The sequence below is a fragment of the Strix aluco genome, chromosome 18 (genome assembly GCF_031877795.1).
Source record: "Strix aluco isolate bStrAlu1 chromosome 18, bStrAlu1.hap1, whole genome shotgun sequence".
Classification (NCBI taxonomy): domain Eukaryota; kingdom Metazoa; phylum Chordata; class Aves; order Strigiformes; family Strigidae; genus Strix; species Strix aluco.
This window is the reverse complement of record NC_133948.1, coordinates 11,196,071-11,317,126: the sequence shown is the minus strand read 5'-3', so window position 1 is coordinate 11,317,126 and position 121,056 is coordinate 11,196,071. Positions and strand designations below refer to the sequence as shown.

Genomic DNA, 121,056 nt, shown 5'->3' with positions numbered 1-121,056 from the left:
TATACAACAATCAAATTACAAAAACAAAGGCAACATGCTGGGAATTCATTGCTCAAATCTTCTAAGAGACTAAGGCTGTGAGTTCCACAGATATTGGTGCTTATGATCCATTTGTCTCAGTACAATTTTTCAGAAACTGAGAAACACTAACCTTCTCTATTGAGGGCTATGGGTTTGCTCCCACAAAAATCAAGTTTGTATAGTTTTCAGACATATGGAAAAACAGATACTCAGAAACCGGAAATTCTGATATTGAAGAACTTCACATTCATGTCTCTTTCCTCTGTTATTTCTCAGAATTCATGATGAAAGTTAAGCCTGTGAAATACTCTGACTCACAAAAACCAAACTCTGTCTTTTGTTTCTGATTTTGTTACCCAAATCAGAAAAGGGAAGCATGCTCTAGAATTACTCATGGCTTTTCAGTTTTTCTGTTAATTTCAAAGCATGCCAGAGAACAACTCTCCTGGTTCTAGCTGATAAACTTGGTGGTACTTCATCTCAAGTCTTGAAAACACACTTCTGGCTGCAGCTGTAATGGGTAAACAGATTCCTCCTACAAGCCCTGACAGGGTTTGAGGGTGATCACAAGCAGTCCATGTGTTAGGAGTGCAGCAGGGCTGAGATGGGTGACTGAGTGGGGGCAAACCCACATGCTGAAGGGGACATGTATCAGCAGTCCAACACTACTCTGGCACTATTTTCATCAGCCACCCAAGCTTTCAGTTTCCCACTTTGAGGGATCTCTCTTTGTGGGCTGCAAGCATGAGCTAAGGGAAAGTACTTCAACAGGACAGTCACAGGACATGCACCATTTCTCACATCACTTTAAAAAAAAAAAACAAAAACGATCCAGCAGAATCTCAGGGACTCCCATACATTTGCTGAATTTTCCTAGGTTAAAGGCAGAGCTGCTGCCTCCTTCTTCCTTTCCAGCTGGTTACAAAGAAATGCCTGAAAGAAATGCTCTGCTAAACCCAAACCTAAACATCCTCTATTCTATAGTTCAATCAACATATTGAAAGTCAATTATTTGCATGGCTGTACTTGTTGGGACACATGGCACAGACCACTGCCCAAGGGAAACTGTTCTCCATTAACTTTATATGATGGGTATATCCAGGATGTGCAGTTTACTGCACAGCATCAGCATTTTATTCTTTCTATAAAAGTGCAGCTGTGCTTGAGACTAGATTTAACAGTGGAAACTTCCGACTCAGTCTTTAACTCTTGAGTGCTCTTCTGGAGCAAATCCAGCAGTTTTCTTAAAGACTAAACCTCATTAGTACAATTACTATAGCAGCTGAAAGTATGGACACTAGAAAACAAAAGGGAGCCTTGTGTGCATCCAAAGACACCAACAGTAAACTCTGTCTGAACCCTGTATTGACTAAATTAGGCCAAAGTATTATGGTAGCAACCCCAAAGGATATCTGTGGAGGGTTTTAACTCAATGAAAGTACTAAACTCACTGAAAGCATTAAATATAACATACTTATAGCTAAATGCACATGTACCTGTATGTAACAACCTATACACCTGCCATCATATGCTTTATAAGATCTCTCAGTGAGTCACATTCAGTGGAACAATGGTTCACTGTGATGCTCAGTTCAAGAGCTGCCCTGAGTGGGGTTTGCTCACTGGGTCCTGTGCAGCCTGGAGGTCCCTTGGTCTGCACAGAGCACAGCACAAGTGGCACGAGCCACTCAATGTACAAGGGAAGCAGAACAGCTGGGGAAGGCAATGTGTCATTTTGCCAGGGATCTTTACAGAGTGAAGAAGGCAACATGCCCAAATCCTAAACCCTTTAATCCAAAAGCCCTAGAAAGATGTTCAGAAAAAGGTGTGCTGGTTGAAATACAGTTGGCAAGTCAAAAAGGAAAACAATGAGGACAAAAATGCACTCTCAGCACATCTCTGGCTAAAACTAAACTAAAGTGAGTGGCTGACAGGACGAGCAGCAGAGCATCATCCACAGGGACCTTGATGAACGTGAACAGAAACCTCATGAAGTTTGGTAAAGAGCAGGGCAAAGGTCTGCATCTGGGCAGAAAAACACCATGCTCAGCACAGCCTCTCTTGTGCAGGGCCTGGGTTTGCAGCAGGAGCCAGGCTGACCATGCACCACAACATGCTCACTCTGCAAACCTGGCTGGCAGATGCTGGACTCCTTCAGGAGTGTGGTCAGCAAATCAAGGGAAGTTATTCTCCTCTTTTTCAGGCAACATCTGAACTACTGCTATCTGCCGTAAAAGCTGAGCCCTGGAATCTCGTGAAGAATTGAACAAAAGGAGCCTGTTAAAGGTCAAATTCCTGGTGAGAAGAGGTGCAACAAGCCCAGAGGGGAAATACAGAGGGACCTCCCTGTACCGGCAGTGGTGAATCCTTAGGTCAGATTGAGCTGTCCGCTTTAACCTCACACAGAGGCTTTGGAAACTCCTCTGGTTTCAGTACACCCATGCCAGGGGAGGTTGAAAGACCCGGGCTTGGAGCTGGGCTGGGCTGTTCTTCCTGGCGGAGACGGACACATGTAACTGACTATTTAAATGCTGGCAAAGGCCTCAGGCTTGACTGTGTGTCCTCTCCCAAGTCCTCTACCTGCTCCTCCAGCCTCTATCACCTGGCTCCTAACTCCACCTCTACAAAGCAGGGACTCTCCCCTTCTTGCCATGCCCACACACTGCAGGTCCCTGGTGCATGCTCCTGCCTCACCCAGTCAGATGATACATGCTAACACCATGCAACAGATAGAGGGCAAACACTCCGTAGGCTGCACGTACTGAGCCCCAAGCAACTGTGATGCTATGTCCGCATTAAGCTGTTTGTGCAGCTGGTATAACTTTTTCTTTTTTCTTTTTTAAAGTTCTTGATGTTAGTTAAGGGTATACAGAAACAACAGGGACTTTTGTCTTAAGAGACCATCTGAAAACAACCTCATCTCTCAGAAAGAGGAGCAAGGAGGGGAAATATTCTTTAAAAATCCCCTAAATGGTAACTGAAAAGAAAATGAGACCAGGCTTTTCTGGGATTCCCAGGTAAATGACAGAGCTGTACTGCTTGTGCACAGCGAGCCTTTCCAAACTGCTTAATCACATTGAAATCTTTGAATCAGTACTCAAGACCAGGACTAGCATCTGGATTTCATCTGCTCTCTAAAATGAGCAGGAATGCTCAGAGAACAAATGGAGCCAACAGATCCCACTTTCCTCTGCAGACAGCAGGCCCCTTCTCTGCCTATCCCTCCAGCTCTTTCTGGGAAACAAGAGCAGACACACAGCATCCCCACTGCAGTTTTGCAGTTTCCTACCATCTCACTGGAATCCAGTGAAATCCACCAGCATCAGTGCTGGAGCGGAAAGGGGGAGGGAGAGAGAACATGTGCAGCTGGTGCAGAAAGCGTAGGAATAGGCCAGGATGTGCCTCTGGGAAGCCACAAGCTGCTGGACTCACTCACACTTGCCTTAGACTCCCCTCTCATAAGTCCCAGCTCAAACACAGCCTAAGCACTCAGCACCATCACCCTCTCCCTGGTGCACTTCCAGCTCTTTGGGAAGGGTAAATCCTGGAAATACAAGCCAGGTGTGCGAGTGCTGCAAGTCAGTAAGGATCTGACAAGAACCAGAACATAAGCAAACACAGTGTAAGCTGAGCTTCTCTGCAAGGCAAGGCTGACAGAAGGAGAAAAAGTAGCTCCACAAACAGCCCTTGCCATGTCCTGGTGCAAAATAAAGAGGGTTATTGCTGATTGTGCAACTACAGATGAAGGCTCCTAACTCTGTTTTTGCCCCAGGGATAACAGCATTGCTTCATAATAACTTCCCTGCCTTCCGAATGGCCCTGGGAGCTCGTGTGAAACAGCCTTTCTACAAGAAAGTGCCTGCTTTCTTCACCAGGAAGTGGAGGTGCAGCATGCAGGAAGGGAAAAATTCAGTCTTCTGGAGTTTGTTTTCTGTCCTTTTCTTTTTTCCTGCTCATCTTTCACTGCCGTTTTACTTTGGAAATTCCCCCGCGTTCAAATCCTTTCAAGAAATGGTGTTTCCAGGCTCTTGCACAATTCCCTCTGGAGCTGTTGTATTATTTATCCTTAACTACTTTCCCACACAGTGATCGCTGTAAATGTCTCCTTTCTTCCTTCAAAATTTTACACTCTTTCCTCTAGGGACACACTGATATTATAGTCCCAAAATTTACTCAGCTGGAACATGGGGTAGAAATTGCAAAAATTCAACTGTTGCTCATTCATGAGAATGAGCAATGGGAATGGAAAAAACCCTGCTTCCCCACATTCAGAATTAGAATATTAATCTCTGTTGATATTAGATATGTAGTGTAAGACTATCTGAGCAGAGCCGGATGAGTGCTAGATATTTTCATTTCAATAGAGAATAAGCTGTTTTCAGAATTTTATATATATACTTCCCTTCTTTTCTACATTGTATATTTAATTTTAAGATCTTTCTTTGCACAACAGCTGGTTAGGTTTCTTGTCATATTGGATAAGAGATTTTCAGCTTATCAAATTGGAAAATGCAAGTAAGTTATTGACAGCACTAAATTCTAGACAGTTACAATTTTCATAAGCAAGTCTTTTTTTTTCCTTCCTTTTTTTATATCCAAAATCTAGACAGGCTACTCAGACCAGCACTTAGGCTGGTGAATGCTGTATGGGATGCTATGCATAGTACTACAGGATTGCCAAGGCAATGTTGGAACATGCCCAAAAATACCTGAGCTGACAAATATGTATTGAGTATTCTTTCAGAGACAGCAAGAACCTATACACCTGTTAACAACAGGTAGTACAAAGGCAAAAAGCAGAAACATGGAAAATAGAAATATTTAGAGCAGTAAAATAATATAACTTGGTGCCTGCCATCTCCTGCAAATCCTGTGAGAGAGCTCTTGGGGAGTGGGACAGTGCAACAGCAAACATTAAGCAAGGCTCCTGCTGGGTAAAGAAATTTAAAGTTCCCAGCAATGACATAGTCCCTTTCTGAATCGTGTGGCAGTAGCACAGTACATTTAATCTCTTTGCTTTAATTTACTTCTGCTTTATTCACCACAAGCCTTCTCTGGATTCAAACCCTAATGCACAGACTTCCACAGAAGTCATCAAAAGAAAGGTAGTGGCATGAGGAAAAAAGTTGACTCAAGAAAACCTTGAGATGTTCTCTTTTTTTTTGCATAAAAAGCAGAGCTACTGGCCTCCATATCAAAGGGCAGATGGAAACAGCAGCATTTAATAAAGAGAAACAGACTAGTTTCTACATGGTGCACCAGGGTCAGTGTAGAAAGGACATAAGTAAATAATGCACTCAGAAACATCTGGTTTTTGTCTGCTACAGATTAAAGGACTTCCAGCAGTGACTGGTCAGTGTGTCCAATTTTAATGAAAATTAAATTAATTTGAAAGCTTTTGAAACACAGAAAGATGATCTCAGTGTGCATCTCCAGAGCTTCATGCTAGCAGCCAGAATGGTGCTGAAACAAAAAGGAAATGGACTTGATCCTTCAGCCTCACACATCATCCTCTCTGGAAACCAAAACCCAACTCCAGGTGCCACAGCCATGGGACTGATTGCATCTTGGCTTCTTTTCTGGCCCTCTTCCTCTTCCCTGTCTGCACCAGCATCTTTCACAATACTTCCACTTTCAGTGTTTAGTTTAGGCAGAGTGTTTTGGATGCTGTACATCAGTAGTGACCAACCTTTCTGTCAGTTCAGGCTCCAGGATGAATTACAGAGGGTTGAGATCCACAGCTCTCTCATCAGGTGACTGCAGGTGTTCCCATCACATAGACAGTATCTGTCCTCCTCTGTGCTGCTTTCTTTCCTGAGATCCACATCATGTATACACATCCTTCCCAGCTGGCAATCCCTGGTGCAGCCTCTTGAGTGCTGCATAACCATAAAGCATTTGGTCCCCAAACCATGTGGAATCCATAATTGGTTACAGAAATCCTCTGCATTGCCCAAAAGCATGGGCAGTGCCTTATTATTAAAGTGTCATCTCTCTTCTTTCTTGGTCAGTTGGTGCCTGGGGCCACTCTCTCCCTGGTAACTCTCTCCTGACATGGCAGAGCCTAGCCATGCCTCTGCCACAGGGACAATTTTCTTAGCAGCTCTGCCCAGAATCTACAACCTCCTGGAATGAGGAAACTTAGTCCTTCAGTGCCAGGTAGCCATCACCAAGGGGTACCCCAAGTCCAAAAGAAACACCACTTCTGGACTCAGCCCTCAGCAGGCCCTATGCTCTTGCCAAAAGGCAATCTGCACTTTCCTTTCCTTCCTTCGCCTGTTCCCACCCCCCACAACCTGGGGTGACTAAGACGGGACAAATGATACTCAGTTCCTGCATGTCAGTCTCTATTTTCAAGTGCTAAAAAGGTGCCACTTATCAGTCTTGGAGCCAGGTCGGACTTCCCCTGTTCTGCTTCCTCCTCAGAGTCTGACACTTGCTGCAGAGTCAAGGGCAGATCTGTGCGGGCCTCCAGAAGCCTGCCAAGCCCAGACTCCCTGCAGACTGTACACATTTTGTATGTCCTTGCCTGACACTGAAATTCAGTCAGACTGAACAGGGTTGGACACACGTAAACACATACACCACACACATATCAGTGGCCAAGATTGCCCAACACAGTGTTGTGGAGACTTGTTTATTCAAGGCCAAACAAACAGCCATTTTGAAAATATAAACTCAGTGAAAGCAAAAGTGTTTATAGTTGGAAAACTCCTCTGTCTCCAGACATTGCTTAGAAAGAGAAAAAATATTTTTTTTAAAAAACTGAAATAGTTCAATGTTCAAATGTAAAGACATTTAGGGTGGCCCTGTCCTGCTTTGATGGTCATATACACTGTTTTATCTGAAACAATTATAGTTCATTTGTCTCATTTGCTTCCATTCAGTTTCCACCCTTTCTATACAATAGTCTTAGATGTTGACTATCTTTATACAAAAACACAAAACTAGACAGGTGAGTCAAACTATGAGCCCATAGCTCAGTATCCTGCCTCTGACAGCAGCTGGCATTGGATGCTCAGGGAAGACTGTAGCAGGAAGATTATAGCAATAAATGTGTAGTGATTTTTCCCGTAAATGCAAAACACTGAATACATACGAATTTATTATTTGAAAATTAAGGAAACGGCCTGATTTTTATCTGCTTTTTAATGCTGTTACAATTCCAAAAGCCATAGCATCACAATAAAGCAAGTTAAGTATTACGCAACAATGAACTATCCCTAACAATTAACTGTTGCCTTAGTATCTGCAAAATTGTATTTGAAATGCCTCCTTTTGCAAGCCTCAAAGGCAATCTTGTGGTTCCTCTAGGTCTTATTAGACCAGCTTCTGGATCTGGCGATGAGAAAAGAGTGGGAGTGACCCACTTAAAAGACCCAAAGACTATCACGCCATCAGCATCACACCCTGCTTGAACATGAGCCGAGACTTGGTTCGTTTTGGCCTCTATGACAACATCTATACTAGAACATTAACTGGGCACATGGAGGTCAGCTGGTCGAGAGCAGCCATGTCCAGGCTAGTAAATTGGTTAGTCCTAAAACTGGATGGCTGCAGCAGTCTGCCTTTTGAGACTAGTTCCTTGATTCCCTAGCTGCCAACCCACACCCAGGAGTTGTTGGAGGAAACTGCTGGTTGGAACAGGTCAAACTCATTATTAGGAATGTGCTGGTGAGTTTGCCAGCACCAATGGTCGTGTTCCAGTGACCTGGGTATGCCTGAACTCACAGAGAAGCAGTCCGTATCTTCACTGTGCTGCATCCCTTCAGGCTCTTTACCTTAGGACCCCTAGACTGTTGTTATTCCAGCAGTGGAATAACAGTAGTGAGTCTCCACTTTAGAAAAACGGGACTTGTCAAAGTAGCTGTATTTGACCTGGAAGAAACATTGCCTCTTCACCATTTGAGAGGACTCTGTGCTGTCAGGCCTGTCACCTACTGCTGCACCTCCTGTGAGTCCAGGGCAATAAGGTTACTGGGAAAGAGGCATTCTCAAAGCAGGCAGAACTAATACTTCTACTGAAAACCACTGCTAATCATCTCCTCTTTAACACCCTCCTGTCTGCAGCATCTTGATACCTGAAGTCCCAGGGAGGGGCCCATGCAAGGACCTGGAATAAAGGCTTTGGGACTGTTACTCTAAATGAACAATCAGAGAGAAAGAAACCTGCTGAGACTGAAAAAGCTCCCTGTCCTGTGAAGGACCCTTTAGGCAACTCAGGGGCTTTTCTGAAAAACAAGCTGAAGTACAGTCACAGCCCAGCAGGATTCCTGGAATATGAACTAAAAAGGGATTTATAACAAGAAAAAAAAAAAGGGAGACCTGAGTAACCACTTACTCTTACCCCAAAACACAGGCTTTATCCGTTCAGCCATAACCCTGCACCTACAGCAAGTGTTTAGCTCATGCCTCATGGATGTGTTGGCCAGTTAAAGGCGATCTCCTGATAAATGCAAATATGCCATGATAGAAGAGTTCAACATAAACACAGAACCATCTCAAGTCACAGCTTACAAATTATAAACTTCATTTCCCATGACCCACTAGAAACTCAAAAGCAAATTCCTATCCCAGTTATATTTATGTTGACACTTGAAGTCAACTGAGATTACAGGTGTTAACTGCTGAACTGACAATCACAACAGAAGCAGTGACAACATATCTGTCTCACTAAAAACACATGATGGACTGGAAATCATTTCCAACAGAGAACATAACAGAGAATAATACTTAGTTCAGACTACAGTTAAGAGCTACTATCCCTAATAACCAGCTTACACATGAAATGAAAGACGAAACTTGCTTCTGAGTCTAAGCAGTTACATTGCTGGTTCTTCAGTGACTCAGCAAAGTGAGGATTAATGGTGACTGCTTGCTGCAGAGGGTGGGTGTCTACATTAATGAGCCCAAAAGTTGGAACTAGCCCTCAGTCTCCTCCTTCCTCCAAGCTGATGCCTGTTCATTTGCGACAGTACAGCATGAATTCTCATCCTGCAAATATTGTTCTTGTAAGAGAACAGACGTTTTGTTTTTCTTGGGGTTGTAATTTGGCATCTCTGATCAGCCATAAAGTGTCAGTAACAGTAAAATTATTTAAAAGAAATAGAAGTATTTAAAAGATAACTAGTGAACTTGTGATTCTCTTCAAGGCTGACTTAATTCTGCTCTAGCCAGAACGTAAACAAAGCAAAGAGATTCGTGTCAAGGGGCTGGCTTTTCAAAACACTGCCAGGAACTCCCTAACAAGGAGGAATGCATATAACCACAGCTTTACATATGCTGAAGACCTAGCACTCCAGCAGCTCTGCACTCTCTATCAATATACAGCAACATTCATGCAATCTGCTGTCAAACAAAGTCATCTCCTTGTGTTCCTTGGTGTTTAGTCACTTCCTTTTACTAGAAGTAGTAGGAATGTCAAATCCAAAAACTGCGAACAGCAGAGAACGATATGAAATGGCTAGCAACAGGCAAGGAATCACAAAGCTACAGCTCAAGGATGGTGGTGAACCAGTGTGAATGTCTAGAGGTTAAACTATCAAGGACAGGAAGTAAAGAAGCGTGGAGCTGGAATCTCTCAGCATGCTAGATATATGAGATATGAATACTAAAGGTTGAAAAGCAGAACACATTTCTGGGAAGTAAAAGACGAGTTTAAAAAAAAAAAAAAAAGATACAGGCTTGAAAACAAAGTTCATTAGTGAAACTGGGAACCCTGCCCTCTCCCTGGACCTCTGTGCAATTCTAAACACAATTTGATAGCAGGGTCCTTTACAAGGATGCACTGAACTTAATCTCTGTTTACATAGAAGAGTATCTCTGTCCCAAGAAAAATGAGTGGGTGTTGAGGTTGTATTGTGTTAACCCTGGTTGTGCTAGGGAAAATAGTCATGGCATGTTCTTTGCCTCTCTAGCAGTGACAACCCTAATCCTTCCAGTTTGGGTGGACCCCCTGCCAGGACATTGAGGGCTGCTGTGCAGGCACCATATACCTCTGGTTCCAGTTACACTTGCAGTGTACCATGGTGCCCAGCTGGGTGCTGGCATGCACACCATCCACACTTAGCACAGGAAATACAGCTCAGAAGGAGCCAGAGGGGTACAGAGCCCTGGTTGAGAAAGCAGCGCTAGGTTAATGGTTGGACTCAATGATCTCAAAGGTCTCTTCCAACCTAAACAATTCTACGATTCTGTAACCCCACTGTCCCAGCCTAAGAGCCACTCGTGTCTATCCCTCACCTTCCCCTAGGCTGGCACTTATCCATGGGGTACTCCAGTCCCCCAGGCAAAGGACCACTCAGGGGAGAGCCCTTGTAGAAGCTCTCACTTTACTCTCGCATCCATCCCCTTTGAATTCCACTCTTGCTATATGGCTTGAATTTCTCGTTCTCAGCCATAATCTTGACTCTAAACCTAGACTGAGCTCTAAACCAGGGTATCAACCACATCCCCAGGTCACACAGTGTTGAGGAAACCCTACCAACAGCCTTCCAAATATTCTGGCAACTCCTTTTGAGTGCCCCTCTCTCACTGTACATCTAGGATTTCTCTTTCTTGGATTCCTAACCCTAAATCTGTGCCTGCACTGAGTCTTATGCAACGGGATACACCACGAAACTTGGTGCAGTTTAGATGGGGATGGACCCAGCAGTCCCCAATGGCAGAGCTACTGCTGTTCTCTAGTAATGCCTTGGTAAGTACTCTGTCCTGTCAAGTGGGGTGTATTATGAGAAACATCTATGCATGATCCATCAGTGCCTCAGTGCATTTAGAAACTAATATTCAATTTAGTTAATAAATTGGGAGATGGGGACACCTACAGGAGGTGGGCTAAGGGATCTTCCCCAGGCTATTCCTTAAGCATTGCTTCAGTAGCATTGTTGACATCCCATCATTCTGACCCTGTGCTGCACAGAACAACTGGTAGGTCTGGAGAAGACCGACTGATACTGCTCTAGGTCCAGACATAGCTCTTCTGGCATTGATGGTGATGATTTTTTAACCTCTGCAGCTGACCAACACTCAGAAACCTGTGGGTTGGTCTAGTTACGCCTTTTTGTGTACAAAGTGATGCCTGCTAGCTGATGCCTGCAAGCAGTTGGTGCTAACTGCTGTAAGGGGCCTCAGACAAGAACACACCCAAGGACATAATTTTTGCAACTGTGATGAGTGATGCAGTTAATTCTGCAGAGTGTCCATGAGCCTACTGGCCCCAGTGAAGGCTACCTACAGCTGGAAGAACTGGTCAAGCAGGTGGTATCACCATACTTGGGCTTGTGTGAGGATCACAGCTTCTCTAGTAGCACCTGCTTGCTTGGTAAGACACGTGCATCATACAGAAGCTCTCGTTGGGGTGCGCGGGTTGGTTCATGTGAGGCAGTGCACATCTGTACTAGAACAGGAGACAGCGCATGACTCCATGAGAGTCAGACAACAAAGGCCAAAACACTTCCGAGAAGGTCCTGATTAATATCCCAGGGCAGTGGTGGAGTCCCCATCCCTGGAGGGGTTTAAGAGTCAGGTTGAAATAGCACTGAGGGATCTGGTGGAGTTGGGAACAGCCAGTGTGAGGTTAATGGTTGGACTAGATGATCTTGGTCTTTTCCAACCTGGATGATTCTGTGATTCTGTGAGTACATCCCAGACAGGGCAGATAAACCGGCAGACACCTGCAGAAGCCCCTCAGGGACTCTTCCCCAAATTTTAGTATGCTTGCGCAATGTCTTAACATATGCATTAGATTCTCTGGAAATAGGTGTGTACTTCTTGGAAATCACATAAATATTGTATACAATAAAAGAAATGAATAAGTGTGCCCTTGTCTTTCGGCATGCATGTTAGGTGGAATGATCCCCCGTGCATCCGGCGCTGCAATAAAGAATGCCTGCCTTCTAAAACTTCAAACTAAGTCTTAGAGGGTTCTTTTGAGACCAGATTTACGGTAAAAAAAGAATGGCACAAAGCAAGTTATCCTGGACACTGCATCCATCAAACATGAGCTAACAGTTTCCTTGATCTCAGTCCTAACGCTCTTCTAGCCCTAAAACCTATATAAGTACCAGGACTGAATCACGCCATCAAGCTTTCTCACCTGTGTGTCCCTACTTGCCTCTTAAATCAGCCTGTTTCTCTTACCTCTGTCTCATGAACAACAGCACTAAGCAAAGTCTCTCCTACCCAAGCACAATAAATGCTGTCCTCTATTCTTCAAATATATACGAAGCTACACCAGTGTCTGGTGCTCAGGTGACTCTCTCAGGTGAGGGGAGTAGAATGCAACAACCCAGTAGCAGAATCCCCGTTTGCCTCAGTGTACACAGGACAGTCATGTAAACCTTGCTATCCTTAGCAAAGCAGAGGCTGAGAGAGATAGAAATGACTTACCCACAGAAAGATATGAGTGATTAACTTATGGCTATAGAGCAAGTCAGTGGCAGAATTCAGAATAAAACCACGGAGGAAACCTTCTTCCTCACTCGATCTGTAAGACAACACACAGCTCTCTTTCCACAGTCAAAAAGCTAACAACTAAGAGTTCAAAGATTAAAATGCAGTGTACATATCAAAAAGGCACCGCGTTCCTCCCTGTAGAGGTCTTAGAAACACATACCACAGTTTCACAGACAGGGAACAAAATTCAAATCCACTTTTAAAGCCAGACAATCAAAAAAACCTTTGTCTTTACCTACACAGAAGTCTTGTTTTCTATATCGGTGAACTTTTTACTCTTCCCTTCATGATTATTTACAAAACTAAAACAAAGCAAAGGTTTCACGCATCAAGCATGTCCTTTTATCTAAGAAAATGAGCAAATTCATATGTAGCACTGATTTTGGGATCATTTATTGACTGACCTTACTTTTGATTCCTCAAAGCATACTGTATGGCCTGCTGTTTCATCACTTGCGGAAGAATTTATGTAAATAAGATTTAGAGGCTGATGGAAATTGCCTATTTAGAAGTCTAGAAGAGCTCTTTTGAAGGTGTTTACGATATACAGTCACCTGAGTGAAAGAGCAATCTTCCAGTGTTTAATATTTCTCCTCACTACACTCTTGTGAAGTAGGAAAGCCTTCATTACAGAAAGGGGAAACTCAGGCTCTGAAAAGCTACATGACTAGTGGCAATCCAGCAAAGCATTTAAACACATGCTTATTGCCTTCTGTGAGATTCTTACATACTTGATTTAGGCACATGCTTAAACACTCTGTGAATCCCTTGTTCACAGAAAGCTGACATACCCTTGGAGATGTTCAGATAAGATGCAAAGTGTAAGGCAGTCAGAGGAAGCAGATTTGGTTCAGCGGCTTTTCCATGCAAACTAGAGAGCATAAATATTGGCAGGATGAAATTGAGCTGACCGTTTGTTTTGTCTACAAGTCCTCTCATAGCTTTGGGGAACAGCACTTCAATAACTTCAAGCTAACATCACCTTAGATACCTAAGGTTGCCAACATCTTTTTCTCCATTATGGCTTGTTCAACAATTCCTAAACTTCTGAATATGAAGGATACGTATTCTTGAATGATAGCCCAGTCCAGACACAATTCCTACTCTCACTCTGTCTCTGAGCTTCCTAGAACAGGAGTTGTTGATAGCTAACAGCCATATATCTATACTGCACAACAGAAATAACACTGCACATGACATTCATCTGAATCCCTTCATCTTTATGCAATAAAGTATATTTTAGTTTAACCAACAGTAATCCTACAAATCACATTCGGTTCCCACCAAAGTGGGAATAAAAATTTATGTTTCCCCTCAGGCAAACATTTTACTTATTCTCCAAGCTTGAAGGCACCTTTTGTGACATCCACTATTCAATATTTTATATTCAGATGCAAGATTATAAAGTTTTAGTGTTTTGGAGAACAGAACAATGTGATGTCCCATTTTTATAATATTCCTGTAAGCCCTCAGATACCATCCTGCATATGATATGATCCCACTGACCTCCCTGCATTTAGTACAGGTTGACACTCAATGAAGAACTGCAGGGTTTATTTTAAATCAGTCTCATGGTACAAAATAAACTTCAGCCTGGGAAATCTGACAATTGAGAACTTCACGTGGATAAGATGAATTGTTGGTTGGTAATTTATCTGCTCCAGCTAGCTCTGTGTCTTGCTTTCAGACATGTCAGGCATGAACCTGCCCCTGGCAGGCAGTTTGCTTTAGGCTGGCTCTACCACCACCAGGAGCAAAGCAACAGAAGAAGAGGTCACGTCCTACTGGGTCCCAAATTTTTCTTCTGGGTCCCATTTCACAGTTATGTTCACTACTTCTGGAAATACACCAAGAAATCTGGTTCAGGATGAGAACACCCTGTTCCAAGACAGTTTTTTTCATCTCAACATTCCAAATGCTCTTGAATGCTTGGCTCTGCATTCCAAAGCAGAAACTCTTAATTCCGTTCTAACGTTATGCAAGTACCACTCTCATATGACTGTGAAATTTTATTGTGACAATATTTCTTACAGACTTGGGCATTTGAAACAAGAAAAAATAAAAATAAAAAATTAAAGCAGCAAATAATGAATAATGGGAAATCTGATGCATTCAAAATGCACCACTAGAAAAGCAGCTTCAAAACGTAATTTCTCTTGTACTGCAAAGAAACACATCCATCTTCCATTTTCAGGGAACAAGAAAGTGTCAGCTTCTGAAAAGAAATTAAAGATCATATCAGTCCAAACTATCTTTAAAAGTGTATTTAACTCAACACAAATGTCCAGGCCATTTTCTGTAAACATCTACACGCAAATCTGTGGTCTCCCACACAGCTAGGTCAAATAAAGAAAAGAGAGTGGGGAGTAAACCTGTGTAAAGCTTTGAAAGGTGAATCAACACCAGAAGAAGTTCTGAAATGCACTGCTGAATTTTCTGGAGGAGCACCTGACAGGAGACCAAGTCAAATCAACAGCAGCCACCTCACAAACTCAAAGGGATTCAGTGTCCAAGCTCAAAGGCAATATTCAAACTTACATGAAGCAATTATCTATGACAGATTTTAATTTCTCGGTCAAATACAAATATACTCCGAATATTTCACTGGAAGTCTCTAGTAACTGAATCTATATTCTTCTAGTAGAAATATGTCTCAGGATGAAGAGAATCTGCTCATAGTCCTTTCCATCCGTCCTTTCAGCTGACCAGCAGTAATGCCAACTTCTGTAATTTTATTCCAAGGTGTGCAATATATAATGTTTCTCTCTGGGATGCTGCACAAGAATTTTTAAAAAATCTAGAATCAACACCTTCTTGAAAAGCCCTCATGAATGCTCACCTGACTTGGAGCACTTGGATCTGGTAGAGTCAAAATAAAGTGTCTCTCCTTCATGTATCAGGGAGCCTAGTCCCAAACCACAGTGGTGTTGATCTACACCACTGTGTAAGCAAATGAATTCCAGGAGCCATTTCAAGGCTCTCCTTCCTTAAGCTGCTCAATAGCAGATGCTTTCACTTAAAGAAACTTCTGTCAGAGAATACATAGCTTCCTTAGTCCTTATCTTAAAATGTCCACAGGCAAATAGCTTTGAAGACAATGATCTCCCAGTATTGAGGTCAACCCAGGTTCTTCTGCTGGTTTCTGCAGACCCAGAGTCCTGTTCAGTATTCACAGAAGCTTCTTACATGAGTCTCAAGAAATAATTCCTTTCTACCTCAGAGGATCTTCTTTATTTGCTCTTTTTAATACTATTTTCTGAGGTTCTGTAGCCGATCCTCCTTCATGAGCTCTGTGCAGTTTTCCATTCACTCATACTTCATCTTGCTCTCAGACTGAAGCACCCAATATCCAAGGTTATTGACTGTCACCTTCTGGTCACTCACCCCAGCAATTTACACTGATTTCTCTCATCTTGACTGCCAAGAGCTAAAAACTGCATGATCTAAGAGCAAATGCTTCACATGGGTAAATGACTGCAGAATCAGAAAGGACAAAGATGAAAGCCAGTTGGCAGACAGCCATTAGTGGGAGAGACATTCTGTTTCCCAAATACTGCTTTCAAAAGGAAAGAGGAGATTATTAAAGGTATCATTAAATAGATTCACTGCTCTTTAAGAACAGCAGTATCTGGTTTTAACTGGAAGGATAAAAATAACATGAAATACTGTATCAGTCACAAAACCAACCAGTTACAGCTTAGTGCATCCATATTACGGCTCTGAACTGCCTCCCTTCCTAAGGCTATTATTTATTCTTTATTATATTTCCTTTTATTAAGCAGCTTAGAGGTGCATTTACTTGTTTAGGGTTTTTTGGAGTACTGGGGTTATAAAAGGACATGGATACTAAACTAATCCAAGGACATCTTGCCATGGTGATGGCTATATAGGATCCTTGGGAAAACTCACCTACAACAAATCCTGTAGACGGAGAAGCTGCCTTTCAGGCACACAGAAAGAGCAATCACATTTGTTTGTAGCCAGCACAGACTAGCAAGGAATATCACTGTCTCTGCTGTGGAGGGACAGATGCTTCTCCACCACACTGTTAAATATCATGTAGTTAGGAAGACACTAGGAAATGTGTGGGAACACAGCAAGGCATTTGTTCTGAGAACAATGATTACCTGACATACGTCAGATTCTCTCTGTAAGGCCCAGACTCTACAGCTGGAAATGCACAGAATGTAGAGGTGGATCTGGGGCTCTGTAACAAAGTCCACAGTTAGAGGAGCATTTCATAGGGAGCCCACTCCTCCCTTTAGGGCTATATGGTGCAGTATGCACAATATCCATATAAAGGCAATCCCCCTTCTTCACAGTGCCCACGTCTAGCCCTGAGTATAGAACTGCAACTCAAATAAGAAAAGGTGACACTGTGGTCAATGGCATTTTGCAGAAACCTGGTGAACTGAGAAAAAGGAACATCAATTTGGCAAAGTATAAATAGCAAACAGAGCTCTAATTGCACACTTCAAGTATTAGTAAATGCTGAGCTAATTCATGCTTATCTTACTGCATCAAGATCTCACTTTAGAAATATGGGGAAATATCTAGAAACAGAATGAAACCATAGTTATCAGCTTGAAGCACCCTTTCCTTCAAAATCAACAGGAAAAAGCTTCGCACAAATAGAACGAAGTGGTTTTCCCCCCAGGCTAAGCTTGCTAAACTGAAAATCAGAATATGGATCACCAGCAACTAGAACGGAAAGTGGTACATTAAATGTTGCTTTACTTCTCGAAGTCCAAATCCCAGACCTCAACCCCTATATTAATAAAGCAAAACTCAGAAAGTAGTTTCAGTAGTAGTGTATTCATACTTCCTCAGACTCTTGATCCAAGAGTTGCTTTAGCTCCCTGCATAATGCATTATGTTTATACACTGTCACCAGTACTCATATTTTATTGCAATTCTTGAAATTTTGAGATTACTTATGCCTCAGGCTTCTGGATTCATGTGATTATGAAAGAAATCCAGTTTTAATTAAAAACAAATTTCTAGCACTTCGTATGGAGAAGATCATTTTCAAAATGGGACTGCTAAAGTTGCAAAACTCAAAGTACACATAAAAAGGCACAACATACACTGCTTATTAAATCAGGCTATTCTTTAGGCAGGGGTTCTCAACCTTTTTTTCACCACAGACCCCCTTTAAATATCTTTTGTGGCCACAGACCACCAAGACTTAATTCAAGATTTAAAGCACTAGACTGCATCAAATACTTATTTCCATTTTCTCATGAAGGGTCTTCAAATTTGGAGAGAATTAATGTTCTGTTAATGCACATGCTCCTATTATAATATCTTTATTGCAATGACTGCCTATGAATTTAAAATAATAGCATCAACACTCTTCTTGCTCAAATGGCCCATTTTATGGTATTTTAACGTGCTAATTCCAAATTTGATGCCAATTTCTACATTAAAATTTGATGAAAAGTTTTTACAATTCTTCTCACCTCCCCTCTTGTTTGTCTGTGTTTAGTCACCATATATTTTCGTTTATGGGTCCAGGGCCACCACTTGGAGGAACAGACTTCAGCCCTGTTGTGGCCCTAAAGAGGGCCGTTGGGTTAAGAAAATGTCTTTAAGAGAAAAACCACCCAGTTAAAGTGGGTCCCACCAACCATACTAGCACTGAATATACTAGCGCGTCAGGGCAGGCGTGGGGGGCAGGGGGCTGTAGTATGAGAGGAGCATTGAGGGGAGGGGGCTGTGGGAAAAGGAGGTGCAGTGCTTGCCGCAGGCCAGACCAAATGTTTCTGGGCTGGACGTTCCCCACCCCTGCTTTCAGCCTTCGCGGACCCCCTGTGACAACATCGCAGTGCCCCAGGGATCCGCAGACCACAGGCTGAGAACCACTGATTTAAGGTACCCTTAAGACTGTGGGAGGCAAGCTGGAGTTGGAACTACTGTTACCATGCTGTCATGCAACATCTTAAGCAATCTCTGTTTGCAGAAGCTAGGCAAAAATGTAACAAATTTGCAGTAATCATTAGGAGAAATTAATGCATATACCCCAATAGAAGTTAACTGATATGTAAAAAAACTGTGCTTTCTCTCCCTCTTGTATATGATGCAAGACTTCAAAGAACAGTTTTCCCTGCAGTCCTGTTGCTTTCCACCAAGCCCTTGAGATTACACATTTCAGCAGATACCCATTCCAATGCACCACTGTCCCGTTTCTGGATTTTTTTTCAAACCAAGAGTTACTGCAAATTTTTACTTTAAATTAAAAGACAAAGAAAATGCTCTCTGATCTAATAAAAGAACTGCAACGTAAGAGATAAGCTAGAGCAACGTTTCTATGAAGCCTTCCATTTCTGCCTGAGAGTATCCTGGCGTCAGTAGTGCACAAGTTCAATAGCCTTATATTTCTTAAGGATGAATTTTTATAATCCTAAAATGAATCTGTAGAAAGTCCTATCCTTTGAGAATCTATAGTTTTCTGTAAGATCCTGCTACTAGATATGTATTTATTTACCCTGAGAGAGAAGATAAATATTTAAAATTTCTGTCCTGGCTAAATAAATTAAACATACAATAGACTGCTCAAAGATCTGTACACTAAAAGTAGGCAGACATGCAGATACATTGCCCTGCAATGGTTAAACACATCCTGCGAGCCTGCTGACGCTTCATTCAGAAGAGAAGCCCTTACATACAATGAATGGGTTAATGTTTTCTCAGACTACAAAGGAAATCTCATCTTTATCCATGTGAAACCTTGACTTACAGCCTTAGCAGGTCTTTGCATGTTAGCGACAGCATAACATCGATGTCTGCATGAGCTGAACAGCTTTGGAAAGAGAAGTTGCTTCAGTTGGACCAGAAACATTATCACAGTTCTGGAAATTCCCCTTTTCTCCTCACCTATATGACTCCAGGGTCTGTTCCAGCTGAATTCTTATTAACTGGTAGTCTGGTTTTGCTCCCTTCACAGCTGAACAGACTGTATGTTTTCTAATCATTTCATCCACCCTGACATATGAGCACCCAAACAATTCTCCAGCCAAAAGAACACATTTGACAGTTCTTCACTATTATGACACTCTAACCTATTCTTACAGGAAGAGAAATTAATCCTGCACAAGCAATAAGGTCTGTCTAATTTATCAGAAACCTATGCTGTTTCTTTAAATTAGATTACTTCTAACTTATCTTTTTCTCTCAGATTCATTGATTAAAATAATCAGGCTAAAGTTACAGTAACTTGTTTCCAGCTTGGACTTGTGGATTGCTGCATCTGAGTCAGACTTCAAGAGAAGCTAGAGTGCCCAAAAGTTTGTCTGTTTGTCCCTCTGATATCATTGGCTATAAAAAATGGCATCTTTCACTACAAACACTGCTTCATTTTGAAGTAGGTACACCACTTACTAAAGCGTTGATGTAATACTCCTGTACCCAAACTCCCCACTGAAGTCTGTAAAATGCAGTGGAGGCCCCATACGATTTAATTTGAAGTTTTTTAGTACTGCTTTCAGAAAACAAGGTTGTATGAGCTCCAGAGACAGTATTGCAAGCACCAGAACCACACAAGTCTATTTTCTTATATATCCCAAATGTTTAACCTGATTATCAGTAATGGTGCAAGCTGCCATCAGAGGATTTAGAGTCTCTTTTCCTAGTGGATTTTCTGGTAGAGTGTTGTATTAGCTCACTCAAGTATGCACAAATTACTTGTGCTCTACTGAGGCATTCATTTTTATGTCAATTGTATGAACTTAATTACCTCTGTAGAGTTTGATTGAAACTGTAATGCTGTAGTGATTACAGCAAGGTGACAAAACGCTGGCTTACTTTTGAAGCTACCTAGAAGAAGTGTTAGTATGGCTGAAGTTAGCCCCTTCAGCTGTGTACTTCTTTGCCTAACAGAAACCTCTCACACAATGAATGATAACATAGAGCAAGCACCAAAGCAGATTACTGAATGGAATTCATACTTTTAGAAAACAGCTCAACCTCCAACTAGCTCAGGAATATTCCTCTCAGGAAAAACATACCAACAAAACAAAAGCCCTTCTTGTTGCCATGCCTTCAAGACAGCTATAGGTTGGAAGAAAGGAAAAAAGGAAACCTAGGTAAGTGGCATATCAGCAGGTGACACAACTCTTCTTGGCCTCTGTCTCTCCATCTGCAGAATGGGAAAAAATACATATACAATCCTGGTATATACATTTGAAAATGCTATATGTAAGAGTGATAATGGACCTATACCATTGATTTCAGTAGGCTCCAGAACAGACCTATAAATATAAATCGACTGTCATTCCACAGTTCTCCTCAGCAGTTCCCATAGTTCTTAAAATAATTTGATACATTTCTTCCACGCAGCTATTTAATTAACTTGCACAAGTGTTACTGAGCCATCCCTACCAAGCACCTCCATTGTTCTGTTTCCACTTATTCACCCAATCATTTATTTATGGCTGTTTTCCTTCTCCAGTTCTATCACCTACTGAAAATACATCAGGTCCACTGTTTCCTTAACTTCTGGCAATCATACCCATAACTTTTATAGCTAAATAAACATACCGCAGAAGCTTTGCCATTAAGTCCCAACAGCTTTTTCTGGAGCTAAAACAGCTCTTTATCCCCACCTGGAGGAGGGACCGACCCTTCAAGGAAAAGTGTTCACTCACAGCCAGAGTCTCCATCTGCAAACGCACTCTTTAAAACATGGCCAGCGTCCCACCCAGAACACATCACAGCAAATACAGTTCATACCGTTCTATTCCATCACACTTTTGTACGTGTCGAAGAACTATTCTTGTCATCTGTTAGCAGCTTGCTGCATTCAAAATACTGGACTTTTGTTTTTTAAAAAAATGTACATAATATAAAAAGGAAAGGAATAAATAAATTAATTGCCTGGCAGAATTTCAAATGAAGCTGTCTGAAAAACTGTTAATTTGTCTTTTCAGCAGACAGAACTGGATCACTCTCCTGCCACTGGAGTTGCTGCCTTCCCTCCTCCTACTCACCACCAAGATCAAAAAGCAGTTTTGAGATTCCGTTCAGCAAAAGCAGACTGGAGTAGAAGCACATGTCAATACCAAGAAATAATGTGCCATTTTAAATTCTGATCCTGTAAACATTTACGTAAATATTGAATAATTTTACACTGGTAAATAATCCTATTAAACTGGCTGAATAAAGTCACCTTGTAGGGTCAGAGCTGATGTCACAAAAGGAATTCCTCCATTGTTCTAACAGCTTCTCACAGTTTGTTTCAGTATTAATGACAGCACTGGAGTATGAGGCCACATCATTTTGTTTTACCTCCTACACAAATATAACCAGACCATTTCAGTCAACTATTCTTGCACCTCCTCGCCGAAAAAAAATCAAAATGATCAAGAAAATCTACATTTTACCCACACTGATCTTTTCTGACAACACCTGTAAATCTTGTCACAAACAAAACCAAACTTTTGTTTGTGAAATTTGTTTAAAAAAAAAGAAATCTAATCCTGAGCAGGATTATTTTCTGTAGTCATGTTTACTGGTGTTAACTATGTATCTGTCTTTGGTATTTTATAAAATTATTTATTCTTTTCTAGACCTCTGACTGGAATTCTGAGTACTGGCACAACAAAAGCATTCCTCTGGTTTTATGGAATTTCCTCAAAATCCCCAATTTTTAAAAAAATAAGCAGCAGATAGTTTTTCTGCCCATTTATTTTTCTTGCACAGAAATTACTGGGGCTTTGCAATTAAATATATCACCTTGTCTCCTTCTAAATATGAATTGTAAGCATGTATCAAACACTCTTCTGCATTATTAGCGTTTTAATTTTGTGTATCTACCAGTGGGATATTACTATCACAAGGATTTCTTTCACTCTCCTTATACACTGTGAACTGATTATCCTTACCTCTATAACCATCTATTTTTCCAGGTGACTTCAGCTTCCCTTGTCAATTCTCTTAACTTGAAATGTGTAATCACTGTTTCCTATAGCTCAACTGATGTATGCAGGTCTCATTTCCAAGAGCCTCATGTCACAGCTGCCTCATTTTCTGATGTAGTTTTCTGGCCATTTAATAAACTTCTAGTTAAAAAAATCCTACTTTTCCTCCACAGTATCGTGATGTTCTTCTAATACACCGGTTTTATTTCACCCACAGTTTGGATGAAAACTGCCCTTTTGAAGAGTCAGGAAACACGGATCATCAATGAGGTTTGCCTTTGCCCACACTGCTTTTACTTTGCTCACAAATGCTCTCTCCAAACATCAGTATCTGAGGAAACGATGGCTTCGGCTTCACCACCGCCAAAGCCCAAGCTGCTGTGGGCTTGTCTGACTGCGGTCCCCTTTGTCTTGCGAGACCGTTAATTTTTAACAGCTCTCCAGATACGTCCGCAAAAGAAACTCCCGGAGCCCCCCACATGGACTCTGGGGAAGGGGCCGAAGCCCCTCGGCCCGCCATGTTGGAAGGGAAGCGCCCTGGGCCCGTCACCATAGCAACAGCGGCACGCGCCCCTCCGCGAGGCGCGGCGGCCGCAGGGGGTGTCGTCACCGCGGCGCGCCGGGCGACCGTGGTGACGCAGAACGGCTGCGCCGGCGCCCAGCGCGGGAGGCGGCGGTCGGCGGGGAGTCGGTGTCGCGGTTCTGTGGGGAGCGTTAACGGCCGTTCCCGCTCCTCTTCCTGCAGCGCGGCCCGGAATCAGGCGGCCCGCCGGTCGCGGGGAGAGACGGCATGGCCGGCCCGCACCTGCAGCAGCCCAGCTTCCTGCTGGTGGGTGGGGAGCAGCGGGCGGGCACCGGGGAGGCGCCGCGCCGAGCCCGTGAGGCCGAACCGAGCCGAGCCGGGCGGGGAGCGGCAAGAGCCGTCGCGTTTCGGTTGGACTTGCGGTTTCTGGCTAACTGTCGGCTTTGTTACGTACCTGTGAGGTTACCAGGTTGGTCGGGGTAACTTCAGCCGTATCAACAGAAATGCTGTACCGGAAGAGCGGTGTAATTAGGAGATGTTTACGTCATGACTGTGATAAATATTGTCCTCTCTGGCAGTGGTGATCTGATATTCCTTATGATTTGTAACAGGCCACTTTGAAGGCAGATTGTGTAAACAAACCGTTTGTTCAGAGGTGCCACGATCTCGAGACGGTGATTGAGGAGTTTCCTGCCAAGGTGAGCAGTCGCTGCCTTTTCAGAAAGTCACTGCCCACCATACTTCAGGGGAATTTGCTTTTTTCATATTACTCATTTTTTTGTTCCTATTTCTCTTATCAAGAGTTTTGAGGACCCAGGTGAAACAGTGGGAACCCAGTATTTTCTAAGAGTTAAAAACCTTTTCTAGTCATTAAAAGATCGTTTCAGTTGACTGCACTTCATTAATAACTTTTGGCCTCAGTTTACAAGGTAAACTAGTTCTTAAAATGTGACAAATAATTGCATGTGATGCTCATGAGTATCGTTGCGACTTTAGTAGGATCAGAAATCAGGGCAGATTTCCTGTAATTGCAATACTATAATACATTCTTCCAAATGGAAGCTCTGCCCAGTGATAATCTGGAAACAGTCATAAATAGCTGGCAGACAGTATCGTTGTGCATTCTAGTGTGTGCAATAGAGGTTGTCCAAGTGAGGAATTGTACACATTAACTATTTGTGTCTGTTTCCCCTAAAGGAACTACATGGCATCTTCCCATGGCTGGTGGAGAGCATTTTTGGTAGCCTGGATGGCATCATTGTAGGCTGGAATCTTCGCTGTTTGCAAGGAAGAACAAATCCTACTGAATATTCTGTTGCTTTGACTTTCCTGGATCCCAGGTAAACGGATTCATTTCAGCACAGATTAAAAAACGTATGGTGAACAAATAACCAGTGTTTGACCTTCTTTCATTGTGCAAACGTAAGTTCACAAAAGTGAGACAGGAGAGGGTACTTACCATGGATTTTCTTTCTGATGCTTGTTTGCAGTGGCCCAATGATGAAGCTGGTTTACAAGCTCCAAGCAGAGGAGTACAGATATGATTTTCCAGTCTCATCTCTTCCAGTGAGTAACTGAAAAATTTGTAAGAAGGCAATATAGCTGTTGTTGCAGCTATTGGAACTCTTCACGCACTTTATATGTACGGTTCAATGCAGGCCAAGGTATAGCCTCAGTGCTCCAGGTTTAGAGCATACCTTTTTCTTTAAACAGTTGCTAGAGGAGGAGAGTTACCAGCTATAAACTTTGTAGGAGGTGGTGTGGTTGTCATCAGCAGTTAGATATTTGTGCTGTTCAGCCAAGAAAGCTGCATTGTCATTCTTACCCTGTCCCCAGAGCAAGTTGTGTGCTTTATCTTGGTTAACTAGTAATTGCAGGATTGAAAATAGTTTTCCAAGCTCGTCACACAGCAGTGTCTTCCCTGGCTGTGCTGTGTGCCCACGTGTTTGAAGACTAACTACTATCCTGGATATGAAGTATGAGATTTCAAACAAAAAATAGTTATCTGCAGAGTTGTTCCACTGTTTCTTCCATTGCTGCCTGCTACCTAGAAATTGATTCAGATGGTGCTATAGTCTAGCAAAAGGAAACATCATTTAAGTATATAGTAGTTCCTGGTCCACAGCTCAGTTGCCCTAACAAAACCATCAGCCATCAGGCAAACACCAGTCTTCTGCTCCCACTGCAACTAGAAAAGTCTTGGTGAAGGTTCTTTTAATTATACTGAATACTCATTTTCAATGAGCAAGTTGGCAGTTACCTAAAAGTATGCATTTGCCCAAGGAACTACTGCAATGCAGTAAAATCCCACTGAGCTGAATGTAGATACCATCCCAGAATGCTGGTATGCAGCAGGACTTCACTGTCTGAAAACATACTCTGCAATTATGCTGAGTAGCCAGACTAATATTTCATTACTCTGTCTTTCAGGGCCCTGTGAAGGCTTCAATACAAGAGCAAGTCCTACCAGAATGCTCTTTATACCACAACAAAGTCCAGTTTCCTTCAGCTGGTGGTTTAGGTTTGAACTTAGCTCTTAGTATCCTTTTAACAGTTGGATATTTAATTCCTTTTAAATATCTAAAACTGAGAGATTACAAGCATTTCTGCTGTATATTTATTACATGTCTATGGTAAATCACAGTTGTGCCAAAGAGTTTGGGCTGATTAGAAATGTTTAGATTCCAACGAAAGATAAATTTGGCCTCTTATAAACCCTTGTGGGGGAATTTCTGGCCTTATTCAGTCAACAACAGAATTCCCAGTGATTTCAATAGAGTCTGTATTTCACAATTTTTGTTTTCGTAACTACTCATAGTTTATGTAATATGATAGAAAAAGGGCATGTTAACTTTGCAGCTAGTGTACTAGTTGAAAGCAGACTAGATTCTGCTGCACTGGTTTCAGTTTGAGATAGTCACATGTGCTAAGAGCAATGCAAACACACTTTGTCACATAGAGAAGACCTCCATTACCAATGTTTGAGTCAGTTGGAAAGCAAGAAGGCAAAGCTGAATTTGCTGTTAAGCTCTAGCAAGTTAATTTAGCATTGACAAAATAATAATTTAATGTCTAGTCAGCATCCTCAGATATCTAACAGTTGTACCTGTTTTTATTATCTGATCCTTGACTCCGTTCTTCTAGATCCATTTGAATATTACATGTTTTACTTTGCAATTAGTTTGATTACACAGAAGGTAAGTACCTTTTGCAATTTTTCCCTTGAAATAATATTAACCTTTCTTCACAATGCTTTAAGAGCCTGCTGAGATGCTGTCCAGCAGTTTTATCTGTACTTTCAGAATTTGTTACTACTTTGGTTGAGTTGATGATGTAAGACTGGATAATAAACAAAATACCCACCTTAGATATACCAGCGAGCAGTCTGTCCAACAACATGCCAACATAGAGCAGGCAATGGATTCCAGATGGGTTCCCTACCCAATAACACTGTTTATACAGTCATAACCACAGCTTTGTACTATGGTGTCTGGTTATTTGGTTCCTCTTCCTGTTGGTACCTGTGCTATATAACACTGCACTCTACTTGGCTACATTCACTACTACAGCAACAGTTCTCTTACAGTTAGTTAGTTTACCTTTGCTCCAAAGTGTCTTTGTTGTCAATTCACTCCTTATAACCACTAGGCTTCTGCTTATTTATACTAAATGGGTCCGGCTGTGTAGCAGACACTCCCTAGCAGTGGCTTAAAGTGACAGTATATAACTCCAGGTGTATCCTGTGCATCTGTTTCAGAACTCTCCCATCACCCATCACATCAGCCCTTCCAACAGTGCTTATTTCACCTTGGTGGACACATACCTGAAGTGTTTCTTACCCACAGAAGGAAGTGTCCTTCCTCCACCTTCTTCAAATCCTGGGGGAGCCATCCCTTCCCCAACTCCCAGGTAATGACTGCAGTGCCAGAGGCAAATTGCAGGAACAGTGCTTACAAAATACAGCTTGGTGGAACAAAATCTCTAACAAGTAGAAAACACCTCTGCTCTTTATGATCTGTATGTACTTACTATATAATTACAACAAATAAATAGATCTACGTTCACTTAATTTTACCATAAAGGTTTCATTTGAAAGTCTGAAAGGTAGCTATTATTTGAGCAGAAAAGGCACGTACAGGCAGCAAAAATTCATCAGTTCAACAACTCCAGTTGTGTTTTGTGCCCTGCAACTGGAGTAGGACAGATCTGACTGTACTTGACAATAGTTTTCACTATCTTCAGATACATATGGTATGTGATAACCACTGCCACAAGGAAACTTGCATCTTTTGTTGATGCTGCTATAAAGCCAGCCAACTTGGCAGTTGGTCGTTTTGTTTCAGTTCTGAGGTTGCCATCCTTAATTGTTTAATGCTCTCATTACCTATTTTGTGGTTCTTTGAAACTGCTGTGTCAGGACCGTGTCTGTGGCTTTGTTGCAGACTGATAGTGCTCATAGGTTTCTTAGTTTATAACTTCCTGATATAAAAAGCCAAGACACATATTAGTAATCAGATCCTATAATGAGTGACTGCACTTCAAGTGAGTTTTTGTGTGGTAATAGATCAAGCTATTTAGCCACAACTGGAAGGAAGAGGATGAAAGATTATTGACACTCACTGAAGTTCTATATGTCTGTGTGATAATGGCATAAAAACAAACTCACAAAGGTGAAGTGAGAATTCTCCAATACAAGCACCCAGTCTTTTGTTCTTTGTAATGGCTACGTGTGTGTAAGTCCATGTTTTCTAAATTGGTTTTGCTACTCGAATTTATAAAATGTTACCAATTTTAGCAGTTTTATACAAATGTAAAAACAGATAGCCATTATATTTTAGATAACTGCATTTTAAATACATTTCAAATATTAATTTCCATGGTCTGTTGAGCCTTAGCATATACCCGGTAAAATACAGATCAGGTGAATTATGAATGTGGAAGGCAGAGTGAAAGAAAACAAACTGAAGGAGAAAGTGAAAAACCACGTGTCATTGAACTTAACGTCAGATCTGTGTAAAGCTGGTTCAATGCAGTATGAATAGTGATGTAGTGTTTGTTTATAGTAAGAGTGACTAGTGATTATAACACATCACAGAAGTTTGAACTGTATATAATCAACTATGCAGTTTTACTTAAAGACTATTTTGCAGTTTATAAACCAATGATAAAAAGCAACGATCTATTTCCCTGTACTGAGGCTTACTGACTTCAGTATGTCCTTTCATTTGTCTTTAAAGGTCTCCAGCAGTGCCTTTCACTTCCTACGGCATGCATCACACCAGCTTGCTGAAACGGCACGTTGCCCATCAGCCTTCTGTGAATGCTGACCCAGCTTCCCAGGAGATCTGGAGATCAGAAACACTGCTTCAGGTAAGTTGGATTTAAGGAAGAAAACACCCTGCAACATTTCTTGCTGCTAACTGAGGAATCCCTTCTTTTTAAACCAGAGACAGTTATGCCATTTTGCTTTAGCATGTTTTTGGAATTGAGCAGTACAGTTACTGAAACAAAGAACCACTGTGAAACTGTTAAGTTGTAATTTAGAAAGGCACTTAGTATCTTTTTTGTTTAGACTGCATATCTAGCAACTGATCTCAAACGTTTGAGTAATTTTTTCCAGAAAAGTTTCTAAACATCATTTTCTTTTTTTTTTCTTGAATCTTACATAAATTCTATGCTCTAAGCAAAGGTTAATCACAGAGAAATTGGTTCCGTTCACCATCAAGGGAAAGGAAAGGAGAATCTGGACTTAACAGTTGTTCTGAAACAAGTTCCTACCATGTTGCTGAACTGAATTATTAATGCTTATCAGGTGCTAACAGTATGCCAGCTCAGTCATTGGCATTGACATGATGATAACCTGAAACATCTCTGAATAGGTGCCGGTCTATTTACAAGTACAGCTTAGTTTTCAAGTGATATACCATGGTGTTCCCTGTACCTAGCTTGTGACTGAGAAGTCCTGAATTATTTCTCTTTCCTAGCTGAGAAAATACTTGTTTTGCAGATCTTTGTTGAAATGTGGCTTCATCATTATTCACTGGAAATGTATCAGAAAATGCAGTCCCCTCATGTCAAGGTAATAGTTTGTACTTCATTCATGAGCATCACCTGACAGTTGACCTCTTATCTTGGGGTAAATCTCCTATTCTGTGGAGAAATTTTGGTATATTGGTCCAAAGGAAAGAAATAACTTACCAAAGTCTCTACATGAGTGTGTCAAAATTGCTAATCCAGTTATGAAGAATGTTGTGAATAAGTGTGTCATCCAGATTTGCCTTCATTGCAGAAGTTGTGTTGTTTTTGTTTTGTTTTTTGTAAAAGATGAGTTTGTGGGATGGTCACAACAATCTGAACACCAGTAATCAAACTACTAATGACAGGGAAGATGCTACTATAAAACCATAGTGCTAAGTCCCACTGGGGCAACATGGCTGCTAAAAATAGATAAAATTGATTTCCAGCAGTGATAGCAACTGTTACTGAAATACCAATTAGTAATTTCTAAGATCTGTAACCGTCTTTTAGCATAAATCCAAATTAAAAAAGGAAATCTTGCTGAACTGTCCTTCAGAGTTAAGTGAATAAGTCGTTTCTGTTGTTTCATATACCAAAATATGCTTTTCACCATAATGGTTTGAGAAGCAGTTCTGTAGCTACAGAGTTCAGAATATCTTACAAGCTCCTGCTCAGATGTTCTTGCTCACTGTTCTAAGCAGTTTGTGGTGGCCTGTTCATTAACAAACTACTGCATGTAAAAACTAAGTAAGTGTTGGGGGGACTAAGATCAAAGGCATTATAAATGTAAAGGGAATTTGAAGGAGAAAATGTTGATCCTCTGAATTCCCTCTGGGTCACAGTGGGACTTTCATAGAAGGGGAGAGAAATATAAAGAGCTACTCAGGATTTGTTCCTGTGTGAAAGAGCAATATGAGAGTTGATTGAGAAATTCTAATCCTTCACTCCACAGGCTATAAAATAACAAACATATTTATATTTTGCTAGGGAAAAACATTGGAGAGCTGAAGTGTGATGGGTTTTGTTTTTTATTCTTGAGGTCAAAATGCAAACTTAGTAATGTTGCAAAGTCTCCACTTGGGACTCCGAGCAGCATGGCTGTGCACCTGTGATGGAAAGGCTTTGCTTGAAGTACCTTTGGTCTGTCTGTCTGTCTAGTCTCTGTGCATCAAGCGCTGTGATTAGGCCAGAAATAATGATTGCTTTAAACTTCTCTCCTCTGTTCACCCTCTGTATTTCAGATGCTCTCTTCTAACACTAGGGAGCAGCAGTTATAGACAATGACTATCAATGTTATGGTGGAGTAGTGCCTAGGTAGAGCTTAAAGTTCTCTGAAATCATCATTTCAGGGTCCTCTACAAGCTGTGTTGAGCCACAACTTGAGCTTATAACTCCCTGGTGGTAGTGTAGCTTCATCTTTGATGGGAAGTAATCATGGGCATGTAAAAAAGTCTTTGGGGGTTAGAACACCTGAATAGGGGCCTGGAATTCCCTATGACATCCATAAACGGATGAAGGATCCCTCCTGCAGGACTGAGGAAAGGTTTCAGATCAGTTGGGAACAGGACTGTTCATAAGCCTGTGGTGCTTAAACTCAGCTTTGTAGACTGGTCTCAGGGTGGGCTGAAGGAGAATAGTCTGCTTCATAGTTCCTCAAAGGAGGAAGTAGAATATGCAGAAATGCAAGTTCCATTTTAACATAAGGGTTAAAGGGCTTGACTGGAAACCCAAGATCAGCCTTAACATTATTCTTAAAATTATTAATAATTAGGCAGGTTCACTTGATTCCATTTAGCCTTCTGTGTGTGTGGAAGGAGGGGTAATTAGTGACCATTCATCTCTGGATCAAGACCTGTTTGACCATCAGTGACTTGAAATGGCTACATACCTGTGTTGGAAGGTAGGATGAGGGTCCACAGAACTTGCTTTTTCTTTGTCCAGCACTCAGACTTGTTTGCTTTGATGGGCCAAGCCAGATCCCAGATATGTAACTTTTCTGTGAAGTGCCTCAAGGAATGATAGATTTTTCCTTAAACCTTGTTAATGTCATCACAGACTTCTCTACAAGTAGAAGACAGTGGAATGGGAATGAATAGTAAATAATTTCTTTTGAGAAGATGTACTTCTTTTCTGCTTTACTGCTTTGAATTCTTTCTGGGTCTGGTGTGAACCAGAGGTTGACACCATTTGCTATGCTGAGTTTCATTGTTTTCCCTATTAATTTAACTATTTTCCCATTTTTCTACATTGTCTATTTGCTTTTTCTCCTCGGATGACCTGGAGCCCAAGCGTGCAGCATCTCTTTTCCTATTCCCTTCTGCTATAATAACAATGAACCCTTAAAAAGAAGTTGTTTGATAAAACTTTACGTAATGCTTCCTGACCTTCCAATGCCAGGTGCCACAGACCCCAGCACTGCATGTGAAGCACCCATTAGACTACAGGCTCTTGCCGATTCCTGTGGCAGGGAAGTCGATTATGAAGCAGATGATGTGTTTGAGCTGTTGGGGAGTTTGCAGTAACAATCTTACCACTCTAAGAGTGTAAAACCAAAAGATACCAAACTGGCACTAGAGGAGATTGGGTAAGGGCTGTTGAAGGCAGCAGAGGTGTGATCTGGAGAGTTAGTTTAGATGCCTGACAGTAGTCATTGGGATCTGTATAGTGTACATTTTTCGTTTTATGTTTTTTCATGAATTTCATACATCTGTGTCACTGTTGCTACAGTATCCTCTTCACCATCACACCATCAAAAAATACTCTTTACCTTATTCATCCAAGAAGGGATCTGGCTGAGGCTGCAAAGATTTCAGTGTTAAGGCAAGATGCCTTTTGCATCAGCATATAACACTGTATGTTAGGTATGTCTTTTGCCTTTTCATATATATGTGACATTTCCCTAATAGTAAAAGTAATTTCCTCTTTTGAAGAAATTCACAAGACCTGCATCCTTCCTAAACAGCCTTTAACTAGACAGAGGATTTATCCAAACTGGAAACTTACTGGATGGGCTCACAGTGATTATGAAAAGCCATACTTTTTTTCTTCCTGTTCCTTGGGAAGAAGAAAGTACCAATTTGAGTTTCTTCCCAGTATACAAACCCTGCTTCTCCAGCAGCACAAGAAGAAATGACAGTTTTCAGAATAATACTAAAAAAAATTGCATTTTGAATATTGAACACTTTTACTTCATTATTTAATAAAACACCATAACAGTGTGTAAATCCTTGTTGCTGCAGTTCAATTAACTTCTGAAATGGGGACTTTATTTGGCAAAAGCTCCATATCCCTTACCAGTACTTGCTCTGAGGGTAGCAAAGAGAACAGCCACAGCCACTTAGAGCCATACTTTTTTTGACACCTCCTCCCAGTTGATAAAAGGGTATGAAATACTGTGGAATTAATCTACTGAAGACTAGAAAGAAGAGGATACTGTGGCTGCAGTTGTTATTGTGATATGTTGTCCCTGACTGTATTTGTGATGTTCATTTCCCACCCCCCCACCCTTCTTCCTTGGGCTCATTCTCACTTTTTTTTTCTCTTGCTCTCTTCTCTCCTTTTTTCCCTCCCCCCCCTTCCTTTTTGTTTCTGTTGTCTCAGCTGGAGGTTCTCCACTACCGACTCAGTATCTCCAGTAAACACCACGGTAGTCCTGCCCAATCCAGCTACCAGGCCCTCCACGCATACCAAGTATTATCATCTTTTCATTTTGTTTCCTTTTTAAAAATCTTGTTCCATCATATAATCTGCAAACTGTAGTGGTGCTAGCTGTACAGCAGCTTTTTCCTAAGGTGTGGTTTTACATCTTGATTGAGAACAGTGAGATTTACTAAATTTTCAGTGAAAACAGATACTGAGAGGTATTACCATGGAGAAAATAGTTAAAATCTAGCATATTATGAGGACTAATTGGGAACTCCATTTTTAGAGATGCATTCTTGTAATGCCTTCTAGAAAGAGGCTTATCAGCTATGCTGACATTTTTTGACACCAAAACTGGCTCCACCAATGGCAGATTTCTGCCCCTCATACAACAGTCATTTAAGCAAACCTTGCATGGAAGAGAAGATCAGAATTTGCATGGCTGTCACCTAAAATTAAGGCAAGGTAGGGATTTTTAGCCAGTGAAGTGTGATTGGATAGCACAAAATCTGTAGTGGCAATCTGAACTTTACTTTTTTTCAAAAGCACACGAGTGGTACATTTGCAGATTGTTCAGGAAATGTGCATGCAGAAACATTCCTGTTGGAACAGATTGCTGATTCCTCTTTCCCTACTTCAGCCCTTTATTCATTGGGTCTTCATTTTGGGAAAGGGGAGGGCTGAGCATATGTACTATAAAGCTCTATTACACTATAAAGCTCTTTAGCACTACATGGAATTTCCCTGCTGTTTAATTCTTTATTTTTTTTAATAAAGTGCTATGATATCTCAAGGTACTGCTTAGAAAGGAAAACAGGAACTACTATTTGTCTTTAAATCTTTTTTACTATTATGTTTATCTAATTACTGTGTTAAGAAAAGAATGGCATACATCTATCCTGTAAGCTAAGGTTTGACAATGAAAACACTTGTGAGGAAAAATAGTTTTTAAACCAATAATGTTTGTAATGGTGCTGATCCAGGCTAAAAGGAAATTACAAGAATTGCTAAGTGTAAAAACTACTAGCATCACCTGGAATGATGTATTGAAACAGTGGTACTGGTGGTTGTGTAAGTTCAAATGGTACCTTCAAGGGGAGCCTAGAATTTTTAAAAAATTACACCCTTTCAAGGCCTATAGCAAAGTATTCAACCTTTCTACTTGCTTTTGGAAATCCTGATCTGAACTCCTAGGACCAAGTAACTTCTCAGAGTTCTACCCTCTTATATAAACTCTCCTCACAACTGTAGAAAACACGCTGACTTACCAGGAGCTGCCAAGAACACAAGACCAGCCTTCATTAGAACTGGTAACAGGTTATCCTCTCTCTTAGAAGAGTCTCTGATCTGGCTGTACTACGTATCTATTATCAGTCCTTGAATCTTTTCCTGAAGTTAATTTTACAGTGTAGTAAAAATGTTAAGAGATTATAAAAACCCATCTGCTTTGCCTCAGGCATTGCAGAGAAAGGACACACACACCCCCACCCTCGTCCCCGCCCCCTGCACTGGAAATACTGTTGAATGGATTTAAGAAGTAAAAGCTTTTTGTATAAAAATGCCTGCCAGTCCCCTAGAGTCATATTCAGTGTCTTACCTCAGCATAGCTGCATTTGGCATCCTGGAAACATCTTGCAGCTATTGCCTAATACATCTTCCGGCATCTTCCATTATACTTGCAGCTCTACCTTTCGTTTCACGTACATTCTTCTCAACTTTTGAGAAACATGAGAAACTTAGAATACAAATGATATCTTAAAATCTGCCTTCAGTAATGGACTGAGATTATTTGGTGCTTTGTCCCCAGATTCTGGAGAAGACCAGCTCTGGTGCTGGGCACCCAGGAGAACTAGCTCTTTTTCACTTCATTCATCTCCCTGCTATATCATACACTCACTCGTTCTGTTAGTAACATCAGTGTGGGTCACCATCACTCCTTGTGCTACTCCCACCCATAATGATGCTAGAAGCAACAGGATCATACAGGACTTGAAGCAGTTCTTATTCTTACCATAACTCTTTCTAGGATTATTCTTTCTTATAAGGCAGATGAGTACCAGCATAGGAAGGAGAACTCAGTAAAGCCAGCCAAGAGCATAAACAAAGGATCTGTTGTGCTGTCCACAGCAATGAACTTATAACCATAATGAAAGGCTGAATATTCTTTTTTCAGAAAGGGGTAAGTAGAAATCTACAAGTTATTCTGTTCCTTAATGCTAGCCTGAAATTCGGTGCGTTAGAGTACTGTAGATACTTTTTCTTACAATCACGTTATCAAAAATATGCTACTGTTTCTTAGTGAACTGGTGGCAGAAGATTGATGCAGCTTGTCCTGGGAGCAAGTCTATCTAAAACCAGGTGGCACCAAGCTACGGTGAAGAACCTAGAAGGAAGAGAGCATTTCTTGTATTTCGATCTGAGAATATAATTTTCCTGAATTATCTCCTGGACATTTAGCATATGATACTCATTATCTTCCTGTCTTTTGCTTTGAATCTAGGAGTCATTTAAGCCCACTGAAGAGCATGTGCTAGTGGTAAGGCTGCTTGTGAAACATCTGCATGCTTTCAGCAACAGTCTGAAACCAGAGCCTCTCTCCCCTTCAGCCCACTCCCACACAGCCAGCCCACTAGAGGAGTTTAAAAGGTAAGTACAGGAGCAGCTGGTCTCTGAAACATCTAGACCTTCTCCCTGAAGAACTCCACTTTCACTGAGAGGTTGAATTAGGTTGTTTTGATGGCTAAATACAGAAGTACATTATTAAAAGCACATGAGAGGTAATGGATTGTTTCTCACATCCACTAGATGTGGGGGCAGCTTCAGGAGGGGGGATGTCTTGCAATTACACTAGTCTATATCTTGGCACAAGTCAGAGAAAAGAAAATGCTACCAGAGGATTCTGGCCAAGGTTAGTGGAGAATTTTATATTTATGTATTTGAGTTGAAATTCAATGGCCAGAAGTAGCTTCAGTTAAGGAAGAACAAGTTTGGGTCAGTCCTTTCTGTATTTGCATTTGTAGAAGTGTGTTGGGTTGTTGGTTGGTTGGGTAGGGTTTTTTTGTTTTTAAAATTTGTTGCTGATTTATACATGTAATTGTTTTTGAATCTGTTTGCAGGGTTGTAATTCCTCGGTTTGTCCAGGAGAAACTTTATATCTTTCTGCAACACTGTTTTGGCCACTGGCCTCTGGATGCCTCTTTCAGAGCAGTATGTACCCACTTCTCTTTCTAAGTCTGTACTCAACAGAACTAGTAATTAGTTATTGCTGTTTAGCAGCTATTTCTTGGTCTTTAAATCTTTTTTTTTCCTAGAGCAGTGAAATTCTTTATATAACGTGTACATTTAACATTAGAGAAAGAGTGCTAATTAGACATAAGAAGGAAGTTGAATAGAACTTGGTGAGAATTACTACGGGTTGTTGGCTGATTTTTCTGACACTGAAAATGGCTGTTGATTGAAAAAAGTAGGTGTTACTCTTAAGACAGATACATTCTTATAGGTCCAAATTTCTTAATATCTTATCTAATATGATAGGTCATAAACAAAAGTAATACGATATTTATTTACGATAGCAAGATACTGCAAATATTACCTCCTGCAAGCAGGGAAAGAAATACATCTGACAGTGACTCTTGGTAATTAATGTAGGAGTTTTAAAAATGTAGAAAATCTAGCATGGCTACAACTTGCTCACTAGACCTATAGTTAGCTATATCGCAGTGTTTGAGGTACATGTGTAAGGCAGAATGTCCGAAGAAATGTTTACAGAGGCCATGGCAAACCTAGTCTTGGCTTCAGTGCAATCAGGACTCCACTGTGTTTCCTCAGGGTGGTGGGTATGTCTATGCAGAAGACAAGAGCTGAAATTACATTAATGTAGTTATCTTGTTTACTTACTTCAGTAGGGATTTGGTGAACACTATCAGAGCTGTTAAATGCACCTTAAGTGTAGCCACCAACTAAGTTGTATTTTTTTGGAGAAGCAGTTTGAGTGCCATCTCATTTGGGTATTACAGAAAGTCCAGATTAGTCCTAACGAACATGCACTTAGTGTTTTCAGTTCTTTTTCAAAGATACTCAGATTACTAGAGAGAGCTTTATTCCTAAAAACTTCGGGGTATTATTAAGATAATATTCACTAGGTTTAAAAGAAAGAAAAAAAAACCCTTTCTGTCTTCCTTTCCAAAAAGTACTGATACTCATGTGTTTTTCTGTGTGTGGTTTTGCTTAGGTTCTTGAGATGTGGTTAAGTTACTTGCAGCCTTGGAGGTATGCTCCAGAAAAGCCACCTCAAAGTGCAGAGCCCTTGCCTCGCAGCGTGTCAGAGAAATGGTAAGGAGGAAAGCAACTGTGAGTAATCTGAACAAAGCCTCAAGTTTATGCAGATCCTGAATAAAACAGCAGAATTTCAGCTTCCGGTACAAGATCTGAGATTATTTGTTACAACACAAGCTTTTGTTCTGAGAGGAGTATTCCAGCTCAGTGGAAATAGACCATCTTTCCAGAGACAGTATAAAACATTCCCTTAATGACTCGTTTGGTGACAGTTATTTAAATAGCTGTACTCACAAATCCTGTACTTACTTTGACAGGGCTGCCTTCATTCAAGAAAACCTACTCATGTATACTAAGCTGTTTGTAGGATTTCTGAACAGAGCTCTTCGAACAGACTTGGTCAGTCCAAAAAATGCTCTCATGGTGTTCCGAGTAGCCAAGGTCTTTGCTCAGCCCAATCTAGCTGAAATGATCCTGAAAGGTAAATGGGTATTTTAACATCTTATGCTGCTCTGTCTCAAATCTTTCTTTACAATGGGTACATCTTACCTCTGAAGCACTGAGGTGAATAGACCGACTCTCCCATTTTGCACGCTGTTTTGCCATTTGAAAGTCTGTGTCTTCACTAATGTTTGTCGTGTTGGTTTAATATGCCTATAGTTCTTTCTAACCACCATCATCAAGATTTCATCCCACAATTTTTCTTTGAAAGAGTAAAACACATGATATTGGGTGTATACAATAAAGTCAGTTTTTCTTACACTTGATTATTTAGCTCAGGATTAAAACTTCTTATACCTCTAAAGGTATCTATGCTTAGCAAAACAGAGTCACTTAGTCTTGTATGCACTTCAGGATAATCAGGATACAGTAAAATTGGGAGAGGCAAGATTTGACAAGTATCAGTGTCTTAAGTGTCATGGTTCTGTACTGCCTTTGTTGAAAAAAAGTTAAAGGCTTAAAATGCTGTCTGTATGGTCTGCATTTAAATGCACTCTGACATGTTCTGCTGTGGGCAGAGAGGATTACATGAAAAAAAGGTAATTAAGGCCTCTTTCCCCCTAGAACTACCTGCCTACCTAAAAGCAAGTCGCCCAACTGACTTAAGATGCTTTGTAGCTAGACCTTCCCCAGGCGAAAACAGGAGTATTATGTAACAATCTTCACTACTCTTCTGAAATTCTAGGAGAACAGTTATTCCTGGAGCCAGAACTTGTTATTCCCCATCGTCAACACCGACTTTTTATGACCCCTCCATTTGGTGGGAGCTTCTTCTCATCATGGCCTCCAACTATTACAGATGCCTCGTTTAAGGTGAAGAGTCATGTTTACAGCCTGGAAGGACAGGACTTCCAGTATAAACAGATGTTTGGCACAGAAGTCAGAAATTTGGTAAGCAACAAGTTTTTTGTCACGTGTCTTTTTACTTTGACAGGTGTTTTCTCAGTGCTGAGCATCCATATTATGATAAGTTAAGAGTGGACAACTTTACTGCACTACTGTATAGTTAAGTTTACTGATGGTGACATCTAGAACCTCAGGGGTCTCAATCCAGCATAGCTGTAAAAATCTGCTTGCTATTTGCTAAATAAGTAGTTAATTTAACAGCTTGCTGCCTTGGAGTAGTATATTGTGAGCATTTCCTCCCAAACATGCTTATTGTGAACTTCTGGTTCATTGTATTGATTAGTACCTATCAGCCAGTCAGATAAAAATAGCAGGAGGAAAAAAAAAGCAGCTGAAAAAATGAAGAAGCACTCAAGTGCTTCAACAGCAAAGAACTACCTTTGCACTATTGGAAATGCAAACAACAGTCTTAGCAGAAATCTATATGAGCCAAGAGAGCAAGTTTGCTGCATTTGCTCTCACTACCAGCTATCAAGGCACAGTTTTATCCATGTATTGATGCTTAGCAGTTCCTTATGTTTGTCCCACACAATTTCTTTTTGTTTTAGGTGTTAAAACTGGCTCAGTTAATTTGTCAGGCACAGCAGACAGCAAAATCCATATCAGACCACTCTGCAGAGACAATGGCTAGCCAATCCTTCTTTTCATGGTTTAGATTTACACCATCTGAAATGAATGGTTCCTACACAGGCAATGACCTTGATGAAATTGGGCAAGACAGCATCAAAAAAACAGACGAATATTTAGAGAAGGCACTGGAATACTTGTGCCAAATCTTCAAGGTACGTAGTATCTTTCTAAGAACTTTATGTGGCAGTGCAAACGAGTCAGGATTCCTCAAATGTACTTTTGTCTCTCTTGTACTTTGTGGGGTCACAAAGCCATCCAGAGACCCTGCTAGCAAATTTTGTTGTAAATGTCTTCTAGGCTTGACTCTACCTGACCAGTTCAAAACCCCTTTCAATATAGATGGAACTAGATGCTCTGAATTTCTGAATATCAGGTCTACTTTGTTTCAAGTGACCACTCTTTTGGACTGTGTAGTTTATACCAAACCTGTCTCATGTTTACAAACAGGCAAGTCATGGCTTAAATTGTAAAACAGTCCAGTATCTTATAAATGTAAAGAGCAATAAAAATACAACATACAACTGCAGCTATAGATGAATAGATGAACTAGTAGTAGTCTGTTTCTTTGGTTAAACTTAAAAGAACATTAATTTCTCTGTCAGTCACACTCCCTCATACAGAGTTGACCTAGAAGACAGCTATTGGACAGCTCTTGAGGAGTAAGGGACATATAAAACAGAACACCTCTCAGATTTGACAAGCACAGATAAAGAAATCTGGAGACTTTTATCAGCTTTTAATATCTAACTGAGGTGCTGTTAAGCAGTTCTTGGTATCTGTGCTGGCTGTCAAAGGTTTCCAGTGCTAAGGAGTTTGTGAAGGAAGAAATAAATGAAATGGAAGGGGTAGATCAAACACATGCTTTAGAACTGTGTTATTCTTGAGTAGCTGAATGAAGCCCAGCTGACCCAGATGATGATGAAGTGTGGGACCGCTCAAGACGAGAATGGAAAAAAACAGCTTCCAGACTGCATTGAAAGCGAGGATGGCCTCATTCTTACACCCCTTGGCAGGTACCAGGTGAGAGAAGAAAGATTCCATATCGCTACCCTAGATTGTTCTTGAAAAAACAGGTTGTCCTTCTGCATCAAGAGAAAAGCAACTTATTTGGGGCTAAGAGAGGTGCCTGTATAAAGGTGTTTCAGATGGGAGCTGCAAGATAAAGGGTTTATTTTCCTGTTTCTAGATCATAAACGGCCTACGTAGATTTGAGGTGCAGTATCAAGGAGATACTGAGCTTCAGCCCATCCGAAGCTATGAAAATGCCACTCTTGTCCGCCTCCTATTTCGTTTATCCTCGGTGCTTAACGAAAGAGTAAGTACAGCACTGCCTCCTTTTATATTTTCCTTTGCAAATTTCTGTTCTTCACTGCACTTGCACATATATATGACACTTGTTCTTGCTCTGTCTCCTTTACTGTGGTCTAGATGGGTATTTCCTAGTAGTATCAGGCCTGCTTCTCTACCTGTAGTTCTGCTTTTCCTACACAAATCATTAATAAATAACATTTAAAATGTATTCTTTGTGCCTGGTGAACAATGGAGTATCATTCAGAATGAATGTTTCTAAACCAGGGAAAGCAAATCCTTTCTGTAGGTTTGATAGATACAAGGCAAGTCTCTGCTAAAGCAGTTCTACTATTTAAAAGTGCATTTTGATTTTTCCCTGCCTCTATTTCCTATAATCCACATCCTGTAAATGAAGAAAATTGTAAAGTAAGTTACACTTATTTTATGACAGCAGTTGCAGTAGAATACTAATGTTTAAATTTTTCTTACCTCAGTTTGCTGATCAGATGGATGTGCTTTGCTCCAGGGAAGATTTTGTTGGCCGACTTTGTCGCTATCATCTTACCAACCCCCACCTCGTACAGAAAACCAGGTATACTCCCATGGTGAAGGACAGAACAAGCCAGAACTGGGGACCAAGAATCAGTCTGAGGTTCCTGGCTAGCTACAGGACTCTCATTTCTTTGCTGATGATCTACTTCATGGCATCCTGGTTTTACATTGGGCCAGTGGGCTGCACATTCATTATCCTGATTGCATATTTTCTCTATGCCATAATAATGACTTTTTTCTCTGAAGGATGGAAGCCACATGAACACTAATTTCCTTCTCTTGGCTTACATTTGTAAAAATAAATGTTTTAAGGAGGAGCCTGGGATTCAATGACTAAAATGTTTGAAGTACCATATCAGATCTTCCTAAAGTATTTTTTAATATGAAAGTTAATTGAGTTTTATAAACAATGATGTGGTCTTGTGGAATGGAGAGAATCGATGTATATTCTATTTTTATAAAAGTGTTCCCATAGAATCTAGTGAATGACTTTTTTTTGAGGGGGGAAGAATGAGCTATCAGTATTTATAATACTGAAATGAATCCTGCCATATGCAGAAATATTTTTGATTTGGCAGTAACTGCATTTGAAGCCTCTTACACTGTTCTAAAGCAAGAATTAGCTGTAGGACTTAACAGATTATGCTTACAGGCAAAGCAGTTAAGGCAACAGAAAGAGCAGTGCATCAGGAAATTTATAGGAAGTTGCAGTGATAGGAAAAAAAACCCAGAAGATGGGACAAGGCAGTAAGACTGGCATCTCATAGCCCAGTGCTGGGCTTAAACCTCCTCTTCCCTGCCTTGAGCCCTCCCCAACCCAGGCAGGTTTATGTCTTCTACCTCCATAAACCACTTCTCCATGTGTTTGCACCTCTTTGAGAGGCACTGTGCTCAAGGGGGTATTAACGCTTGGTTGTAAAAACAGAAGTTACTGCTGTTTCCCCTGTAACCTTACTGTAGCTCTACCGGGACAGTTTTGGCCAGCACATAGGAGCATTCTTCTCTGAGAGTTCAACAAATACTTTGTTGTCCTCTCCCCTAACATGAAAAGGGCAAGAAATCCTATTTTCTTCCATCAATGTTTAAGGAATCCATCAGTTCCCCTCTCAAGCAGCTGTGCTGCAGCAGCAGTACTCCCATAAAGCATTAAGGACTGTGCACAGCAGTGTGGCAGGAGAGAAACCATTTACTAAACAAATCCGAGAGCACCCACACAGGCATTTAACACATTGATGGCAGCATCTGACACCAGAGCTCAGCCCCACTGCTGCCTTGACCCCGGCTTGTGCCACTGGGACTGGGGGAGGGAGCTGCCCGCAGCCCCCGCACCCACGGTGAGGCGCCGGGCAGCGCAGTGCTGGGTGGGCAGAGCTCTGCCCCCCTGCAAGGGACCGTGAGAGGAATGGAGGGTGGTCCTGGGAGGGGGGACAGCAACAGCTGCTCCTCAGCAGCAACTATCACTCTCTGTGCTTCCTTAAATGAGTTGGTTTTTTTTTTAAAAAAAAAGTATTTTCCCACTTTAAGGAATATCTTCCTTAATCTCATTCATTAAACTCAAAATGAACATGGGATTGCTACTAAAAGGTATGCTACATTTTCCTGTTGCTGCAGACAGGATGAATTCAAAGCTGTGACAGATCACGCGTTACCGTGTCATCTGCTCACAACTGAAGACTGAGCTGCATGAAGTCTTGAAAACCTTTTGCAGTGTATCTTGACCCAGGGCCATTGATGACCTACACTCAGTAACTCAGAGCTGTACTTTAAGCAAGAGCACTGTGGTCAGCTTATACAGAAAAATGGAGTAGCTGAGGGTCATTTAGACGTTAGAAACACAGTTTCTTCTAAACAGCAACAGCAGGCCAGGCAAAGCTAGAGGTGTGTCCCTAGCAATGTAATGCACTGTATTCTCAGCACTAGCTTGAGCTACATTTTAACAAACCAGATCTGCACACAAAATCATATGCTTTACTGAAGCCACTTGGAAGCACAGGGGAAAAGGAGAGAGGAATGCAGTATTTCTGTACTGCCTGCTGCTGCAGTACAGCATTTTTAGCAAGACATTTTATTCCTCACACCAAGCTGCTGTGAGATATGCTGCCAGGCACTTCACTCAGCATAAGCTATAATTAGGATTTTGTTCACACACACACGGCAAAAATTATGCTTTTTTTTCCAAGTTCTAGAGAGTAAGGGAGGCCACTTCTAGGTTACCACCTCCCAGGTCATAGCTTTTTGTGGAGTTTTTTGTTTGGTTGTTTTTTGTTTGGTGGGGGTTTTTGTTTGGTTTTTTGTTTTTTTGTTTACAAGCTCTGCTGTTGGCTAATATGAAACATAAATACAGTGCTGAGAATGTTGGGGGGTGGAATTTGTGGTAGGAATATTTAGTACTGTCCTCTAGAAGCAAGTCTATATGCTATCTAGCAACTTCCATGATGCTACTATATAAAAGGTTGACTTTGTTTTTTAAATGAAGTCATGTGCATCTCCATGTTAGCTACCTTCATGTTATATCCCCAGCTTATCATCACAGTACTTACCCTCCATGGCGACACAGGAGTCAAAACATTTGATTAAAAAGAAAGTTCCTCAGTAAAAGGTATGTCAGGTTTCTGGAGAGAACACATTCAGCAACTGCAAAAAATCCATTCCTCAAACCATCTCTAATCAAGGGCAGAGATCTCAGTCAAGTGTCTTATTAACAAAATGGCCCAACCTAGGCTACTAAACAAGAAAAAGCAGGTGTTTCATAGTTTATTTTGTGATTTCAAAACATCCTTATTTCTCTGGGACTAAGGGGCTCCATTTCCCCATCAGCTTGTTTCTGCCCTCAGAGTATGGCAAATAGCAGGCCCAGCTGCATGTTTCTGTCCCCATGTTCACTCTCACCCCTTCCTGCAATTTCCATTCTCTGAGCTACTTTTTTTTAACAACACTAAATGTTCTTTGGGGCAATACATCAAGAGATGCACAAAGAGGAATTCTGATCAGATCAGCTTCCAAAGGCAACTCAATCAGGAAAATGACAACCATTTTGTGCTCACTAAAAATATGCCACAGTGGGGCACATGGGAGAGAGAACTAATCGAAGTGAAATGAGGTTTCATAAGCTAAATGTAAATAAACATGCTGTAGAAACCAAAGTCTTCAATATCATGAAAGTAAGCCTGCAATAACCAGTTTTTGCTAACAAATCCACCAATTTGCTTGAGCATTAGAGCTGCACAAGGGTTGAATCTCACTATGTTCCACACAAGCATACAAGAAGATATTTCCTACTTAGTAGTCATTGTCCTGCTGTGATGCTGTAATTGCCCTGCTGCAAGTCTGATTTGGGTAATTTGATACTCAAGGGCCTTGGCTTTGCAAACTTATTTGCTTAAACTGCCACTCCAGACTACTCCCATAATCAGCTCTGCAGTCACAGGACTTTCTCAAATATTTATACAGAACACTCAAATGACAGGAACTGCCCTGCTTCTTATAGCTCCTCTCAAATGTTTGGTGCTTTAAGGCGACATCCATAAGAGATGATATTCTCAAAAAAAACCCTCACAGATCTCATACAGGTGAGAAACAGAGAGAGGAGATACTGTAATACAAGCCTCTTTAGAAGGTAGCATTTATCAGAATAGAATCAAAGAATTTTTAATTTAGTCCACTGATATGCAAACCAGTTTTATTAGGTCACACTGTCAGTATTAACTGTATTAGCTCTCTAGTACACTTCATGCCTTTTATGGTCAGATTTGGCCCATAAAAAATGATCTACAAGTGAAAATCCCTTTTCCTTTGTGCAGAATGAACCAGGTCAGAGCAGTTTTAACATTACGTTCTATCAGGAATCAATAGTTTTAGAAGATGGAGAAAAACACTTTTCTAAATTTAAGCATCACCATACCCTATAAGACAACTATACTCCATTAATATTAAGGCATAAATATTTTCAGTAGCATACTAGGAAAAGGATGAGTCCAAAAAACAAAGGCATGGTGCTTCAAAACAGGAAGATGTGTTCATTAGCACAGTAATTCCCAAAAGGAGTGCCTGCAAGAATGTCTTCCCCACGTTCTGCCCTTAAGCACCCAGTCTCAAGAGCCTAGCAAGGGCGAGCATCCCTGGGGAACCAAAAGGCAGGATGTGTTGTGCTCAGCAGCTGCTGGTGCACCCAGGGCCTGGCCATGCTGGACAAGATCAGGGTAGCTCATACAGCAAAGATACAAAACCAGACTTTGGGGAAGAAAGTTCTCGCTGAAGTTTAAAGTCTCATCAGCCAGACAGGACAGTCTGTCACACAATCACTGAGCACACCAGCAGGGCAGTAATCCTAACCCAGTATCTCTCCTAATTGAAAAAGAGATGGTTTCAGGCAACCCCAGTAACACTGATTTGCTGCAGTCCCCTCTGCTGTCTGACTGCCACACCAGTGCTTGTTATAAAAAAGGCAGTTTTGCCACCACTGAAACAAACACCAGTGAATAGCTTTGTTGAGACAGAGGAAAACTCAGGCTACTCAAAGAGGCCATCTTCATTGAACTGCGCTTTAATTCAACACTCTTACTCTTTATTCTCATTTCCTTATTACTGCTTTAAACATTTACATTGAAGTTTCATGATAGATTCTTCAATTGCTATTGTCACCTCATTTCAAGTAAAAGCAGATTATGAATTCATTTTGTATGCCATTTGTTCAAGAAAAGAATCAGACTTGCATATTTCTGTTTTCATAACAGATCTGTGCATTTCTGAAAGTCATGAAGCCCTGAATTTTTCATAGCAGGCGTTTTCTGAATTCACTTTTAATGCCCCAACAGCTGGTAAAGTACCCAAGCATTATTACCAATGTACTCCCACTTTGGTGTACCTTTCCAAGGATCTGGGAATAAGCTTGCATTTTTTATTTTAGCAAGATCTATAAGCAGCTTATGACAGTTTGCCCATCAACAGAAAAGGCAGGCAGAGAAAAGACAGGGAGCTACATTGATACACAGCTGTTAATTTGACATGCTGTGGGTACACGACCCACTTCCAGTTTCTATGATTTATTTCCCAACTGAGAAGTGGCTGTATGTTAGGATGCCTACCCCACCCCTTAGTCTAACATCTCATTACATCTTGTTTGAAGGAAAACCGAAAGGTACTATAGTGATAGCTCTGAAAACTGCAAAGTTATTGTAAACCTGAGGGACATGCATGTTTAGCATCTATTTCCAGGTAAGTTTTAACCAAATTGTTAAGAAATAAACGCTATACATATCTCGGTGTTAGACCTTGGCAATATATTTAAAACCCCCACCTGGTTCTATCCTCATTTCTTGGGTTATGACTTAATTACATATTACAAACTATTGGTGCTGCTGGTTCTTTTGCCCTAGGGAAAGCATCAGCTATGTAACAGTATTGGTTAAAACACTACATCTTTTGTTTGTGATACCATCACTAATCTCTTGACCACATCTTCCAATTCACTACGAGGACAGTAAAGATACTGTTGCATGGGATGAAGAGCTATTTATGATTTCCTCCCCTAACCTTCAAAGCGTACAAGTTGTCCCTTATCATAGAACAAAGTAACCATCATCCAACAGACACAACAGAACTGGTTTCTAAGGATCAACATGGGAAGAGCAGTATAATGTTAGCATCCAACACAGGAATAATAATAAATTTATTACAATAGAAACAAACAGATAAAGCATTAGTTCATGTACAAAATATTGATAGCATTCTGCTGCCTCAGTCAGTGCTTACTAAGTACCCACATTTAAAAACATCCTAAAACTGATGACACCACACAGATTTACGAAGATCATAGCAATTTCTTGACACTACTGTAAGAGAGCCAGCTACTCTTTAAGGTTTGCTGCACAATACAGGGAGATGGAGCAGAATATAACAGGAACATCTGAAATCTGAAATTCTTCTGCACCAGGAAAACGTGAGCAACTTATAAGCATGGGGAAAATAAAACCACACTATGCATGAAATTAGTTACTCATGGCAAGTGCTTTCATTAGAAGTGCCCAACAATAAGGCAGCTGATGACTGACGTGAGTGCCTATCATTGCTCAAGGCACAAAGTATCAGTTCAGTTGTTAGTCAGTTCTACTCCTGAGCTATGTTGGTTCTTTTCTTTTTAAACAAACTGATGTAGCATAGATGCATTTTCACTGAACTGCATCAACTCCCAAAGTAAACCAGATGCCTCAGAGAGACTCTCAGTAAAAGAAGAAATGTAGCTACAAGCCTGCTGGATTGATTTGTGTTACTAGGCCTTTATACTGTTGGGTTTCCCCCCACTACCTTTACACACACACTTACAGAGTTTATACCTCTGTAGTCAGCGTGCACATTAATAGCTCTTCTTTCTCATCACCTCACTCTTTTGGACATGTAGTCCATGCTAACCAAAAACCATTTATATAAAGTAGTGTTTAAAATAAGCTAGAAAATACTTCTTTTCTCTATTTGGTTCCCCACCCCCCAAGTATAATTATCCAGATTTGTCTCTCATATTTGAGGGATGCCTTAAAAAGCTGTAATTTATGCCATCTCTGGGCAAAGCTAATAGGCAAAAAGATTCCTGCAACCACTGAGAAGTTTGCAAGCACATTCTAGTCGCAGCTAATTTATTTCTGGGGCAGTATCAGGTCACAAAACATACAGCGTGAAAGGAATACTGGCACTGAGCAAACTTTGAAGCAAATTAGGACATTCTCTCCCTATTCCCTCTTATACCAGACTCCCTGATGGAAGTCCACAAATAAATTTCTTCTCTAAGAAGACAATAAAAACTCATCCTAATACAGTCTCAAGAACCATATATACACATTTTGTATATCTGAAAATGCTGGCAAAAGTCCACAGAGGCAGAAGATAAAAAGCATGAAAGCTAAGTCTAACATCAGGTTCTCTACTGAACCTGACACCTAGAAACAAAACAACATAAGGCTTCTTTCTTCTGAAGTACCCTCCCCAAAATGCCTGTGATTTTCCAGTAGCATGTGGAAGAGGCCAGCTGTCAAGACCTTCTTTCTTGCTTCACAACTTCGAAAGTGAGATGTTATGCAGCAGAGAGGCAGGCCTGACGAATACTTTGTGCCCAGGTGTTTAAGAGTGCCGTGACTGAATGCTTGTCTGGAAGTTGCAATAGTTTTGAAGTCATGTACCGATACACTGACTGCAAAAAGGGATTGGCTGCTGGAAAAAAAAGATAACAGATAAACAGAGTTATAGTAAAAATAAAACAAATAACATTTTAAAAATAATTTAAAAGGAGTAATACTAGGTGTCCTCGCTATTAGAACAAACACATGCCCAACAAATGTCATGATAGCATCCTCATACCATACTGTCTAGGGTTTTTTATCCACAGAGGGCTCTGATCTGGATAGTCTGCTGGAACGCTGAGCTGTAGTGGTGGGACGTTTGGAAGATTCTTGTCATCTAGAATGCAAACACACTTCCCATCAGAACAAAGCATTGCTTGCTGGACGGAGGGGTTTTTTGTGAACAATTCAGCTTGGTTTCTAGCCTCTGAACCCCAAGGAGGAACCAAGGTGTACATGTCTATTTTTACTGGAAGGCAATCTCATTGCTCACTTTAACAACACTCTTAAATTCTTGGAAGTAAAGCCTGGCAAACATAGCTCCATCTTTTACACATTTCTGCACCTTGCCAATCTCACCATTTCATCAGCTGAACTTCACTAAGTTAGACACTTCATTTTTGAAAATTAAGTGCCTTACATACTAATATTCAGGACAAAACCAGTTCAGATTTCTCAAACTAAGGGGAGGCGTAATCTACTTTCCCACTGGAATCCAAGAGCAAAACAAGTTAATGGACTGTAACGCTTCATGATTATTCAGCTGGGACAAAAAAAAGATGCAATCTGACTTTCTTTCTAGAACATACACCATTGTCAGTGATCATTAGTACAAATTGAAATAGACCCTCCCAAAAATTAACATTTCTCTTGCTCCATCCTATTTATTGGAGGCAGAACAATTCTCCCATATCAGTACAGGTCAAATCAGGAATCAAGACTGATGCTAGCAACAAGTCATTTTCTAGACTCTAAGTTGCAACTTGAGTGCAAAGAAAGGATCAGTGTGAATGAAATCTCCAGGTGTACCCTGAAGCAGGCTGAGTGGAATGTCATGATTAAGCAGTGCTATGAATCTGATAAGTACAGACTTCATGCAGAAGTCACAGGTTGGCAAGATTCAAGACTTAGCAAAAAATTCTCCAAATTTCTACAGTCAAGCTCAGCACTTTCTGAATTCAACGTTTAGTTTCTTCTTGCTTACCTAGCTTGCATATGAGATGAACTGTGCCATTATTACTGCAGTGGGAAGGGTCCAGGTTCACCAGAAATTTAGGATTTAATCTTGCAACTTCCCCTTGTAAGACATTTGGTATGGTCTGTCTTTCATCCTCTTCATATTTCCGTTTTCGAGGGGAAGCAACTGGGGCCCTATGTAAAATACAGTTGACAAAAAGATTAGGTGAAAATACTATGCCAACACCACATTTGTAAATTATTTTACAGGTGTAAAAAGGAAAGATATAACTCACACCCGTCCATAAACCCATCTGTTCTTTTAGTAGTTGCTACAAATCATAAATTCATAAATTAAGGAAAAATTATTAAGACAGAAGCAGGTCAATGATACATACGTGATCGGTGGTCCATGAATTGCAGTCATAGCTGGCATAAACGTACGGTAAAGGGAATGGTTGAAGACTGGTGAACGGATGTTGGCCAAAACAGCATCCAAAAGTGGCTGACACAAGTACTGCTGTTTGGTGGGGGGCACTGGGGGAGGCGGAGGAGTAGGCTAAAACACAAGAGAAGCCCCTTTTCTTTTAATCATCACCAAAAAAGAAATCTCTACTATTGATTCTGCAAAATTTTATAGCGGTAAACTTCCAATGCATGAACTGCAAAGGATTCTCAAAACTGCATACAGTAACATTAAGGAAAAAAAAAAAAGCCGTCCACAGCTTTCATTTAGGAAGTCTGTCCTGAAATCAGCTGCAAATGTTCATAGAATTACTCAAGTCTTTGCACAAAGCACAAGAACTTGAAAGTTCAGTTAAAAGATACACAGGTGACTTACATGAAGTAAATGTTTGCCCATTATTTCCTGTTTTCTTATTTTGTCCAACCTTACTTGAAGTCTTAACAGCATGAGCAAGAAGAAATGCAAAATATTATCTTGCCAAATCATAAGACCTTTTGGAATTAATTGCTTATCTCTTGCTAGTGCAAAGCATTACGTACCACAGCCATATCATTTTTCAGCTTCTCCAGAGCAATTTCACATTTCTGCAGTGTCTTCAGAGGGCACCTGCAGAAAAGGAGAAATTTAATCACCACAAAACAGTCACCTCAGCTGAAGTGTTTCTGCTGTCTGAGCCCCACAGACAGCTGCAATGCCAACATGGCTGCATGCTAAACAACAAATTTCTGGAAGAGCTGGGGAACCTGATGTCCAGCCCAAAGGAAAAAGAGTTACCGTTTTGAAGGGTCAGTCAGGATATCTAAGAGACTCTTCATTTTACTCAGGTCCTTCTTCCTATCTGAAATAACATCAGAGACACAAACACTGACTACAAGAATAGTTTCCATACTTGCAGACAGAAATTCAGTACACTGTTAAAAGTGAAAACATGAGCCAATACTGAGGAAAGTAGTGAGGATCAAAGATCCTTCCTCTAACCATAAGTATATCCATTGTATAAGCTTTACGTGTCTCAAAAATATCCAAAGTAACAGAAAACTGATGGGAATTTAAGGATGAAGATTTTACCCACTCTTCACAGTGAAATCTTTACAGTTATAGGCAAGAAAGAACAACTAACTTTCACTGTCCTTTTTAACCCCTGGAATAGAAACGATCACAAAAGGCAAGGTACTGCTTCTTTCATCAGAAGAGACAGTTGACAGAGAAATGCATGACTAAATATAGGGAACCTCACCTTCATTTTTATCTATTTTATTGATCATCCTCCGGAGTGGCTCAATGTATTTTGACAGCTGTTTGAGTTTCTCCAGATATTGTTGCTCCTCTGACTGGCTAGAACTGGCTGGACTCATGACAGAATTTGGATTTCCTGGCAATAAGTAAACACTCCATGTCACAGGGATAATAAAAGATACTGTAGAACAGCATTCTGACATTTCACAACCTAGATCTGAAATGTGACGCTCTCAAAGCATAGCTCATGTCAAATATCCAAATCCACAATTGGACACCCTCCACAATTTATTGCTTGTCCAACCCTCTAGTGTTTGTGTAGAAATAATGTTTTCTGAGGACAGAACAGCAATTTAATACACTTTTTTTCTGAAAAGATCCAAAGTTTCATATACCCAATTTCTAGGTCCTCATTTTGCTTCATTCTGGTGCCTTAAACGCTAAATCAACACACTGAATTTGTTGTAGTTTTCCTTAAGTCAGTGCTTTCCAAACTGCAGAGGAGCCAGTATGTTACTTCCATTCACAGTATCAGAAACTGCTAATTACATCTGGGAGAGAGAAGAGCACAACTGTCAGAGTATACCTAGGAAGGTGTTTTGGAGCCTGCCACCTGTGATTAAGTCCTTTACATCGTTTACAATTGCTTGCTGTTGCTAAGGGTTCCTTCCCACATGGTACTAAGGAATCATTATGTCTCTATAAACTTTCTCCATTAAATTAAGTATCGTTCTTTTTTCAAAAGACTGGGGAAGTTCAAAAAAAACCATTACATAGTTCAGTGATGACAAGAGACCTTAATTGATTTTGATTTGAGATATCCATGTTGTTGTGTTCTGTGGTGCATGTGACATGTTCACTATTTGCAGTGCTGGCTGCTTTGTAGAGCTCTTTAAAGTTTACATCGTGCCAAACAATAACAGGTTTCCTGAGAACTATTGTAGTTAACAAAACATACCCCAACTCACAGTCTGCAGTATAGTTCTCAGATCATTTACCTGGAGTGTTTAAAGGACCTGGGGATGGGACACTAAAGTTCTGAGGTGTTCGTGCAGCTGCAGGGCTCTGGGATGGTTGTGGAGATGGACTGGGGAGAAAGCTGCTGGGTGATGGAGCTGGGCCAGAGCTGAAAAATAAACATAAAATCAAACCTGCCAAAATCTGACAAGGAAGCATGATCAGCCTGTGAGCAGATACGCTTTTAGTAAGCATTGTTATGGCACTCTGTAGCTCTGCCAGTGAGGGTTTCACACTCAGCTTCTTCATTTACAATAGGGGTTTTCAGAGTGTATTCAGCACAATCCCACCTGTGCTCTCACTGAAGCTGATACTAAAATTCATTCACTTCAATGGAAACAGCGTAAGATATATTGAAAGCTTCTGAAAACCTCACCCGTAGGGCACTGACAAAGGTCCTCAAAAGCTGCAGTCTAGCTCACCTGACATTTGAATTTGGCTGAGAAGTTGGCTGGCCTGGCTGAGGAGATGGCTGTGGCTGTGGCGGCGGAGGCATTGACTGGGGTGTTTGGGCTTGTTGGACAGGAGATGGGGATGACATCATAGTAATATTGTTCTGGCTGACCTGAAATATGGAAAAAGGAAGATCAATAACAACAAAAGGGAGCAGAGGATGGGAACCTAACTAAAAGGCTTTACCTACAGAGAGAAGCATATCCTCAGGCCTACAAGGAATGAAAGTGTTAGTCTCCTGTTCTCCCCCATAATGACAGTCCCACCTGTATCACTCTTGAGGCTCTCAGGGCAGTACTTCATATCAACTTTACTAGAAATAACCATTAAAACGGCACATAATTTGAATAACTGTATAATAATTGTTTTTCATTTCCCACACCATCATGCTGCAGTTCAAATGTCAGAAGTGCCATCTGAAAAACCTGTACTTTATTAGAACTAGAGTAAGGAAGAGCAGAAAGAAAAGACAGTTCTAACTTGAGAATAGCCATAAAACCCCTTCCTTATTCTGACATTTAATTACAGTCTTCAAAGGTCTGTCAGACTTGACTGTAGCTTCCCAACTGGTTTCCTTTAGGAGGAAGGAAGAAAAAAAAAAAATTAAACCAAACTACCAATATCTTGTTTAAATATCTTTGAAAATCTGGGTAGATATAGAAACACTCCAAACTGCATGGCTGGGTGGAAGGAAAAAAAAAAAAATGCAGCAGCTTTCTAACCTTTGGAGAATGATGAGGTGTGCCTAAAGGACAAAAAGAGGAGTAAGAGCATTTCCAGAACAGCACCAAACTCTGGGTAACAACTAAGTTTATTCTGTACACTCTAAAATGCCAGAGCCAAATGATGCTCAAATTAGTGCAACTTCTCACATTGGTTCTAAAGGACATTTTTCCCCTTGACTACTTAAAATTAAACAAAAAAACCCTGCATCATGGCCAGGAGCATGGTATAGTAATGCAGATATTAAGTGATCATGTTTGAGGCACATGCAGAGTTCTTATGACCCGAGGCTATAAATGCATACAAAGATAAATTGCATTAGCCTGCAGAGGCCACATACTGTGACTCAGCAACCCATGCATCCATTCTGTAAGTAACTGATTAGCATCTTTATGAATTAACAACTCTGTTTACCTCGGTCTAAACCATTTTTAAGCAAAGGTCCCAGTAAACCCACAAGTCCCAGATACTTCATGGGCACTGTAATTTGGTGTTGTCCCTCACTTGTTAAATATCCATCTAAATCATCCAACTGTTTCCAGAGGACATGTTATTTAGCACATTAAAAAATAAGTATTGCACAGTCTACTTTTGCATGTACACACTGAATATGACAGGAAATGCTTTGCTTGGAGTATCACATTACAGCTATGCAAGAGGTCACGTTCCACTACAAAAAGGGAAAAAAAAAGGGCTTAAAAAATTCCCAGCTAGGTGCAAATGTAATACTACTAAATTGAAGATACTAGTTTATTATCCATTAAAGCATAGTTTAAAATCAAATGCAGCCTGATATGCTATGATCTTTTTTTTTTTTTTTTAAATCTTCAATAATCCCATCACCTTCGCAACCTCTCCTATAAAGATAATATCTACAAACAGGTAAGGTTGAAATGATGTTTTAAATCAGCTATTATATCTTCCTTTTCTCCATAATCAACGAATACTGAGACTGTGCTTACTGTTTTTCATAGTGGGTGGATTCTTTAACAGCATGTGTCTCCTCAACAGTTGGAAAAGCATTTCTGAGATTGAAAAGCATAGTCTGCCTCCCACAGAAACCAAGCCTTCCAAACTGCTGTTTGGAAGGAAGCTAGAACGAACACTGCAAAAAGCACTCCCTGATTTTTTTACAATTCTATTTAACATTCTATTAAACAGCAAGTGATTTAGAACTTACCCATATGGATGCTGCACCCATTTTTCATCAAGTCAAACTAAGACCACTTTTGAGTGGTTCACCACTTCCTGAAAATCAGGCCCCTTTTAAGTGTCTCAAGTTGGTTATATAAAAATTACTTCTGAAAACTTAAATCCTTGTGTTTTGGGAAGGAAGAAAGATTTCATTAGTTTTTTTGCCAGATTTAAGCTTCTGTATCTACTTCAACACCAAGGTCCCTTCACATTAATTTACAAATGTTGCAGAAAAGCAAAGAAAAGAACATACAGCATCTACTGTGCACAAGCATAGAATGAATTACATTTTTTCTGCATTACCCCTCCTCCTTTAAGTACATGCAGAGGCTAACAGCTTTCCTTCTTGCAACAAGTTTGCTCTCACCAGCTTCATTGCAGAATACCAAAGGCTAAACTCTAATATTAAGCAAAATTGCAAGATTTTCAAAAACATGCACTCAGAGGTATGCAGTTCTGAACTTACTGCCTTAGTTTTCTTTGTAAGCAGTTAGTTGCTAGGTAATAATTTCAGATGTCCTTCTATAGAACAAGTCTAAAGATTAAGCTCCATTAAGTGCATTTAGCTCCTCATTTACCCTTCATCTTCCACATATATAAGGAAATACAACTACATATTTTTTCACTGCAGGATGAGAGTTTATGCATCTACAAGCATATTCACGGACAGCTATTACAGCCCACTGAACATGAATTTACTCTGTGAGTCTACAGTGACCTGATCACGACACCAAGACGTAATTTTCTAAAGTCTTGCCCAAAAGATATTTAGGCTTTCATGACAAAAGTTTGCACTTAGTATCCACTAAATGAAAGCTATTCTTAGTGTTTAGAGCACACCATGCTGGAAGATAAACTTAGCTGTGAGGCCTACCTCCACTTTGCTGAGTCTCAGGCAAGGAACAGCACTCAGTAGAGAAGGCTAGCGAGAGTTTTTCAGAAGCTCCCAGTAGCAAGAGTGTACAATATGCAGAAGTTAATGGCAAGGAAAAGGAGACTGCAACAAGGAAGTGATGGGTAATAATGAGGAACAGTAGAAACACTTTTAAGTCTAAAGGAAAACTCTAGAAAGCATTTACACTACTGTACTTATAGATTCAGTGTTAAGCCAGTAAGCAGAGCTTTGCCTACTCTGTTGCAAACTGGGTTTAAGGTTCACCATTACGCTGCTTTACATGACAAAATGGAAATTCTGCAGAGCTTTAAATAACCTCAGATACAGGTTTCCATATTCCCAGTCAGGACACTATCCCTCGCTTTATTTAATATTAACTCAGTTTTACTTTTTTCCCTACATTTTCAGTTTGCTGAAGATTTTGTGCCTACAATAAATTGGAAGTTCGTACCATTGCAGACTGCAATAAAACTGTAGACAGAGCTTGAAGGTTTTGACACTAGAAACACAGGAGAATGACTGGTATTAGCACATTAGTTAGCTTTTGCTTTAGGTAAGTATTAGATTAGTTTAATCTTTTAAAATCTCAGGATCAGCAGGTTTCTTCAGCCAATCTAAATATGGTATATGAAACTTCTTTCAGCTGTTCAAAAAGTGACACTAACATGGGTTGTAATTTATGCTTGGAAACTATTCAGGCACAAACTAACTTCAGCTAAGAAAAAAAAAAAGTCAGTTCTAATTCTCTGGCAATTCAAAAGACCGGGAGAGTGGAATGCTATGCCATATCAGTAAATACATTCTTTTGATTGAAAGGACCGTAACAGCAAAAAAAGGCTAACCAAGCAAAAAAACCCACTGCAGAATCAACTGAGCCCTGTGATAGAAAGGACAGGCTGACATTTTTGCCATATGGGGTAAAAATAAACAGCCACACAGTACTGATATCACATCTGGTCCTTCTGTTGAAAGAGATTCTTCATTGCAATACCAAGATTCTTTTCTAAAGAGAAAAGACACTCTGAACCTACCTATCACCAAGTGTAAAAGACATTTGATACTGTAGTCAAGGAGATGGCAGACTCTTAAATGAGTAATTAATAACCAGATATATGCTACAGCCCTTTGCTCCTATTGTGAACCGATGCAAGGGCTTTGATGACAAGGAAGTTATAACATATCCAACAGACAGAACTATTTAAGCATTTTACAAAATTAAGAGGCCTAAATGACAACACTTCTAGTTTCTAATCTACCTAGAACCTGAACAAAATGTTTTGGCAGACAGCACTCGAGGTTCATGCTCATTGAGAGCTGCCAAGTATATGGCATGTTAAACTGGCTTTAAAAACATGCTTCCAACCACCATTAAACCATGAGTCACTCACTCATCCTACCACCTGCTTAGGAGCCATTTTCACTCCAATCACCATTCATAAAGAAATTTCCTTTATTCTTCTGCCTCCTCTAGTTGTTCAGTCTTTTACATCATTTTCACAGTCTTTGGCATGCTACCAAGAGCACTCCTTGATGACCAATTCACTTGGTGTCAGAAATCAAAAGCTTTTCAATAACCACAGACATGACCAGCCTATGGCACTGAATGCTTAAACTAAAGGTCTTTTGTTATGACTCAAATATTAAATATAAACCAATCTAATACTTAACTATCTATCGGAAGGCCTCATTGTCAAACCAAACATTGTAAATACTTCATATGGCAAATGATGGTCTCAGTATATATAAACTGCTACAGTGAATAAAGCTCAACGTAAATTCTCCTTTGACTCAACAGCTATGCCTGGGTTTTATTTCAGTTAACATATAAGCAATGACCTGGATTGAAATGACCATCCATCTTAAATCAGAAACAGCAACAGATGTGTTTGCCTAGGTCTGCAGAATCTTTCTGGTCATTGTATCTGCCATAGCAAATTCCTGAGAAGAAAAGGCTGTGCCTATTAAACTTGATGCAGCAGCACTAGGAAGCAGTTTCAGACATTCCACAGCCCCACGACAAGCTTGCAAAGGAAACAAAAATGCAAAGAGTGAAGAAATTTTCATTAAACCTATGAACAAAATGCAGCAGTATTAAAAACTAAAACTGCACCTGGTATTAAATTTGAAAATTAGCATTGAGAAGAACAAGACGTGGTTCATGAATAACAGACAGAAAATTCCAATTGAATGCTATTCCACCATTATAATACGGTATGTATTTAAACCAACACCAATCACACAGGGCTCAGCAAACTTCTGCAGAGCAGAGCAGTCCCTTGTTTTATGACTTAGTGGTAAAAGCTCAATACTATTTCATTCCAGTTCTCCCCATTCCTGCTCCCGCAAAATGACACACTTTGCTTGCAAAACATGTTTGTGAGGTCTTTAGCAGATCTGAACCTGCACCAGGCAGATGCAGTACTCTGACCTCACGTATCTTCCAGCAACAGCTGGATAGGTGCTGCCAGCCTCCCTACACAGGTTCTTCTCTGATGCAGGCGCAAGTGGAATCCCTCTGGCAGTTCGTCCTACACAACTGTGAAAGAAAAGCACAGTTCCTTTTTTTCTTGGTCCCTTATATCATGCCAAGGTACTCAAACTGAAGTGAGCCAAGTTTACTATTAATGAAAGAAGCACCTGTACAGAGCATGAACACATAAGTGAGGTCCCAGACACAACTCAGGCAGTACACTGCAGCACTGACTTGCAACACTCTCATAAATGCACACTCCTGGAGTATGGACAGAGACTAAACAGAAACCACAAAGTTCTAATTTGAGACTTGAATCAATTATGAACACGGAAACATTTTAAATGTCAAAATAAAGATCTATGTCACTTTAAAAATGCTTTATTTGATATCCCAAGCTCTCAGAAAACGTTTTATTTAAAATTAAAAAGGATCCATAAAAAACCTAAACAGTCCAATACCCTGAGTTACACCAGCAAGTTGTTTGATGAAAAAGTGAACTTCCCCTTGCTTGAAATCAAGTGCTATACAATCACGTATTGAATGCTTTGCACAATTCCTGACACAATGTGCTTTGACTCAGTAAATACCTGTGGCATTTGCTGTCCGCCCAAAGGAATGGAGCTTGGCGGCGTAGCAGACACAGCGGTGGTAGGCGGGAACCGTGGTCTTATTTGCATCCCACCTCGGGCCATAGGTGCGGTGATCATCTTTGAGGACAGAGGGACAACAGACAAAAGTAATCGCAAAACAAGAAATGCAGTGCACTGGCAGGATGAGAAGCACATGCAACCTCCAGGAATTAGGGGGAGGGGGAGCATGAAGGGAAGGTTAGTGAGCTTTTCTCTAAAGGTTAACCTAACATGCTAGCTTATAAATCAAACTCCTTTTTATGCCCTTTCTGTTCATTTTTAGAAAGCATCTATTGAATTCTAGGTATCTTGACAGAGATGATATGTAGATTCAGATTCATGGGTCAAGGTCGACTATGCTTTGCATTTGCATGAAGGGCTTTTCCTAAATTTTGCCTGACATCTTGAATTTCTAGAATTCTTGGAAACAAGTATTCTAAGATTGTTGTCAACAATGCTCCATGTAAGAAGCCATATAATGTCACAGGCTTCTGATGTGCTTTCCCCCACTGTGGACTCAAAGGATTTAGCAGTATTTGCATATGCCACCCTTTATTATAAAAGAATTTGGCAGACAGTTCAGCAGCAACTGTCAGTAGGAATGCTCTACAGTGAGCAAAATTTCAGACCAACCTAACCTATGACAGTATAACAATGCCAAAGACAACAAAACAGATTTCTCGGTTTGAAAAAGCCATTTCCTTCCTTTTATAACCCACAGAATAAATCAAATATATCCTTGTAATTTCCATCATTTTGACAAATACCCATTCCTCTATTACTAAGCTGTGCTGAAATATTCTGAGTCCACAATCTGCCTCAAGCTTATTCATGCACTATTTGATTCTCCATGTATAGACTGAGCATACCCTAAAGTACAAACATGTAGCACCAATGAAGAAGGTTAGCATTAGAATTTGTATTTTAAAATAGTCTTAGGACTATGCTACTCTGCAGTGTCTAGAAATGCCTTTCAGACAGATTTAATCAGATACATCTGTATAGCCCTCTGTTACTTAATATTTGATATTACACCATATACGCTGAGAATTTACAGCAAATACAGCATATTTTTGAGGTAGTATTTGGGTAACTTTGGCAGACTCACTTATCAGTAAAAGAACTTCTGTTTGGTACTTCAAAGATCTACAGTAAAGTTCTCTGGGCTACTTTTTCTTCCAGCATCCCTATTACCAAGGAACCTACACAGGTCCTAACTAACCTAAGAGTTAATGAAGTCTCCTTTCAGTAAGTGACTTGGGGCATTCTTGTGTTCTATGTAAATGGACTGAAGCAGCCAGCAACATGTCTCTAGAGAGTCAGAGAATGCATGTGCTTACAATTGTTAAAAATAAATAAAATTAAATACAACATAGCAAGACTGAAAAAGGAAAGCAATAACTGATAAAGGAAATAGTGTCAAATTCAGCACAGCTGTTAGTTCACAACATCAGAGCAATGCAGTCCCTTTCCATCCAGGCAAAGAAGGATGGTCAGAGACAGGATTTCAAAAGGGAAACAAATGAGAGTGCTTCAGACATCACACACACATGCACATGTACACACACAGCATGCAACAGCCACCACAAGCAAACACAACAACCCAGCACTGGCACAAAGCACAGGTGGATGCTACAAAGTGCAGTGAAGAGCTACAGTATCAACATGAGAGCTGGTGAAGCAACACAACCCTAACAAAAAAACAAACAAACAAAAAAAAAACCAAAAAAGAAAAAGGAAATTGCTAGGAAAAAAACAAAACATATCCTTCCAGGCACAATCACCCCATCTTAGACCCTCGTGAATTCACATGGATCTCTGGAGCGTGTGAAATCCCAGGGATGTTATGGTGACCCACATGTCCCATCTTAGTCCTGTTTCTTATGCCACACCACCAAAGTGTGAAGATTTAGATTACTTCCTCAGAGGTCAAGGAAATTAGAAGCACATTCACAGTTTAAGTGTCTGGCAAACTACTGAACACCAGCATGACAAACTCCGATTCAAAGGCTTTCAGCTGTTTGTTGTATTGTGGTTGGTCAAACATGTATGCACACAATTTTGGGTTTGATTTTCTGTTTTTTGAAATATGTGTTTTGAAAAGGAAGTGTGTATATATAAAATGACACCAATTCCACTCTCAAAGTAATCTATTTTTCCCATTCTCCAGCTGATTCACATTTATGAAACTTGTCACCCTTTGACAAAGCAGTTGGGAAAGGGGGTTCCAAAGATTGCATCTGTTTTATGCAAAGCAGTATATCCACAAAGGAGTTGTTCTTGTCAGTCTAAAAACAGAAGACAACCAGAAGTGTTCAAGTACTTTTGAAAAAGATTTAAACTGAAGGCAAATCCTCCTCCACAAGTGAAACCGATTTATCTCAATTTACAGAATTGAGAATTTTACCCCACAAAAACAGAGATCAAGCAGAGGAAGACAGTCTCCCTTCACTGTAAGATACAAAACCCCTTTACTTGATAAAAATGAAGTGGAATATAACAATATGAATCCTGAACCTGTAATTTTCTTTCATCTAAAATCCAAAGATTCAGAATTCCGTAAATATACAGCTTCTGGTGAGTGTAAGTACTTGTACTACTGTCACTCCACTAAAGGCAGCTCTGATTTTCAAAGAGCAACAACCAATCTGCATTCTGAGCACCTGAAGGAGTTGAACCAGAACAGTGATTATTAACACAACTCCAGCTGATTACAGATCTTCTCTTGGTGTTACAAGCACTTGTGTAGCACTCTGGTCACTAGGATACTACTTTGATTATTTACCAGCTTCACCTGTGAGTTACATACTCAATGAGGACTAGACACCCAAGCAAGGTAACACTGACCTGCATGGTGTCTTTACAACTTCAGACAACTTCAAAACTCACATGGATCCATGTTTAAACCTGGGATTGCTTTTACTCTTATGTAGAAAGGATGAACAGAAACTTTACGGAAAAGGAAAAACACAGCCACATCAACCAAAATTCCCAGCTCGAAAGCCCCTAGAGATTAAGTTTAAATGTAACAAGCAGAGATTAGGACAGGGTTTGTTTACAACAAAAGCTTTCCTGAACCAAATTAAGAAGTCAAGGCAGATTTATTAAAAATGCTGGTGCTAGTGAAAAACGTACTAAATACGAAGCAAAATCTACTCTTAAAACAAACTTCTTAAAAATAAAAAAAATCCATATACACTCTCAACACTGAAGCTGCGTTGTAATATTGTACACAGCCACAATCTTAAAACTAAGTATTATGTACAGAAAATATATACACAAGTGCAAGAAACCCATTTAATTATTGGACTTCACAGAGTTAAGTGAATTTTAGTAGACTCATATTGCAATAGCATGAACATAAATGGAGTAAAGCCTGTATGGGAATTTCTAAACTCCATCTGTGATAGATAATGAGCAGTCCCTGAATTTACTACACATCTGAATAAAGCTGCAATACAAAACCCGCTGTCAACCACCTTATCATTTGAAACTTTTCAAATGCACTGTGCTGTTAAGCCACTGGCATATGAATTCACTAAATAGGGCAAGAATTAAGTTAAGTCTACATATGCACAATCCATCTGGTTAGGAGTTGAAAAGAGCACCATTAAGTTAGTAAAAAGAAAAAAAGTCAGAGTCTCCTTCCAGTCAGCCTAGAGTCCCTGCAGCTCCCACCTGGAAATTATTTAAGAAACAAACCAAAGGTTTAATTGACAGTTCAACTGTAGAAAGAGAATTCTGCATTGCTGCCAGTACTGTATCAACTGTACTTACCACTGCTCAGCTTTTACATCCTGTGTTATGTTGACACAAGCAAAAGGACCAATACAGAAACAGAACTTAGCCACCAACAAGGATGTAGGCCACACGAAAGTTATGATGGTACAAGAGACTATTCCTGATACAAGTCTGGGACATGTTATGTTGAGGAACCAATTGTTATCACAGTCCACGTAAAAAGCTTCCAAATGTCTTACTGAATCTATAGTACTACTTGTGCACTGAAGGGAAAATGGTGCATGCAGACATGGAACGTCTGGGTATACGAAAAGAGCTCTGCCATTAATCCTAGTCAACCCCATTTCATCTGTCTGCCTCAGTCTCTCCATCTACAAAGTGGTGATAATTGTACTTACCCATGTCTGTAAAATGCCTCAATATGAAACACTACAGAGGTAAGCCACGAAAGACTATTTCATATTCTTGTGGAAAATGGGATGAGAGGTTCAGCTCAAGCCATTCCCAATTTTTTTTCCCCATGTCTCCTTCATACCAGACACACATCAAGGAACAATCACTGGGGCTACAAGTGTATTGCAGGATAAGAAAACTGTGTTAGACAATAAGCTTTCACCCAGCACTTTTTTTTTTTTTAAATGTAACTCTGCACTTGTGACACATGCCATTTTTTCTTCACAATTCACATCCAGAACAAGAGCAATCTATATCTACCGCCCATTTCACTCAGAAAAAGAATGAAAGATGAAAGGAATGAGAGGGGAGTGCAGAGAGATTTCATTGTCTATACTATTTTTTTTATAGTTGATACATGGAGATGGAAGGTAAATCACATGTGAGTAAAGATAGCAGGCAAAGATTCACAGTACAGAAATCAGTTTACACCACAAAGCAGTCACCTAAGAAAGTTTAACAAAAAAAAGAGGTGATACACTCCAGGTACCAACAGTCAGACTTGTAACGTGACCACAGTAGGTCGTCTTATTGATGTGCATTCCTGTGTCAGTACAGGCAACAATCTTACCTACTCAGGACAGAGAGCATGCACAGAGAGGTTGTCAACGAAATCCTGCCTCTGACTCCACGCAAAGGAGAAACAGCATAAAAGCCCATATCCCCTTTGTCAGGGATGACCGATGTCAGACCCCTCATCAGAAAGCCAACCAGAAACCCATCTCCATGCTCATCTCTAGCATGCACTTGCTACAGGCCTATAACTAGTGATACTGGCTCCTGGGCCCTTACCTGCCCTGAAGCTCCCATCTGAGCAGCTTGGGCCTGAGCTGCTTGCACTGCTGCCGCTGCCTGCTGCTGCTGGACCAGCTGAGCTCTTACCTTGAGTATGAAAAGAAAGAACTGAGTAAATATACCTACCTGATTAGGGTATGACACTTCTGTTTCAACTATATTTATTATACTCATAAAAAGGGGTGTGGAGACAAGATCAGCCTCACATACATACTTCTTCCTAGAGGTTTTGAGTTTTCTTTATGAAAAGAAGTTCCCATGTTTCTAACATTTAGAACAGTCTTCTCAGAGACTGTGCACCCAAGATTTGATTTCTTCTTGCAACTCTTCCCTGTACAATCAGGTCTTCCTATGACATTACTAGATACTTCAACTTTCTGGCAAACACAGTTAACCACATCTGTGTCGATTTCCCTCAAGCACACTGTATTATGCAGCTACCAATGACCAGCATTTCAAATGTTTATACATCACTACAACCATCAGTGTGATGTGCATGACACCTAACTACTCCTAGCTGAGCTGGTAGGAGCGCAAAGTCAACTCGTTCATGTGGGGTCAACAATTTCTCAAGTGTCATGTCAATAATTTCTCAAGTGTGGATGACACTCCACTCAACCCCAGCAAGGCCCAAAGAAAAGCAAGTCTTGGGATTACACCTGAGCTTTTGCTCAACAGCATATACGGAGCCCAGAAAAAAATTACTGTGCTGCACCAGTTCAAAAAGCTGCACCATTAAGAGGATGACCCAGCAAGAGGTTCAACAGAGTAAAACTATTGTCTTTTCCACATTCTTTTCAAGGCAGGAACTACCAGTGTCTTAAACTTTGACCAAAACCTCTAAACATGGCAGCAGAAGCAAAGCCAGCACGCTAGAGAGCCAACACTGGCTCCAGTCACATGCAGCAGGCACTTCAAAGCACTTGCTCATGTTCTAGAACAGCAAATATCATGGAAGTAATTTTTCTTTAACCAGAGCTTGTTTCTTTTTCTGTTTCTTTTTTCACTTGTCCATTCAAGAGTAAGACAAAAAATTATTTTTAAATATTAGCCGCATAAATGATTTACACAGATTTCCAGAAGTCCTACTGTTAAGACACAAAACTGTTCTTTACTGAAAGGCCCAGACAAACTTTTAAACTCTCCATACTTATAACATGCTAACTACAGATCTCTTAATAAGCTGAGTTTTCTCCTACTTCATTATTAACAAAAGTCAAAGAATTTTTTTTTATTTCTCTAGAAGATTATAATGAACCAACAATCAGCTGGTCACTAGCCCTTACCTGCATTGCTTTTAATTGCTGTGGCGTAAGAGTAACAGGCATAACCTGACTAGGAATTTGTCCTGAGATTGCCTGTGGCTGAGATACCATGGGCTGGGGTTGAGGCTGGGATTGTGGTGGAAGCTGAGACTGTTGTGCCTGAGCAACCTGTTGTTGTTGTTGCTGCTGCTGCTGCTGTTGCTGCTGCTGTTGCTGCATCTGTTGCATCTGCTGTTGCATTACTTGTTGAGGTGGCTGCTGCTGTATCTGTTGTTGTGGTATTTGTTGCTGTTGCTGCTGCTGCTGTTGCTGCTGCTGTTGTGCCTGCATAGCCTGTGCTGCCTGCAGCTGCTGCATTTGGGCAATTCGCTGTAGTTGCTGCTGCTGCTGTTGCTGCTGCATCTAAAAAGCAGGAAAACCCAGGATGCTAAAGCTTCCAGCAATGCAATAGCAGCCTTATTTTTATAGCATAAACCAAGAGCAAACAGAATCCTAATACCCAGGCTGAGGTTTTAAGTCCAAAGGGAAAGCCCAACCTTTTTATACACTCACTCTTCATGTATCTCAACTCTACATAGTGTGTGGCCTGTGGCTTCAATATTACAAGCTTGTCTTGCTACTAAAACAGTTTTCAAAAGCAAAGCTGAAGTCCATCAGCTTCTCCTGTACAAGTGAGTTCAAAAGCACTTCTTCAAATGTAACCAGTCTGCATCAGCACCACCATTTACCAGAAACTGAATAAGAGTACAACAGCTGAAGTTTCCTCTTCTGCTTTTGTGCCTAAGGATAATACATATATACGATGTGCTTGGCACACATCTTTTAAAGTGGCAATGTGTAATTCACACAATGACAAAACAGCCACTATTTCTAGAGTAATACAAGTGCTTTTAGTTCTTTCCCACACCCCTGTTCTTGTCAGAATGAAAGACTATCCTGATGTTTATAAAGATAAAGAGACAAAGGTTTTAATTCTCTATTGCTATGACAGAAGAAAACAACCAAATGACTGTTAAGCTTTTACTATGGGATATAATATATTGTTGCCAATTAACTTGCCAACCTAAAGTGGAAACGCCTTAACGACACACAAAGCTGATATTCAGTACTTCCATGCAAGCCAAGCATCACTTGACAAGTAACCGAACACAGATCACCTCAACTGCCATTGTCATCACCTGCTGTTGGTTTTGTTGCTGCTGCATCTGCAGTTTCAGCATGTGCTGTTGCTGCTGCTGGACGGCTTGCAACTGCTGTTGTTGCTGCTGCTGCTGTTGGGCTGCCGCAGCTGCTGCTGCCTGCTGCTGCTGGACCTGAAACTGCTGTTGCATGGCTGACTGTTGGGCCTGGAATTGCTGCTGCTGCAAAGCCACCTGCTGCTGCTGGAATTGTTGCTGCTGCTGCTGTTGCTGCTGAGCTATCTGCTGAAGCTGAAGTTGGGCTAAAAAGAAGGTGGACTGTACTTAAAACATGAGACCCAAACAGTGCAAGAGACAGTTACCCAGTATAACTCATAATAATTGAAGATAATCCCTAAAGTACATCAATGTTCTTCGTTAGCAGTATATACTTTTGCTTCCTCAAATGGATTAGGCACATTTACAGAAGAATTAATGACACTTCCTACTACCAGGCTCTATTTCTCACTGCCTAGGTTGAGTCAGCAACCTAGGCAAAGAATGCAAAAATGTGCAGGAATAAATATGCACAGAGGTGATCAGCAGGAAGCACCATACCTGCAGAAAACCTTAGGTGAGCTCTACAAAAAGTTCGGAAGTTGTCATCTTATAGGATGAAAGAAGCATTTGCTTATACAACACTGTTCCTCACTACCCTAAGGAAGACATTTATCCCATTAGGTAGCAGAATTTGAAATCAATTCTTCCTGCAGTTCACTTGGCTGATTTAGCCAGAAATATGAAACCTCTTCAGCACCCTTTTCTTGTGGAAAAGTGTTATGTACTGAAAAGCTGATCCAGCAATTTCAGTGGTTGAAGCAAAGTGAACACTTACTCTGCTGAGTAGCTGTAGAGACACCAGGCATACCATGAGGGGCCATTCCCGAGGTTCCAGGAGGCTGCTGCTGCCCTGGGAGACTCATCTGTTGTCCCATTGGGCCAAGGCCACTCATGCCACTCATCGGTGCTCCTTGAGCTCGGGAAGCCATGCCCATTCCAGGTGCCCCTGCTGGGGGACCCCCAGTTAGATTCTGCAGGGCATTCATCGGATCTACAAAGAAAATAGTTACCAATATGCAGATAGCCATGCAATTGCCTCCTGAAAATCCTCTGTTCTCCATCCTCCACTCTCTGATCTGTCGGATTCAGACCATGACTACATCCAGTACTCTGAGAATCTAACATTCACTGCTCTGCCTGTGAGGCAAGAGGCTTCTGGCACGTCTCTGACTCTCTGTAAATAGAGTGGAGATTATTTAAGGTGCTTCAGGTTTGCAAAGTTCCAAATAGATTCTAAATACATTAGAGAAAAGGAACTTATTAGCCACCTCTGAATTTATATGCAAGTCAAAACAAGCTGCCCACAAAACTCCATGAGGATACCCACCCAGCTTGTTACCTCAAAAACCAAGAGTCTCACTGTGGATCCTATTAGTCTCTGCCTCCCAACATCAACACAGAGAAGCAGCAGAGGAAATAACTTTGCTATACAGTTCCCCCCATAACATCACATTTATTATGCAACGGATAAATTCAGTGCCTTTCATTTCAAGACAATTGTCATAATCTGAATCCTGGGCACACAGAAAAGTGAAGTCAAAGAAGGAATAGCAATTCAAGAGCGCACAACATGGGGTGCAAAAGCAATATTACTCGGGTACAGAACATAACACCGCCTTTTTCTTAAGAATACTTATAATTTCCAACTGTCTAGGCTGGATGTTAATCAATCGCAGAATTGCATATTTAGCCTACAGAGGGATAAAAATAGAGGATCATACTATGTTCCTAACATATGCTGCTGTAAGAATTAGCACAGAGACAGAAGACATGATCAGATCTAACCTCAGTCAAATGGCAGAGCGTGTATGCCCCACAAACACCCTGAGGAACCCAAAGCTTGTAACAGGGAAAAACTCGGACTGCTCAGCAGATTATTTTCAATCACTCTTGTTCTTTCAAGAATTTTAATGTTGAGCTAACCAAAGTACAAACAGAGAAACAAACAAGTCTCCTGTGTTACACCCAAAACACTGTCCAACCCCATCACCTTCATCACTGAACAACTCCAAGGCTATCACACTACCTATCTTTTCCTTCAGCAGCATTTAACATTCCAGCTAGGGAACCCACAACCTTCTTATTCTTAGTAAACCACAACCCTGATTTCTAAGCTGTTCTACCTAGAAACTGGGGACACACACACACAGGGACAGACGGACAACAGGGCACAGACACAACAAAAACAAAGGAAAAAAAAAAAAAAGGAGCTCTTACCACTGACTGAGGCTTGAGATTTCTTATTGTCTGCAAAGGAAGAACAAAATTAATTGCCTTTGTTAATCTTATCACACATAAATTTGGCCCTTCAGATATAATCTCTACAAGAAATATATTCACATAATAATTTAAAAAATAGAAAAAAAAAGTCACTGTCTAGAGTAGTTCTAACAAAATACATTAACCTAAGCCAATTTGGTAACCAGAACGCTACATAAACAACAGAAAGAAAGCAAAAATACAGCAAAAAAACTAGGCAGGTGAAAAAAAGTAGTAAGTTTAAATAATTTCTCAAGCACTTTTCAATTACAAATGGATGTGTAAAAGAAACAATATTTAGAAATTAAGCATATATATTACAGGAAAATTTTTAAGGCAACTTGTGAAGAGTTACGTGCAGAACCACACATACAAATCCTAAAATTTCCTTTTTTGTGGGAGGATGGGATGACCAATCCCATTATGAGAAAAAAAAATAAATCCAAACAATTACTTACGAATATCTCGAAAATGGATAATAAGTCTGGCCACAAGAGAAAGATATTCCTCCTAAAGTTGAAAAATGAACATTTTAGCATAGGAAACAAAAACATTGCAACCATGGCTTTATGGTTCTTCAGTATTCTTCCTCAGCATAACAGATTTTACTTTACAATGTCTGTGGGCTTTTCAGACCAGTTCACTTCCTGGGAACAGTCTGTTCATTACCTAAGTGAGAATATTTTTACTAATAGGTCATTGTGGTTGATGGTATAAGAAGGCCAAGAAACCATAAAATTCACTGGAAAGAACCTCCGTGACAGTCACACTAGTATGGTCACAATATGTGAACATAATTATAAACCAATACATCCATTTTCCCCTTCTTATCCACTCAAATTCCTTTTTCTTCAGGATTGAACCTGCTTACTTAGTACACTGACTTTAGTCCTTGAACTTTGTCACATTCATACTACAAGAACATTTTTTAAGCTAAGTTAGTATTACAAATACAAATAAGTTAACAACTTTAAAGACTAACAATTGATAGAAGTGTCAGAAGTGAAAAGGCAAATACTCTTCGCAGCATTTTACTGGTGTGCTTCATAATGTGCAAGAGAAACTGCACAGGTCTGAGATACCCTTCCTGCCGATGAAACTCCCAACTCACCAGTGAGGATGCCATCAGCAGGCACAAATTTGTGACATCATTCTAAAATTTTCACCAGGCAAGTTCTATCCCAAACATGGCTTGTTTGGAGACAGTTACAAAGTAACCAATTTCTCATAACATAGCTCCAGGAAAGAAGTTTACATTTTGGTAGAGTCTAGAATTGTACATGATAACCAGACTTTCAGAGAGACCACAGCACTTCCCTTGGTCTTACTCTTGACACAGCCTTTTCATTGATATCTCAGTCTCTCCTGACCACCAAGCTGGCCATATGGAATGGTGCTACACTGTAGATAAAGGAAATTCTACACAATTCACTACACACAAGTCTTCAGATAAGAAATAAGTGTGGTCCCATATATGCATTAACACTGCAGCATCAGCAAAGCTGTCTTGGACTGAAGTCCAGTTTGATGCATATACTGGATGCAAAATACCTCACTTCCACTCAGGGTAAAAGAAGCACATATAAATCAAAAATTTTGCATAACTGTGTGCTCTAAGCAGAGAGAGTGAACTAAGTGCATCAGGTTTGCTATTTCCATGGGTTGTTCTGAACTTCTTTTGATGCCCCAGTAACTTCTGGAAACAAACAGAGATGCCTTACCCTTGTTTTGGCCTTCATAAACACATGGCTCTCCATATCTTTGCTGGATTTATTATGGGCAACACCAGCCTTCCTCATAGCATCATCACTGAAAAAGAAAAAACAAGGCTGGATATTGAGAACATCAGAAAATACTTTCTGTAGTTAGGAAGGTCTGTAAACCATCTTTTTAACACTCTCTCATGTATGGATTAAAAAAAAAAAAAAACAAACCACACACCCAAACCAAAACACACCACATACATTACTTAAAATTGCCACCCTTTAAAATTTCTTCAAATAACAGAGAAAAAAGCCAACTAATTTCTAAAAGGCAACACAAACATTCTTTTCAGAAATTCAAGAACAACTGCTAAGCAAGTCAATATTTTACCACCAGATGTATTAATCTGACAAAATACCAGGACCTGTTAATTTGAGGAAAGATGAATGATAGGATTAATGTAATCCATGTTTGGCAAACAATGGGCTTGAGCCTGCCTAGCATCAGGCATTTGCAAAAGAATCCTCTAAACATAAGGTGGAAGAATAAAAATTCTAAAAAAAAAAAATTGCCTAAAGGCATAGAGGCCTGACCAGTTAGTGGGAGCATTGATCAGGGGCAGAGAAGAGCAGAGGTGCATCGATGTGCAGGGCAGGGATGGGACAATCAGCATGAAAGCAGCAGGTGAAGCAATAAGATGAAAAGAAGGCCCTGTTGATGGAATGTTGAAGGGAAGAAAATAACAGGTTTGGTAATAAAAAGCTTTCCATTCCCTTACTGTTCTTTCCCATTTACCAGACAGAATCATGGGGACTTCCTGTCCTTTTTCCATCACACCTCTAGTAAACTGGATCTTGATCTGCCCTCTGGATGGGATATCGAACATGCAAGATGAAAAGGAAAAAAAAGAAATAACAAAAAAAATGCACACACAACACAGAAGACCACACACTTAGAAGGACATGGGTGGAAAAGAAGGGGCAGTCTCAGTACATCAAGAAGTAGCAAGCAATTCAACTGTGAAACATGCAACAAGATAAAGACATCCTAAACCAAGGAGTTCAGTCAGGTGAACAGCCCTATTCAGACCCTGCAGGCATTCTCATTCTTGGAAACATTTCACTTCACTGCAAAACCTGTTCTATTTTAAAGCAGCCTAGCAGCTACAGTCTTTAAATTCCACAAACAAGTTACCATGAAATACTTTCACCTGTAATTAACATCTCAATAAATTATTTCTCAGTAACTGCTGTTGGATGAGCAGCTATGCTACACTAAATGCATGTCAGGGTAGCGATCCCGGAAAAGTTCCAGCCAGTCTGAAGGGGGACCACCGTCTTCTTCCCCCTGAATTTCTACCACCTCCCATGCAGCAGGAATAGTGCTTATATGAGGAGTAAGCTGGGTCCATTTCCTGACCTAACTCAGTAACACAGTCACAGAAGTGAGAAGAGCAGACGCTATAGCCTTAAAATGCAGGAGCTTAAGCTGCCACAACTCACACCCCTGCCTTGCAAACTGGTAGCCTAACAGCATACAGCTAACTGGCTGTAGCCTGCGAAGTAGAAGACAGTAGAACACAGCTACCTTGCTGTAAGGCTCTCTCATGGTAGCTTGTTTGTGTGGTCTGGCAGGCACTAAAAAAATGCTGTTTATACATGTAGGTTACTTAAACTGAAGAGGAATCTGAACATAATGCAGAATAACTATTCCTCCATGCGCAAACAAGCCTTAAAGTGAGCTGCTTACAAAGGAGCTCTGGTGCAGAAGAAGCTATATCCAATTCTTTATCAAGACCTCCCTTTTTTAACGCTTTCCCTTTCAGAAAGGCTGCCTCTAAATCCACACCACTCATCCTTCAACTTCACAGTCCCACAGTACACTGATAATGCCTCTCATTTTGAGAGCACCAAGAACTGACCAGGCAGAAAGACAAGAAAAAAATTATGTGGAGCAAGTAAAAGAAGCAACATGTAGGTAGTACTAAGTGGTTGTGATATGGACAGTGATCAATGTGGTACCAGGAACTTGGAAAAAAATTCACAGAAAAGAGATTATCTACTTTTATATGTATCTACCATTTCCTTTGGATGTTATAGGACATGAAAACATTTTATAATGACTACATCTGCATTACCAATAATGCCATTCCAAGCACTGCATGTGACATCTGTTAGCATTCCAATAAAGATTTAGACTAGGAGGAAGGAAAAAAACACACAACTTGTTCTTTGTTCACATATTCATCTGCAATCAATATAAAAATATTTATGTTAAAAGACGGGGAAAGTCACTAAAAACACCCCCATAGCTTTAGCATAGAGTTAAGGATACCAAATAATGTATCGTATCCTTGCAGAACACCAAACTCAACAAAACTCTGAAAACTAGATGGTACCAGCCAATTCAGTCTTTATCTGCCTCATAATCACTTACTCAATGCATCATAAAATGTGCACTAAAACTGACTTTTTCATCTCATGTAGAACACTCAAAGTTGCAGTTTCACTAGAAGAAGCATTCAACATGAACACCAGCTGCAGGAGGACTTCCCCCTCCATTCCCAAGCAGCTTGTTTCCAGCCCAACAACATGCAACCTCTCACTCAGGCCAGCTGGTCTAGTTGAAAAATCTTGCAAAACACGTTCTCCTTCAGAACTATACCAGCTCCCCTACCCAGTTCACCCCATGACTGCATGAATCAGTTGATCCGAAGAAATAAAAGGGCAATGAGTTTCAGGGCCAACACCACATTAAGCCAGGTAGCATCACCAAATGCTGCTTCATGAAATAGACTATTTAGTCACTATAATGCTCAGCTCAAAGCACCTTTCTTGCTTAAAACAACAGCAGGAAAAAAAGCAGCATGCTGGTAAGCAGTTAGCCACATCTATCCACATTACAAGGTTTAAAAACCTCCAAGTAAACACAAGCAAATACATTAAACTTTCATGGCTCGATCTTGTGCGCGTGGCACTGTCCCACACAGCATTTCTGTTAGTTACAGATCAGACATAAACAAATTTCATCAATAGCAGCCCTCACTGCTGGAATGCCCCCATAACACCACAGACCAGCAGAAGACCCCAAACAGCAATCACCCATAGTACTTTATTCACAGTGGCTGAGCAGAACACATAAAAGCCTGAAGGACCTCGGTCCCTTCAGCTATAGAGGGAAAAGTAAAAGACCATCCAGCCTCCCTAAGGCCTTGTCCTAGCATGACCTGTCTTTGTAGTTCTGCAGTAATGAAAAAACCCCTTCCCACTTACACACAGAATCACCCCTTCACAGCTTCACAAGCATATCCTCCACCAGAGGTGATACCCTCCAGCAGAGGTGACCAGGTAAGAAGCCGCCCCTTCCAAGTTATGCCAGTACAACTCTCCGTGTGGCTGTGCTATCAGCACTGAAGAACAACCAAGGTTAAAAATAACCACTTTCTCCCGAGTTATTTTTAACTTTTAGAAATTTCCTTATCGGATTGACTGTATCGCAACCCAAACACTTGGAATGAAGAGGTACTGCATAGGCAGTAGTTCTTCGGTTCACAGTTGTGTCAAAAAAATCATTTATAAAACTAAGCCCTCACTTTCTACAGTCCCAGGAAGGGAGAAACATCTGCTGCCTTGGCCTTTTTTGCCTAAATTCTCATCAGACAACCTAGGCTGGAATAAAATTATGGCTCCTTTATGAACTGGTTTCACAGAGAGCAGTAATGCAGATGATCTTTCTTTTCTTCCCCTCCCTCAAAAAACTAGCTGATTCACTAATCTCCCGCCTGCTTGCTCCACAGTATCCACCTCTATCTCCTTTCATCCACTCTCCACATTTCCATCCTTATTTCTGTTCACACATGCTCTTTCTGCTCATCCACCTGAACCATTAGCTAAACCCTATTCAATCTCACGTGAGAACATACATATCAAAACTTCAGGCAAAAAGCTGAACACAAAATTAATGGACCATCACACAACTGAAGTTACATCCCTCTTCTACACTCAAGATGATTCACTTCTAACATAGCCTAGAAGTAGCTTGGGGCAGCAGCTGTACTCAACCACATACTGAGTTTACCACCACACAACCCAGTTCGTATTTGTCCTTCAGGCAATACCAACGTTTAAAAACATATTAAGGAAAGCCCTTTACAAAGGAGACTCCCAAGGCACCAGTATGCACCTACTCCCTGTAAGGGCCAGAATAAAGGGGTGTTTTGCAAGCACAAGAAGATACTCACACCCCCTACATCACCACTGTCTCCTGGAACAACCTGGGAAAAGCCAAACCTACTCCCTGGCCACAGTCATCTGAGCTCATGCTTTCCTCCATCTTGTAACAGTATGAAAGTCCTGCTTGGGCCTGCAGCCACACAAGAACCGAATACTGAAGGGGCCACCTTGCATCATCAAATGCAGTATTCTCTCAAATTCTGATAATTAAATTGTACACATTGACCACTGACACATTCACTAGGATACCTGTTCCACACAGCACTCCTGAAACATTCACTCACATGTCACTCTTTCAAAAGAAAAACACCCCCTCAAAATTTAAATTTAGTGTTGTAAAAGAAACCCGAGTGTAAATTAGCAACAAATTAAGATTTCTGTATCCAGAAGCTATAACAAAGCACTCAAAATGAGTTATGTAAACAGTTCCATACATTTCAGCTAACTTTTTTAAGACCAAGTGTTAATATTCATCTTGATAAATAAATAACACTTATTATTTGCATGATGAACTGGAAAATATACATGCATATAAGACTGTGTTTTCATAACTGTTAGGAACAACTTTCCCACAAATTAAGAAAACTTTCAGATGATTCACCAGATATTTATTTTAATTACCCCCCTCTTCCACCTACTACACAAGCCTCACTAATGGCAAAACTGGAAGCTTATGGAAAGAAATAGGAACTTGTTGCATACAGAGCTCAAGTCTTTTTAGCCAATATAGACTCATAAAATGATTTTGGTTGGAAGGGACCTTAAAGATCATCTAGCTCCAACCCTGCTGCCATGGGTGGGGAATATATTGCTTCTATTTCTCATTCAACAAACCTATCTATTATAAATTCTGCTTCTGGCTAGCTTCACTTTATTCCAAGTACCAACGTGAAACCAAGCCAAGTTGTTTTCAGATACCTAGCACATATTAATCACTTTAAAAAAAAATAAAAATCCACTGCAGCCATTCTACACTTATCCCAATAAAAAGTCTGCTTGCTTTTTAAACAAGATAGTGAATACGAACATATGATGTATACTATAAACCTGCATGGAGTGCAAGGAAGAAACATCAATACATAAGAGACAATAAACTGAAGATATTTTAGTTCTACTTTTTCACAACAAGAATTAAAAGTTTAAGATTACTGGCATCTCTTCATATAGCATTGACCTTAAAGATTTTATTGGTCAGTAGTAGTAATTTTTTTTATCGCTTGCTATATGCATCCACTGAAACATCTATCGGCATTGTTTACTGCTCAGAGAAAAAACAGTTACAGTTCGCAGGGCAAACACAAAAACAAAGGTCTATTCTGTTAAGGTTTGTATCTGCTTACTCTTATCTACACAGCATTCAAGGGCACTTGTTTGCGTGTTTTGATGAACAGTAGAAGAGGAGGAGAAGAAAAAGCAAGGGATTAATCTAACAGGATTAATGACTTTGCGCAAAGTTTAGAAAGTAAAACATCAGTTCTGATCACCAAGAAAGTTTGCACGGCTTTGACAGACACACATTGTGTTTTTCTTTAATGAATACCATAACAGTTTAATTCTGAAACAGCACCTTTATAATAAAGCCCAGCTAGGCAGTAAAACCACATGCAGTCAAACAGCATACTGTTTACATCTCATAAAAAAAAGTGTTTTTAAACATTGATTCTTATAAGCAACAAGGCAGATCAAGTTTTTTAAGCACACATAAATAATGATTTCAATATATTAGAAGCATTGAACACTGTCCTTTCATAGGGTAAAAGAGCCTTCCGTAAAAGAAAAAAATCATGCAGAGCAACAAAGTAATTCAAGTAAAGCAATTGTTTCACAAAGGACAACTGAAGAGGCAACAAGGTGAACTTTAACAGCCTTTTAAGTACCAGATAGATACCAATAGATGATGCATGCTCTAGAAGTGAGAAAAGCAAATCCCTGTCCAGAATAACCAAAATATTACGTCACCGACATTTTTATTTCGTTTTTGCCAGCCAAAAAAAGTCAGATGCAAGACAGTAACAGGGGCTTTCATAGGACAGAATATGTCAAACTCGGCAACACTACGGACACTGCCAAAATCGAAGCCCTAAAGCAGATGCTGTCAAGCAGGACAGGAAGCTGGTATTCCTGGGGAAGAGGAAAGTGAAAGGGAAGGAGGATCGAAGAAATTAAGTGAAAGAATAGGCCAGGCTCCCCCCCCGCGTAGGCTCTGAGCAAATCCTGGCAACGAGGCCCCCTCACAGGGGGACGGCAAAAGGGCCCGGAGGAGCGGTAACCGAGGACCGCGGACAAACCCGGGCAGCAAGGGGAAGACCGGGGAGGACTCGCAGAGGAGCGGAGACAGGTGGAACAGAGCCACCCGGGCGAGGGCGGCCCTGGGGGCAGCGGAAGCCACTGAAGCCCCTCTGGCAGAGGCCGAGGCCCGCCTGCGGCCTACTCAGCGCTGAGGCCGCGGCCCGCACTCACATCTGGCTGACGAGCTTCTGCCGGAAGTTGGTGCTGCGCCAGTCGGTCTCAGGCCCAGTCACGTCCATCCCTGCCGCCACCGCAAGCGCCGAGCGCCGCTACCGCCCCGCCGCCGCCGCGCTCGCCGCCGCCGCCGCTCGGCCGCACGCCACCGCGGAAATGCCGCGCACCTACTTCCGGCACGCTGCGAGCCTGCGGGAGAGGAAGTCCCGGCCCGAGCCCGGCCAACTCTCGCGAGAGCGTCCGGCTCGGCGGGGGGCTCGCTGGGAAATGTAGTCCCGCCGCAGGCACACCGCTGGCGGCAGCGGCGCGGACATCCGCACCGGCGGCACCCGCCCGCCCGCCGCCCCAGACCCCGGTGCTCGACGGGGCACGCCCGCGCCCAGGGACACCGCAGCGCAGCCGGAGCCCGGGTGACGCTGGGCGCTCTCGCCCCCGCCGCCCGCCCCGGTTCCGGCCGCCGCCGCCCCTCCCTCGCCGGGCGGGCGCGTCACGCGCGCTCGCCGTGGTTTCCGGGTCGCACATGAAGGCGGAAGCCGCTGGCGGAGGCCGCCGCCGCCGCCGCTCTCGGTAGGTGGCTGGGGCGGCGGCGGGGGGAGAGGGAGCGCAGGCCCCCGGCTGGGCCGCCCGGTGCTCCCGGGGAGGCGGCGCCCCCTAGCCGGCCCTGGCAGCGGCGTTACTTGTTCCCCCCGGGGTCCGAGCGAGCCCCGGGGCCGTGTGCGGGAGCCTGTCCCAGCTCGGCCCCCCCGCCCCGCGACGAGGCCCGAGGCGGTGAGGCGCTGTCCCGCTTCCCGTGCTAGCCGCAGGGATGCCCAGGGGCGGGGGCACGGGGGGGCGGGGGTGGGGCACGGGCGAGGGGCCGCCGGGTGCGCCGGCCGGAGCGGGATCGGGGTGCAGCGCAACAGCCACCGCAGCCGGGTCTGCCAGGCCCCTGCCAGCCGCACGGCCGCCCTCCTCCCAGCCAGGCCAAGGCAGCCCCTTGCCAAGGTCCTGCCGCCCCCGTGAAGCCTCCGAGGCCGCCCCGGGCAGGCCAGGGCTGAAGCCAAGGCCCTGCTGTCTGCATGAAGCCCCTGAGGAGGCCCTGGTCGAGGCCAAGACCCACGTCCCTGCACAGTGGTGCAAGGGCTGCCTCGCTTGGGCTGCCCTCATGGGAGGTGGGATGAGCAAGTGGGAAGATACTGGGTGTCAGGACCTGCAAAGGCATTTTCATCAGGGGAAGAGAAAGTAAAACCATAAGCATGCCTTAACTGGCGTTCATCTCTTCATCACAGCGTTAGTCTAGAGTCAGGCTGTCTCTTTTAATGTTGTGCAACTCCAGGTAGCCTTTCCCTGCAGAGAAAACTGTTCATTCTGTGTTTCTGATGGGGAAATGTGTAAGTTACAGGGCAGGGGGAACCCCACAGATCCCTGCAGGAACAAAATTAATGTGGTGAATAATATGAGTGAATTCATGTTTGATACAGAAATAGGAGCTGGAGCATGCAGGAAGATGCCTTTGCTCTCTTCCAGGTCATTTAATTATTGTATTTGGCACAGAATTACTTACTTCCTAATTTTTTTTCCTCCTTGTATTTTAGACTATTAAAAATTCATGATGTGGTTTAACAGTTCAACAAAACAGGTTCAAGTCTTGCTAGCTGAGTCTCTCAAGATTCATAGAACATGTACCATTGGCTAATTTATAAACTCAATTTTGGCATAGTTATTACTTAGAAAGCTTGATCCTATAGAAGCTTCATTAAAAAAAAAAAAAAGTGTTGTTCTCATTGTGGAAAAGACTTCAGCATTTTTTAGGGGCCTTTTAAGTTCTTGGTATCATTAAAACAATTCTGGCAAAAGAACATATTCCTCACAGGTTTACCAGATCTATCTCAACGTAGAACTAAACACTACCTCCTGATTCTGGAAAAAGCTGGAGCCTCAATGGTAGGCCACTTGTTTTTAGGGTAAGCAGCAGGTACACCCTGCCTGAATACAGTTGGTTAACACTCCTTCCTTCAAACACAAGCAGCCACTCCATCCAAATGAGAACATGACTATTGAAATACTCAGGTGAAAACCAAATCTCAGTTCAAGATTAGGAACGAGAAAATAATCAAACTCTTAAAAAGATGATGAAGCCATAAGGGAAAGCATTTTAGCACTGCATTGAATTTTTGTTCTCCTTATTACAATTTCTTGGTAGCATTTGGGCCACAGGCCACCTCCCAAAAATGCACTACTGAAAACTTCGTAATTCTATTAATTTGGGCAAGTTGCAAATTACTCATGGATAAGGCAAAATATTCAAGATAGAAGGGTCACAATCTTTAGGTTATGCTACTGTTCATGGGGAAGAAAATATTTTTAATTTTATATATTTAAACATAAATGCATTTCATGGGAGTTTTGCCATATACATATTAAATATGAGATGGTTTATTCTCAATATGTCTTACAAAGAAGTTGTAATAGGCTTGGAAAAAACAAACAACAGGTGTTTACTTCTGAAAGGAGTGAATGCCAAAATTTGTGAGACAGCATAATTTGCAAAAGCAGTTTCCCAAACCACACCTTTTGGTTTCCTCCCACACTTCAAGTATACTACTAATGCTAGAAACTGAAAATGGCTCAGAAATTCAGCCCTGAGTGATGTACTTGCATATTTCCATTAGCAACTTAGAGATGGTCTGTATAGACCTAGCAAAAGTGTTGATGACTGTTCAAAACTAATGTTGCAATATTATATACTACTAGATGTCTTAGTTTCTTTCCTTTTGTGGGGACCTCGGTCAAAAGGAGTTGTTTGGGTTGTTTCCCATATTTGTAGAAGGTTCCTCAAGTGAAGTGATGTTTCAGGAAGATGACTTTTTTTTTTGCACAGTTGTGAATGTGTAGAGGGATAATTCTGAAAGAAACATGGCTGAGTAAAACTCCTGTTTTTCCTTCACCCCTCTTCCCTTTTTCTTCAAAAAGCATGAAACTGGCTTAAGTCTTGTCTACACATAATGGTATACTCAATTGTCTCCTATGTAGCAAACAGTCTTACAAGTGCCCATTACAAATTAGGATGTAGTTGGTGAATTATTCCAGTATTTGCACTCCAGTTAGAAGGAATGATAGTTTTGCTTTTCAATTTACGTTGTTTGTGGCATCGCATCTGTTTTCTGAACTGTTTTGGCAGGCACCCAGCAGCCTCCCCATTCTGCACACTCCCTGACTAGTTGATCTATTTGTTCGTGTGCCCTCTGCCCTGTTAAAGTTCTGGTACATAGCCAAGGTTCTGCCTATTTGCATTTGCAACCCCTGCGAGTCAGCATAACTAGCATTTTGCTCTAGTCTTGTATCTTCTTGTCAGGCTTTCAGCTGAAGCCTGGCTTAGATCCTAATCCTTGTTACTCCCTTGGGAGAGATGAAAGTGTGGGAAGCCTTAGGGCACAGATTTTAAACTTCTTCCAATGTGCTAAGACTTTTAAGGGCCTAATCTATTTGGATCACAATCAGCATGCCACACTGGTTGCTCTGTATTAGAAAAAAGCTATGAAGAAGATGGCCTGCAAGAAAGAGGACAGAGCTGCAACTGAGGGGCATTGGCAAGCTTTAAGAACAGACCAAGATGAACCACGTACATTTCAATAGCAAAAGTGAAGTCATGCACCTGGGTCAGAGTAACTCCATGTATCAGAGCAGGTTGGAGACAAGCCTGGCTAGAAGTCAGCTTTTCAAGAAGAGAGCCTGGGAGTCCTCATGACCAGCAAGTTGAATAGGATTCCTCCAATAGGGGCTGGCTTCATACTGGGCTCTGTTAGCCAGAGCATAGCCAGTAGGTCATGGTAAATTATTATTTGCCACTCTGTTCAGCACTTAGCAGCTCACAAAACCTGAATACTGTGCCCAGCTTTAAGCTCCATACTGAAAGAAAAACCTGTGAGTTCAGTGGAGGACCACCATACAGGGCAGGAGCACAGCCAAGGAGATAGGAGCACATGCAAGGCAAGAAGGTTGCGTTTGTTCAATACAGAGAAGAAAAGGCTAAGGGGAGAGCCAGTTGCCATTTTTAAAGCTATTTAATGGGTACAGGAAAACATAGAACCATACTCTTCTTTGTGGTTCACAGTGTTGAGGATGAGGCACAAATGTGACAAATTGCAAAAAAAAAAATTCAGACAGGATGAAGTAAAAAACAAATTTGATGGTTAAGCTCTCAGTTTTCTGATTATTGATGAGGATGGGAGATTCTGCACTTGACTAGACAAGGCTCTCGGCATCCTGACCCAATTTTGAAGTTTTTCCTGCTTCGAGCAGGAGATAGGACTAGAGACCTCCCAAGTTTCTTTCCAGCCTAAATTATTCCACAATTCTAAGAAAGTGTGGGACTCCCACCAAGCTTGAACCACCTGTCCATATGGCAGTAAGCTAAACAGATTTGGATACCCGACACCAGCAAGCTCTAGTTTATTTTGGGCACAGCTGATGCACAAGAAAATATCACTATCTGCATAAAACACCTCTTTGTAGAGATGTAACTGACAGCCACAAGCTCTTCAATACAAAAGTGTCCGAGTTTCCATAGAAACCAACTTAGATAATCCTTCCTGTATCCAGCCATTTCTCTGCAGTAGACAATCAAGGCTGTCAGCACAACTGTACAAAAAAAACCCATAAAACCCACCCACATACCACATGTTAGTAAGCATCACTGTATGATGTGGATGCTAGTCATAGAAGGGGTGGGTACTTGTCTAGGTGTATATCATACCATGCAATACCAGTAATAGTGCAGAATACATTCAGGACATATGCCCTGACCCAGCTGCTTGGAAGTGCTCCCAGGTACAACACAGATTCTTAGGGAAGCAAGACAGTTCTCAATCTCAGGAAACATATACTGAAAGTTGTATGAATTCCCACTCCTCAGAATGTTCTTTACTGGAGCAGCACTCAAACACCTAGGTGTAACAATTGCGCTGCACTTTAAAATTCAGGTAGGACAGACGCTGCATTCTCTTCTACCACGTCTATTTTACCACACCTTTAACTTTTCCTTTCCCTGTTGTTGTTGAGCTACTCCATCCCTATACCCTGTGTTCTTAAAAGGGTGAGGATTTTCAGCGAACACAAGAGCAAGCCAGCACACCAGTCTCTCACCGTTTTGCCCTTTGAATGATCAGGGCACAATCCATTCCCTCAGTTCCTCCTGTCCAAGTGCAACCTCCGCAGTCATAAACCACGTATCTTTGCTGCAAAAGCAAGTCATTGATCAGAGAGGGGATTTTGTTAAAAAACTGAACCACAAGTCTTTTCATATACAGATAAGCAATTACTTCAGTTGAATAATCAGAAGCCTAAGACTTGTAATTTTTCATACAAGTAATCTGCAGAAGCATGTTGTGGTAATGGGGGTTGAATACAAGACAATCACACGGAGCTCTCTGCAAGCCACTGAGACTGTAGCTTCCATTGTGTCTATAGCTTATTACAAGAGACCTCTAGTGATACAGTGAACTTTGAGTATAGTACAGGAAGTAGGAAATACTAGATTTCCTTCATGCTCCCTCCGTGTCTACCACTGCAAGGCATGGCTGCTTTCTCCTGGTTCCTAAATGGAATCCAGGTACAGAATATAGAAAATTTAATTTTATTGGAAAAGAGCAGTCATGACTTTCTAGGTACCTCTGAGAGTTTTGCTCTTTATGGGGGATTTTTTTTGTTTGTTTTTTTAGCTGCTAGATTTGAAGTGACCCAATAGTGCACGTCTTCCTACATGAGCATTGCCTGTATAAATGCACATACAATTACTGACCTCATACGCCTCTTTATGTACTGGGCCCTCAATTATAATACCCTAAAATTAATTACTACATTAACCCATGTCCTCTAAAAGACAAATGCAAACCAACATAACTGCAGTCTCAAATACCTTGTGCAGACAGCTAAGAAAACCTCTAGTCTGATTTTCTCTGCAGTTTCAAAGTGGTTAGAACAAGGACTTGCCTTCCCTTGTACAGACAGCATACCACAGCACATAAGACAATACTTTTTATCTTTAATACTATTAATGAAGCACAGCAAACAGAAAGAGTTCCTCATCTCTTCCACCTTAGGGTCAGTCCTGCAATACTCAGCCACTGAATCCCACTGTTAACTGCAGACCAGTACTGAGAAACTTATACGGGGCGGGCGGGGGGAAGCATCACTCAGATTTCTAGGAACTTGGCTTAGTCATAGAGCAAGTTTCTCAATAGCAGAAGTAGGAGAACAGAGAGGCCTCAAGAACATCCTCTAAGCCCCCTTCTGGTAGAGAGGCTCAGGATAGAGGGAGCTTAGCTGCATGGTTCAAGGGACTGTGCATTTATATTAGCTACCAAGGGCCTGCCTACAGCTCCTTCATTTACAGGGACAGATATGCCAGCCTGTGAAAATAGCGTCTCAAGCCCTAAAAGCCAACAAAGTTTGTGAGTGGCCAGGAAGGAAAAACAGTAAATAGGACATTTTCTGCAGCGTACAAGAAGTGAACAAACCTGTTCTGCCTCTCCAGAGCTGTACTGCTTCTACTATATGTAGCTTTTTTATTTTACAGGACAATAAAGATTAAGCAAAATACAATTCTGAGGAGATGGGGTTAAATTATTTTCAGCTAAAAATATACAGAGGTTATTCAATAAGGTTCCTTGCTATTTTTAAGATTGATGGACACTTAAAAGGCATAACAATTCCTAGATAATAGTTGGTCCCCCCACCCATATAAAATAGCTCACTTCCACCATTTGGAGTACTAGATTTTTAGACTGTAAGAGGGGCACAAAGCACACAGTAGAAAGGTCATATTTGGACCACACAGCCTGAGAAGCAAGGTGCTATGCCAACATCAGTACCCCTCCCCAGCAAATTTGTGGTCAGAATGTAGAACAATATTCAGGAAAATACACTAAACTGCCTGCTCACCAAGCATACCACATTTAATCCAGAAAAACCCTGAATGCCAAAACCATCCCACTTCTCTTTCAAAGAAGCCCACAACACAACTCTACTAACCTCTGCAACAACCACTCTTTTAACTTCCTACCCACCCAACCCCAGCTGCTCCTTGTACAGCTACTACAAAGCTGAGGGCACTCAGTAATCAGCTAAGTGAATCTTCTGGCCATCCCCTACTAAGCCTTCCTTGTCTTAAAGTCTACCCGTTCCTAAGACTACCTAGGTACAAGCTAAGAGGCTTTCCTTGGCTTATAGCTCAAATAAGAAGACTTAACCACCTATGTCAGTCATACATTGTGGATTAACCATAAATGCTTACCTTTCATTTTATAAGCAGGCAACAATTGATGTAGCAGTGAGAATTTTTTTAGAGTAGTGTGTTACCACTGGTTAAAACTATGACAGTCGGCATTCATATTTATTAGCCTTGAAGCCCAATTTAGAAGAGTAGGGAGATATACATGACAGGATATAGATTCTCTCAGTAGCCACAGTGTAATTAGGAAACTTCATGTATCCAGGTATAAAAAGAGCTTATGACAAGTTTTAGACCACATACACTGTTCCTGCTCAGTAGTATTCCACCTTTTTTCCACAGTAGCATCAGTATTCAACCTACACACCCAAAACTGGTTAGCAGCAAAGAACTGTGGATGGCAAAATATTTGCAGGTATCTATAGAGTGGTGAATTTTCATATCATAGTGGCTCTGTGCTCCAAACACACAAGGCAGCTCTTGTGTTGATGTACATGCATGAGTGACCATCTTGAGGGCAGTCCAGCTCACAGCCAAGATACAATCCAGGGGCAAGAGTTAAGAACAAGAAGTAGGGACTGCCAGAATTGAAAAAATAGAATGTAGCAAATACCTCTTGGCTGGGCTGTTGGCTAGCCGAGAAGCATCTGTGGACGATGGTTCAGCTGCACTCCCAGCATCTATGTTTGACCACACTGAGGTCTGCTAGAAGGGCTGGTTTGTTCAGCTATTGCTAACAGTTGTGTCCATTCAAGTCCACATCTAGTAGAACTAGAGTGAGATAAACTCCCTGCAGCTGTGCAAGACAGCCCCATTTGTCATTGAAACCTCTGCAGATACTAATGCTCATACAGACTTCAGAATCCCTGAATTATTTCTCTTCTCTTTTTTTTTTTTTTTTTTTTTAATTTACTCTCATAATACCATTTGGTCTTCCTGGTTCCAGTTACTGTGTTTGTAAGGTTGGATCCCTTTTGGGGCTTTACTTGCTGAAAGCTTCACCTCCTTTCTGTTCCGTTTTAAGATTATTTGGATACAGCATGTATTCTGAAGAGTGACTGTCTACAATTATATTCATTAAAGGTAGATTTAAATAAAGGCTTGGGATGATTATACAGGTTTCCCAGTCTACTCTGCATGTATCTCTCTCTGTCTTTCTGGAAACCACTTCCCCTACAATACATTTCTTTGCTAACACTTGTTACATGGGTTCAATGGCCTGTGTAGTTTTAATATATCTCACTTATTTCTCCCTAGCCTCTCTTCCACGAATGGCTACACTATATGACACGCTCTAAGGTTGTATCAAAGGTCATGCTGTTTCCCCTACCCAACAAAAGTCTGAATTCAGAAAATATTTCATCTGTTACATTTACTTCTGCTTTTGATACAATGATTTTACTCTCATAGAGGCTTCTTTTGATACAGCCCTCTAAGTAGCTGAAAAGATGCAGCCTTTTTTGGAGCATTAACCACATTAACTCTGGAGTGTTAACCACATTAAACCACATTAACACAGTTAATGTGGTTTATCTGCATCTGTTCCGCATTTGGACCACATCTCACGCTACTTTGTTTTTGCTGCATTTATTCCCTTCTACTGAAATGGGAAATTTCTGATTAACATCTAGTAATACTCACTCCTTCACTTGCCTTTTTTCCTATATTATCTCCCTTGCTTCAATCCATCATTTTCAGTACTCCCTGGGAGCAAATCAAATGATACAGTAATGTTTTGTCTGCTTCAAAAGCAGTCACTTTATTTCTAGGAAAGGCATCTACCTGTCATGAAAAATAATCCATTACTCATCTCTTCAGTTGATGATGGATAGTTTCCCCCATGTAGTCAACATGAATGTGCTTCCTAGAAGGCTGTCTCATCAGAGTTCCGTTTCTGAGTTGGTTGTCTTGGTTTTGCTGGCAAAGAGCAGACAACCATTAATATGCTTTTTCAGGGTTTTTTTCATCCTATTTACCATGCAGTGCCACCTAGCTTCCTTTTGGTTTGGACAGTGTAGGGTGACTTCAATAAACATTTTCCTGTTTCTTGGTGTCATCCAGATAGCTCCTTCCTCACTGACCATACACAGAATACCTTGCAGTACTTGGAGAGATTTCCAATGCTGCATTCGCTGTCTATGGCTGGCACAATTAAACAATGGTTCCATTCTTCATTGTTTGTTTGGATTTGCTGGGTTTGTTCTGCTTTTGCTTCTCTGACTGCTGATAACCCCTTGTGACTATCCCTTGTGCCACTAAGCTATTTCCCAGGCTGCCAGAGGAGAGGCTATTATAACTGTGTCTTAAGCAGTCGTATCAGCTAAGTTATTTCCTTTTGCTAATGTGTTTTTTTTAATGCACTCTGACAACTGGATGGAGTCTGAGCTCTAACTGCTACAACTTCTGACATTCTTCAAAGACAATGGAATGGGTAAATTACAGGATGGTAGAAGAGGACTCATGAGATTTTGACAGCTTAACCATAGGCATGAAACACAATCACTTCCAGCTAGCTTTTTACAGGTGTTTCCCCATGTGCCATAGGGGACCTTCCTACAGTGGCAGCCCTAGAAAAAGGTACAGGATAGCTCTCTGCAGTGCCTACACCGGAGGAAATACCCTCTCTCTGGAGGGAATCACGGTGAAGTGGAAAGCAGTTGTGCATGCTAGCTTGTAGTTGTCACAATAAAGAAATTCACTTTGAAGCCTACAGTTTCATACAGTATTTTATAGAACGACAGTTGGAAATGTGCTCAGCTAAGGAAAATGAAAAAGCAAAGATGGGGGGAGAGGAGAGCTCTCAGATTCTGTGGTAAAATATCAAGACAGAAAGGTGCAGTTTATATTGCAGCCAAGTTATCTGAGGATATTAGGCAATTTGGAATTTGGCGAAAATTATGTTTATTCTTTGTTATAAATGATGCAGAAATGCAAAAGAAACAAGGGGTTCTGGTAATGGGTTGGGAAGTGAAAGCTTGCTAAGAAAGGAAGATATCCCCACATGCTACATACTCTGACTCTTGGACTGAAAACCCAAGAATCAGAATACTTGTTTGAAAAACCGTGTTTTGCCACTCTGTGTGGTGTGCTGATGTACACCTGTCTATTTCCAGTATCATCATTCTGAATAATTTCTTCAGGGTAGAACTGTCTCTCCATTGACTGAAGAGTTGGTTTGCTTTATTTTCTGTGACAGGCGGGGGTCAGAGGACCGTTCGTAAAGCAAAAGGCACAAACCTTTGCTGATTCTGTTGTCTCACAGATTTCATTCTGCTACAGCTGGTGGCTGAGCATTTCTGCCTGGGATGGCGGAGGATCAGGAGCTGACTCAGCCACACAAAGCTCAACTCGAGCCCTCCCTTCAGCAGCGCACCAGCAACACATACCGCAGTGCAGAGCACTCTCAGGCCTTGCTCAGTGGCTTGGTATCTCTCCGAGACAGCAGCATCCTCTTCGATGTAGTTCTGGTAGTGGAAGAGAAACCTATTGAGGCTCATCGCATACTTCTAGCTGCATCCTGTGACTATTTCAGGTACACTTCAGTACGGCAGTAACAAGCATGTGTCTGAATGTTACTCAAACCTGCACCATTCAAATCTTCTGTCTTGGCACACTGCTTCTGGATGTAAAATTAGACCCATAAGATGGAGCTGAATGTGTTTCAAAATTGTATGGCTTTATTCATCTCCGTTATTTCTTTACAGAAATAAAGCTCTTGTTCCTGTACACTGAGCTTACCTCCCCTAAATTCACTGCCTGTGGTACCTGGAGGTATATAAAGAGGAGAGACTATCTGAACAGGTGTCTTCTGCATAAATGCACTCTGGGTGGTTTTTAACATATCCTTACCATTGTAAGACTTTGCCCATTGTGGTGATCATTTCACAATACACCAAAAGTCACTGGAAGTGGGTCACTCCTCTGTTACATGCCTATAGTGTGACTCACTGTCTGTTAAACCAGGCACTCCCCTGGTCGGTTTGACTAGCAGTTTCTTGAACTGACTTTATTTTCATAGAGCAAACAAACGAATCCCAATCCACACAAACTTCTAACTGGAGGAAGAACTGCTCTAGCTTAGAAAAAAATCCTGCAGTCCCAAGTTCCTCTGTTTTTCCTCTTCCCCCACACCCAGAGTACCTGCCTCTGCCCAGTTGACTATCCATATGTACTGGGTCTGTATTTATGTCCTTCAGCTGTGAATCATACCTTTCAGATGGCCCCTACTGTTTTCCTGCAGAATGAAGAGTATTACTTTCTTAGGTCCTGAAGGCCTGTATTCTTTGTATCATTGGCTTAGAGAAGAGGTAATCCCATAAAAGTGTCTGGCTAGGTTTTTATCTATCTAAATATTTTTTATGTCCCCAGGACAACATAAGATAAGGAAACTGCAAATCTGCCATAGCATGTGCCATTGTCTTTTTTACAGAGGAATGTTTGCAGGAGGACTGAGAGAGATGGAACAAGAAGAAGTTCATATTCATGGCATCTCCTACAATGCAATGTGTAAAATCTTGAACTTCATTTACACTTCTGAGCTGGAACTCAGTGTGAACAGTGTACAGGAAACCTTAGCTGCAGCCTGTCAGCTTCAGGTGAGGTACTGGGAGATGTGACAAAAAAGAAGCAAGAAACAAAAGCAACAATGAAAGAAACAGAAAACATGGATATCTGGTTAGATGGAGGGTTAGGGGGTGAATAAGAGCATGGGACTGATGAGAAGAATTTCTTTGGGTGCTGTAACCACTGGAACTAACTGTGGAAGGGTAGAAACAATGAATGAGTATTTGCACATCTCATTTGTGCCAGTGGTTTTATAATCATTTACTATTTCATCTAGAGGACTATTTTATATAGCACTCACTTCCACTGATCTGCTTATGAAAGCTTTCCTGAAAAGGAATACCTGTGGCCTATGGTAAAGGACAGAGCTTGCTGCTCAGCAATTGTTGTGCTGCTCACAGTCTTCCCCAGATTGAGTCCACAGGCACATAACCTCCCCTGACCCCGTCACTACAGGAAATGCTACCACTATGGTTTCTGCACTAAGTGCAGCATTCATGTGCCTTTAAGACAATTTTTTTTTTCTCTAACTTCCCCTGCAGCTAATGGCTGCACATGACTTTGGAACTAAATCTTAAACTTTCTGAGTGCTTGCTTTGGTTGGTTTCTACACACTTAGCACTACTTTGTTAGCAGAGGGGTTCTTGGACAGCAGTTAGTTCTTTATTTGCCAGTAGTCCCTCCTGACAGATACAACCTCAAATTTTATTCAGAATACTAAATATTAATTTTCCTTTCAAATGACTTCCTGTGTTCTTGAGTGATGCAGACATATTTGTTACAGATACAGTTCTGATACAGCATGTCTATAGTGCTCTGAAAGAACAATTACAGAGTGACTGTAAACCTGGCTTTCACCATGTCCTCCGTGCCTTCTGTTTCCATGATTGCCTCCCAGGCAGCCTGCAGCTTGGTGCCATGCTAGCAAACCAGGCAGCCTGGCTGTCCAGTGTCCCATGTGACTTGGAAGACACATTGCTGCTGCACCTGAAGCCAAACTCATAGGCTTGCACTACAGTGTGGCTAGAAGATCTATATTATATCCACCTACATACCCATGTTGAGTTCTTTTTCTCAGGAGAAAGGTGAATTGGGAGCAAGTGAACATGGTGATCAGACTGTGAGGAGAGCAGTCGTCTTGTGGACAACTTTCTTACAGTCATCCCAGCCTTCTGTCACCTGTCTCTTGAGTGTGAGGCAAGTGGTGTCTGAAATGAAAAATATCTCTCTCTTGCAGATTCCAGAAGTCATTAAGTTCTGTTGTGATTTTCTCATGTCCTGGGTAGATGAAGAGAACATCCTGGACGTATACAGACTAGCTGACCATTATGACTTGAGACATTTGAGTGATCAGCTGGACTCCTACATTTTGAAGAATTTTGCAGCTTTCTCAAGGACACAAGTGTACCGACAGCTACCCTTGCAGAAGGTCTACTCCCTTCTCAGCAGCAACCGTTTGGAGGTTAACTATGAGTTTGAAGTTTATGATGGGGCACTTTTTTATCATTATTCTCCAGAGCAACTGGAGACAGATCAGGTCTCCCTGATGGAGCCCCTTAAGCTACTTGAGACAGTTCGTTTTCCTCTGATGGAACCCCAGATCCTGCAAAGGCTTCATGACAAATTAAGTCCCTGTCCTTTAAAAGATACAGTTGCAGATGCATTAATGTACCACAAGAATGAATGTCTTCAGCCAATGCTTCAGAGCTCCCAGACACAGCTGAGATCAGAGTTCCAGTGTGTAGTGGGATTTGGAGGGATGCATTCTACTCCATCCATTGTCCTCAGTGATCAAGCCAAGTATCTGAACCCCTTGTTGGGAGAGTGGAGGCACTTTACAGCCGCATTAGCCCCCAGAATGTCCAACCAAGGGATTGCTGTTCTCAATAATTTTGTGTATTTAATTGGCGGAGACAACAATGTAAGTGGTTTTCGAGCAGAATCAAGGTGTTGGAGGTAAGATAAGGATAATCCTGTTATTATTTTTATTACCACCCTGTTGCCCATCTCTGAGTCAGTAAGCCAGTAGCGCAGTCTGTACGCTTGCTAGCCGCAAGATTAGGAACTGAGCAGGGGCCTCACTGAAAAGAAAATACAAGAAATAAAGAAATGAGCCTCATAGTAACAGGAAGCTTCCAGCAGTGCTTATGGGACAAAGCCAAGCCTGATAGGGTAGAAACAGCTACTCATTTACTATTACATGGGCTAGTTTCTGCCTTGTTGGAGGGGGGAATTATTAAAGGTGTGGGAAGCAGTAATGAACCTAGAACCCTAGATTGTCTAGATGCTCTTGAACTAGGATTTTCTGGAAGTTCTCTGTGTGTAGTTTTGGTCCCAATACAAAGGGATTTAACTACCAAAAAAAGTGGTTTTATTGTTGATTTTCAAGAATTTGTGTGTATTATGTTGCAAAAACTGATATAAACACTTTTATCTTTATATTGTGGTCATCTTTACTAGTTTTAGCTGAGCTGCCCTTATTTTATGGCATGCAGAGTTTCACTTTACAACCACTTTTCTCTGTAACTGAAATTTCCAGACCAGATAGATATTTTGATCTGAAAGTGAATCATGAGGTTCACTTTGAGCAGCAGGTATGTGGGGAAAAGAATCAAAAAACCCACCACATATTTATGCCCTTCTTGGACTCTTTAAAATCCAGATTTAGTCTTTGTGCTATTTTTAGACTGTTTTACTTTGTAGAATGGCTTTGTGCAAGCAGAGATTTTGATATATAACCTGACAGCAGTGTATAAGATAATGGAAAACCTAGGCTTTTATAGTATGATTAGGTCAGCTAAAATACATCTTCTAAAAATAGAATAAAACAACTTTGCTAATAATAAAATGCTGACAAGGCCAAATTTCACTCTACTTACAGCTGAGCTCAATTTCAGCCAAAGACAGCACAGTAACCCACATCTGTGGTGCTGTCTGGTATTCCAGCAATGATTCTGTGGCTGTATGAATAATTTTCTTTGATCCTATTCTTTTACAAGGTATGATCCGCGACACAACAAATGGTTCCAGATCCAGTCCCTACAGCAAGAGCACGCTGACCTCAGTGTTTGTGTTGTGGACAACTATATATATGCCGTCGCAGGCCGAGATTACCATGAAGACCTGAGGGAAGTGGAGAGGTATGACCCTAAAAGCAACACTTGGGAATATGTGACACCTCTGAAGAAGGAGGTAAGGAGTGCGTTAGCCACACACACTATTGCAGTTCCCCAATTCCCAATTTAATCTTTTTAGATGCATTTCTCATGTGTAGCTTTAAATTTGCTGATACTCAAATGGGAAACAGTAGCCTCTGTATACGGGATAAATGAATATCAGGAAAGGAGAATAACAATATATGTAAATTACATTTTGAGATTAAATGCTTATTTTTCCTGTTTTGTTCTAGGTTTCCCCTGTACCTTTGTTGTGTTAATTCTTAAAACCATTTAAAATTAAATGCATAACCTCTGGGAACAGGAAGTTCCCGTTGCTTCTAGGCAGGTAAACTATGAGCCACAGTAGTACAAGCTTCTCACAGTCCTGACAACATGCTTTACTCCTGATCAGAAGAGATAATGCCCCAGTAAGAAGGTACATTAGTTTCTATAGATTACTTATTTCCTGGACACAGAACTGGGGCTGGGTAACAAGTTCTGGTGACAATAATTTATGTGATGCAGAATCACATCTCAGTCAGCTAACGTAAGACCATTACTCATTTGAAATATGTGAGTGAATAGCTGTCTTTTGTCATCAGTGCCATTTATCCTTCTAGAACAGCAATTGCCAAACTAGCAGTCATGACCCCAGGAACCAGGAAATGGTGTAATGACATGGGAATTGGGGTTATGAGTGGAAAAGTTTGTTTTAAGTTCTAATACTGCTGAAAAAAGACGAGAATTTCCATTTTCAGGTTAAAAGTGTTGCAATGTTGGAAGATAAATAGAAACAACTGCTTGATGAATCTTGGTTAGGGAAGAAAACTAAATCCTGAGTAATCTTTCAAGACACTATGCTGATTTCTATGATGCCTTTTAAAAGCTTTGGGTCAAGTGATGAGCACAAAATAATATTCGTGATTCCATAATGCCTCTCAATTGAGAATCTCAGGACACCTTAAAAATATAAACATTACTGCCATTTTACAGAAGGGATGCAGAAGTAGAAGGGGATAAACAGCTTGCATGAGGTCACAAATAATAAATGTATGTCAATGCTGAGACTATAAAAAGCCTCAAGATCCAATTGAGTGCTACTAAGTAGGATATCTTGCATTCCTGATAACACTGTATAAGAAAAATCTCCAACAGAAAGGCTTCCAAGTAGGCTAGGGAGAAAAGTAATAGTATGAATGATCTTCTAATCAAGGAACAATAAAGAATGAGAACCCACTGCGGTTCGGGAAGTTTTAGAAATTCTAGTGTATTTCATTCAGAAATTCACACTTTTAGCATAATCACTTAAAAAGGAATTGTCTATAAGAATATCCTTCCAGATGTTGATACCTGCATAACTCATGCAGAATGTCACTCCCTTAATGTCTATTCTATACTTTGAAACTGGGAGAAATAAATAAATCCAGACCTCAACCTCCTGCTTTCCCATGTGGTGATACAGGTATATGCACATGCTGGAGCAGCACTGGATGGGAAGATGTATATTACTTGCGGGAGGAGAGGAGAAGACTATTTGAAGGAGCTACAATGTTATGACCCAAAAACTGACCGCTGGGACGTTTTAGCAGATGGTCCAGTGAGACGCGCTTGGCATGGGATGGCTGCACTGCTGGGAAAGCTCTACGTAATTGGAGGAAGCAACAATGATTCTGGCTACAGAAGGGATGTTCACCAGGTGAGAGCATGTCATACCCATGTCTTTCTTGGAAGAGTCTGTTTCTTATGGATGCTTGTACTCTGACGTAGTGTCTTTCTCCTGCTAAGTATGCAAATAAAACCGTCTGCCCAGCAACAGCTACTGCACCAGCTCTCCCCCACTCAATTGCAGAACTTGCAGTGATTTATTTACCACTGTCTGTCTTGAATGCATTGTCTAACCCACAAAGCATTAAAGCTCCAGTACTTGGAGTTCTTATCAATTTTAAAACATCTTTGATGGATAACATTCATTGGCATGCACAAATCCAGTAAGTAGCACATCAACTAAATTTACTTTACGTTGTCTTTTCACATGCATTTTTTTATAAATGGAGGACTTTTGAATTACCAGTGTGTAATCACAGGACAGATTTGTTAAGGCTATGTCGGATGGTAATTGTATAATGCACTTAAATGAACAGTATGTGATGATAAGTGATGGCTGGAGAGAATTCTCTTGAGTCTTATTCCAGCTTCTAGAACTGCTAAAGACATGAAAAGAAGACACAAAAAGTAACTGCTCTTATAAAGCCAATGAAGATCGCAGAATTAAATCTAGCTGAAAAGTATCTGAATGATAAAAAGGTGCTTACAAATAAAAGCAGTTAGCCAAGTAGGTACCCAATGAAATCTAAAACTTCCCAACATATGGTGCAGAGAAAGCTTAGCAGGTTTGTCATATTTGTATGTTCCAGCACATTTTTTCCTAATGCAAACAGATGCATTATGTCTGAGCTTATATTACTATGTGTCCCCATCTCTTTCACTTTTGTGTACTTTTTTTCAATGACATACAGCTGTTACTCCAGCAGCAGGGTCAGAAGTTGTGATTCAGAGCTATATGACAACTATGTACAGTTTTCTGCCAAGTACTGTATTCTACTACATAGTGATACGCTCTCTCCATTATCAACACCCTGTCAAAAGGCTGATGATATTGCATGGCTTCCTAAATAGTTTGCCATATGGCCAGCCTCTGTCACTGAGATACAAGTTTGATTTTGGCTAATCTCTTTCTTTTTTTCACAGGTTGCCTGCTATAGGCCAAGCACTGATCAGTGGACAAATGTATGTCCACTTCCTGCAGGACATGGAGAGCCAGGTATTGCGGTCTTAGACAACAGGATCTATGTCCTGGGAGGCAGATCCCACAACAGAGGAATCCGCATGGACTATGTCCACATTTACGACGCAGAGAGAGACTGTTGGGAGGAAGGACCACAGCTGGAGGATGATATTTCTGGGATGGCTGCCTGCGTCCTCACTTTGCCCAGGGCTATTTTAATGGAAACAGAGAAATGGTTCTCAGAATGGCATGCAGACCGCGTGAAGTATCACCTTGACTTTCCATCGGAAGTTATGAGTGTATCAGACTGGGAGGAATTTGACAATTCAAGTGAAGATTAGAAAACTTTAATATTTATTTTTTGCCAGTGGATGAGGAAATTAAGGCTTGGAGAAAATACTTAGAGATTTTATATGTCTTTCTTATATACATAAATCAGTATTTAAAGGTTTGAAAAATAAGTGTTCTGCACAAAATGCCATTCACAATCAGTATCTGCCCATCTGCAAGTGTTCTGCACAAATGCCACTTACAGTCAGTATCTGCCCACCTGCCAGAAAGCAGCATTTTTCAAGTAACCACAGAACTGCCATTTTCCCCCAGTTAAAGTATAGAGGTTCTTTCGCTTTGCAGGAGACTCTTCTCAATCTTCAGCATGGACAGAAAAAAAGGCACAGAAGGCTCAGCTTGACTAGCTTCTTTCCTTCCAGCTTTTAGCTTGAAATAGCTTTTTGAGATTTTTTTTTTCCTTTTCATTTTGGTAATAGAACTTCCTAGCCAGCTTAACACAGGAAGGTAACACCTAGTGTCTCCCTCCTGTGCCAGGTGTCAGACAGCTTGATGGGTTTTTCAGCAAGATTGAACATACAGAAACAGGAACGATAGCAAGAAAGTCTGAACCTTCGTCTCATCTGGGCATGCAGCCATCTTTGTAACTGGGTTAGAGTCTGTGAACTGACACCCACTCCTGAACTTCTATACTGCAAGTTCTCTCAACACAGTGGAAAGAAGATTTCTAGAAAAAACTCTCTGTACAAAGTATGGCAATCTCATGGTTCAACTGTCAGACACATTTGTTCACAAGCATAAATTAATAAATCCTTGTCAGAACTTTTTTCTTTTTAACTACTGTCTCAGTTTTATTAACCATGGAATCTGAAAATTAGTGAGCTTAATTAGATCCTATAGTACTATATTAGTATCAGTGAAGTTACACCAGCTTGGGGGATGGGCAATTTTTTTCATTCTTTTATTATATGCTTTAGAAGAGGATAAAGACAGCAGAGATTGGTTTGCCATAGCATAACAAAAAAAGTAATAAGGAGCTAACTACAGGTATTTAAGATTACAATGGTCCAGGACCCTGCAGTAGCTGAACTAATGCCAGGAACATAATACAGAATTACTACAGCTCAGAAAGATAAGGCATAGTAAATCCTTCCTTCATGAGGCCTTAAAATAATTGGCTTCTGACTACCGACTTGCTTAGCACTAGTTTAGAAGCTGATCTAAAGTCTGAACCAGTGTGATAGCTGAATAGTATAGGATCCTTCCTCTTGGAGGGGCAGTAAGTAATCAGTGCCACCAGAAAATGATGATAAACTACCAAAAGCTTTTGGATCTTGTAGCAGTAATGGGGTTGCAGGAGAAGGGCAAAACCAAAGTAACAATCAGAATGATCCAATACTAGTCACGTGTCATCACATTGTGACAAATAGTGCACATTGAGATGCTACTTCAGAGACATGGAAGAAATTCCTGGATATTACCATTACTTAGGAATGTTTTGTTTATGGAAACAAAGATGATTTCAAAATGGACCTAGATGACTCTAGTAGACTGGGCTTCTGAAAAAGATTCAAGAGTATTTGCATGCTTCTTTTAATAAACTCAACAGCTTTTTCTTGGTAAGAGGGGCATTTGTTGGATTTTTTTTTTCCAGCACTGTCAGTTTTCACCTCAATCTCTGAACCTTTGCCAACTGGCAAATAAAACAAAAGACCTGGTAACTGCAGGAAACCCTGATTATGAGTTTCTTCAGAAAATCTTTTTTTGATAATGAACTCGGAACTGCACATGGAGTCTGGAAATACAGACTGTATTACACACCAATATAGGAGGCTGACGAGTATTCCTATTTTGCCTGCAGAATTAACGTGTAGGAATTAATTGTATCTGTCAGATGTAAGGACAGCTCTCTCTGCCCTGGACATCACTAGAACTACTTCCAGACTGCAAGTGTTGCAGTGGCAATTTGTTCTGTCTGCTAACAACAAGTGATTCAAGACTTCTAGTGGTCCAGGTCATATTCTAGACCCAGCTGTTCTAACTAAACCCAGATATCTAACTCAAGTCTAATGCTTGCAGTGCATTTTCCATTTTAACTAGCACTTCTCAACAGATCTCTGATACCCTGTTATAGAAGTGAAAATGTTATTTAGCTTCTTTCACGATAAAAAAAATAATCATTCTTTGGCTTCTTTTCCTGTGTATACCACTAGAGGGTATTACTTACTATTACGAATAACGAAACTGATAGGCTAATTCTTAGATTACATAGGAGAATATAAGACATCCATGAGTAATTATTAAGCTAAAGAAACATCTTGAGAAAACTCATGGAGGGGGGGGGGTGGGGGGGGGTGGTGGTGTCCAGCTTCTACCCTATCACTCCTGTGTTTGAATACTGATTTTTACATAGTCAGGTGATCCGTTTTTCCATGTATTAATATATGCAAGTTTGTGGCTGGATTATTTATCAAATGTTGCAGTTGGATGCTGTGCCAAGCAAATCAGTTTGCAGTTACAAGGAAATTACTTTTCCTTAAAGTAGATCATCTACTTTAGAGAGAAGTGCTGCATTATTTTTTATGGGTTTTTTAGTTACTGGTAGAATACCCCTAAATTACATGGACTAAACCTAAGGGCAGATATTATGTATTTTGATTTGATATAAACAAAACTTTCTGTTGCTTTCACCCAGTGTAATGTGACTGTTAAAATTTATGGTATGCACTATCTTACTTGCATGTATTTTGGTTAGGTAAAAAAACAGAGTTTAGCTTAGCTCATACCATCCTAATCATTTAGCAGTAGCTCATTTTAGTCCAGCATGTACCTTTTAAAACTAACATATATGCTAAACAATAATAAAATTGGTTTGCTTTAAAATTGGCAATTCTATCTAACTCAGCAGATATAAAGCACTTTGTTCTTCCTGTTTACTACAGTTGCCTATATAAAGAAATTCCAGGAGAGATTACAGATTGATACGCAGAGCTATAATTATTATTGATCAGTTTTCCTATGAAGAGTGATGCTTCAGGAACTCAGCCTTCAACAGCCCACTTAAACGTGTTATCTCAAGAAAAACATTTACTCATAGGGATTTTAGGTTGACTCCATTTTTTTTAATCTATAAATTCTATGATCTCCTAAATATGTCTTATATCTTAGAGTAAAAAGCATTCATTTTTTACAGCAATTCCCCAGAGAGAGTATAGCACAAGGCATTGTGGACAGATGGACAATGAACTAAGAAAGCTTTAGGTTATTTCTGGTCTGTAAGAGAATAGCCAAACAACTCTTCCAGAAATAAGTGATCAAAATACCAACACTTAAACCGCTGATACATTAGGAAGTCCAGAAGAATAACAACTAGGTTTCTTGATAATCTATTTTCCTATTTCCTGCCAGCACAGAGGTAAAGCTGTATAGGCATATTTGCTAGATTTGTAATTAGTGGACTTGTATCCTGAAGTATTTCAAGCCTCCACATTTGGAGAAGTGATTGTGATTGCTTCAGTTTTTGTTTCATGACTGCTTTCACTACTGTATTTCTTTTCCAGCTGCCTATCTCCAAATCCAACATAGCCTTCCCCATTTCCTCATGGTTTAAATTAGGGTGGTTAATTTTGCATTGGAAGCTTACCCAGTACTTGATTTGAAACAAATAAGGATTCTCATTGTATACGCTTGACAGAAATTTACTTCTCCTTACTTAAGAGACCAGCCACATGTACAATTTATTTGGCATTCAGCCCAACTGATGGGGTCAGAAGCTTCTGGCAAAAGGAAGAAGGAGCAGCTGGGCACAGGGAAAGAGGGACGGCACCTTCTTGAGGGAATATTCTGCCAACTGAGTTTTTATTTCATCAGCAGCTGATGCACTTTAAGAGCTCCCCACCTCCTCCATTGTGCTACAACTCTTTGGCCATGCTCTGAGGGTGGAAGCTGCCAACAGGTAAGACAAAGAGCATAAATATATGTAAGAAAAAGGTAAAGTGGTACCATACATTTCTCCATTCTTCCTAAACCAAATGCGCTTGTAGGGATGTCATACACCTGAGATGGTTGTCCGTAGTCTAGGGAGTTGAAGCCCAGTCTTGTCCAGTAACATAAATGATCTTGAACAAGTCACCTTTTTCTCATATGTAACTAGAACATGGGATCTTTTACCTAGAAGATCTGGCCTAGTTCAACCACAGTTATTGAAACTGAGGGAGGGAATTACTTGAAGGATGCACACAGCCTGCATGAATACAAGTTCAGAACAGCTAATTGTGGCAGTTGCTTCCAAACCGAAAACCTCTCCATGCCTTCGAATCCTCCCTGGATGGGAAGGTGGGTGTGCTGGTTCTGCTGCCCCATGCAGTACTGCACAAAAACTGCTTTATAATGAAATACTGTTTATTCCTGACATGTTTCAACTCTTTTGAGATTTTAGTATTATCCATAAGAAATGGAGGCAGAATCACTATGTATTAGACATATTACATTCGATTTATATTATGACAAAAATAATAATTCAATAAAATGCAGGAATAGGAATTTTTATTTCCTTTTTATATACTATGTGTTACTAATTTTGCTGCTAACCTGTGGCTTTTGTAATTATTTTTAAACATTATTTAGCATGTTATTGTAAGTCCAAGTACTATTTTTTAATCTATATTTTGGCCAAACAGAAAACTATCCAAACCTGTTCAAATGACAAGAGAACACCTTCATAATCTATTGTAGCCTATCTACATGTGTTCAAAGCTGACTCTTATTGGCAGATACAAGCACTTAAACCAGTAGCACTAGCAATGGATGAAATATTTTTGCACAGATGTGAATTTTCAGATGGTGTTATTCATCTCTGGGTCTACTGTTTTGCTAGTATTGCTGTACATGACTAAACAGCTGTTGTTTTCCACTCAGGAGATGGCTGTATTTCAGCAGCTGCTAAAGTGATACCTGTACGTGTATTCAGGGCCTGCTTTAAGATCCTTTTGTGTTAGTGATGTTATGAGACTCTCCTGGATGCTTTTGTCTAAAACATAAGAATGACAGTGGATGATTCTTCCATTTTAGATCATTTGAACTCTGCTAAATGTCTACAGAGACAGCCCATATGTTCCAACCCAAACACCTCAGCTGGCACTAGTTGCCAATGTAGGAAGAAGAACAAAGAGAGAAAAAATGACCACGTTGTGACTGAGCTTTCAGAAAAGGCAGAGCATGAAAGAAAAACAGCAAAGCTGGAATAAGACGGCACAACAGTCCAGTTAGGTACTTCAAGACAGTCATCTTAAATCTATGTCTCCATTTTAACTGTTGTTTGCTTTCAAGTACTACTTCATTTCAGATTGCCAGCCCCAAACCAAAACAAAAAAAAATGAAATCAAAAGCACAAATTAAACAAAGTCATGAGACTGAGCTAAAGTCACACTACTTTCAAAGGTTTCTAGTGCTTCTGGGGAATTAGTACGGTTATTTTGTTGCACCCTTGCCTATTGCAGCTGGACACGCTGATGGCCCCTGCCAGCCCTCCTAAACGTGAGTCAGACCATGCACAGGCCCACGCTGCTTGGCTGAGGTCACCGCACACCAACCTCCCTCTAAAATTTAAACGGCTCACACTGCACCAATGTGCCATGGGCAAGCGCCCAGCCCCTGCCCCAGAGGCCTGCTGAGTCCTTTCCGGGGTTTCCTTCCTCTTCGGCAGCTGCAACACCATCTTCCCTCCCGCCTGCGCCTCAAGACAGGGCTTTGACCCGGTTATCTGGGAACAAGGCTATAAAGAGACAGGAAACCATCTCTTAGAGCATATTGGAAGTTCTCTCGAGACGAGAGGAGATTATCACAGCAGTCTACTTTGTTCCTTAACAAAATAATCAGCTAATGAAATCAACATAACCTCGGGGAAGGTGATCTCTGTCTCCAAACCACCTGTGGTCAGGGTGCAGAACATCCCACTGAACTAGGAGGTGTGGAGGGGAGGGAGGCCCACGGCAGCCCGGGCAGGAGGCACCCTGGAGGGAAGGGAAGCTGGCGTGCCGCGGGGTGCCATGGCAAAGCAGGGAAAGCCAGGGGCTGGGCAGCACCCAGGAGGGCGGCTGTGCTGAGAGGGGTGGGGAGATGGCCAAGGTATATCGGCAGGTCCCCCCCCCCCCCGATGTCTTTAGCCCAAGGAATGGGCAGTTTTTGGGGAGTGAGGTGTGGTAAAGCGCGCCGGCCGCACGCCAGGGAGGCGGTGCGTGGGGAGGGCCGCCCCGCTGAGGGGCTGCGGGACGCGCGGGGGCCTCACACCCACCTCATTCAACGCACCACCGGGGCCGTTCGCGCCCGTTCACCCCCTCACCGGGGGTGCTCCGCTGCGCGGGGGAAGGTTTGAATGACTCCAGCCCGGAGGGGCGGGGGAAGGAGAGCCCTCCCTCCGTTCTGGCGGGGCTGGGGCGCCGAGCCCCCCGCTCCGTCCCGCCGCCGCCCGCTCTCCGAGGCGGGCACGGTCCCGCGCTCCCTTCGCCCACCCCTCCCCCGCGCAGCCCCGCGTTCCCCCCCCCCGGCGCGAGCCGCAGCGCGCCTGCGCGGGGCGGTGTCTCCGGAGAACTCCTACCGCCCGGCGCCGCCGCCATTTTGGAGCTCGGCTCCGAGAGGGGAGGGAACCCGTAGGAGAAAGCGGGAGCCTGGCGCTTCTGCCTCCCCTGTCCCCCCCGCCCGCGCCCGGCGCTGAGGCACCGTAGCAGGCTACCCTCGCCGCCTTCCCGGGCCGCCTGTCCTTGTCAGCCGCCGCTGCTCTTCGCCACCCGCCCAGCCGGGCCCGCCGCAGGCCTGAGAGAGAGGCGGGAAGGATGCCCTGCACACCCCGCCGCTGAGGGAGACTCGGGGGCCCTGACCGCCGCGTCTGGCCAGCCCCACCCTAGCCGCTCCTCCGTCCTTCGCCTCCAGAGGCACGGAGCTTCCTACTCCCTTATCCCCCTTTCCCTGGGCTTCCTATCTTCTGGGCTGGGTACTAGCCGCTTCCTCCTAGCCCCCCGCCCGCTCCGCCTCCCAGGCCTCCTTGCCCAGGCCTTCCCTTCTGCGGGTCTCTTCCTCCGCCTGGGCCTTTGGGCTCTTCACCTTCCTTCCCCCCCTCCCTTCCCCTTCCCCGCCCGGAGTCATGTCCTCCGCCGCTCGTTTCGATTCGTCGGACCGCTCCAGCTGGTACGTGGGCCCGGTGTCCCGGGCGGAGGCGCAGACGCGGTTGCAAGGGCAGCGGCATGGCATGTTCCTGGTGCGGGACTCGTCCACCTGCCCGGGGGACTACGTGCTCTCGGTGTCCGAGAACTCCCGGGTTTCCCACTACATCATTAACTCCTTGCCCAACCGCCGTTTTAAGATCGGCGACCAGGAGTTTGAGCACCTGCCCGCCCTGCTGGAGTTCTACAAGATCCACTACCTGGACACCACCACCCTCATCGAGCCTGCGCCCAGGTGAGTGCCACCCTCCCCTCGCCCCACCCACTGCCATCTTTGCTTGAGGTGGCGCAAGGAGGGGGGTGTCTTAGTCCAGCATAGTAGCTCCAGGATTTTAGCATTGGATGTAGGGCCATGCTATGGATACTGAGGAAGCATTTGTTATGGCCCTTGCTTGAAGCTGTTTCTAACAGTGGGCCTTCTTAGCCCTCTGGATCTCTGTGACCATTACAGATTGCCCTTTCAGTCAAATCATCCATATAATGCACGGGGCCTGTCCTTACAGTGCGTGTAGGCATATGTAAAGGTACCGTGTACATTTCTACCACTGGCTGTAATTGCCTTGCAGGAGGGTGTGGTCGTGCTTTGTGTCAACCTTTCCTTCTGGTATTGTCCTTCTGTTCCTAGGGCGGTTGAGAAGCTGGTTCACAAGTCTCCTCAGTGATTGAAGTACAGCCTCTGAGCTTAAGTTGCTGGCTGCCCCTGCATCCACACTGATTACAGTAGAACAGGCCTTTATGTCATTAGACTGCTTCACCCTGTTAAGTCAGCTCTAATACATTCAAGGACAGCATTTTTCAAACTTCTAGAGTGGCATTTCCACCCCTCAAAAAATGTAAAACATTTATTTCTCACAGTTTGGTTATGGCACTGTTCATCTGCATACTGCATGCACTACGTTGAGAAGTGCTATTCTAGGAGGATGGGAAAATGTGACTTGGCTATGAGCTCATTCTTTGTCCTGTTCCTAACATGGGACATACCTGCAACTTTCATCAGTAAACTGCTTATTAAGACTCTAGAACATATTCCTTATTTTCAATTAATAAAGCCTATCCCAGTATCTTATTTCAAAGCTTTTGGGCTTCTTGGATAGAATGAAGTGAAATAAAAGCTAGAAAAATAGTGACACATTAAAAAAAGAAACCCAAATTAGTTCACTTAAAATTCTGCAGTTTTAAAATGTTACTGTGTTTTGCAGATTAGCAAATTCTTAGGAGGGAATAATAACTTTGAGGTTTATAGTCACAATTTAATCTTGGCATAGGCCAGTTCTTAATCAGTAAGTTGTCAAAGGTTGACAAATAGCTTGTCAAGTTGAAAAACTCAAGTAGTCAAAGCCTTTCTATAAAGCTGTCAGGTGATGGGGTGGAATGTGACAGAAAGCACTAGCTTCAAGAACTCTTAAAGTTGCTGAGAAGTCTTCTGGGTAGTGATTGTGCTGTGGCTAGAGAGATGGGTAGGTGAAAAAAAAAAAAAATCACTTTCACCATTGCAGGAATGCTTAAATGGAGCTGCCCAGAGTTATGTGCATGACTAAATTTGTGGACAGTTGGGAGGAAAAAAAGTCTACACTGAAGCAATCTTTATGCTTATCTCTATTCTCTTTAACCTGGATACTGTTGTGCCTTTCTGGATGTAAAATCTTGTTCTTAATCATTTATGGCAATGACTGACTTGGCTTTCTCAAAACACTTGAAAACATACCAGATTCCACTTGCTTGCTTGGTATTTGTTAGGAGTCTTATGTGAAACATTTTATGAACATTTTAGTTCCACCGTATTTTCAAGGTTTTGATTGCATATTGTTCTCTCGGCATACAGAGACAGATGGGACTTAGCCTACTGTGAACTGACAAGCTTTTTTATAAAGCAACAAATGAGGTCAACTAGGTGATTTTCCTTAGCATGATTTTTGTTCTAAACTCATTTAGAAAAATCAATGACATGGTTCACGGTTTGAAATTCTGTTTGAAGGAGACTTCCTGCTGCAAGAGGGAGTATGAGAGGTAGCGTTTCCTTTTTTTTAATTATTTTTAGTTAATGGACTGAATTTAGAGTAGGGGTGGACAGGTATGTGCTTCAGAACTGTTATTGCTAATTCTTATTTCTTGGGCATTTTCAGGGGAACATCGCACTCAGGTGCTTATGCTTTTGAAGGCTGTTGATTCATTTCATAAAGTACAGTATGAAAGGTGGCTTTCGTGGTAGGATTAAGTAGTTTCTTGTATATAGCCATACAACACTTCTAGCTCAGAGATGACATTTTAAACTTGTGAAACAGTTGAAAACTGACTGCTTCTAAGCGCTCTATTTGTTTTGTGTCAATAGTGAGCTCCGACCACCATTGACCATCTCTGAGCTCTTGCTAATGCAGAGTGACTGCTCTCTAAAGGGTTCCCTCTCTCCCCTGGCTTTACCTGCAGCAGGGTGCCTTAAAGAAGCATTTATCTTTCTGTTTAGGGCTTCTGGCATATCTTGCAGAAATCATAGGGGTTTGACTTCCATCTTATTTTGCCAGTAGCAAAAGAGAATTGAAGTAGGCTAATGACATGCATTCTTGATATCGTAGCTTAGATAATAAGTATCTGCTGTGGCCTAGATACGTTAAGATTTCTGACAGATGCTTTGAATAAAGTGTATAAAATTTATGATGAAAACAGATTGCAGTGAAAATGGTCTCATTTGATGAACAACCATATCACAGACAATGAAGTGACTGTACTGGACAGATGATGGGCATAGTAATAAACAATTATGTGACTAAATTAAAGGTAATGTTATGGTTAATAATGGAAAGAAATATTTCTAGATGGTTAGCTTTTTCATTTCTTACTCCATTCTTAACAATGGATACAAGTGTTTCATACTGTCTTTTATGAAGATGTCACTTTCAGGTTATTTGGTATTTAAATAAACAGTAAAGATAAGTACTTTGAAACTAATAATTTCTCTGTTATATTATAACAGCCCTTTGAGAGCTGAAGTTGTAAAAGTAAGATTAGGGAGCTTAATTCCATATTACTTTCCAGAAAAGAGGGGAAAAGTGTTGTCTCCTAAAAACACTGGATCTGCCTATCTCTTTTCTTAAATAAAGAAGTTTTCAGTATAAATGTGACTGGCTGTCCCCAGAATTCTGCATGTAAGTAGTAGGATTCAGTTGGAATGATGCTGTTACTACCAATCAGGAAGATAACACTGGACTTCTAGCTTTGAGTTAGAAAACTGTGTTTATCATACCCTCCTCTTTTGCTGCCTTTTTCCACTATGCTCCCCGAAGAAGTGGATGCTGAAGTTAAAAATATAGATGTGATGAACTGAAGAGGATTATTTAGCTCATCAAAGGGCCCCGCCACCCCAAATCACCCAGATAATTTTATCTTGATTTTATGTATTGCCCTTCTACCACAAGTCACCTAAATAATTTTCATTTGTTTTTATGTATCATGACTCTTGTAACTTAAGCTGTAGAATTAATTTTATTCTACCCTAAGATCCTCACAACAATCCAAAACAAGTGGATGAAGATTTTGCATTATTTCTCCCAAATTTCTGCATCTGTGATAGGTTTTTATTGGGTTTCCTGTTTGGGTATTTAAGTAATTACTTGAGAGAACAAGTTATTCCTGAAATGCCTCACAGTGCTACCAAGGCAATACTTTTGTTACAATGCTGAATAAATAATTCTCTAATTAGTGTGTCTACTGTAAAACTGGTACTTAGTTTTGTTACTGGAAATCCACAATAATAGCTATTGCTTATACCAAATCTTTTTTAAACTTAGGTATCCAAGCCCACCAATGGGATCTGGATCTGCCCCTGCTATGTCCACTGCAGAAGAAAATGTGGAGTATGTTCGGACTCTCTATGACTTTCCTGGCAATGATGCTGAGGATCTTCCATTTAAAAAGGGCGAGATACTGGTAATTGTAGAGAAGCCAGAAGAACAGTGGTGGAGTGCCAGAAACAAGGATGGTCGTATTGGGATGATTCCTGTTCCTTATGTAGAAAAGCTAGTCAGATCTTCTCATGGGAAGCATGGAAACAGGAATTCCAACAGTTATGGTATTCCAGAACCTGCCCACGCTTATGCTCAGCCTCAAACCGCCAGCCCCCTTCCCTCAGTATCCAGTACACCTGGAGCAGTGATCAATCCTCTGCCATCAACACAGAACGGACCAGTCTATGCCAAAGCTATCCAAAAGAGAGTACCCTGTGCTTATGACAAGACTGCGCTGGCATTAGAGGTAAGTTTTTCCTCTCAAAAGTCTTATGGTTTTCAATTCTTTTGTAAAGTAAGAAACTAAGAATTGCTAGTGGCAAAGTTGGTGTGGATGGGTTCATATGGAGCCTGCTTATCTATGTCAAGGGACTAAGAAGAAGTTAGGCTATATTCTGAAGAAAGATCTACAAAAATTGCTTCATCTCTACCACTTCCTCTGAGAAAAGTGACCAAGTTACTTCAGGACCTGTATTTACCCTCTGTTCTTGCCTGTTCAGCAGCGCAAATATGTTACAAGGGTAGTGGAGTGTATACATGCTGCTGTGGAAGTAAGTGCTAGTGAGAGGATGACTGCTTGTCCACCTAATCTTGGGGAAGGAAAGAGATGTTTCATTAATCACTGCAGTATTCCAGGTTGAGAACTGGCAGTAGCATTCTTCAGAGAAAGGTAAGGATTGCTGATAAACGTAGTCTGTAGTGTGACGTGCACTTGAGTGTCTGGTGCTGAGAGCTGCAATCTGGCCAGAAAGTACTCTAGTCCCTTTTACTTTGGCTTTCAAAAGTGGAATTTGAGAAACCTTAAGACCTAAAGCGGGATTGTGGGGGTTAGATGAAAGACTGTAGTGTATCCTCTAAAGATGTTGAACCTTTAATAAGTTCCTGTGCTTGCCAAAGCATTTTTAATTTTATTTTTATTAGGCACGTCTTTAAGACTTTAGAGCTTTATTCTTTAAATAGTAAAGAATTCATATCACAATTCTAATTTAACTGGCATAAATGATGAAAGACGTTTTTAAAGCTATATCCAGAATGCTGAGACTGTTAATTTTATATTTGGATTATACTGAAGGCTAGTTAACTCAGTTCAAAAATGTTTCACCTGGAAGAAGTGGTAGTCTCCAAGATGAAACTTGAGTGTGCTACAGTACTTCAAGGAGCAAATGCAAGGAAAGAAGCAAAGGAAGCAACAGCATTTTAGCAAGTAAATTAACAGTGGTTTTAAAAATACTTTTGAACTTTTCCTGTTGCTTTTGCTCAGTTACTTTGCAAGTTAAAGCTGTTACCTATAGCTAATACTTCTGACTGAAATTTGAAAGGTTATATTTGTGACTTCCAGTTATTTGTAAGAGTTGCCCTAAGTGTTTTTCCTCCAGTGTTATAAAACCTCTACAGGTAATTACTCTTACGGGGTTAAGTTAAATATGTATCACTTGATTTTCCTTGAGTTATGAAATCTAGCAGCTTGTTATTTGTGAACAGTGTATGAAAATTATCATAGAGCAAAGTGTAAATTCACTGCCAACTGCACTGTACAGAAGATTCCTGCCAGCACTACTCATGCTTCCGAAAACAAAGCAAGGCAAGCGATTGATTTTGTTATGTTATTGATGTGTCACCAGATTACTTCAGGGAACTTGCTTTGGTGCAGGGTAGTAGAACTTGGAAGGATGGCCCTCTCAGATCTTTCTGACTTGCTCTTTAGTGACCTAGCTACTCCCATCATTTTACTTACTCTAGCACATCAGTAGGATTAATTCTCTGACCAACATAGAGGTTTGAATTATTTTGAACCTTCAAATTGATGAAGTTCTGTTTGAGAGAGTCTTTTCCACTGAATTCTAATCACTTACTGACTCCTGTCTTTGTGTCTCCCACCACTGGCATATTTTGTCTTCCTATGGTAGTCTTTTTCTTTGCAAGTGCACCTTAGCCACACTGGCTTCTCAGGAGGTTTCAGAAGCAGAATTCTGGGAACTGGTCTACATTTTCATCAAAATCAGTGATTACAGCTCCTCCATATCTATCCATGCATAGGGAACTTTAGCAACCTCATTATAGCAATACTTTTTTGTCACATGTACCACTCAAAGAAAAAAGTCACGTTTTCATGATCTTCCTTCAGATTGCCTAACACCTACTGGGACCTGATGATGTATTTAATCCCAACTTTGTCAGGGTTCTAGATGTCAGTAAATAATCGGGACCATTTGAAGCTTCTATTTTGTAAGAGCACTGAAAGTAGCTAGTGATAGAGAAAGAACAGGTTAGGGGAATGTTTTGGAAGAAAGTTAATGGTGTTCTTTCAGAATAATAGTATTTGACAGTACTCCACCTTAGTATAGGTGTACTCTAAATTGCAGTTCAGCTTGTACAGGTAGAACACATTGTTAGTATAATTACGCAGTGCCTGATTGTGCAATCTCATTTAAACTGATAAAACAATATGAGAGCAATATATCTGTTTTCTGGCTCTAGCTTTGTGTGGTCAGCACACAGACAGTACTTAAAAGGAAGAGAATACCATCTGGAGTAAATAAAGCTATTGCGTAGTAATCTGCTTGACTTCCTTTTAAGTGGAGGGGTGTCGTTCTCCTGGGTTCAGCTTGAAAAGGGGACAAGCTCTCTGCATCCAAGTCCAGTTTTTCTGTTGCACACTATTGTTTACATGAACTGTCAGAAGTTTTCTTTAAGAAAAGATACAGATTCATAGCCTGTTACAGAGAAGGTTGTTTTGTAAGGAAGGTATACTTGTAAAACAACTGAATGTTCTACTGACAATCTGGAACAAGATCTGTTTGGTTGGATAATGATAGAGTGTTTAAGTTTTAAATAGTATTTAAAATGTGACAGTTTAAGGGCAGCTACAATGTTCCTGTAAGAGTACTAGTTAATACAGCATGTATTGCAATTTGGACCTTGCTGGGCTAAAATTATTTAGCATTCATATTGATATTATTGAAGTGACTAATATCTAAATGTTGACTTGGTCCTACTGCATTATATACTCTACTTTTATTCTCTAAAATAATAAATAGTCATCTGTTTATAGGCTAAAATAAAAGTTTTAAGTATAGCTACTATCTCAAAGCATACAGTTGGATTAAATATAACTTCGGGCATCGTGTGGCACCAGTACTGAACAATCAGTAAAGCTTATGATAAATATATATATATTTCTAAGATTTACATATACTGTTGTCAGTTGAGTTAGTTACCTTGGCAGTTCAGATTTAATGTTTTTAATGAAATAATTGAAGTCTGCATTTTCTCACCACAACTAACTAACTTTACTACTAATGTGTGTAGTATTTTCCTGGATACTGCATTTGGAAAAAAAAAAAAACCCAAACCACCAGGGAGCCAGATCTGTTTCTTTACTTGTGGTCTTCTAGCCAAGAAGCAATTTCCTTCCTTTCTGGTGCTCTAGAGGAAGGAATATGAAGGGCAGGAATACAGCGTCCTGTATTTATTGCCTATAGAACTCTGCATTACAGGCAATGTACTGCTGTTCTTCAAGCCTGCTTTTCTGTGGGAAAACTAGGAGGGTGGTCCTGTGTTTGAAGGTTACACAGGGTAGCACTTTAAGAAGGTGATGAATTTTGTAAGAGCAGAGATTCTTTGGCACTGTTAGTATGATAGAGAGCGGCAAAGTCTACCTTAAAGTTGCTCAGCATTTAACAACCTGTAGTTCTATAGCCAGCCTGTTATCTATAATATGCTAATGTAGCCTTGTTTTAAACTGGCATGCTCTAACCAGCATGTGAGCAGTGCCCAGTAAACTAAGACCTGGTATGTTTTACCTTAAAGGAGCTTATGCCTTGGAAGTTGGGTACTTCTTGTTTGGATCCAAAGTAGCCTTCTTTATATTCAGCATAGGCAGTAGATGAACTAATGGTGTGTAATTCCCTTAAAAATTAGTGAATTGTTTGAAGGTTGATTCAGCATGTGAACAACAAATTCCAAATTCACTTATGAAATGGAATGAAATGGCATAAGGAACCAGAAAACAGGAGACCACCAGCAGCCACTAGACTTACATCTGCTATGTGTTTAAAAAATGGTTCTTAAATATATTACAAATACTGTAACAAGCATCATAAACCATTTTGAAGACAGTAGTAGTCCTAGAGTTAATCTCCAGAGTTAACATGAGTGTTATGGAATCTGAAGATTTTTTTTTTATCAAGACCTTCACTATATTATTATAGCAAAGTTTTTATACTAATGATGGCTTTTTCTAGGCCCATGTCAGCATTTTAGTATTAAGTCGTTTATTTGTTCATGATATATCAATCATATACATGTATGTTTGCTAGTACAGAGTTAACCTGTCACTGAAATGTTGTGAAATAAATGTCCATTCACCATAATTATATAACTGACTTACAGTATTTCTCTTGAGCTTGTTACAATTAGGTTACAGTTAACTTTTTTCTTCTTCAAAGGAAAGTTGAGACAAGTAGGCCAAAATGTGCGCTAGTAGAACTTTCTTAATTAGGAAATTAGACTACTTCTTTCACTAGACAACAAGCATTGTGCTCTTCTTAAGCCAAGGAAACTTAGTAATGCTGTGTTAAACATTGAAATGCATCTGACCCACAAGGTGTAGATTTTAATCAAAATATTGAGCCTATACTTGTACAGTGTGAAGTGTTGATCAGGGAGCTTTAGTTCTGATAACGATTGAATAGAAAGTGACATTGGCAGCAGGATTCCTGTGTCTGTGCTGACATACACCAACTTTTGAGTATGCTACCTTTGAAAATACAGCTGACAATTACTTTGGAGATTTGTGTGCAGTCTTAATCTTTGTGACTTCCTTTTCCAAAGTTGTTGATGGTTCCCATCATGATAGTGCTGAGTGCCTCACAATTGAATATACATTCACCCTCAGAACTGTTTGCAGTTTTTCAGGTGAAACTGAAAGCAACATGGATAACCTAGACAAGATCCTGTGCTACAGTGAGATTCAGCGTGGCTCAGGAATGATGGTCTGTGGGAGTTTTGAGCTCTCCAAATTGTGTACAATCATGACAACTGGCTTAATCACGTGGAGACAGGCTACCATCATTTAATGAAAAGTAGCACTCTATCTGGGGTGCTGCAACCCCAACTCTGGCAGTTGTCCTAGCTATACTTGAAATGAAAACTTCTATTGTTTTACTCTGTTCCTAGATGAGGCTAGATTAATTGCATCTAGGACTTGAACATTTCTGTGCTGCCCTCTGACCTGCTTTCATGCTTCAAGAATGGTTGAAGGTCTTTCCTCTGAACTACTTGATTCTCTGGTTTGGGCATCATTATTCTTCTGGCACACAACATTAGAAGTGAAAGATAATTAAGCTGTGCTTTCAGCCTGTTGGTTTCTTGAATCTTTCAATACGTAAAGCACCAGCTACTTCAGTGTCACTTTGTCCTGCTTGCAGTGTGACTGAATTCTGCCTTTTTTGTGTAGCTCAGCTTTATACCTTTTGGGGACAGTGGGTTATCAAGTTACTTCTTAGTGTTGAGCCTTGTTTATTCTTCAGAACAGGCAGCTGGTCTGAACAATTGCTTCAGTTTTGGTACTAATGCAAGTGTTACCAAAGAAGGGGAGCTGTGACACTAATTAGAATAATGACTGAGATTCAACACCCCATAAATTCCAGAGAGCAATATGTTTTTTATAGCTTTTGACTCAGTGGGCTAAAATGATTTAGACTTCTAATGCATTTTTATCCCCTTAAACTTATATTACAGAACTCTATCAGCCACTGAACTATTAACATACAATTGTAATACCTGTAGAATGTTTAATTGGTTGACTGTGTGACTAAAACGGCATGCAGGAAACCTTTTGCAGTGTATGCAGGTATGGAAGAGTCTAGAGGGAATGAAGTAACCTTTCTGACTGGCATGTTCCACAGCTTGCATTTCCCCAGGGCTTTGAATTCATGCTGTAACAGGGACATAATGAGAGGATGCTATCTAAAATACGTTCTGATTTTTATCATTTGGGTGGAACCAAATGGCTGCATTTCAGAAGTATTACTCATTTCAGCAGTTGATACTTCCATCCAGCGATGCTGGCATGCTTTACAATTGCTTTACAAACATCTGAGGGATGCTGAGACTAAGGAAGCATTATCCTAATTTATAGATAAGGACCGTGAGCTGTCCAGAGTCATACAGGAAGTTTGTGGCAGAGATGAGAATAGAACGGGGTCTCCTGACTCTGTCCTGTGCCTAATCATAAGACAATCCTTCTGACTGGCTTAAAATGTTCTCTGAAAAAAATGGTGTGTTAAATCATTTTAGTGGGAGATCACACCTCAGCTGACCATATTATAGATGCTTTAAAGAGCATTTACCAAATATTGCTTTTAGTAGAAAAAATAGAGGGACTACTTAACCAGATTCTTCCAGACGTTGTCAAAATGGAGGTCTTTAATGTAAGATCCATGAATTATTCTATCATGACATAAAGGTTCCTTCTCTAAAAATCTTGTTTCAACATGATGCTTCATTTAATCTTCTCAGGGGAACTGCTTTTTTTTTTTTAAACAAAAAAGCACAAGAGGATATTCAGAAGCTTTCATTAAAAAAAATCCACTCAAAAATAATATAAAGTTATTGCAAATCAATTTACTATTCCAGTTGTTCTTGGTGTATGGGAGTAGCTTTTGTCAGCTAGCACTCTTTAATGGCAGATACTGATTTGTAACAACTTTGCCCACCCAGCAGTCTAAGGAACATTTTACATTGTTAATTTATGTGGCGGTTTGTTGCGATGCAGTGGACTTACTGTAAATCTTTTTTTTCACTCAGCTGAAGCAAGACTTCCAAACCTATTCATGTTGTAGAAATCATTGAGTCAAATTGAAGGATACCTTTTGCTAGAGCTTCAAAATGAATAATGGCTTGATCTGTACAGCACGTGAGCAGAATTAAATTGTCAGACTCTCAGAAAATGCAGGTCCATGTTTTTGAACCAGTGTACTACAGATACTTATTTTTTTTCTTCCATGGATAAGATTAAAGTGTTTGAGAGTGTATTGGTTTTATGGTGTGGTGCAAATGCAGTTTCTTATAGGTTTTAACTGTCACGATGATGGCTGCATCTTCTTGAATTTGGGTCTAAAACTTCAATGTAACACTGAGTATTTATAGATGTTATCAGCATTTTCCTAAAGAGACATTTGTTAGGTTCCTCTTTAGGTCATCTTGTTACTATATAAAGCTTTCTCTAGCCTTTCTATTCAGTGAAAAGTCTGACAAATTGTGCCTTTTAGCAAATACACAATTAAAGCATGCTGCAGTAGCCTGTGAAGAGATGAAAAACAGTCAAATTAATGCTGTATGTGCTAACTATCACGGGCAGTGTGTAACTACTTAATAGTATATGCTGACTTCATGTTTGAGTTTAGAAACAGTGTAAAGATGTCCATTTAAGAAAGTAATATGGTTTCAGTTATATCCCGGGAACTTACGGGAGTTCAGATGGTTTCCTCCTCTCTTAAAAGCACAAGATTACAAGTGTTTCAAGTGGGACAGTCTCAATTTGGGGGAGCAGATAGGACATGGACAGCAGTAGTAGTGGGGAAAAAGTAGGGGAGATGGAGCAACACATTTTTCTTAAATGTCTAATTTCATTCTAATATGCAACATAAAGCTTAAATCTCTAAAAAGAGTTTCAAAGGTTAAGAAATTTTATTTTAAGAGAGAGAACACTGACTGCTAAGGAGTTTATTATAGTATCTTAAACTTCACTTAAGGATTCTTGCTTCTGAGTGATCTTCAAAAAATATCTTTTGGGGTAATGGTAACTGGTTTAAACAGGCTTCAGATCATATAGTCACATGCACACTGTTTTGTAAACTCAGGGGTTTTTTTTCTTTAACAGAAAATATACAGGTCTTACCTGAAAAGTTTAAAAAGTTTTAATCTAAGGCCCTTGGCCAAGGTCCTTAAACTATCTGCATCAGTTCTAAATTTTAATACTGTTTAGTTAATGTAGACAAACTGTTATACATACTGTATCAGGACAAAAATCTAGTTTTTCCTTAAAAAAGATCAAAGCTGGTTACCTTTTGGATTTCACAGAGGTAGCTTGGTAACTGAGACTCAACTACGAAGAGATTTGACCTAGTTTGGGGAAGAAACTTATGAACTGTTGGCTATTGGTTATAGGCTGGCTCTACTTTTTGTGAAATTAGTTATTAGGTGCTAATGTCACTTTTCTAATATTTACTATAGTTACCACAGAGTACATTAAGTAAACAGGAAGGGAGGTGTAAAGTTAGAGCGGCTGCAGCAGACCACATGTTCAGCTATTCTGAAGCGTTTAAGGGAGAACTGACTATTTAACTAGTGTTAAATGCTACTTGTCAAATTGGATATTTTGGTTTGTAAATGATCCTAATCCAAATTAAATATAGCCATTGAACAATGATAAGAGTATAACTTATTATTTGGGCTGATGTTTTTTGCTTGATCGTAGTTTAGCTTTTCTCATCTTTCACTGCCAAATAGGAAGAGACATAGTTATGGTAGGAAAGGCCCGACATGTCATTGTTCCTATTTAAAATTCTTTGGCAGGAAGTAGAGGTGAAAACAACAAATAAAGCTAGAATCTGTACATGTAATACTTTTAAAAAATAAAAAAAAAAAGTTTGAGATCACTTTTGCTTGATTTGGAAGTGTACCATTATTTTAGAAACTACAGAAGCTTCTTAGACTGATAATCAGAACTGCAACTTCAAGTAGTGGTTTCTTTGCCGTAGGAATCTCTCTTTGAAGAACTAGATTTCTTTTGAAATAAGCCAGCTGATGCTAAAAGCACTGTAAGCACTGTGCTCTTCTGAATGGATGTTGCATCTCATTACTGATGGTAGCTTTAGTGATGTTAATTTATATCATCTCAGCTAAATATGTTGTTGTGTGAAGTTGTAAGCTTTCCTATAGGAGAAGGTGTAGTTCAGCAATTTGTCTGAATATGTAAATATACATTTAGTTAAGAGTCTGAAAAAGCGTGTAGACAACATTATCATGTTTAGCAGCAAAATGCTGGTATTTTAGTTAAGGAAAAGTAACTTTTAAATTGAACCTTATGCCAAGAAGAGGGTTGGGGTTTTTTCCCTATGATGGGCTTGTATTTGTTGTTCCTCTTAATTTGATTTGTATTTGTATCAGACATGAGATTTCCATGTGTGATAATTGATTTTTTTTTAATTATGCAGGTTGGAGATATTGTGAAGGTTACAAGGATGAATATAAACGGTCAGTGGGAAGGAGAAGTCAACGGGCGAAAAGGGCTTTTCCCATTCACGCATGTCAAAATATTTGACCCTCAAAACCCAGATGAGAACGAATGATTCCCTCTGCCCGATTTACACTGCTGCTTCATTTTCCTGGCTATCATTAGCATTGTTTGAGGTGGGATGATGACTTAATGGCACATTGCTAGCGTTGCCCATTTTCCAGCTTTCTGCAGTTTGACGGTTCTTTTAATATACATTTGGAATACATACAACTGAAGTCACTGCCTGACCTTCATACCATAGTTGCGTCATTTAGTTTCACTTTTAAAACTCTATTGGGCCTTAAGTTGGAGAAGACTGAACCAGTACCTAGCAGAGAAGTATGGGAAGAAAACCTTTCCTGTTGAGACTTCCATGGATTTTTTTTTTTCTGGCTTGCTCAGTAGGAAGAGCCCTAATCTTAGATCAAACAAGCAACTCGTGCATTACTGTCCAACAAAAAGCAACAACAAAAATGCAATTTTAGGACTGAAGGAGACTTAGTTTTAAGAGAACCTGTCCTAAGGTAGTACATTTAAAATGATGGTCTCTTTAAAGGACAATAATTGAAGCTTATGTATTCTAAGCAGTTGTATTAGAAGCTGCTCTTTTCTGTTAACTCTTGAGCTTGTTGTTGACCTTCCTGAAACAGTGTGTGTTAAATGCAAATAACCATTGATTGAGCTGCATTGAAGCTGAGGCATTTATTTATAAGGAAACTTAGGAGGGGTTGATACTTGTAATCTGTTTTTGACATACCTAATGCATTTCTGTTGATTTTTGCAAGCACTAACTGTAGAAAGTGAGCTTTAAAGGGAAACACTTTGGCCTGGTCTGCATACAGCTTTTCTGCAGTGTTGAAAGTGTAGTTTGACTAGTCTAGAAGTGCTTGTCACCAAGCTGTTACTTGGTAGACAGATTGATCAGATTGCCATAGTGTGGAGAGGTAGGAAAGGAGTGGGACAGAAGAACTTGATAAATACTGATAAAATCCTCTTATTTAAACATACACCTCTTACACCTGTTTCTCTGCAGGCTCCCTTATCTCTCCAAAGTTTCCTAGCTATGCCAGCCCCAGCTTGTTGAAAGCTCCTTTTCAAACACAGTACCTTTTCTCTAGCGTGTCTCCATGTTGCTGTGCTTCTTTTCCAGAGCTGCTTTCATCTTCTTTTTTTCCTCCCTCTTTTTCCTTGCTTGCATCCCAAGTCCTCTGCATGCTGCCATCTTTTCTTACCTTTCCGGATGAGTTGGCTCTGGTTTATATATGCCCCAGATCCCTTCCCCTCCCAGCATCCTCTAGAAAATGGTTAATTTGAGTCAGCTGCCTGGGTTCCCCCATGTGATAAATTAATGCTCAGGCTGGAGGAGGCCACAAAGGTGTCTGTTATCAGTATAGCTTCTTTCCCTTTTTCTGTACATAAGCTATACTGCTGTAATTGTACTTAGAGTAGGGAACTGTGTGGCTGCAGCTAAATAAGTACAATTCATGCCATACAGGTTAAAGTCCTTAACCTGTGTAGAGGATATGAAAGCTTAGGTACAGCAGTATCCTGTGCCGCCTTTAAATGTGTGTTGTAGGTGAACTGGAATGCTCTCTTAAAAATAATGGAACACTGAATTAACAGAGTACATGTCTGCAAAGACTACAACTACAAGACCTCCCTTTTCAGACAGCCTGGTTAAAGAAAAATATCTGTTGCAGAAGCTGACAGGAAAACAGCAGCCCCCATTTTTCAACTTTTGAAGGCTGTCGGTTGTAGCAAAATGAGAAACTTCAGATATCTGCAGAATCTCACCAGTTCTTATAAATGTCAAATTATATGAAAGTTGATGTCTTAAGTTCCAGCATGTTTTCTTGTTGATTTGTGTCGCTTGATCCTAATAAAAGCACGTTGTTCTTAGCTCACGTGAAAGTGCCGTGAGATCCTTGATTGGAAGGCACTGAAGAAATGCAAAAACGGCATTTGCAACAAGACATTCAAAATGCTGGGTTTTTTTAAAGAAGTCTGTCCGTTCATCTATTAGCTATTTTCTGTAGTACTGATCAAGTGGCTGACAGTCTAGAAATTCTTGTAGAGCATTTTACTACCAAATTAACTGTGAAGTAGAGTAGCATTGACTGAAGTGTTTGGTGCTGTAAGAGTAATTCTTGACAATAGGCATTGACATTTTGTCTTGCAAAGAAAAGCTATGCAGCTCTCTTAACTAAAGAAGGTCACACTTTTTCTGTGCCCCAACTATACCCGTAAGTTTACTACATAGATTGTACTACTGAAAGTCATCTTTTGAATACAGAAACTGCACTCAACTCAGTCTGCTGCAGAGAAATCTTATTTCAGACCTGACCTAGTTACAGGCAGCTCTTCAGAAGACTGACTGTGGAATTCTTCCTTTGCATGGTAAATAAATACTGTGAGATTTGAGATCTTGAACACAGCTTTTAACCTGGATTTTCTTCACTGAAACAAATGTCTTGACTCATCCCCTCATTGAACACAAGCGTTGTTTTAGGTTTAATTATGTTCTGATACTGCCAAAAAGCAAAATATTTTACCTTCAAAACTATGCAAAATTTGTGTGTAGTGGCATCTGATGCAAAGACAAGAATTCTTAAATTCCTGTGAACCTGGTTTTAGGCCACGGATGAACAGTGTTTCTCTGAGTAGCAGTGGTGTGGTTCAGGTATGTTAAATGTGGTTTAAATGTAGCATACTGACCAGCCTGTAACCTTGCTTCAAAACATGTCTTTGCTATTTTACTATAAAACAAGTATTTTCATATAAAGACTGCATTTGATCAGTGTGTGTTTCTCCTTGAAGGACTCCGGATTTTCAGTCGCTTGTTGCTTGCTTACATGTGTGCTGTCTGTTGCTTTATGAAGCCTCTTCAATTTGAGTGATAACCTATCAGTGTAAATGGGCTTGGGTGTGTAATGTATACTTAAATCTGAATCATGAGAGCCTACAAGTGATGGCTTCAATCTATGCACCATTAAATTTGTTCTTGCTTTTGAACTAAGAGCTGGTTTAATTACCTGGTGCCACAATAGTTAACTATCGTGAAAGGCTTACTGTTTGACTTCCTCCTGTTGTGTACATGTGTATATAGACATTGAAGCCTCTGACCAGTCTGAAAGTTTAATGAAAACTGTTTGAATCAGTGTCCATCACTGGATAAGCGCTAATTTAATTCACGATTGTTTACAAATTGGGAAAGAATAAACAAAAGGGAATATCCTGTTTGGGTTGTGGCTCTGAAGAGCCTGAGCATTATTTTTGTAAAGGGAAAAACAGCATTCTTTGTGCCATTTCATGTGCCTGTAAAGTAATTTTTTATATTGTATTAACATCCTGGGAACGAGTGGGCTGCCTTTGTTTTCTAGTCAAATTTTCAAGCATTTTCCTCAATACCTGCATCTGAAAGTGAGACCTGCCTAAAAGACTGCCTTTTGGGACCAGTGAAAGCATTCTCGTAGAGTTGTCGTTTTCTGTTTACTTGTGTTAAATGAAAGTGTGTTGTGGGATAAGGATACAATTATTGCAGTGGGAAAGGTGGCCTTGTATTTGAGACAGTCTTCACTGTGTAAACTTTAAAACACAATATGTAATTTAAAGACCATGATCTTCAGGCAATAATATTAAGTGTAAGCTTTTAAAGTTTATTTTGGGGATTATAGCTTGTTTTATTTTTTGTGCTATAAGATTAACAGTATTAAATGAATTATATTCTTAGAATATATGGAGTGTCTTTTCTTAAGATTAGTGCCTTTTTAATTTCTTACTCCACTTAGTTCATAGAACTGGTCCCAACATCAAGCCACTGTTTTTTTTTCCCAGTGCCCTGTTTGTACAGTCTAAATAAAACTTGCCTCAACTTACAGTACTATTTGTTGTCTTTAGTCTTAAAACCTTGACGATATTAGCAGAGTATTTAAGTCCTTACTCTGTCAATCCAATGCCCTGTCCCGTGGGTGAATGAGAGTGCCGACTGGAATCAAAGGAAGAATTAAGCAGGAGAAAATGCTGTTGCCAGGCTGAATGCTACTCTCCTGTTCCATCCTCGTGCCTCTTCTCAGACTACACTGCTGTGCGCTGGAGGTTCACCTGAAAAAGATGCATCTCTGCTTACACAGATTATCACTGTCGCCTCCGCCCTCACACCCGACACTCCGGTGCTCCTCCTCTCACTGTATTTAATGCTGCTGTTTTGCCGAGGCTTCTAAACGTCTCTGTACAAATCCTGACCACCTTTTACTGTGATACCCTTGACTGCGCTTGTAAGAATGACTGGTTTATGCGTACAGTTTGAATTTAGCTTATTATTCTTTGAGTAAATAAGGCGTAACCTGTGCAGGTACTGGAGGATGAACAGCCGGCATTCTAGCCACTGCTGAAAGGTGTCAGCCTAGCGTGGCATAAATACCTGCTTCTGCAAGTCAAAAGAGGAGGTCGTCTTTTGCCTTTTTACAGTCAATCCACGTCAAGAATAGCACTAAGTAGAACTTAAGGGTTTTTAATATTTGGGATCATTCAGTTAAATCATTAACAATGTGTTGAAACTTGAGATGATCTTGTGTAGGAGAAAAACTTCAGAGGAACATCAGCCACTCAACTGCTGCAAAGGAGAAGTCTGAAAAGCTTGCGTTGTTTCCCTGGACTCTGTAGGTATGTTCACAGCCTCATGTTTGTCTTCTCTGGAGTACAGATTTCCATGCGCTGTTAATAAACATTCATAGCCAACTCTGCATAGTGTCTTATCAAGTATTCACATTTGGCAAGTTACATTTCAGAGAAAAAGTGTAGTAGTTCAAATACAAGTGTGGGAAGAGGCAAGGTGTGTGCACTAGGCTGGCTAATCCCCTTTCTGCCCACGTTGTCAGCCTTTAGCTCTCGGCAGAAGCCAGGAGTGCCAGCCTGCTGCTGCAGCCACTTCTCGTGACAGCACCAGGACCTCTTGCTTTACTATTTACGTAGCAAAGCCAAGTGTCCCCTGTGCCACAGCCGTCTGCTTCCCACGAACCCCGCTAGGAGCAGGGGTGCTGCAGCAGCAGCACTGTCCCCATCTGGGTTGAGATCCCTCCCCTGCCAACACGTGTGGGTGCTGCGCACCCTTTGTAACACAGGGCGGGCCCCGAGCTGCCACCGCATGAGCCAGGGGCCTGGCCCGGGTGTTGTTCTGGTAACAGCCAGGCTCCTCTGACCCTAAACTGCAGCATCTACACCCACTTCTGTCGGGCAGCAGGAGACGAAGTGATTTCATAGCCAGGGGCTTAGGGAAGATTAAAATACTTATGTTCTGTACAGAAGAACTTTGTGCCTCAAAATGCATCACATGGCACCAAGGATCAATCTGCACCATGTGGTGTTGATGTGAGGCTACAACCACCTGCATTACGTGTCCAGCAATAACTCCTTTCTACCGGCTGACCCCGCAGCGGGTTGCTGGGTTGCTTTACTGGGGCGCTTTCCAGTTCTCAGAGGACACAAGTTCCGCAGGGGATGCAAGGGACTGTGCTCTCTGTGCCTTTGAAAATGCAGGCTGGTGCCTGCCTGCCCCCGCAAGGACCGCCAGCAGTACACGCTCGGCTCTGCCCAGCACCGATCCTGTCCTCCCTCTGACCAGCCTCCCACCTCACAGGTACGTTCCCCACTGGGGACCACCGCTCTTAGCACTCAACTTCTCCAGGGGCTGGCACAGCTCTCCCCTCCCTGCAGTCAGGACTCGGGTTTTGTACCAGAGTGCCCAGCACAGCAGCTACGTAAAGCTCCAGCAATGCCAAGTTTACTCAGCAAAAAGTCAACGAGAAACAAGCAGTATCTCAGGCTGGGTTTATTTCTGGCTTACCTGCATACAGGCTTTCACTAATTTAAATCTGAACTACTTTAGTTAGGTCAGTCCAACAACAGGCAGCATAAGCCTTAATTTTTAAGTGCAGGCCAGCTGGGATGAGCTGAGTTTACCAGTTTGTCACCCTCATTTAATTAAAAGGTTTTATTTCTAAACCAGCGCAATAACAAACACCCCTTTAGATTCAACCAGCGGTATGCCTGTTTGAGCTTACACCAGTAGAGAATATGCCTAAATACACTCAAATAAAGAGCTGCCCCAGCAAAGGAACACATTTCCTTGTCATTTTCTCCATGATTTACAATAGTGTGGATTGTGCATGTAGGAAAGCTCCAGGTTTGTATTCACCAGCAGGGACAGCTCACCTTGGAGCAGCTGCAGCGGTTTCTGTCCCTTACACTGTCCCCTCTGCCTTTTTTTAGAGGGCAGATCAGCTGCTCCCATAGCAGCTGTTGAACCA

At 41.0% G+C, this 121,056-nt stretch overlaps 4 protein-coding genes and 1 long non-coding RNA gene across 13 annotated transcripts; 3 read left to right on the top strand and 2 right to left on the bottom strand.

Moving 5' to 3' along the window:
* Nucleotides 1–14,471: 14,471 nt before the first annotated feature.
* Nucleotides 14,472–15,866, bottom strand: LOC141931789 (uncharacterized). Its single transcript, XR_012625662.1, has 2 exons — nt 15,013–15,866; nt 14,472–14,689 (listed from the first exon to the last, which is right to left on the bottom strand). It is a non-coding gene; the product is annotated as an uncharacterized LOC141931789 (long non-coding RNA).
* Nucleotides 15,867–23,040: 7,174 nt separating this feature from the next.
* SMPD4 (sphingomyelin phosphodiesterase 4) lies at nt 23,041–41,209 on the top strand. 3 transcript variants are annotated; one of them, XM_074843944.1, is made up of 19 exons: nt 23,041–23,220; nt 23,526–23,612; nt 24,112–24,254; nt 24,405–24,480; nt 25,345–25,453; nt 26,059–26,111; nt 26,672–26,823; nt 28,152–28,284; nt 28,922–28,993; nt 32,533–32,622; nt 35,075–35,220; nt 35,691–35,781; nt 36,806–36,906; nt 37,167–37,330; nt 38,150–38,241; nt 38,805–39,038; nt 39,775–39,906; nt 40,073–40,201; nt 40,671–41,209. In XM_074843944.1, exons 1-19 carry the CDS (start codon nt 23,182–23,184, stop codon nt 40,995–40,997), a joined length of 2,370 nt encoding a protein of 789 aa, XP_074700045.1. In that variant the 5' UTR covers nt 23,041–23,181; the 3' UTR covers nt 40,998–41,209. The 3 variants fall into 3 exon arrangements, with proteins under 3 accessions (XP_074700045.1, XP_074700042.1, XP_074700044.1); XM_074843941.1 differs by having other exon boundaries at nt 38,036–38,241; XM_074843943.1 differs by lacking the exon at nt 32,533–32,622 and having other exon boundaries at nt 38,036–38,241.
* A 5,152-nt stretch (nt 41,210–46,361) lies between these two features.
* MED15 (mediator complex subunit 15) lies at nt 46,362–76,418 on the bottom strand. 6 transcript variants are annotated; one of them, XM_074844250.1, is made up of 18 exons: nt 76,247–76,418; nt 69,572–69,659; nt 68,309–68,360; nt 67,809–67,838; nt 66,367–66,582; nt 65,532–65,794; nt 64,375–64,755; nt 63,086–63,175; nt 58,058–58,177; nt 52,155–52,297; nt 51,714–51,841; nt 50,717–50,851; nt 50,254–50,317; nt 50,019–50,085; nt 49,412–49,572; nt 49,042–49,208; nt 48,076–48,174; nt 46,362–47,925 (listed from the first exon to the last, which is right to left on the bottom strand). In XM_074844250.1, the coding sequence occupies exons 1-18, from the start codon at nt 76,312–76,314 to the stop codon at nt 47,792–47,794; spliced, it is 2,406 nt and encodes an 801-aa protein (XP_074700351.1). In that variant the 5' UTR covers nt 76,315–76,418; the 3' UTR covers nt 46,362–47,791. The 6 variants fall into 6 exon arrangements, with proteins under 6 accessions (XP_074700351.1, XP_074700350.1, XP_074700352.1 ...); XM_074844249.1 differs by having other exon boundaries at nt 46,362–47,928; nt 76,247–76,417; XM_074844251.1 differs by lacking the exon at nt 76,247–76,418 and adding an exon at nt 70,350–70,401 and having other exon boundaries at nt 46,362–47,928.
* Nucleotides 76,419–76,551: 133 nt separating this feature from the next.
* Nucleotides 76,552–95,090, top strand: KLHL22 (kelch like family member 22). 2 transcript variants are annotated; one of them, XM_074844257.1, is made up of 7 exons: nt 76,552–76,816; nt 86,739–86,991; nt 87,889–88,054; nt 89,260–89,978; nt 91,022–91,214; nt 92,643–92,876; nt 93,929–95,090. In XM_074844257.1, the coding sequence occupies exons 2-7, from the start codon at nt 86,765–86,767 to the stop codon at nt 94,304–94,306; spliced, it is 1,917 nt and encodes a 638-aa protein (XP_074700358.1). In that variant the 5' UTR covers nt 76,552–76,816; nt 86,739–86,764; the 3' UTR covers nt 94,307–95,090. The 2 variants fall into 2 exon arrangements, with proteins under 2 accessions (XP_074700358.1, XP_074700357.1); XM_074844256.1 differs by having other exon boundaries at nt 86,722–86,991.
* Nucleotides 95,091–100,852: 5,762 nt separating this feature from the next.
* CRKL (CRK like proto-oncogene, adaptor protein) lies at nt 100,853–119,493 on the top strand. Its single transcript, XM_074843814.1, has 3 exons — nt 100,853–101,705; nt 105,253–105,715; nt 114,690–119,493. The coding sequence occupies exons 1-3, from the start codon at nt 101,392–101,394 to the stop codon at nt 114,822–114,824; spliced, it is 912 nt and encodes a 303-aa protein (XP_074699915.1). The 5' UTR covers nt 100,853–101,391; the 3' UTR covers nt 114,825–119,493.
* The last annotated feature ends 1,563 nt before the right edge of the window (nt 119,494–121,056 follow it).

Bases quoted from the DNA above. Each gene is read 5' to 3' on its own strand.
- SMPD4 (XM_074843941.1), top strand. From the start codon at position 23,182: ATGGCCGGCCCGCACCTGCAGCAGCCCAGCTTCCTGCTG. The intron at 24,481-25,344 runs GTGAGTAACTGA...TCTGTCTTTCAG, and splicing joins TTCCAGTCTCATCTCTTCCA to GGCCCTGTGAAGGCTTCAAT. The intron at 37,331-38,035 runs GTAAATGGGTAT...CTGAAATTCTAG, and splicing joins AGCTGAAATGATCCTGAAAG to GAGAACAGTTATTCCTGGAG.
- MED15 (XM_074844249.1), bottom strand. From the start codon at position 76,314: ATGGACGTGACTGGGCCTGAGACCGACTGGCGCAGCACCAACTTCCGG. The intron at 65,795-66,366 runs GTAAGTGTTCAC...CCTTCTTTTTAG, and splicing joins CTCTACAGCTACTCAGCAGA to CCCAACTTCAGCTTCAGCAG. The intron at 47,929-48,075 runs GTATGAGGATGC...TTTTTTTTCCAG, and splicing joins AAAAAACCCTAGACAGTATG to CAGCCAATCCCTTTTTGCAG.
- KLHL22 (XM_074844257.1), top strand. From the start codon at position 86,765: ATGGCGGAGGATCAGGAGCTGACTCAGCCACACAAAGCTCAACTCGAG. The intron at 88,055-89,259 runs GTGAGGTACTGG...TCTCTCTTGCAG, and splicing joins CTGCAGCCTGTCAGCTTCAG to ATTCCAGAAGTCATTAAGTT. The intron at 89,979-91,021 runs GTAAGATAAGGA...TTCTTTTACAAG, and splicing joins GCAGAATCAAGGTGTTGGAG to GTATGATCCGCGACACAACA.
- CRKL (XM_074843814.1), top strand. From the start codon at position 101,392: ATGTCCTCCGCCGCTCGTTTCGATTCGTCGGACCGCTCCAGCTGGTAC. The intron at 101,706-105,252 runs GTGAGTGCCACC...TTTTAAACTTAG, and splicing joins CTCATCGAGCCTGCGCCCAG to GTATCCAAGCCCACCAATGG. The intron at 105,716-114,689 runs GTAAGTTTTTCC...TTAATTATGCAG, and splicing joins AGACTGCGCTGGCATTAGAG to GTTGGAGATATTGTGAAGGT.